Source organism: Hirundo rustica, chromosome Z (assembly GCF_015227805.2).
Source record: "Hirundo rustica isolate bHirRus1 chromosome Z, bHirRus1.pri.v3, whole genome shotgun sequence".
Taxonomy (NCBI): domain Eukaryota; kingdom Metazoa; phylum Chordata; class Aves; order Passeriformes; family Hirundinidae; genus Hirundo; species Hirundo rustica.
The window spans coordinates 31790652-31934830 of NC_053488.1; the positions used below are offsets into that span (position 1 = coordinate 31790652).

Below are 144179 nucleotides of genomic sequence, written 5' to 3' on the forward strand. Positions count from 1 at the left end.
ATATCCATATGGATATTTTTAGAGGTGCCTTTGTGATGGCCAGTATTAAACATTTTGGATTTAATACATATTTTGTTGAAGCTTGTGGTTTTCAATAAAGTTCAAAAGCATTAAAACCAGGGTCAGAATAGGGTAACTCTTCAAACTACTGCTATGTAGTTTTCTGATTGGAAATACATCAGTGCAGACATTTTAAACACACTAGAAGTTAAAATAACATTCTCCTGACTAAATAATTTCCATTAGGCCACTGATATGAGCTGAACACCAACAACAGACTCCAGTGGCTGTTTGTTTTGGAGGGCTTGTGTTCGTTTAAATCTCTGCAACCTGTGCTGTGTGAGATTTACCTTGATTCTCTAGTGCTATCTAGTGGCTTTTACTGGAAATTATTAATGTGTATAAATGTAGCTAAACAATAGTCAGCTTCTATTAACCAATCTAGGACCTTCTTCCAGGGCTAGTGTTCTTCAAGGTGTGCATGTAGGGCTGTGTAATAGAGCCAGAAAGCCTCTCCCACAAAGCTTCAGCACCTGAAGCTCCCAGGCTAAGTGCACAAGCTGAAACCAGCAGCTGGCTGCACAAACACCTTGATTATTGGTTTTGTAATACAAGAGAAACACAGAGCCATCTCCATGCCTATTTTTGCCTAAATAGATGACCACTTCCCCTCTTCTGCTACCTGTTAATTTAACTTAACCCTCTCCTCTTAATTCAATTCACTTTGGAATTGGAAGTTCATGCTATGGCAGTTGCAGCCATTTTTCAAAATAGAGAGAAGCACATAGGCTGCCAGGTATCAGTAGATGCCTTTTCTCCTTGCTGCTGACTGCCCAACATTTCTGTTTGGTTCACCTCTTCCTTGACTTTTAGACGGAAACCAACCCAATTCATGCTGCTACTTTGGTTTGATCAGAGATTTGTTAGCTTGGCCAACAGATTCAAGGTTTATACTCAAGTGTGAGTCAATAATACATATACATGAATTCAAACTATCAATAAATTAAAACTGAGAATAATCCTATGAACAATCCTATGAATATGAAGTCTTTCACATGGGCCTAAACAAAGATCTTCTATCAGCGAGGAACTCTGAAATGTATTCGTACTTCATGAGGTGATCCTAGCACCAGAAACACAGCATCAGTATCCCACACCCAAACATCCGTTAGCTTCAAATAGGACTTCATTGTCCTGAAAGCAGAACCTGGAGTGTATTCCATTGTTAAACTTACCAGACTAATAGAAAAGATGTACATTCACATTAGAAAAATATTCATTGGGAATCACAAAATCACAAAGAAGAAACAGATAAAGCCCCTGCTGCAGTTTTTCCTGACATTAAAATAGATCAAATATTTATTCTCTTTTTAAAAATCCTTTGAGAACATTTATAATTAGAAAGGATTAGAGTACCTATTTTAACTTCTTACATAAGGAAAAAAAATTTTATATATATATATATATATATATTTCCCTGGAAGGAAATATCTGCAGGCCAATAGTCACCACTTACACAGTACTATTCCCAGACCTACACATGCAAGCATGTGCATGAGCACACACACAGCTTTTGACATCCTCCTCTCACACATAATTTCCACCCCCAGTGCAATGCATACACTCCAATCAAATAAAATGGGAGTGGGAGAAGTGCAGACAAGGATGGTTTGGCTGCTGGCAAAATAGCTAGCTCTGAAGAGACTCTGACTTAAGAGTGGAAAGAAGAGAACACATTACAGCAAACAATAAACTATTAATGATCTATTTATACTAAAGGTTAATATTTCATAAATCTGGACTTAAAGCAATGGTCCAGTTGTATTCTTTCTTCCTGCTCTATCAACAATAGAAAAAAACTTTTTCCAGAGGGAGACTATATACACAGAATTCTGATGGTCAGCTTCCATTTGAAACAAACAAAAGCCCAATTTTTTCTAGGAAGATAAGGCGTAGATTGAAGAGAGCATGCTCAGTCACAATAGGAAAATCAGCTCACACCAGGAGGTTCTTACTTTGTCTCAAGCAATTCTCCGTCCTGCCCAGATTTACCCTTATTGCAAAGGTTTTGTTAATTTAACAAAAAGGCAATCGCTGCTGTCATTGAGTGTTGTGAAAGAAGCTGTAAAAGCTTTACCATGAAAGTGTGTCCACAAATATTTTTGTGAAATAATTAACACACATATTTAGTTCAAACAACCTCTAGGTCTACATTAACAATAAATTTGAGGGCAGCACTTCTCCTCATGTATATGTAAAAAGGGAGGTACCTGAGGTACCTGACAGAACTGGATATAGGCACAACAAATTCAGGTCCTCTACATGATCTTTTAATTTAAGCCAAGATGCTCAAGGATAGATCCTTTTCAGAAGCCCCACAGTCAACCAGCCACCTAAGCCCAGATTTTCAAGTCTGCAAGTGAAATTTGTGGTACACACCAGTACGCAGGACTGAAAAGTGCCAGTATGCATCAGTTCTATCAAGAAGTGTCTCTGTAGCCTGCTGTACCCACAGGCGAGTTTCTAATCACCACATCTGTCAGACAACAGCCAACTTGAGCTTTTATCTGCCTGAGACTTAAGACTCATAACTTCTCTTACAGACAGAATCCTACAGTTATTCTTCCAAAATGCTGCTGGGCCTTAGTTTTCAATTGAAGCATGACTTGCAATGAGAAATGGTGGAGCCTAGAATTTCTCTTACACTAACTTTCCAGGACATGACAATTTGTGTACCATCCAGATGCACCTAAAAAGAAGCTGCAGATGCAGCAGGTATTGTCTGGTGCTTAAGATCACCAAGAAACAACACTGATTTACTACACTAAATGTGTCCCTTGTGCTATTTAATTCCCCAACCAGCAAAACTGTAGTCTCCAGCCCAGACACTAGGTCTGTAGTTGCTTGGATTCCCCAAGAGAGTGCTAACATTAACATTTTCCTGCACTATCTATATGTGTATATATTCATCAAACTCAAGAAGAAATATGTATTTGAAACACTGATTTTTTTTTTTCAATTTATTTTATTTCAAGAGTACAAGAAGAACACTTTATTAGACCTTCAGAGGAACTCTACACTTTGGGGGAAAAAAAAAATCTGGGGAAAAAAAAAATCTGGGAAAAAGAGTTAGTGTGAATTAAAACAAACAAACAACAACAAACCAAACCAACCAACAACAACAACAAAAAAAACACCACAAAAAACCCAACCCCACCAACAAAACAACAACAAAAAAACCCCCACCCCCCCAAAAAAAACACCCCTCAAAAAAACCAAACCCCAAAAGTCAACAAGGAACCAACCAACCAACAACAAAAAAAACCTTTTACCCTTCTTCTGGTCTTGGTGACAGTAACAAAGGTTAATACTTTTTCCATATGACAATCTTTTATTATCATGTGTCCTCAGTGGTCCCTGTCACAAACAGGAATTCCAGTGAACATATACTGCCTTAACAATTAGGACTGTATTGAGATCTATCTAAAACTCATTTGCAATATGGCTCTTTCTACTTCCAACAGACATATTCACATTTAACAAGAAATAATGAATGTTTTTTTTCAGTTAAAACTGTATATGTTTTTGACAGTTTCTGATAAATATTCCCTCAAAAAGAGAGTACAACTTACAACCTACTTATTACTCAAGGTGGTCCTCTCACTGTTTTTTGTAAAATCCCCGTTAAGGTGAAACTTTAAAGTGTTCGACACAGTGGCTTTGGCATCCCTGTGATGACAAGGTACTTGAAAGTTATAGCCCAAAAAGACCTTTCTGTGCCTCAGCCTAAGTGCTTGTGTGAGGCGCCCAAACAAGAAACTTCTTTAACTGGTGTGCAGTAGTGGAAATCCGATAACGCATCATTTAAATATACCCCATGCCCTCAGTTCTCTGAGTCCTAGTATCATGCCCTCTTCTGTGGCTGTGGACAGGGAGAAGCATAAACAAAACACTATGAAAACACACCAAACTGACACTCTGTTCTTTAACAGCGTTGCACAGGAATCAAAAAGGTAACTGCTATCCCACAGAAATACTCAGGAACATTCACTCTCTTTTAGGTATGAAGTCTACACTGGTCAGTCAAAGCATACTTTTGATTAAACTGAATGCACTTAACAAAGTGCAATCTTAACTAATAAAATACCAAAGGCTGAAATACCAGAAAATAATAACAAATGTTAACAAATTGAAAGCCTCCCCTCTTTGAGAAAAAGCTTTCACTTGTCTGCCTATGGACAGAGTGGACATATAACTGCAAGCACTTAAAAAATCCAATATAGTAGTACTGGCAGTCATAAAAACAGGTAAGTTGTTTTTGTATGTGAGTCAAACACTCCTTTGATGTAATTAAAAAGTTACATATTTAAACTACTTATATGAAGATCAAAACCAATGGACCAAACGGAAAGTATTCTGAAGAGAAATAGTAAGTGAACACCTGCTTGTCTTACTTTCACAAAACAATTTGCTGCTACAACTAAACAAAAAAATCTCCAGTTGAAAATTAATAATTTCATTTGGAAAATTCTGTTATTTTCAGCTCAGGTATACACAGCTTTTAGAAGTAATATCTTACCAGAATTTAATCTCCTTTCTACTGAAATAAGAGAAGCAACATCTACATTTTTTTCTACCCATTTCAAACAATCATTTTCACTGGGAGTAGAAAGCTTAGGAAGATTTTATGACAGGAGAGTAAGATTATGGGAACCTTGATCAACTTGGGCATCATTTTGCATTAGGTATATTCTTCTCAAGTGTTTGAATTGGATCTTCTTACCTGTCATTGCTACCACTTCCATGAATACAGGTGGCCAAACTTCATAAATTAATTCATCATCCTGCAACACCAGCTATGGACTAAAACACATTATGTTAAAGATCTACATGTCTGTTGAGGAACATGCATGACGACCACTTACAAAAGAAAAATCCACACTGCAGGTGTTGAATATGCTAAGGACAATACTATTTACTATTACAAATATTTACATTTGTAAAGAAAGTGAAAACTTTATTGTTAGTGGCTTCAATTAGAGCTTAAAAGAAAAGTACCTTTTACACAGGAGTATTTTAGATGCTTCAAACTATTTGTTTTTGAAAAGCAAGAAAAAATGTGTGTAGAAATCTAATAAATGCCCCTTTCCAATGTCATTCCCATTTTGAGGTATGGCTTTCTTTGCAAAACACTATTTAAAGTACTAAGTACTTCCACATTACTTACAAGTCTCTGTCAGCAAAATAAGACACCTTCTTGACACTTGACAAAAAAGATGACACATTTTTCTTCATTTAAGTCTATAGAATATAAAGCGTGCACTTCCCCCCCCCCCCCCCCCCCCCCCCCCCCCCCCTTATAAAAAAGGACTGAATAGTGTGAAGGAAAGGGGATCACCAATAGCTATTAAATTCCAACCCTACTCCCAGTTGAGAATTAACAATACAACTGCTACCATAAAGCTAACCCAGAAATAAAATCTAAGAGAGCAATGAACAGAAAAGCGGCCATGCTAACGATACGTGCTCACTGTCAAGAAATGAAATGCGTGTTCCTATGAATCAGCTGTCCTTTGTCCACACCCATGCTTTCAGAAAGTGACAGTCCCTTTCATTAATTCCACTCTAATACTAAAGATCACTATAATACCTAACACCTTTTCATTAATACCACTCTGATTACCCCTCAGAAATGAATAGCTGAGAGTTAAGCAAAGTTAAAAGAAAAGGCTGGCAATCTGACCAGAAAATGGGACAGAACCTTTAAGATGCCAGACCCTTCTGAACCTGCAACACAGTAACATCGAAAAAATGTAACCAAAACCACAAAACTTGGTAGAACTGGGCCACAGTACCTAGCATCTTACAGGACTAACCCCTGTGACTGAAAAGTTGCATTGAATACAAAATGATAAAACCAAACATCCTAAGCCATACAAGTTCATTACTGTATGGCCCAGTGCATGGCAGCCACTAAACAGTGGTCATGTAACGATTTCCTGGCATGAGGCTTGGGGGAAAGCCTGATCTCAGAGTCCCAAGCTCATAGCCCACTATTTTTGTTCCTCATGGCACATTCCATGCCTGAAGGAATGTTTTTTTAACAGTGATTAATACTCTGTTAGAAAAGAGCAAGACAGTTTCACAGTTTCATGAATTTGCTAAGAGTTTACAAGTGAAGATAAAATCTTAAAAAAAAAAAAAAAAAAAAAAAAAAAAAAAAAAAAAAAAGCAGATGCTTTAAGGTTCACATCAAGAGTTATGCCTTTTTTAACTATTAAATTGTTTTGAATTAATCTTTTGCAACAGAATGAATAATGCAAGCATGCCATTATAAAGCAGCCAGTAACACACCCAGAACTTTACTTCATCATGACAGTTTGGAATTTATTTATTTAAATCCCCCATTGTGATACAAGAGCAGTAACAAAATAGCTGTATGCTACTTCTGTTACAAATATAGATACTATTTAAAGTGACTTCACATACTCGAACATCGGCATTCCTCACTCTATGCAAGGAATAAGTACAAAAACATTTCAATAACAGCAGCATCCAGTAATGGTACCATCTAGTTTATTGCATCTTAGCCTACCACAGTGTAACTTATACAATAGTTATAAAGACAAAAAGAGTGGGGTTTTTGTTAATTCACTTTCACATAGCTATCAATTTGTTAATACTATTTGACAGACACTCCTAATACTGCTTTTGTGACTCACTAAAATGAATGCTAATCTTTTGTATTATCCCCTAATAATGGCCTGACCATTGCCTGCATTCTCAGTTCATATTTCTCTTAAGTGATAGTTGAGATAAAGGCCTTCTTGATAAAATTCAATTTTTGTTAACTAACACAAAGCATCCTGCTGCTAAATAGCATACTAGTTTGACTGCTAACTTCCTGTCTCAAAATACTCTGCTAAATTTTTCTGCAGGAAAATATATCATGAGAAAAGCATGCTTTATCTGCCAGATTCCTAAGAGCATGGCAGGCAAAGGCAGGCAGGTTACAATTAGCTAAGCATTTCATTGAGCGCAGTTTTTAGATAAAGTTTTAGTGATGAGAAAGTGATGCATTTATTGACCATGCTGCTGATCTAAGAAAAGCTCCGCGGTTGCATTGTACTTACTAGACACTTTTATCTGTGCCTCTAAAATTAATATCCCCGAAATAATAGTTGTAGCTATCAAAGGTCCTCTTCTGCTTACTACTGATGCAAACCTTCACTGCTGTCTTACTACTCACCTCCACTGTGAGGCATTTTCAGGCCTTTACCCATCCTCAGCCCATTAGTCCTGGTTGTATGCCTCCTCACTTCAAGGAGGACTCTACCTTTGCTGCCAGTGATAATGGTAACAACATCATTTATATCAACTCCTTCCACACTGGCAATATCCAGACATCTGCTGGCAGCTAAGTAGAGCTGCTCTGAGTGGTTTGTTCATGGCTCTGATGCTTGTAGAAATGTCTGCACTGATCCTGTATATAGTTCTGCAGTTGTTGGAAGACAACAACCTGTCCTTACAGACACCTCATATTAGGAAAGTTGTTTTCACCCATACAGACTATATAATATTCCTATTTTAACAGTCTCGTTCTTCTAATACTGCAGTTTCTACTTTTTCTAATACTGCAGGCTTTCTCAATCACCAGGAATAGTTTCCACTAGTAATGGATTTTTCAGCCCTGAGCACAAGTCCCACAAAACCCATGAACTAAACAAACAAACAAAACCCACCATCACCACCACCACACCCTCCCCTCCCCCCACCTGCTGACAAAATAATGAAACCCTCAAACTTAAGTCAAGTGAAACAGTGATTTTGGGTGTTTTTTTTAGATACACCATGACATAGTAAATTTAAACACACTAAAAGACAAGCAAAATAATCCACTCAAGTTCAACAACCTAGTTCCTTCTAACTGAGCATTGTGAAATAATATGGTGTTTGAATTTGGGTTCAATTTGGGTTGAAAGGAACCTTAAAAGCCATCTAGTTCCAAAGAACCATCTAGTCTATTAACCATCTGCCTCCAGATTACATACTTTTGCCCTTATCTCCCATATATTTTTTAATAATGTTTTCTTTCTTTAATAACCTTATTCCTGTTTTTTGGCTATAGCTACCCAAGTAACTCCCTCGATGACTTGGTGAATTTCTCATTTTTCTAACATTATTCAAATATTCAAAATCTCTTACCAAAACATTTCAGTTTTCTTGTGTGGTTATTAATGAAAACTTTTTTTATTTTTTTTTCCCCCCATGGTGACTTACTAATAGGAAAATTCCCATAGTTAACATAACTTCATCCCAGTGGTTTGACAGGAAGAGAAGTATTTCAAATGTATACAAAAATATGGTTAAATATTACTTTTCTTCAGTGTTGTAACACAGTCTTGTGAAGCTGAAAGAGCAAGAAGAATACACAAACATTTCCATTCTCTTTGCTGTGTGGAAAGTAAACAATATTGTCTTATTGGCCCTAATCCATCAGGTAGCGATCTCATGACAAGACAGTCAAAGTGACTGTTCCTTTTGTCCTTTTCAGAATAGCAACTGCTTCCTCATGAGTCACCCCTTCTAAACTCTGCCCATTCACAGCAATGATCTGATCCCCTCTCTTGAGGCGTCCATCTTCTGCTGCTGCACCCTGGAATGATAAAAGAAGTAACTGCATACTCAATGCATTTCTTTTTCTTACAGACATACAGTCCTGAAAAGAAAACCCCTTGCAACACTTTTCAGAGATACAAATAGAGCCAGTTGTTGCAAAGACGGCTAATTCTGCAGTAAGCCCTGCCTGGTCCAAGTTCCACATGTAGAAACTGCATCTACAAGATTGTTTGATTCCCTTAACTCTGTTTTTCCAGATAATGTAAGATTTAAACCCTAGTATTATAGAAGTAACATTTTTAAGACCTGGAGAACTTTTCACCAGGTGGTGTAAAAGACAGCTTTATACTTTGATTTACCATAATAATTTAGCATTTGTGATTCCAGTTTTCTCTGACTCTCTGCTGTTTCCTAGAGACATCCAAACTATCAAATCCAGGTCAGCATTGGAACTTCTCTGAAGGTCCAATCTGAGTTCAATAAAACATCTCCCTCTACTACCTGAAGTAAACACAACCTAAATATAAGGCAAGGGAGGTTTTACTAAGTATTTACAAAATTCCAATCACGAGAGGTGGACAAGATAGAAGGCAGAATAGGTTGAATCTGCTAATAGGCTGAATCATGTATATTTGGAAATTCTCGATCTTTTGAAGATTACAGCCTTCAAATGCTGCAAGCACATTTTGATCAGCTGTTGCACTAAAAAGGAAAAGCTGTGAGAAACTGTAACATTCTTTTGACTGCAAACCCAGGCCATGATTTAGAACAATAACTGCAGTGAGCTAATAAATGGATTGATTGAATAAATTTCCACCTACCTTTGCAAACACTGTCTTCACATAAATGGGTAAGTCTCCGTGGGGACTGCCATAGCCACCCACAATACTAAAGCCAAGGCCATCTGGTCCTCTGTCCAGAGTAATGGTCTTGTACTGAGGAGGTCTAAGAAAGGGAAAAGAATATTTTGTCTGAACTTTGGATTTAGCATGTAGAATATTCAACAAAAAACTCCTTTAAAGCTAACCAATACATTTCTTTTTCCACTATAACTACAAATACTTTTATTATAAAGAACTGGCTATTTCAGTTCATGTAAATTGCCTAATGCCCATATTATATAAACATAGCTATTTCAGATACACCACTCAGGACATAGTTATCGCTTCTATGTGCCACCAGCAGTGCTTATTGCTGATGTAGAGAGACAATGCCAGTATCTCCAACTTCCATAACACCTACTTTAAAAATCCTGTAATGTCTAAAGTTAGTTCAAGTAGTTTATGCTATTAAGGTTTAATTGCTTCTCTCCTAATAGATGACTGTGTATTTTTATGTACATGTTTATTCTACAGATTATTTACAGGTGTATTTCCCCACATATACTTTGATAATAAGAAATTTTGGAATTCTACTTTTCAAATTAGGTATGTTTGACTAAAGAATCCTTTTTTTTTCTTCCCCCATTTTCCTGGGGGGGAAAAAAAAAAAAAAAAAAAAAAAAAAGGGGCCTCAGATTTATGACAGAGTTTTGGCACAAAACTTATTTACATAATGCACCTTGCAGAATACCAGAAGCAGTATACCTTGTATACAGAAACATCTGACACACCTGATAGCCCAACACGAGAGAGCACACTATGGAAACAGACACAACAGTGAAAAGAGTGTTTCTGGGTGTACCGATTAATCCCAACCATGCAATCTCAGCGAAACAATAGAAGTTGTAGAAGAAATCAGATCACAACTCTACAGAGAGTCAAAAAGATTTTCAGCACAGCAAACTGCACCATTAGTATCACAGAAGAGGACCTATGGCCCACAGGTCCCATGTATACAAAACATGTCAATCATGATTAAGCCAAAAATGTCACCCATTATTTGCTAGAATTTGTAAGGTGTATAGGTTGAATATCATATAAAGTAATAGGCTACAGAGGCTGTGCATTCTATATTTACTGACCCTAAATCATCCTGAAAAATGCCAGTTGAAGTTAGTCCAGAAAATGAAAGACTGGACGTAGGTGGATCCTGCTGCTGACCTGTTATGACACTCACTTCTCCTCCAGCTACAACCTAGGAACAGAAATCAGTGGATGTAAGAATGCTGACACTAAAATAGTACAATGTAGCAGCTGGAAAAATAGTATTCAGAAAATATTCAAAATGTCACTGAGGATTTTTTACCTGCAACTCAATAGTGCCTGAAGCATTTTTTAAGATATTAACAGCTTGGGAATGAGTCATGCACTCAGTGGATGTTCCACAGATGCTAACAATCCTGTCCCCAACCTACAGAAGAAAATGTAAAAATCTAACTTAGTTACATAAATTTGTCACTCTCAACAATAGCAGAACTACAAAATAACCCGGTATGAAGGCAGGTAATTCAGCATCAGAATAAGCAAATTACACCTGTTTAGTGTAATCAGTGTAAAAAGAAGTGATGCTTTACAGAACTGATCCAAAAATTCTAGAAATACATGTTAAAAAATAGACATATTTTCCATGTCACCAGAAGATAGACAGACTGAAGTAGAAAAAAAAAAAAAAAAAAAAAAAAAAAAAAAAAAAAAAAAAAAAAAAAAAAAAGAAAGAAAAAGAAACTGAAGTATTCTGTTTGACTGCATCTTGAAATAACATTTTCCAAGAAACCTGAGTCAAATTCAACCACCTTTGATGCAGAGTGGATACAGTATGCATTTAGGTATAGTTTCAGATAAAATCTCCCACCCTAATGCAGAGTCTAAAATGTACTCTTTCTATCCTAAGCACAGGAAACATGAAAGATAAAGCAGACTGCACACCTACATTTGCAGGAATGAGCCCTTCACTCAGCAGTGGCACTCGTTTATAGAATGTATCCTTCTGAAGCACTTTCTATGCTTTTAATTTTCACAAGCTGACTAGCTCTAACATCCAATACTGCTTTAGGACCTCCTTTCTTAAGTTAGCATATGCCAGCAGTTACATTTTCCCATGCTACCAATCTGAGATCCTTTTTCATCAATTCAAACTTCAAGAATTCTTTCAACAGCCAAAAGCACTTATGACTATATCACTGAACTGCTTGTTTACTGCCTGACTAGAGTAATTACTCATGCAATCTTTACAGCCTTCTTAACAATTAACTTACTCTTAATTTCTGAGTCTGAGCTGCAACTCCATTCGGGTGCATCATGGCAATAAATATAGGAACATCTCCAAGAGGACTTCCAACACCTCCAGCAATGCTCACTCCTAGTGAATCTGCAGGGCTCTATTACAATAATTAAAAAAAAAAAATTAGATTTTTCTGGAAAGAAAAACACAGAGAATTGTAGGCTTACCTCAAAATATTGCTAAACTCCTCATTTTATGAAAATTAGAACTCCTGTGTCAAACCAGATTTTAAGCTTATACAATTCGCATCACTTCAAGAAAGCAGAGATACCAGAATGGATGTTTCTTCTTCTCAGTGGTAGGTGAAAAGTTGGTGATTTAGTTGTGTGTTTTCTCTTAACCAAACAAAATAATTACAGAATCCAGCACCTGACTCTTAATGTCGGCACAGAGGTCTGAGCAATGGAAACCAATGAGATGGGATTGCTGTCGATATGAATATCCTGTTATGAATCTCCTGAAGACTAGAATTTGTTTTTATGCTCCACCTAATGTCCAAATGTTGAAGAGCAAAAACTGCTATTTACCACCACACCACACCCAAATACCTCACTGTAAAAACTGTTCTTGCAAACTGGTATTTGCAGATTCTAGTATAAAAAGAGAATGGCTGAATAAGTGAACTAGGTGCCAAGAAAAGACAAATAAGTATAAATATTTTTGAAAATAAGGTGCAGTTTGTGATTAAACTCACACACATAAACAAGGTAACTGAATTTCACACTTGAAAACCTGGCAGCTATCATGCAAGGACCTACTCATTAAAAACATGTTCGAAGAAAAATATCAAATACCAAAAATCAGCGTTTCAACTTTGATACAGTTCCCCTGACTTGACCAAAACAGAGTCTGCATTTAACTCAATCTGGTAACAATAAAACTAGGTCCCAGTACCTCTTCTCTCTCTTTTGCTTTCAACACAACTCACAAAATATGATAGCATAATGTTGTGCATTATTTGGGTTTATATTGTATTTCATTTTATATTAGGTTTTGTAATGGTTTCTTCTGTACCCACCCTCTTTCCCCGGAAAGTGTATCATCCTGAAATTTGTCCCTGCTCCTTTTCCCCTCCCATTCTCCCACAATGGAATGTAATCCAACTCTGTTCCACTCCCACCTTTTTCCTGATTGGGTAGTGGTTTGTCCCTGCCTCTAGCCCTTGCCCCCAGATAAAAGCAAGGAGAACACACGGATCGCTTGCTCTGGGCTCTTGGCACGGAGACAGGGACTGGGCTGCAAATCCTGCAGGGGCAGGACCACAGGAGAAAGACTGAATAAAGCCCTAATTCCCCCCAGACCAAGGGCAGAATCTTTCCTTCTGCCATTGATGGAGACCTGCTCTCTCTAAAGGAAAAGGTTCCAGCAGCCTCTGGGATCTTTGGGACCCTGAGGGAAAAATCCTTCCAGCTGTGGTTTCTCTCTCAAGCTAGCTGAGGCAGAAATGGAGCCAGGGCTCCGAGAGAGAGAGAGAGAGAGAGACACATCAGCATAAGTCACACTACTTTACATAAAAATATAAGGCAGTGGGGATCATACAGTCCTGAGCTAAAAAGAGTGACAAATTTATTTCCTGTTCCTTTCCTAAAACAATGAATAGGCTTAGACTTCTTTCATTCTGTAAAGATACCTATTGACATCTACAAACCTATTCTTGATATATGCCACTGCATGCTACAACTTACCTTTTTTATTTCAACTGTTCTTAGTCCCTGTATTTCAGAAGTTGCTGTCAAATGAATTAAAATAAATTAAAAATAAAAAGTTAAACTAGCATTCCTAGAAAGCTTTTTCAATAAAGTTACCCAAATTACTATGATGATTCTAACTTTCTGCTTGTTTGTTACATACATTTTAATCTGATTTTGATAGTGGCCATCATTACAATAATCGGATTTAAATACTTCTAGAACACATGAAAGAATCAACCATTTTCTTCATTTAAATAACTTTTGGAATAAGACTGCTAAGTATGTTCTAATACAGCAGAAGAAAAACTTTATTTTCTGACAATACTTTGATCAGAAATCACTGTTCTAAATTTAAGGATAAGACAACTATTCCACATGTATCTGGATTTCTATGAATGAGATTTCTATGAATGAGACATTTGATCTAAAATTATGTTTTTAGACTAAATACAAAATTACAGCTCAGCTTAGATTGTCAGTATCTAAACTGCTGATGTTTAGAACAAGCTGTTAGTCTCTTTTATAAAAAGCTACTACAATATATATAGGATGTACTGAGCAGTAACCTGTTCTACAGCATTTTACAGACTAAGGAATCTTTGAGGCCTACATCACATAGTTATAACATTTTAACAGAAAGATCTCAGCTACCAGTTCATAAGAGTAAAATACTGAAAGCACCAAAAAAACTCTCCAACTTACCGTTATTTTTCTTTAGGCCACTTTCAAAGATCTCAGGTGCACTAGACCCAGAAACTGGAAAACTGAATGATGAGAGACTGCCACTTCCTTCACTGACCTACACACAATGTTAGAGTGGGATTAGAGAGGAGCTTCACGGACACAGCTACTAAAACTATAACTCACTATATTCAGTTTATTTTCTGCAGTGTTTTATTTTCCCTGTGCCCAGTTAAAACCAAATCATAGAACTCCACAAGCTTTTTGTTCACTGTATATGGCTTTTTTGATGCAACATAAGACCAACAGAGATTGTATTTTTACAATCCCATGCAAAGCTTTGAAGTGCTTCTTCTGAGGACCCAACAAGGTCCTGGTATCTGCATTTTATAGAAATCTTCTAATGCAAGTTAGCTACAAGTACCACAATAAGGACAGAATACCAAAGACAGATCTCAGTACATACTCATGTGGGCTCTCAAATATTCACCTACTGCATCAGCTACAGCTAAGATTAGGCTCTCCACTCAACTTGACCTGTACAATTTCCAAAAAGATTTTCACTCTACAAGGGAAGTAAAGGAACAACATGGTTCCTAGTGAGAATAGTTCACTGACTGTGACACACTCTTCAAAACATTCAACACTGTGAACTTCATTTTAGAATAAAACCAGCTGGAGTCTGCATGTTTTCATGTTGTTTACCGGTACCAATTCTAAAGAGAGCCTAAAATGTCAGTCTTATCTAGTCTTAACCTGCTCACTTGAATTTTGTCTTAAAACTATTTATATTTAGTACTTGATAATCTTCATCCCCAGTTCACAACCAAGAAGTTCTTAAGGTAATTTGTGTGCTGTCAGAACTGTAGCTCCGACTGGAAGGAATCACAGTGTAAGCTGCTATGGCAGGGAAGATACTTTCAAATGCAGAAATTGATGTGAGGTCATAACAATCCTCCATCAGACCAACAATAAAATAAGTAAGAGAAGTCTGATGGAAAGAGTACAGGTTTCCTGCTTCTGGCAGGCAAGGTTACAGTAAGAACATGCAAGGAATGGAGAAATTCCCTAAGCTTACTGAAACAATACTCCACTGCATGCCAACTACTCTGAAAGTAACTGAGAGGTTTAAAGCTAGCTCTAGGTTCTTCTGGTATTGATGAGAATTAGAGTTCTCTATGCTTCCAAGCTGGTGTCTGGAGCAAAGTAATTTCTGGATTATATTTTTGGCTGGATCCTGTCTATAACTGATATAATTTGCTAAACTGAACATATAATGGCTACTAAAAAGCTGCAAAATTTTTCCATCTTCGATCAGGCATGTGACAAATAATTGTCGTCATAAACCCAACCTTTCTACTTGCTTTCATTACATAACATTATTTCTCTTAAACTAAGCAGTTTTATAGTTACATACCTGGCTACTCTGGGACGTTCTCCTCTCAGAGTGAAATGGCCCAGCTTTTATTCTTCCAACCTCTAGTCTTACTGTACCTAAGGAACACTAAAGAAATCATTACTTGTAACAAATATCTTCTGTCTACAAGACTAAAACCTACAATATTTAAGTGACTTTCTAGAAAAGTGGAAGAAGAAAACAAAACATGGACAGAAGGAAGAATGACGGACTGGAAATCCCAAAATGAGCACTTTGCAGAGAGAGTTCATGGCAGAACCAGTGACACACACAAAGTACACCATGATACTCAGCACTAAGCAGGATGATTTTTTAATAATGGATTTATCAGTATTACAATGAACATGAAAATCACACAAGAGGACTAATTCTATTACATCGCACTTAATAAGGAATAGCTTCTGAATTGCAATGTCAACATACAATTTTTACAATAAAAACTAAAACTGTGTAACACCTCAAAGTCTTAAGCATTATTTCTCTTGATACGACTGAGAACATGGTAATTAAACTGGAAAGTTAATCATCTCTCTCAAACTTTTGAAATTGTATGTTACTCTGGATAGTAATTACTATGGACCTGGACCATAAAAATGCTGGATCAATTTAACAATTGCCCAGTTTTGGGAAGAAAATTTCCTAAACGTCTGTAGTTGCATCTGTCTATGTCTGCATCTGACTCCCAGCAATAAGCTGAGTGATATGGACTGACTGCACACTGGAAAGTCCTTTAGCTAACCTTTAAGATTTTAACTACACTATTGAGTATTCACATATCTACATAAAATGCATGTGTCAGGAGAAAATTCACCCTGCAATTAAATATTTCAAAATCAGGACATTGTTTTGAAAAAAACAGGAAAGTTATTATCATAAAGCTAAGAAAATTAGACTTTCAACTTCATAAAAGTGTCAAGAGAAGATATCAATCTGTAATGTACAGAAAATTCAGTTTTGTTTCTATTTTGATTTTTTTTCTTTCAATGGGAAGTTGTCAGTGTAAACTTCTGCATTCAAAGAATTTAATAATACATGAGGTTGCCTTTATTTATCATGTTTTAACTTCATTATCCTAAGAGATATACATGCATATGTCAGAAAAATTCACAGTAAGAGGCCAGTACATCCAAACCAACCAGTCATATCCATTCAAACAAGGTTTCAATACCTCATACCCTGTTGCAATTCTCTTAAGGGTGACACTAAAAAATATTTATTATTAAATCACATTTTATTTTAAAAATAATGTTGACTTCTCAATGTTCTGGAAGAGACTTGATCTAAGCTCAGGCAAAACCGTTCTTCTTCACTTATATGAATTTAGTAGTATTAAACCATATGGACAATTGTTATTCAAAGTGGAAAACTGAGGAAATATGTACCTAAAATTACCACATTCTCACAATACACAAACACACAAATGAGATTTTAAAATTATGTGTGAAAGTAGGAGGTAATACTTTCCAATGGAACTTGTGAATAAATCAATTCCCATTTAGTTTTATCACATCTTTCCCTCTCTTCCTAAATTCTTCCATTTGATAGATCCATTAAGTCTAGTGAGGGGAAAAGCTGATAGTCTTTTCACATACTTTAGGGGATACTTCAAAAGAAACACTGCAAGAACAAGCAGAATTCTCAGACTGATGACACATTCTATCCATCTCATTCTACTTAAAATACACAGGAATTTTCCAAAGATTATAAAACAATTTTCTAGCAAAATACATTTTAGGCAGTTCAAGACAATTCACTCCCAGCTCCTGTTCTCATGAATGAAAACTGAACAGGAAAGAGTGACTGCCTACATGTGAGTGACTGTGTTTTATTTCACTTATACGATGTGAACAAAACAATTATTAACAATAATCTGTGTAAGGTATTTTAAAAGACCATTTCTCAGGGGCACGAAAATTAACTACAAGTACTACTGAGCAATGAAGTACTTAAAACTTGAATATACGAACGGTAAGTGGAAACTAAGCATCTTCAATTAGATACTCCAAAATTCTTGCCAAAATGAAAGAAACGTCCCACAGGAAAAGGCATTTTTATGCAGAGGACAGGTACAGCCCACAAAGACGAAATGCTGTGTTCTTAAATAAAATCAAAAAACTATCATGTAAGAAGGGAAAAATACTATAACCAAAGAAGAGTATGCTAACAAGTTCACTGTCACAAACCAGACCCTGTTCTGGTGTTCTCACTAACAGCCATATGCTGAAAATACAGAAGTCCTCCTATCTCCCTTTCTGACCACTGCTCTCCCCTAGGACCCCTGCTCCCCAATAAATCCAAAACCTTAAGGACCTGTTCAAGATCTGCAAAAATATACCTTTGAATGTGAGTGTTAAGAAGCATGACCATGTGACTACGTATCCAAAAGACAGCTATAATGAGTATCTGTTAAACTTTTTCCAGTGAAGTGGTTTTAATTGAAAATGCTGACTCAGTGGAATCCTTCCTATGAAGTATGTCTTAAAACTCTGAACTGAAAAACAGACAAGCTGGTTGACCAGCGGGACTTCCTGCCAGACTACTGGAAATACTGTCTATCTGACTTCATTCTGATTTGGAAAAAGGGAAAGGATATCAGAAACAAAAAAGTTATAAAAAAAAGGTTGGCTCCAAGAACTGCAGCTTCAGTAAACTCTGAGAAAGCAGTTTCTTACACCAAATGCTTGGTCACTGAAAAATGCATTGTAGTATTAAATGGATATAAGGTGGCACAAAACATATATAATAATAATTAAAAAATATATTTATGGCTCCTAGAGACCAGGTTTCTCAGAGCCTCATCCATCCTGGCCTTGTAAACTTCCAGGGATGCAGCATCCACACCTTATCTGGGCATCCTATTCCAGTGCCTCACCATCCTCACATGAAAGAATTTCTGCCTAACAACTAATCTAAACTTACTCTTTCGATTTAAAACCATTCTATCTTGTTCTATCACTATAGGCCCTTGTAAACAACCAATGAAAATAGTCACTTTTAGCACAACTACTCTGCTGAACTCTCCATCATTCAATTAATTCTGCATATCTTTCTGAAAATGTGAGACAGTTAACCAGCTATCAATTTGTCTGAAAAAATACAGTGTCAAGTTTTCGGTTGTTCTAGGTAATGGCATTCTATAAAGGTCTTCTACAAGCCCTAAGTTCATAAACATATGGGTTTCTGCATCACCACGACTCCCAGTTTTATCAGACAAAGTATCAAAATCTGAATCCTCTAGATTTCAGGAAGTTTAAGTTTGGATCCCCAACTCATCTCACTAACATCCCAGTAACAGTCTGCTTTCCATCTGAATAAAGTTAAAGCTTTCAAAAAATCTGGATCTCAGTTTTTCACTTTTATCCATCTTCTCTTTTCCCAGTACCTTTAGCAAAGCTGCAACAGCCTCCTGGTTAGCATTCCGGACATCTTCTCCATTCACTGTCAATATCTGGTCTCCTTGCATCAATCTCCCATCGGTGTCTGCTATTCCTCCTTTGACAATGTCTGACACAAACACACCTGTGTCATTTCTGCAAATATACACAGGAATTTTACACACATTACAGTATTGTTTGACAGTCATGTTTATGGCTTGCTATTGGGAACACAATAAACATTTTCAATTTTTTTATGTTGAGTAACACTGGCTTAATTCCGCTACGGAAGACTGGTTAGCCTAAGCACAAAAGTACAATCTATGTATGGCCTTCAAGCCCACAGGATCTGAGCACCAGACCACAAAAGAATCACGATAAGCAAGTTACAGACACTGAATCTCCAGGTACATTACATACCTTTTCCCAACAATACTCAGCCCAAGGCCTTTACCAGGCTTCTTCTGGAGCTCTATACTCAGCACATCATACATGTCTTCCTCCTTGTACTGGGCTTCATCTCTGTACACAGTCAGACGAACTTTTTGGGGTGTCTGTCGCAGAACATTGATGGCTTCATCATGTGTGGCATTCCTGAGGTCAATTCCGTTCACCTGCAATGAAAATGTACAATAATAAATTGTGCAGTACCTTCCAGCAGATAAATACAACAGGCTTAGCAGCAATGAAAACAAAAGCAACCAAAGAAATAACCATACCTCTAGTATCTGATCGCCAGCCCACAGTCGTCCATCTTTAGATGCTGCTCCTTCTTCATATACTTCATGGATAATGATTGCTCCCTGTCAACAAAAACAACAAAAAAATTATATGTTGAAAGAACAGGCACCATTTTGAACCAAAAGTAACTGAAAATTGTTACTAAAATTCATCAATGATGAGTCAGATGGAATGAAAGTCAGATGCATGCTGAACAAATTACCAAAACATTTAAGAAGCTCATTTATATTTTTAATTTTAGAAAGGGCTTTCTTCTTATTTTTGTTTCTTCTGTGTCTTCCTATAAATGCAATAGAAACAGATGAAAAAAAAATCTCTTCTATCAGACTTTAATATCATTACTGTTATTGAATTGAGGGACACATATTTTTCCAACCAACCAGCAAAGTGTCTGTTCCTCCAACAATGCTCAGACCAAGACCAGTCCGCCCTTTGGAGATATCAATGGTTGTTTCACATCCAGGAATGATGGGACAAGTAGCTGGATCAGAGGTTAACATGGCCGGAGTTGAAGACCTGCTTGTGTCTAGAACAATGAAACATGGCTGGTTACAGTAACAGAATTCAGTATTATGAAAGCAACTTTAAAAAAACGTTTTTCAGAGTTCACTGGCAGCTGTATAGCTATTGCTGTACAGCTGAGCCACAGAAAATGTTACTGCCAATTCTCACTCCTTCTCAAAGAAGTATTATCCTATATTTTATTTGCCACTCCTCCTGTAGTTTTTATTCCATCAAGTACCTGGACTATAGTCTGGACAGCCAAAGCAGATATTGTACACAAGCTATTCTATTTAGAATAGAATTTAATTTAAACATCTATATGATTTGTGCATTACTTGAGTTATTATTAACTTGGAAGTTTGTTGCTTAATCAATAACTATCATCCATCGGAAATATCTTGACTCTCCACTCTGAAGGAGAAGAGCTGAATCTGGCTACACATAAATGGCAAGACAATCAACCATCCTCTTTTTCCACAAAAAAATGACATGACCTTTCCTTTAAAGGAATGCCTTTCACTTAGTTCTAGACAAGTATGGCAGAGGCACCTGCTGCATGTCTGAGATGCAGGAGAAAATCCCTTCATCCTCCTTCCTCTACAACAGGAAGGCAAGAGGTAGGTCTTCAGTGTGGGGGCAAAATGCTTTATTTATATAAATATGTAATCTGAAAATATTAGAAAATGCAGAAGACAGCTCAGTGCATACAAAAAGGGAAACTTTACAAGCTGAGTCTTTGTTTTTATGTTACAACTCCAGTGATTACACAAACACAAGGAAAACATTACTTTTGACTGCTTCTGGTTCTGGTGAGCTGGAAGTGGGGACAGCTGCTTGTGGTTGCACATTCCTCTTCTCTGCTGGGACAGTGTTGGGAGGGGCTGCTGTAGTCAGGTTATCTGTCTCTGCTGGATTGATTGTAAGCCTCACCACAGATTTGGATGTCTTCAGGAGACTAATAAACTGAATGATAAAGAGAAAAGCCCATGAAAATTGTAACTGGATTGCTCAGTTGCAAACCAAAAATAAAGCAGAATAACAGTTCTGCAAACTGAAGCTACAAGTCCCAATCGTGCAAGTTTTTTTCATAAGTGTGATATATGTCCTAAAGTTAATTCGTGTTAAAAGATATAAAATGTAATACCATCCCTATAAGTATAAGCTTTGTTTTAATCCAATATGCTGCGAGTTAACTCAGAAGAAAGCAGCTCAGTAAAGGTACAGGAATTTCTCTTGCCTGAAAAGACGGGGCGGGGGGGGGGGGGGGAACACGAGACAAAACATGATTAGAATTACCAGGAGGGAAACATGCCTCAGCTGGGAATCATTAAAAAGGAATGTTACATATGTTCTAAAGTTAATTCATGTTAATAGAATATAAAATGTAATACCAACTGTATAAGTTCTATATAAACTAGCATGTTGGAAGTTAAGTTTTGTTTAAAATAGCATTTTGTGAGTTAACTCGGGGGAAGGGGACTTAATAAAATACAAGAATTTCTCTAGCCTGAAAAGGCATGGGAGGGACACGAGGAAAGCTTGATTGGAATTACCAGAAAGGAGGACAGAAGACTGTCACTGCCAGGAATCGTTAAAAAGAAACAAAAGGCAACAGAAAACGGGTATGATAGCCGGAGGACCCGATGATTGTATCAGATCCGTATCTAGATGGTCTCCGGCTGGAATTAACATCTCCACACCACACCTGGAACCGACCATTAACAGCATTGTCCTCCTCCGCTGATCCATTCAGACTCTTAGAACTGAAACCTGCATGTTTAATGAAGATGACCCGGAGGGAGGACCATCGACATCCCGAGTCTCTCTCTGCGATCCAGTGTATAAAAAGAGGCTGCTGCAAACCAAAAATGTGAACTTGGGGATAACAGACTGGCAGAGTGTGTTATCGTTGTTCACCCAGCGCCGACCCCGGGCTCGACGCTGTCCTTTTAATTGTGGCTGTCCGAGACTGTCATTTTGTCTCTCAATAAAATTCCAAATTTTGATTTATCGAATTTGGTCAATCTCATTTATAACAATAAGGAACATAAATTAAAAAAAATATTGATTTTTTTTTTCTAGGAAACCTTTTTCCACTTTGCCAAGCTATACCAGATGAGCATACTGCAGTCTTTCAAAGGCTTCTCTAGACAAAACACTATATTGTATAGCAATTATTAGAGAAATAGAAGTATTGCCTTTTAATGCTGGGTGGAGACAAATTCTTATCTCACAGAAGTCAATGCCAAAATATCTACTGAACTAAAGAAATGTGCAAGAGTCATTCTGGAAGAAAAACCTGAAAATACACCTAAACTATGGAAGGGAGAGAAGGACACCAGAGTGTAACAAAACACCTACTTCAAAGAGATACTGAAAACCCTTCAAAATCAATTGCTATCTTACACAAAAGATACCAAATCCTCTTGAGACTTTACATTTCAGCAGAGACATTTGCAGAAATTACTTACTCAATCTCTGTTCTTACAAAGCTTACCTATCTCTACCTCCTTACAGGCAACTTCACTATCTCTTACTTACTCTTTACTGCCTCAGAGATAGCAGTACATCAAAGAGTAAGATTGATGCTCTCCTAATTGCCCTTTAGCAAACAGAAAGTAATCTACCTATGCCTAAAGAATCACTTTTCTCAGTAGCAAGGCAGTTGCTAGAAAAAAGGCCCCCTTGATTTACTACAGAACCCAAATTGAGTTTGCAGCGCTAGAAGCTAAAACTAAATCTTGTTATTTAGGAATGGAGATATTTTTCTCCAAAGGTTTGAAATACTATGCTTGGAATATAATGAGGCTGGAATATAATGAGGCTGTTACTACAGACAGTTCCTGTGGATAAGCACAGCTTATGACTTGATTTACACTGAGATAACTCACTTGTGTAAATTTATGCATATTGGCTTTACTGGTTCTATCACTTTTAAAGTGGACTAGCTATGCAGAGCCATTATTGAGCAATAGTTCATGGCTTTTATCCCACTATTAAGTGTCTCTCAGTCATCAGGTCTGAACCACAAGGAAAATAAAATCACATTCGAAACAGAGTGAGGAGGATTCATGTAGTGCGTTAACGTAAAATAACAGTTGAGCTATAAATTTAGGCTTTAGATTATTTTGCAGTAGTTTCCTTATCCAGACAGTAACTGCAGATCTTTGTTTAGCCAGTTTTGAAAATTAAGTATAGTCGTGAGAACCTCAGTAGTTTAAGACACAATCACCTCCTACATTAAGCAGTGTGGTTTTTGTAACATTCCTGACACTTCAGAAGCACCTTTTCTACAGGATATCCCACAACAATTTCATCATCCACTGCCAGAATCACATCTCCAACTTTGATACGTCCATCCTGAAAAAACATAAAATAAAAAATATGAAGGATGGATGCTATTCCAAAAAACATTCTTCATTCCCTAATCAGATTTTAAACATTCTCACACCTTTGCAGCCGCACCATGATCTGTTAAGCTTTTAATAACTACTCCATTAGTTGTGTCTTCTTCACTAATGGCAATTCCAAAGCCTCCTTGATCCTGGGGCAAACAGAAAATTACAAACGGTTAAACACACTGTGACATCAAAATGTTAGAATACAATCACCAAAGATTAGTGAAGCCTGCTGACACATCAAGTCTGAGGTTTCACAATGCACTGATATTTTTGTTTTAAACTATTTCAGGAACAGATTCTGCCAACCTACAAACAGTATACTGACTACCAAGATAAATCTGAAACACTTCTAAATGCAAACCCACTTCTTTGAAACTTACAAGGTAAATTGTGATTCAGTTTTTACTTTGAACAACTAGGGTATTGATTTTATCTGAGGAACCATCAGTAGATGCTTATAAAAAGTTCAGCAAATAGAACAAGAGAATAATTCTTCCAGAGACACAAAGCAATTAGTAAATCAAAACTAGTCCTTCTGTGAGGAAAACTTTGGAGTCCCTTCCCAAACAGGAAAAGCAGATCTCTAGGAATCACTTTTTTCCACTTCTAGTAACTAAGAGACTCTTTGCCATAAGAGGGAGAGCATTACAAAATTTGATGGCTGCTGAATAAAAATGTGACTGATGTAAATTCAGTACATACCTTAGGAATTTCCACATACTGAATGTTTTTACATGAACTCAAGTAAGAAAATGCACTTGGGTTTGCAACACTGATATCAATCTAAGAGGAAATGAAAATGCAACTGTAAGCAACTATATCCAACATTTTGTGCCAAAACAAAGTATTGTGCACAGATTTAAAGTGAGTCTGCACATTTTCTAGTTTGAATTAAACTTCAAAAACTCTATTGATGGGAATATTAGACTTACTTCATAGTATAGAAGAATATAAAATGAAACAAAATTGATCAGAGCTGTACAAAATTTAGCAACTTTACTAAAATCTCACTTCTTTTTCAATGGGTTTCTTCCTCTTTTACTGTATTTCCTAAGCAGACAGGGACCTTCTCTATCCAGAACAATGTTAGTAAATAAGAAAAACTAATATTTACTTTACCTCTTGATGTTGAAGTGTCCCTGAAGTACACTGTGAAGCCTCTACTGACTTTGCAGGGCAAACAGCCATCTGATTAACTGCATCTTTATTTCTGCAATATATTCAGTTAAAGAATGTAGTAAGAAGGCAATAGTACCACCCCATATTTCTTAGGACAAATTTAAGTCTGGTTCTTAATTTCTGGTACTCACAATACAAATATCAAAACAGAAAACTCCGATATATTTAACAAGCAGTAAGATTGTGTTCAAAAGCACAACTATGTTATCAATATTAAAAATAACAAACACTGTGTGAAACTTGCACACATTAAAAATCAAACCTTTTCAGCCAATCCTTTTACCAGAACTTACCTGATAAAGATTACTTTAACTTTAGATGGTGCGCATTTGATTATTGAAGAAGCATTCTGATGAGTCCTTCCGTAAAGGATTTGGCCATTTATCTAGATAAGGAAAGGTGGCTATTATTTATCAAAATATTTTAATTCCTTGAAGTTCAACTGATTTTTAAGCCTTAAAAAATTCCGTATCACTGATTAAACAGCAACTGTATAAAAATAAGAAAGTTATGCTATGTCCTACTTTCACTCCCTTCTTCCAGTAAAAATATTCACTATAGTTTGACTTCAGACTAACACTGTCACAGTGCTAAAAATGTCATTCTCTGAGTTGTATTGAGTTGACTTGGCACATCATCTATTTTCACTCACCATTGATCATTTCATGACTGACAGGTGATTAAGCAGGGCCATGGGAAATTTAAACCATAACAAATAAATGACTGCTTATATTCTGCAATGAGATTGCTATTATTTATTGAATATCAGGCACTCCAAATCCCTGAGCCAGGCACTTGATACACAGAAGTCTGAACACTGGCACATTTAACAGAATTTTAAACTAGAATTGATGAGGAAGAGGGAAGGGGGATATACTTCTCTGTGTCAGAGGAACCAGGAATCACCAACACTTTAGGAAGCTGCAGAGGTGGCTGTAAATTAACCCAGATGAACTAAGGAGGCTTCTTCTCAAAAGGTGAAGAGATTGATAAATCCAATTTAAGTGCCTCTACACCAATATGGGCAGCATGGGTTACATGCAAGAGGAACTGGAAACCAGTTTCTTGACTGCACCATAATGGTGAAATGCAAAGCCTACAATCTAGCTGCTCTCATAGAAACTTGGAGGGAGGAATCACACAACTGCAACATTTCAATCAAGGGCTACAACCTTCTCAGAAGAGAGAGGCTGGGAAGGAGTGACAGATGTGGTGTGCTCTGTGTTAAGGAATTGATAGACTGTGAAGCACTGCTTTTGAGAAATGGCCACAAACAGCTCAAAAGCCTGTGAGTTCTTTAAAAAGAAGGATAGGATCAGTGAGGGACACCTTGTGGTTGGGGTTCACCACAGGCTGCCTGATCACGGCAAGCCTGTTGACAAGACTTCTTGCTTCAGATACAGAAATAATTGTGCTTGCAGGCTCTCATCCTGATGCTCTCATCCTTGCATGTCTGCTGGGAAAGTGGTATAGCTGATTGCAAGCAATCCAGAAGACTCCTGAAGTGCACTGAGGACAACTTCCTGGTCCCCATACTGGACAAACCAATCAGAAAAGCAGTGTTACTGGACCTGGTGCTCACCAGAGCTCATTAGAAATATTGAGACTGGAGGCAGCCTTGGCTGTAGTGATCATACCCTGGTTAAACAACTGATTTCAAGGAACACATCTTGAAAAAGTGCAGAGTCAGAACTTACCCTGATCTTTAGAATAATGGACTTCCAGCTGTTAAAAGAATTAGAGGATGAGATTCCCTCAGAAATTGTCCTTAGGGGACAGACGATCTCACCAGTGCTAGTAGCTTTTTGAGGATACTCCATCCCCACGTGTGAAAAATCAAGTTAGGCAAGCTAGCTGGAAAATGCTAGTTGTTTAGCATGGCTAAACAAGGATCTTCTCCTCAAACTGAGGAGTAAAAAAGAAATGCATAGCCAGTGGAACTAGGGTCAGACGATATGGGAAGAGTATGTGGATATGGTCTGGATGTGTGTAGAGATGGGTTTAAGAATACTAAGGCACAGAAGAAAGGGGCTTTGGTGACAGATGCAAAGAGTTATCAGAAGGGGTTCAAAAAGTATAAGGGGTCAGGAAAAAAACTGCCAGGGTGAGTGTGCCTCCTTGACAAACAAGAATGGATAGCTGGTGGCAATGGATATGGAGAAGGGTGAAGAACTCCAAAAGTTCTTCACTTCAGTCTTCAATGACAGTCTGGCTTCTCACATCTCTCAAGTTACTGAACCCCTAGGTGGGGGCTGGGAGATGTAGAGTCTCTCCCAGTGTAAACAAAAAGCAAGTTTGAGACCACTTGATGAACTAAATAGGCACAAGTCAATGGGGTTTGGTGATCTGGAATCCAGGTTCCTGAGGGAAGTGATGTAGTTGCCAAGGCATTCTTCATCCCACATAAGAAGTCATAGATGCTAGATAAAGTCCACAGTGACTGGAAAAAAGAAAATATCACTCTCATTTCTTGAAAGTGGAGAAAGGAAGACCTAGGAAAACACAGACTGTTGAGCCCCATCTCTGTACCTGGGAACATCATGTAGCAGATCCACATGGAAGCAACTTTAAGGCACATAGGAGGTGATCTGAGACAGCCAGCACAACCCATGACATCTACTTAAGCCTCTGTAAGGCCTTTGACAAAGTACCATACGATGTCCTTATCTTCCAAATAGAGAAAGACAGATTTGAAGGGCGGACTATTTGGTAGACAAGGAACTGGCTGGATGGAGGCAGCCATAGAGTTGTGCTCAATGGCTGTGTGTCCAGGTGGAGGCTGGTGACAAGTCAGGGCTCTGTCCTAGGACTGAGGCTCTTCAATATCTTTATCAATTAAACAGATTAAGAGATTGAGTGCACCCTCAGCAGACATGCAGATGACAAGTGGTGTAGCTCACACCACATAAAGATGGGATGCCATCTGGAGAGACCTGGACACACTTGCAGGTGGGCCCTTGGGAATCTCATGAGGTGCAACCAGTCCAATTACAAGGTTATGCACCTGGGCTGGGGCAATTCAGGACAAGAATATGGACTGGGAACAGAAGTCATTGAGAGCAACCCTATAGAGAAGGACTTCGGGATTCTTGTGAATGACAATCTGGACCTGAGCCAACACTCTAAGCTTACAGCCTAGAAGGCCAATGGTATCCTGGGCTCCATCCAAAGAGGTGTGACCAGAAGGTCAAGGGAGGGGATTCTCCCCCTATACTCTGCCCAGGTGAGACCCTACCTCAAGAACTGCATCCAGTTACAGAGTTCTCAGCACAAGAAAAATGTGGATCTGTCAGAGCAGCTCCACAGAAGGGCCATGAATATGATCATGTGAGGACTGAAGCACCTCTCCTGTGAAGATGGGCTAAGAGAGTTGTGGTTATTTAACCTGGAGAAGAGAAAGCTCAAGGGAGACTTCATTGTAACCTTCCAGAAATTAAAGGGGGTTTACAAAAAAGACGAAGAGTAACTTTTTACGTGGCGTGGTAGGGATACAACAAGAAGCAATGGTTCTAAACTGAAAGAAGCAAGTTTTAGATTAGATATCAGGAAAAAACTCTTCACCCAGAGGATAGAGAGGCACTGGAACAGGCTGCCCAGAGAAACTGTGGATGCTGGATCCCTGGAAGTGTTCAAACCCAGGCTGAATGGAACCTGAGCAACTTGATCTGGTGGTTGGCAATCCAGGCCATTGAGGAAGACTTGCAAGTGGACAATCCTTAAGGTCCCCTTCAACCCAAGACATCCTATGACTCAACACTTACTATCTGAAGATGTGACCTGGCAATCTTTTTTCGATGTGGCAGAGCAGACTAGTTACTGTAATACCTTGAAGTACCTACAATTCAGGTAGGAGAGGAGCTATCACTGTGAATTTGCACACTAAGGCCATATTTGCTTGCATTTTATTAGTTGCATTTTTTCTTGAAAATGGAAAACAATAGTGCTGAAGTTATCCCAAGAAAAGAGAAATTATTGAAAAAGGACAATTTGGACCTACACAAAAGGAAAGTAATAAAATGCACACAGGTAGCACTAACAGAAGCAGAGACACAGCAAACCAACAGATGCAAAACACTGTAGTGGGGGTTGAGCATAACACCAACCACCTCCTACGCTGGGTGTGTGCACAAGGCATGGTCACAGGGATACTGAGCCCTGTAATTTACACTGGAGTTCACAACCCAAACGCAGCACTCCCTGCAGTGTTTGCTACAGCCTTGTGAAAAACATATGGTCAGGCTGTCAAATGTGGGGTTGGCCCTCAAAAGCTCTTGGGAATATAGGGAATATAGGGAGCAAGCACAGAAGATGTTGAGGCAATTTCCTAGCATTAGTCTGCAAGTTTACAGTATGGACAGTAAGCAACAAATCACAAGATGATAGATTCAGACAGATGTGCTTCAACATGTTTTCAGAATATTCCACCTCTTCAACATCAGGATTTTAAAAACAGATGCTTCAAGTGAACTTCACAATACTGGAGTCTGTAACAAAGTTCCCTCCATGAGACTTGGCCCGCAGTGACACAAATCACTTAATTTCTTTCCTAGTCTGCAAGTACCAGCCTATATAATTTACTCTCTCAATGTCTCCCTCAAGCTTTGTTAAGTTTCACCATTCCCTCTCTGTACCATTCCCCCAGTACATCCTCTTCACATATATGGCTTTGAAGTTACACAAAGCATTTTTGTGAGGGTAATATTACCTACTGCTATCAGAAAGAATGGGAAAAGCTATAGTAGGAAATACATCTCCAAGTATCATCAACTGAGCTGAGGGAATATAGGAACGTAAGTTATGCTCACATACGTACTTGAACCATGTTTAGTGGTTCAGTCACTCCACTCCACCAGAAAATAGCAACCAAACACATCATGAGTTACAAGTCCATAATAAAAACAGAACTGTTCCTGTTTCCCCAATTTAATTTCCAAATTCTGTGTTAGACAATATAAAAATATTCTGCTATGATCACACTTCTAGTAAACAGAGAAATAATTAGATAGTCTAGATGGAGTGGATGGATGGAGTGGAGGTCTTCAATATTTTTCAGTCTGCAATTCACTGCCATTCCATTCTCGGTAATTCAGAAACTGCTATCGTCCCACATTCAACACACATCCATTCAGAATTGCAGAATCTTCTGAATTGGAAGGGACCCACAAGGATCGAGTCCAACTCTAAAGTGAAAGGTGCATAAACGGATCTAACTCACAACCTGGCATTATTACTGATGCCTTAAGTTTTAGCTTTTATGTTTTTCAGATTTTGTGCTGCCTAGGTGTGTAGCTCTGAGCCTCATATTAAGCGCTAGTCAGTTCTCTTCACAGGGCAGGTAGACAAAACAATCCTTTTCCAGCTTGAGACCAAGGACAACCATAAAAAGTTTCATGCCCAAAAAAGCATAAAAAATGGAGAGCTGAGGGGAGAGAACAAGGAAGATGGAACTTCATAAACTGAAGCTACAATTGGACAATTAACCCTAATATGCAAACTTATAGAAGTGTGAAACCTTGTGACCGGTCATCCATTTTGTGACCGGTCATCCATTTTGTGACCATTTTGGGTCCATCTGGGGTGTAGTCCTGGCCAGGCTCTTGTACTGCCCTTTAAGGCCCTTTAATAAATACCTACTCTATTGTCTTAGCTCTGTTCCAGGTCAGCCTTCTTAAGGCATCATTACAACCAGGAAAAAAACCCTGCTACACCTATCTAGCATACATCAGAAGGAAAATCTGATAGCATAGTGATATGAACTTGGATAAATCTGGGATTTTAAAGTCCAATGAAAAATATATATTTCAGCAAGAATCTGGTATTTTAAGTCAGTACATTTGGGCTTCAGTATAAATTGCAAGAACTCACCTCTAGCAACTCATCTGCAATCTGTAACCTGCCGTCTTTTCCAGCTGCTCCATTTGGATCAATTCCCACTATAAAGACACTCATCCTGGATCGGTCTTTGTTACCAGCAAGACTAAGTCCCAGACCTGTCTTTCCTTTTTCCAGCTCAATCATATGTAGCTCCCCTGGTAAATTTCCATAGCGCTGCATGATCTTTTCTAAATGTAAAAGAGTGGGTAGCAGAGGTTGGACTTACATTTGAAAGTTTCACAACTAGAGAGTCAAGATCAGTGCTAGATGGGCAGTATCTGACAAAAGAAGCCCAGAATGGATGTTTAAATTTTCAGCGTAAACCACACCTTATTTTAAATTAAGCCTTAGGTAATTTATAATAATATTTTTAGCTTCTTGTTTTCCTTATAACTTCAGAAAGCATTATATCTGTTCTTAAAAAAATAAATTCATATACAAAAGAAGTAATCTTCTCTCAAGTAGCATTTTCAGGTAACAGATACTATCACACTGATCACTGCCAACAGTTACCTGGAGTACACTGAAATTCTTCAAGTAGTCCTACATTAAATTTGGGGCTTGGACCAAAAAAAAAAAAAAAAAAAAAAAAAAAAAAAAAAAAAAAAAATATATATATATATATATATATGCAGTGCAATGAGGAAAAAGAAATAAGTTTTATATTTTACTACATGCATCTGACCAAGAACAACTAAAACAGCAACCATAACATCCAAACCATGATGTACATGAGAAAGAAGCAGTTCAAACTATATGCCCCCAAGTCTGTTTTTTACACAGTGCAATTTTAGCACTGAGTATTTCAAATATTATCACAGGAAAAACTTACTCCAGCTGTAACCAAACTCATCCTCCTTCTCCACATCCTCTGGGACTCTGATAGAGGATGACTGTGCAACATCACAGCTCATTCCTGAAAATGCTGAAGGAAGGGGCAGAGGCAAATTACAAAGCGAAGTCTTATCTGGTTCTGTATCAGACTGACCAAATGCCTGTGGAGAATAAGAAAAATGAAGTGGCTAAGAAGATGCAGGTTCTCTGTAGGACAAACTAGTATACAAAAATGTCAAAAAGGCAACGAGTGTAGCTTCAAAGTTTCAATACCAAGCAGCTGAAATTCTAAATTAGTTACAGCACACAGAAAGGTGAAGAGATCAAAGACAGAAACAAACACGAGGCAAGCTAGGGAAAAAACATCACTCCAAAATGTATCTGGAAGCAAACAATTCACAGTAAAAGCCCAATTCAGTAAAGTTTTATGTGCCATTATATGTTTTAAAAAAAGCTTTTTATGAAGACTCAAGTACTTTTGGTTTAATGCCAGATTTGTAAAAGACTTTCTTTTTTAAAAGTCATCACATATCATTTCCTCCCATCATATGCTTAGGAAGCAAAATATGAGGAAAGAGAAAGTAAAAAAATGGGAACTTTAAAAAATACCTATAGGGAAAAAAAAGCAACTGGCATATTCACTGAAAGGACAGTTAAAAACCAAAATAAAACAGGTGATAACTGAAGAAATCCATAGTGACCCAACCTTTTCAGTCTCATTTACTAGTGTCCTATAAGCTGCACAGAAAAGATCAAATAAAGGAGGATACAGGTTAAATCACAAAAGACTTTTCGTCTTGATGTGTTCTATTCATATTCACAAAAAGTTAAGAGGTATAAACACACAACTACTACACAGTTAAATAAAATATAAATTAAATATAATTATAATTAAATATAATTTTGTAATTAAAATAAATTAAAACATAATGGTTAAATGCCCAAATCCACAGCCTTGCAAGCTTCAATTCAAGACAGTTTCCTTGAGGAATATGGATCCTGATGAGGGATTTCAATGTGAAATTTGTATAATTTTGCCTTGCTTAGAGTAACCATGTAAGCAAGAAACTTCTCTCTGAATGTCATTATTCTTTAGTTATGCATCCCCAAGAGACCTTGATACTTGGCAGATCAGCTACTGAATTGAACAACAAGAGTTTTAAATTAAAACCAAGCATTTTTACAGCACTCATGTTTTCAGGTGTGTTGCCCTAGCTTCATAACCCTATTCTCATCATTTCAGTTCTCACTACCTCCATCAGCAAGTCTGAAAACAGTATCGCAGATGGTGTCTTTAGGTGCTGTCCTAGGGTGACTTTATGATGCTTGTACCCCCAACTGTCTGTTCTGTTTGTGCTGTATCTTGAGTTCTGTGCCTTTAAGACTGACTCTGGGAGCAAACGGGAAGCAAGAAGAAGTGCAGAGGTTTTTTTGAAAAAACATTGTTCACTCCTCTGCATTCCTGCTCCGGGACTCTGTGTGTTCAGCTGAGGCAGTGGGACAAAAATCTTTTTTTGCTTTTGGTTAGTTTGGCTAGCTGAGGCAGAGAAGTTTCCTGGATTTTTTTTGTTTGTTTGTTTGTTTGTTTTTGTTTTCTTTTTCTTGGGACTGTTTATACCTTCTCTGGACTGAAAAACCCAGAGGAGCACCAAGAGCTCAGCACCTGGGGCCCACCAGGCCTGGACTTCGGCACTTTGTCAGCACCAGGGGAGCTGATAGGAGACCAAGGCAGCTGAGCTACAACCCACACCAGGGACTTTCCGAATTTGCCATCTCGCTTTTGGAATGACAAAAGGTTTTATTGTTTTATTTTATTCATTCTTTATGCTTGTGGGCACTTTGTTGAATAAATAGTTTTTTTCCACTTTTCTCCAAGGAAATTCTTTCCCAGACCAGCTGCAAGGAGGGGCCATTTGGATTTGCTGCCCAGAGGGACCCCATTTAGAGGTTTTCTACCAAGTTTGCCTTAAACCAGGATATGTGCCAAAATCACTCAGGCTCATCAGAGGCAACCGTGAAATGAATAATATACACCTTGGAAGACTTTATCGGCTTTCAAATTGAAGGTGTTGAGAAACCTTGGAAGTTACCAGTTTATTAATTTTGAAATTTAAGAAAGGTCCCATGTCTAAACGAAAATTACTTATCTTCACTCTGTAAGTCCAAAGATATAAAGGTATTGCAAATGCCCTATTCCAGTTCTCTCATTCTGCTTCTGCTTAAAAAGGATTTTCCTTTTATTTATGAACTTGTTCTAGGAACTTAACTAAGAACTCACTAAATGTCAGAAGTGTGGGAAATGACCCAAGGCATTAGATTTTATAAAAAAATATATACAAGTGTTATATAACTTTTTGTATCATTAGTCACATTGCACCATGTTCCAAACCTAAAACAATGTTATCCTCCTAACATCCCTAAACTGAAGCAACAAAATTCTAGCAAAGACATTGTCACCTACGAGAATCAGAGAAGAGTAGAAACACTACCTAGTATCATTAAAAGTTATTTTTCACAATCAAAAAATTCATCTGTCCACAAAAAGAAAAGTTGGTAATACATCTCCACATCAAGGAGGGGCAAAAGGGAGAAAAGTTCTAGAAACACTCTTTTTTCAGAGTTCTTCCAAGGGTTCTACTAAAGCTAAATAATATCCTGGAAAAATGAGGAAATACACTGTTATGGTGGTTGACCCTGGCTGGAGGCCAGGTGCCCACCAAAGCTGCTCTATCATTCCCTTTTTCAGCTGGACAGGGGGGAAAAAAAGACAAAAGTTACCCCATAGCCTCCCCAACTACCATTATCTTGCAACACAAATCTAATAGAAGTGTGAGATAAGACCAGATCAGCAAACCTTAGCTTTTATGTTTTAAAACCAAAATTAACATATTACTTTAGAGGTACTGTTCGTAAGTGACAGTGTCCAAGAACAGCAAAATTTAAAGTAAACATGACCAAAAAAAGGAACAAAATATTGGTGTAAAGGACCTCTGGAAGATTTGTAAGGTGTGGATGTAGGGCTACATCCTGACAGATTTGCACTTACTAACTGCAACCACCATAGTATGACTGACAAAAAAGTGCATCTCTTTGTACCACTGCGAAAGTGTAACAACATAACGTCATCTGAACATTTCTGAGGTTTAAGAAAATGCTGAAATGAAAGTGAAAGCAAGGCTCCTTTGTAGGAGGGTAGAAACTGTGCTACAATGCCATCTGGGGGGAGGGAGACATGTCCTGCCTGCAGAACTCAGCCTGACACATTTGCACAGCCAGAAGCAGTAGCCAGTCCCCCCAGTTTATACACACATAAGACTTTTGCTCCCTGAATCGGGCAATGCACACAAAACCTAAAAGGCTTCAACACATGAAATACTTTCAGTGTGCCACACCACAGTATTTCATTTAAAATGCAAAGCATCCAACAGCTGCTGAACCCATTTAGATACCAGGGTCACTGAACATAGCCAGGCAAATACTGAAAATGGCAGCAAGTCTGGAACTCGAAAAAATGAAGGCACAGGCGGAAGAAGAAGCACTCCAGAAGTACTCCAGAAGATATCACAGGCCATGTACAAATGTACAGCACACATACAGTAGCACCAACTCACGGGAATTAAGACAAACCTTGAATGGTGTGGGAGCAAAAGGGTTAGTTGGGGAACAACGGAAGGTAACCCTAATTGGATTCGATACCTCCTACAGTAACAGAAAACAGCAATCCACATGTTATAGCACCTTTGGCAATACATGGTACTATTGACCAAGAACTCATTTTCAATTACAGATTCATTCTACTAACTGCAGCAAATTTATTACCTTGATTTATAAGTGAACAAAAGTATTTAAGAGGTTACTAAGGATTCTGATTCATCAAAGTTTCTCAATATACCTGACACTGAGTTCAGAAAAGGAGATGACAAAAGGCCATTCTTATATTAGTGCTAATAAAGGAATTATATATAAACTCACAATGCATATAAACATGCAATATAGAAAATGTCATCATTTGTATTACATGTCTACTCCCTTTCCTCAGAACTGTAACGAACACAGAGATTTCAAAACACACATGCAATTATACACCACACATCATATCATAAGTGTTTGTTGTACATCCAATATATCTGACAACATGGGAAAATAGAAAAATGGCACAATCACTTCCAACATATAAAACCAGATAGAAATTATTTTATTAAATTAAAAATGCATGCATATTAGGATTAAGGGTTTTTGTTAGACGTTAACACTGTTTCCATTGAGAACAACATGCAGAAAGTAAGCAGTAGCCACCAAAAAAAAAAAAAAAAAAAAAAAAAAAATATATATATATATATATATATATATATATATATATACACATATATATATACACACACACACATTTTTTTTTTTTTTTTTTTTTTAAAAAAGACATCACCATCTTATTCATGGTGCATTAAAAGAATTTTCAAGAAGCAAAGGGAAAATATTTTCATGAAGCATCATTAAAAAAAGCTGCCAGTTTGGTTTTTGGTTTTTTTTGCAAAAATAAAAGAGGGATATCAAAGATGGAAAGTCATAACCACTAACATTAAAAAGAAGTATAGCAGCAAAAAACCTTACACTGATGAGAGAGTTACACTTAGATGGCATTTTAACATCTACCTCAGGGACTGATCTTATAATTGAAAACTACTCCTTTTGTAGCTCTGAACAGATCACGTTTAGTGGTTATGATTAATGGAGTTTTTAACTTCTGTCAGTTTTTAACTTCTCCATAACTTTTCTACGTATATGCATCAAAATACTTAATACTTAAATGTGCCTTTTAAATTCACTACATAAAATTCTCAAGCTCATTAGCATAGCACATAATGCAAACTGGTATGAAAGAATTCAAATGCAGAGAAACTGCAATGGGAAAGAAGCACACGTATCGAGAGTGAAAAGACAGTGTGTCATCACCCAACCTTAGAAGTGTTGAACAGAGAATCAGCAAATGGGTTAGTGCTGCTGAAGACAGCTGGCCTACTGAAAACACTGTTCTGCAGGAAAGGCAGGGAAGGGTTCTAAAAGGAAAGCATAATAGAAAATAATAAAAAAGTTTTAAATGAACCCTTTTCACTCATGAACCAAAACATATTAATTTAGTGGTTTGGGCTAACCAAACAAGGCCCATATTCTGCACATGCAAGATATGTGAAATTGGGCAAAATTGTACTTGCCCTGTATTTCTGATGCTCTGTCAGCAGAGACGGAAAGCACCAATCCTCGCACCGGTTCTATACCACTAAGTACATCAAGTGAAGAATTATGCAGCATTTATGTGCTTTGATATTTTTAAATTTTTTTCCAAACATCTCAGCATAAGCGACACTCTTACACATCAATTAAATGAAAAAAAAGTGGATTTCTGAGTTAGGATGAACACAAATATCTGTAATAATGTAGTAAATTTAGTTTTATTTTGAAAACCAGAGATCCTCATAATTTGATTTAACTTCTGTGGTAGTATACTCACCATATATTTTGTAAAAGTGAGGGCTCATTAATATTAGGCAACTCTAAGCAGATTTCACATCTAATAATAACTTTTATTTCTGCTTTACAGAACACTTTGTATACATGCATATGATTAGTAACTGCCTGAATTCATAGTTTATTAAAACTAAATATTCTGGTCTTCCCCTGACACTATGTCCTTTCTCATTTACATTTAACAGAAAGAGTTTACACATTTAAACCAAATAAAAGGATATAATTTGACCATTTATATTCTTTATGTGGTTTTAGTACTGCATTCTATTTTGAGATCAGAATCTACATAATGAGGAGGGAACAGCTCTGATTTCAAATAGTATGTTAGAACTACACTGCGTATACTTAGAAGTAATTTCTACACTGGGTGTATCCATCTGGCAATTACCTGTAAGTCTTGGGGCTGTAAGTTTAACACTGCTGGAAAATAGTATGGATGGGAATGTGAGAACCTTTCAGGAGCACTTATACCAAGTATAACCTATTATCCATAGGTACGGTGCTGTTTAAAAAAATCTCTTAAAGCATTTGGGTTTTTAAAATTCTCCTGAAAATAGTAAACACATCCCTAAACATTTATTTTCAAATACCATGTTGCAAAAAAGTAATTCCATTTCATAAGGCCACAAATGTCTTAGCTCTACTGCATCTTCAGCAGTGACAAAGTAATGCCATGAACTTCTTTGCCAAGGTTTCTTCACTGTGAAGTCACTCAAAGTCAACAAGCCATTTCTCTAGAGTACAAGAAGATTTTCTGTGTATGAGATTCACATTTGATTTTGAATATTGTAAAGAAAGGTTTGTGAAAAATAAATAGCTACTGTAATAATCGTATCACACTTTAACAGTTACTTATCACCAGCACAGAATTTTGAAATTCATCTTGTTGAAATTTCAGGCAATTAAAATGTGCTTCATAAACACTTCATATATCAACAGTAAAATCCTAGTAAAACAGGAAACAAAAGTTCAGCTATAGTCATTCAAAACCTTGCCTTTTGTCATGATGGCATAGCTCCTAAAATATTACCCTTAATACTAATCTATGCAACAATATTGTGTTAATATGGACTACTGACTACTATGATGAAGCCTATGAATGGTTCAGTTTAGCATATGTTTTGCACAGTCTAGGACAAGTGTAAATGCTAAAATAAAGGGAGTTCTCTACTATTTTATTTTATTTATTCTATATTATTTTATTTTATTTTAACTATTTCTTAAAATTCAAATCAAAGCCTAAAGTAATAGGGTTCTTTTCTTTATTTATTTGTTTGGTTGGTTTTTGTTTGGTTTGGTTTTGGTTTGTTCTGTTTTGTTTTGGGCTTTGTTTGTTTGTTTCTTTGTTTCTTCCCTTTTTTCAACTTTTTTCCATTCAGAATTTTATGTGTCCAAGAATTAATGTTGCTAAGTTATCAGAAACTAGCTAGCATTTCATACAACATTATGCTGTAATACTACTATGGGATCATAATCACAGTGATATATTGTCTCCTACTCAGAAATACACAGAGGAATATTAGTATCAAACCGACTCAATGAGTAACTCCTTATTATCTAAACGACCACTGTCTTTTCACAAGCCTTTTCACTTTTCATTATTCCAGCTGGAGTACACACAGAACTTTTTTAACCACTAAACCTGCATGAAAAAAAAAAAGGGAAGAAATGGACTCATTAGCTACGCATCATTTAAAACTGGCAGCCTGGTTAAATGTGTAGTGCTTTATAATTACAGGGCATATGTGCAGGCAGCTAGCTCCTTGGGTGACTGGACATGAACGTTAAGCAGGAAATTCCTTTATAAGATCTTATTATTAATTACAAATGCAAGTTTCAAAAGATGAAAATAATAAACATAATGCTATTTATGATGATCACAACATAATGTATGGGTACAGGAAGAGCATTTGCAATGTTTCTGCTTACAGAGAAACAAGAGTTTGTTAGTACAATCAAGAAATAACCAACAAGCTTAATTTGAAAATAGAGAATAAAGAGCTATAATCAAAATAGCAAAGGAGCATTCTCTAAATAAAAGTAGTGATAAAATAATGGCATCATTTCCATCCCAAATGGGCCTAAATATTCACTATCAACAGTTCTGTTCACATCACAGCAAATGCAAAAGTGTTACTTGAGTTTGAGTGCCAATAATCAACATCCAATAAAACTTTTTCATGCAACTTTACCTTAGATGACTGACGATAAAATGGGTTAGTAGTTTTCTGCCCACAGAGAGCAGAAGCTGAAGAAGGGCTATAAAGAGACTGTGGCTGGGGAACAAGAGTTATGAGACATCTAGTAAATAAACATGCAGCTTACACAGACTCTACAATGAGGAAGTTTAGTTTCTAGTGATGCAAGCAACTTATATTAAAGCTCAGTAGCTTTTGTCTGCAACGTCCATGCAGCTTAGTGACGGAATACTTCTGTGTACTTCTAGGTCCTTTCATTAATGTCCACAGAATTTTTTAACAGGTGCTGTATTTCTGCATGCGCTTCTCAGACACGCTGTCAATCTCTAACAGATGGCTTTAGTTAGACTCCTACTCTGCCCCCCAAACAAATTATCTTTCTTGAGGCTTTTCAAAATAGTTTGAGGACGGCGTGCTGGAGGGTATTTCCAAATCCAACTCGATTTCATTCTAAATGGAAATAACACTTAAATCAAATCTTTGTTCCTAAAACAGCTGAGATGGCACTTTCAGGATTAAATATCCCATTCCCAAATACTACCATCTTGAACATTTGCTTTACCTATTACTATGTATTACATCTCTTTTCACATTCTTTATGCTTACCCTTGGTCTGCTTATAATGCTTTGTACCATAAAGACTACAGGATTGCCTGCCTTCCGTATGGCTTCCACAGCTTGTTCGTGGCTGGCATCTCTGAGGTCAATTCCATCCACCTGTAATTGGAAGGCCTCATCTTAACATTGCAAAAACTACAAGAGTCATGAGTCAGTTCTGAGTTTTGGTTAGGAAGCTTCGACTAAAACCTAAGTCCAAACCTCTGTTTCTAGTGGACCTTTCTACTGACATGGCCTGAGGTCCCTTAAACACAGGTTTGATATCTCCGAGAGCACTGACAGGACATTGAATAAATATTCTCTTATTCCTCTGTTTTAAGAACAGGTTTTTCAACATTTTTAGTTCAGACTCTGGAAGTTTTCCCACAAGCAATGTAACAGAAGAGATATGATAATCCAGAGAGAGTAGGAGTGTTTACCAAATAAATACTGCTTCCTGTAAATCCCACTTTAAGAAAAAACTATTACTCAGGACTTTATGAGATTTACAAACTGAAACTTGTTATGTGCTGGACAGTCTTTCATGATGGGATATTATGTCAGTACAGTGTACTTTTTTCTTTTTCCTTTTTTCATTTTATTTTTCTAAAGATCAACTTTGACTACTAGACACTTTCTTCAGAAGTTAAATTTCTTGGTCACAGCTGAAAACCTTTCTATCTTCTGAAAGAATGCATTTACACAGGATGGCTTAAGGACAAATTTGCGCCTGGTTGGGTTTTTTTCACGTCTTTATATGTATGGGTTTGTAAAACAATTTGTCCCATTATCCAGGTAAGAATGTTAAGGTGAGGTTAGCATTAGTAAAGTCACATCATCACAATGACCACAATAGAAGTTAGAAGCTAACAGAAAGGTTATTTGTTAGTGACAAAGGTTATTTGTTAGTGACAATTCTAGAACACAAACTTGTATGATGAGGATTACCCCTACAAATTTTGTTTAACTCTACCTCAAACTTAATCATCCAATGCAAATAACAAAACAAAAACAGTAACAAAAACAATCTGAGAGAAATTCTAAACCTATGAGGAACTGAAAAATAACAATAACACCCTCCAGCTTTCCCGTGTCTGGAAAACTGTATGCACTGCAGAGATGGAAGCTTACAGATGCCATGACCTGAGAAACTGAAACCTTCATTCAGAAACAGTCACAGTAACACAACATTTTGATTCGACTCACCCATTCTGCAAGCACCACTGTCAGAGACAATTGCACTCATAAAAATCCAGTTCTTCAGGGGAAATTGCTATTTTTAACTTTGTGGCCTTCAAGCAAAATTCCACCTCCCAACTTCTTATACATTGCAAACTTTTCCATCCTGTTATAGAAAGTGCTGCCTATGCTAAGGTATTATTTCAAGATCCTCAAGCTTGTGCAAAGAGCAAACTGCAGTTTCAGTACCACCATGTAAGTCAAGCCCAGTGTGAGCCAGAATCACCAACTCCATCACTGCTTGCTGTGCTTCTTACTGATGGACAGTCAGCTAGACATCCAACAGGGTTAAACTGAGGCAGTTCCCATTAGCCTGACAGTGGAGATAGGGCAGTGTCTGACACTGATAGTCATGCCAGAAAAGTTCTATTCCCTTCAGTATGTTTATTCTTCAATATCTTTAAGTAAGAAAGCAGAAGGGGCTGCATGAGCACAGGACTAGCTAAGTAGATGAGGAATGAACATAAATCCCACTCTGCAATACCACTGGCTACATTACACTCAGAAACGGGTGAAATGTTCTTGATGTCTCAAGTTTCAAACACAGATTTCTTCATGTCAGGAGAAATAAAAATTATTCCTCCCTTAATTCCTGCACAAGATGCATAAGAATTATGTGAATCAATAAAGATTTAAGATTGAAATAATCTCAACATTCATTTGCATGGTTTTCACTGACTGTTTCTATTGCTACCCAATATGCAAAGGTGAAAAATCTTTTCACCAAACTTAAGCTGTATCCTACATATTCTGGTTTTCATATAGGCAGGTCAAACTGCTGGCTTTGTAGACCCCTGCTCACATAGTCAGTCATCTGTTTCAGACGGATATTCAACTTAGCAGGCTGCTGTCTGCACACAAACATCAGCAGATGGTACTACAGTCTGTGTGGCTCAAGTAGTATCAGCTGTAGCAATTGCAAAGCTGTCAGCCCATCACACATCCATCTCAGTGTCTCCTGAGATGCTGGGGGAATTGCAGCAAAAGACATTCGGATGGTACCTCTACAATCCGATCTCCAGTTTTCAGTGTTCCATTTTTGCCAGCTGGGCTGTCTTCCAGGATGTGTTTGATAAAGATCCCTCTCATGACTTCTCCGTTACTCAGGCGGCTTCCCATCCCTCGTCCTCCAACAATGCTGATCCCCAATGACTTGCTAGGCTCTCTCCAGAGTTCGACCCTTTTGTGACAAAAAAAAAGGACCAAACTAAATTCAAATCTGTTGTGATTATGAGAAATCTGCACTCTGAAGACACCTGGATTTGCAAAATTATTTAAAAAAAACTAAAATAATGCCTCCCTGCAACATTTTGTTTTTCATTGGAAGTTATCTACTAGATTGGTAAGAAATTCTGTAATTGTTTCTAGTATTGGTCACTTTGATTTGGGTTCTAATAGAAACTTTGAATATTTCTCTTCATCTTTTTTGACTTTTTTGACTTTTGACAGTCAGCTTGGAATAAGTAAAAATAAATTACTGTAACAATCAAGACACTGTTAGACTGCAGGGATTTGGCCCAATGGCAGTAAAAGTCACCCATTAATCACTCCTGCAATGCACAACATACATAAGTGAGTGATTCTGTTGAGTTTTTAGTCTTCTTAAAATATGTTTCAAACTTTTTGAATTTCAGATGACATTTTATAATGTGCAACTAGATCCGCACTTACTTTCTGGGCTGGTTCCAGTTACTGAAAGCTGCATTTTGAAGTTCACTTTCTTCTCCCTCCCCCTCTTCACGTTCTGGAAGCTCTGGGAGTTCCCTGATTACAAACAGGAACATGCAATTTATTTCTAAAAAATCCACATAATCACTAGATTTTTCTGAAAATTCCCATATATTGAGTCAACCTGCCACTATCAGAATTTGTACACCAGATTCACATAAGGATATGTTCAGGGATCCCCTGTCCACTTTTTATCTGTCAGTGGCTTATCTGAAGTTTCTATCCACAACAGAGAATAAAAGATTGCAATTTGGAAATAAAACCAAATCAAAGCTAAAGGTAATTTATTGTTTTCAAAATGAAAGAAATTACAACAGAAGCACTCAACTAAACTTACTGCTTTTGGAGACAAATTGCAAAAAAAAATTATTAATCACTTTGAAATTTTAGACTGTACCTGCAATGAATTTTTGAAACTGAAGGAAAAGAATGGCACAACTTATTCTTTCCAGTTATGTCCTGGAAAGACCATCAATACCAAAGTCTTATGTTGGAAGCACTTTAGTAATTGTGGCAATCCATAAATACAATTGCATGATATTTAAGAGGAATTTAGAATGAGAAAAAATTCAATCTCTTTTTTGGACATATCAAACAGCCTTGTAAAAATGCTAAAAAAATTGCCAGTCAAAGCAAAAACTGTATTTTTAACAGATTTTTATTTTAGTGGCTGCTGGTCTGTAGAAAATAATCCATCTTTCATCTCTCCTAAAACAGAACTTCTCTTCCTAAAATGTGCAAGGTGTATGGAAAGAGTTACATTTTAGAGCAATTTGGGAGAAAGCTGTAAGCCTTTTGACTCACCTGACAATATGTGAAGGAAAAAGTTCAAGTGGCACAGTTCCCTCTGTCTGTTGTCCCAAACTGGCCCTGTATTCATCTAAATTTTCTGCTGGCACATACATAATACTGCAATAAAATGGGACATGATTAAACTAGTACAAGGAATGCCAGTCCTCCTTTTAGCAGGTGTGAGGTATGGATACGAAGATGCCAGTCAAGACTACTTTCTTAACTTTAAAGCCAAAGTGATGGTATGTTGAAAATAAGCACTCGTACGAATCCTTTGTGACTTTGCAACAAGTACACATTTATAGTCAAATTAGGTAGCTGAACAGCACATAATTTTTTGTAATTAAAGTATATGGTATTTGAACAGTGACAGGAATTTAACAAGAAACAATCCAACTTCATTCAAAACATGGATTCCTCATGCACAGACAAACATTGAAGGATCTGTGAGGTTTGAGGCACCATTACCACCCTCACTGACCACTGAAAATGTTTCTGAAAGTTGGCCTGTAGATTTCTACACTTTTAGTGAATACTTCATGGGTTTGGACATAAAAATGTGTTACAGCACACCACCTATGCCACAGGGACCAATCCCATGCTCAGCTCCTTCCTCCAGGCCTTCGAGCACTTCCAACCAGTTTAGGACAGTCAAATAGTTGTGTTTCATCAGCCAAATGATGTGCAGATGTTTGAATGCCAGAAAGAAAAATGGCCCAATAGACTGAGGAGAGTGAAACAAAGAGGGCAAAAAACTAAAGGTCTGAAGAATATTGCTTGAAAAGCTTCCATCTTGTATGTCAAAGGATACCACAGTATAAACCATGATATAAACAGGGCTACGTAGATAGCCCTCCTTTAACGATGCTCTGTCTTCTTAAAAATCTACTAAAGTATACAAAGAAGTAAGGCTGACGGAAAAAGGACAGAAAAAATCCGTCTTGTGACATTGTTAAAAGAAAAAAAAAACGTATTTCCCCATGGTAGAGACAGGGCTAAACAAAAAATAAAAGGTCTTGGCCACTTCACAAGGATATGCAAGCTGCTGAGAAGAGACTCTTTCAAGTCTGAGGCTTTCACATGGAGCTGTCTCCTGTCCATCGTTCATGACTGATGTCCTCTTTGTCACACTCTGATTGCCACTGATTCCCCCTCTCAGTAGTTGTCTGCTGAATGCATCAAGCATCAGAAGAAATGCAAAGAAACTTTTATACAATTAATGCTATCAGTCTAAAAAATTCTTGTAAGGACCACCTTACTCGTCCATCTGTATGTGTCCAAGCATGTTCCCTACCTCCTCTCACATCCACCACACCTAGAAAAGCGCAAAAAGCGTCAGTATGGAGGTGTCTGGGGTGCTGAACAGAAGGAACTTCCTAGTTCTTCTATGGAAATTTCTAAAACTGTATTATCTAAATTCATATCCATTCTAAAATCTTTATTATCACCAGCTTTACCTCTTCCTTAAAACTCCCTGTTCTGCATTGGCCCTTTTTCAAACACGTTCAGTGTTACTCCACTTAACACAACATATTTTCCTTTTGCAGGGCTGAGAATATAACACTTGGAAACACAGCACAACAGTCACTAACCCTTATCTGCCTTTCCTGAGGGCATTTTAGCACTGGCAAATGCTAAAGACATGCAGCAGCTATTCTGTGAAGACTCAGCAGCGAAACAGCAAAAAGCAAGAAAGAAAAGAATTTTGGACAATAAGGACTACTATTTCTCAGCCATCTCCAACACCAAGTGTGTTGAGCTACAGTGAAGTACTAGTATTATGCTCACAAAACTCTCATGGGTCAGCTTCACCCAACAGGCCCATAAGAATACCTTGCTTCTACAAAACCTGTAAGACTTGTAAGTTACATTTCAATGGAAGAAAATGTACCATTCATCACTTGTAAAAGAAAAAGTGGCAGAAAGATGCAGTAAAGAAAACAGAACTTCTGGCTAGAAGGTCTGGACAATCTCCTTTATGCTAAACTGAACCTGGAATCTAAAATTCAAAGTGTGGAAAGGAGAATGACACACTCCTACAAAGCAAACAAGTTATCCCAGGTTCAGCCTGAATGCATACAGCAAAGTGTGACCTCTGACAGTACAGTGTTCAGTATAAATCAGCTCTCGTCTAGTCCTTTTCTGCAAGGACTACAAGGCAAATAATTTTGCAGAGTGCCAAGGCTGAAGGTAGTAGTAGTCCTTATCTTATACATGAGCACTAGAGATGAGCTGATCTGAAGAGGGAGGCAAACCATATGCACTCCAACTTCTGGAATACCCTACTGTGTTTTGTTATATGATTAAATAACTGACATTGTACTGAATATTTAAAAAGGTATGACTCAAAGGATGCTCTCAAAAAGTTTTAAATGCTACTTAGAAATGCCTCCACAAAGCTGCCTTAGTTTCCCTTTTTGCGTCCAGCACCAGAAGTATAAAGAAAAGAGGTCTGCTTTACCATTTAAAAAAATGCATCTAAAATCGAGCAACTGAATTACCTAATTGATTTCCACAGATGGAATAAAATTTAGATAATCTTACTGGGAGCTGTTACATCTTAGCCCTTTGGAAAAATACATTATTTCTATTCCAGTACTCAACTACAGTTCTAACAGCCTAATTTAAAGCACTCAAAGGAACATTCAGTATGTTTTTAATTGTTCATTCTTATCTACATGTTCATTCTTATCTAGGTTTCTGTAATGCTTCAGTTGTGTCACAAATACCAACCAGAACACTTGCATTTTGCAAAGAAATAACATACAAAAGAAAATCTACATGGATCAAGTACATGGAAAGTTATATTTTGAGTGTTCACCTTTGTATCTTGCTCATGATTTCCAAAGTTCAGTTAATTGCAAAGGTTTTCCTAACTGCTCTTATTATCTGCATTATGTGACCATCCTCCTGCTATCTTTGTTCTGCATGTTATTATTAAAAGGAAAGAGTATTTTCCCAGCTTAGTGCCCACAAACAGACACCTTACAATTATCAAATCCATCACTTGCTGGATTGATGCTGGAGCTCACTTGTAGGTTAAACTGAGATCTGAAGACATTCAGCATCATCCTGAACAACCCAGCCTGGGGCTAGGATGATGAGGAGCACAGAACAAGAAATGTTTTTCACTCCTCTGACCAACTCTGTTGAACTTCATGCTGTAAAGCAGAAATAAAACCCCACCAAGGCACCTGACTAGTTTGTCTGCAAAACAGACTGGTAATTGTCTTAATACAGCTACAGGGAAGACAGTAAGAGAAAAAAAGGCTAGAAAACATGAGGACATGAAGACAGAAAAACCAAAATAAATAAAGACTGCTCCACTTCTGTATCTTATTTCTTCACCGCAAGGCAAATTAAAGTTCAAAATTTTCAAAGGAAAGTATATGCATGATTTAGCCATCTCTCTTTTGCTGCTGTATAGCTTGAAAGAAAAGTGTTATGGTTTTCCTTCTAGAGAGTTAACACCACTTCTCCTACCTCCAGAGATATACACTAGCAACTAAAGCAGTGAAAATGGAAACACCAATCGTTGCACATATGAAAATATCTTATAAACACAACACTGCATGCAGTACAGAGGAACATTTATCACATGCTTGACTGAACAGCCACACAAAACCTTGAAACACCAACAAATAAATTACAAAGTATGGAAAATGCTTAGGACAAAATACTGTAATCAACATTTAAGGTTCAATTTGAACCCTTGCATACATGGAGGAAATAAAATGTAAGTGCCACAGAAAATATGACACTGAGATTGATCCAGATATCAGTACATTGTACTCATGCCAGTTCTAGAAGTGAACCTTGTACACATACACACAACATGCACACGTGCTCTGGGCACATCTTGGGTGGCTGTCATAGATGAAATTTTAAAATATTAGCAATAATTTTTTTAGAATATAGGTATTTTCATACCAGACTTAGAAAATGTGCTCCAATTTTCAAGTTTAAAGCCATACAAAAATATATAATACAATTATACACACACAGTTGTATCTTTTTTAATTAAATATATATATATACACATCCACATGTGCAGCCACATATGCATGCACACACAAACGTACATGAGAAGAAAGAGAGTATGTACCTATATCTGGATATATCCCTGACATTACTATTGATGTCATAAAAGCATGGAATGATTTTACAGACAAGTTGCAACACAGAGCCATAATGAATTTCTGAATTGCCAATACTCACACATAACAGAGGGCCTGATCATCAGCAGGTGCTGGAGAAGATCTAGAATGTGAAGCATACGATGCAGCATCTTTTTACAATGGTGTTAATTAATATCAATGTCTCATGCTGAATGTGAGAGGCATACTTATGTATGTAGAAGTGTGAGCTGCTTTTTTTTTTTTCTTCTTTCCTTTTTTTTTCCCTGTCTTGTTCCACCTCCAATTCATCTACATCTAACCCAGAAAACCCAGAAAAATCTGCTCTTTATTTTTGTCTATAGCAGTGATTATTAAGAAGCATGGAAAATGGAATTATAATCTCTTTTATTTCTTGACCAGGAATTCATTCCCCCATTTAGTCAGGTGAATTCTAATTCAGCTTTATAATTAACTGACAGATGTTTAAAGCATCTGCTGTAAAGCACGAAACACTGGCTTTATTATGGAAATATATGAGCTCCTGACAAGGTAGAGTGAGAAGTGAAACAGAATGCATTCAGTAAGGCCACACATCTGGTTTGCTACATACAGAGGGGAAAAAAATTAAATACACAACTGTGAAACTCAGACTGCTGGTTCTTGAACTAGTAAAATTCAAATATCCCTTAACAGAATTAAAGAATGCCTTTCCATGGCCAGTAAGAACGGCATTGTGTTTTCTCTGCAAATACTATTTGCTACTGTTTGAAATACACCTTTGGAAGCAAAATACTTCTGCTTAATCACTTTTTGAGGGCAGCCTGCTACCCCACCCAAAAAAGCTCAGTCTAAAAGTTAAGGACTAATTTAGGACTAAGAGGAATGATATCTAGGTGATCATGTCTGAGTACTGGCATACCCTTGTTTTCCAAGGAAGACACCAAAGAGATTCAACTTAAATCTTCGAAATGATAGCCCTTAAATCAAAAATGCTGCAAGGTGATGCACCACATTAGCTCTGAATTGACAAATATAGGAGGGGAACAAGAGAACAGGAGTGTGTATCCTTCCCAGCAAACAAAGAACTATCTTAACATGAAGCTCCTTATTTCCAAATTTCTGGGTGTCACCCACATGTTTGTACCACAATCTTTTTTCTGGGATCCTGTACTGCTCCTATAAGTTAAAAATTAAAGAAAAGTTTGATTATGCTGAATAGTTTTACAGCAAAACTATATTGTCCAAAAAATACTGTCATTTTTCTTGCAAGACTCCTTAGAAGTTACCGAAGAATTTAGTCTTTCTGTTTCTAAAGTGGAGAAGCTGGCTTCACTTTAAAACTTGTCATAGGAATGCAACAACAAACAAAAATACAAAACAAAAGACAAAAATCTTGAGTAAGAATGTGAATAGCAACAGCCCTTTTTATGCAATATCTTTCAGAAATGGGATGCATTTTTTTCTAAAAAAATTGAATATCCATATCTAAGGCAAGATTTTAGTATTTCCAACATATCTGCAAAAGAATAAGACTGCAAAACAAAACTTGTAGTCACACAGCATAAAATACAGCAGCTATAAAAGGATAAGCACAAATAATGAACATACCTGTATTTGATCACAAATTACAGCACTAAAAAAAAGACTCCCCATAGAAGAATGATGCTGTAGCATTTGTGTCTCTAAGCAGATATACAAACACATGCATGTGCACGTACAACCAATCCCATTTTAGTTAGACTTTGCGAGTGGTATTTTGGAAGCCTACAGTAATAACCAGTGTCATATTTAATCAACTCTGACTCACTTATGTTCCTGACAGCATTAATGTAATTCATTATATGAGCATTTCCCTTTATTTAAATAGGCTTACATTAAATCATAGTCTTAAATGCATGACAGCTATGGGACAGGCAAGTAAACGCAGTACCCATAGTGAAGGTACTTTGCCCACCTGTTCCCAATATACTAGGTCTCTTCCAAGCTAGAACACTTCTCGGTGAATATAGAATGCCCTGCTATCCATTCTGAACTCAGTTCTAACCGCTGGGACTGGACTGATTCTTTCAAGACCATCCTCTCGAATAAGTAGAGGCTTCTATTACCAACAACTCCACTAATCAATTTCCATATCTGACCCAATCAATGTTACTACAGGCTCAACAGAGAAAACAGCCACTAGGTTTTGAAGCTGTAAACCCAGCATTGGTGTGTCTACAGTTTCACCTATATCTTCATGAATGTCATTTCCAGAGGTGCTTGTGAGCGAAGTTAATTCCACAACCACAGCAACCAGAAAGAATTGTACTTTAAGGCAGTTAAAATTTTGTAAATTGCGTGAACTTTAGAAGAAGAAACTTTTTCCTCAAGTGGCTTTCTCAAAACTTGTATTAATTATTGGAAATTTAAAACTACTACTACCAAGAGCAGTTATGCACAAGACCAACAGCTCATTCATATATACTAATAAAAAATTGGAAGTAACTACAAAAAAAGGAGTATTGCTACTCTTTGTCATAGACATACTGAAATGTTTTAAGCATTAATATAATATTTCATACTTTCTGTGTGAAAAACCAAAACCCATCAAAAAACCTAAATGAAATTACCGGAGCCATGGCCAGGACAGTCCACCTTCAAGAACCACGAACATATTGAGAAAATTGAAACTTTCTTTAGAAGAGTCATACTATAAATGCAAAATCCTGTCTAATCCTATTTTTTCAATAAAACTTGGCAGGGCAGTAATAATGATGATACTCATGACAGTGATTTTTAAGACCTTCTGAAGCCTCTCACACAAGTGATCTTATCTTTGACATCCATGGAAATGTAATCTGTAGGTGAATTATCCTGACACTGCAACTTAAAGGTAAATTGATGTGTAATAAGAAAATTTTCATTTAAAATACTTGCATAAATAAACAAATTTTGATTATTAGCTTTTTCCTACCATAATGCATCACCTAGTTTTACCTACTTTATGTCTGGTCCAATGAGTGAATGTCGTCTCAACATAGCCCGGGCTTGTGCATTGGTTAAGTTAGTGGTTGACTCTTCATTAATGGACAGGATGCAGTCTCCCACACCAATCCGTCCATCACGACTTATTGAGCCTCCATGGATGACACTGCGAACTATCATTCCCAAACCATCTTTATTGGAACTTACTGTCATCCCTATAGTAAAAGCACATAAAACAGTTAATGTCTTTGAGCCATAGCTCTGGGTAACAAGATAAAGAAATAAAAGTCAGTCAGCCAACCTGCCAATATCATCAAGCCTGTAAATGTTGTTTTTACAAGCAACATTTTTACAAGTCCCCTTTGAGACAGCAATTACAAATCACAATCACAGTACCATTACCTTGTTGTCAGTTCACATACTTGGCTCCATACAAGAAAAATCAAGAGAGTGAAATATTTAAGCAAAAAATAAGATTATGAAATAGTTTAAAAGCCATTAAAAATCACCACTCTTCTAATGGTTCACTGAATTCATACACATTTCACTTTCATTTATGACAACTCTCTTTGGAAAGAAGGTGAAATGATTAAACAGGTAATTAATAGGCACTAAATACACACTTATTTTCAACAGAAAGCATGAATTAGATCCCACTGAGATGGTGGCTTTTTCCCACTCTCCCAGGTGGGCCATAGCTTAGACCCAGAAGAACATCCTGACTTCTGTGAAAGTCTGCCTATTCTTGATGGATACAGCCTAATATTTTACTTAAAACAGCATCTTACCTGTGACACAGAAGGATACTGCTTCTCAATATTTATACCCTTTAACTCCACTTTCTTTCCAGTACTGGGAAATAAGACAGATATGCTCTTGGCCCTTCCTCTCCCATGAGGAACCTGTGGGGACTGACTTATGGTGGCCTTCATGTGTCATTGTGACTGTTCTTACACACATGAGTTGTTGCTGTTATCTTCAGGGCAGCTGGTACTCATGAAACAGACCATAGTAACAGTTTCAGGAAAAACTTAGTTCTTCACTGAGGTAGTGGGAAAAGCAGGGCTGGAACCCTTAAAGTCCTTCCTTGAAGGATTTCCACTATCTTAATACTGCTTAATAAAAGCTTTTTATTTTTCTGAAATGTGGTTTGAAATTCTGAACCTAACCTTGCTGGTTAAGATAGTAACAGACATTACTGAGGGTAGTGTAATAGCACTTTAGGAAAACATCACACATTCAACAGACCCTTTTTCCCTTTTTCTATTCTGACATCATCACTACAGACCCACAAGGCTGGTGCCACACTTTGAACACCTACAGTTCCAGGTTAAAAATGTAAATGACACTGTAAAGTTGCCAAACTTTTTGAAGGACAATGGCATTTCAGCTCTTCTAAATCTAGGTGCTTCTCATCTCTTAAAAAACCACAGTCAAAATGTTAGAGCTCCAGCAGTGTCTAGCATTAAAGAGCTGTTGTATACTATGGATGACACCACTGAAAAGGAAAAAAAGAAGTGCCATTTCTTAATTCTCAATTATGTAATTGATGCAGCTGCAGCTTTCAACACAATTCATACTTCTTCAGTTAGCTGCTTTTTTAAAAATTAAAGGTAAAAACTGTGTCCAGGCTGCTTCCCAGGCCAGAGCACATTCAGACTGGAAGAAAAATGCTACAGTAAAAAGCCAGAAGTAAGCAATATTCACATTCATATTTAGTACATATCAAGATCAGTCTTATTTTTATGTATAAAATGTCTGCCAATATGGACCCTGCCCCAAGTTCGTATTTTCATACCATATTACACTTGACATGAAATTTGCTCTGATGCGCCCTTAAAAGTGCACTTTGATGTTCACCTAAAATACTCAGACACATAAATGAAAACCTACTCCACTGAATGAAGAGTTTATTGCAAAAAACCCTTTGTTTTTACAAAATCCAGATGCTTTGAAATTATTTTGACCTGCACTTTATACAGCCTGGCAATGAGGCCAGTAAAGATAGAAGTTACCCAGCCCCTCATAACAATGAAAAATCGACCTTATTCCTGTATCAGCCTTTTCTACATCCTCTTATTTTTGAGGCATTGATCTTAAACCAGATCCATTTTGAAAAATGGCTGTTTCATGAAGGTGCTACATGAAAGTATCATCTGCTGGAGTGAGCATCCAGCCATCAGAAAGCAGTTTATTCCAGGTCGAGGTTCCCACTGAAATACAGCATCACAGCTTTAAAAAACTGACACTGAACCTCTGCACAGCACGGAAGTCCTGGCATGGGACTGTTTATAAACATCCAATTCTGTTATAAACATCTGATTCTGGACATCCCATTTTAAAGCATTTGAGGAATTACTGCTAATAGCCAGGACCCACAAAAAGCCATTACCTACCAGCCCCAGAGTGTCTTCAAGATTATGCAGTTGGCTGGAAGAAACAGCACCAGGAACCTAAATCAAACCAAATGAACACACAAGCCACTAACAAGGATGGACACATCACTGCTTTTCAACACAAAGCCTTCCCAGCATGGGCTCTGGGAAGGTTCTATTCTTCTTGTCCTCCTCATGCTGCCCAGGATCACACCTGAGAGCAGGATAGGACAAAGAAAACTTTATCATCTGTTGTGTGTGTTCACTCCAAAATGTGTTTCTAGTCAGCATGCTCAGGAAATTGCAGATTGAACATATCTAAAAAACCAGAAACATTGAGGCACTTTGGATTCAAGTACAAATTTGAGGCAAGGAAGCAAACAGCTTGTTTAGTCCCTTGCATCCTCAGGAAAAAAGACCATTTTGTGTTGACAAATTGGAAGTCTCATCTGCAGCTCTTTGACCTAGTGTTCTTCTAGAGCATTTCTTGCTATATCTTGCTTTTCCACTATATTGGTACATTGAAAATGTACCAATGCATTAAATTTGTTCTGTTAACATTTAGGAAAGACTAAATTCTTTATGGGAAACAAATTCTCATTGAGACTGTTTTGTGTTCACAGTGACAAATGGATGGCAAATGGATCCAGTGCCATCACAGTCAAACAGGGTGAGAGCAGCAAAAAAAGAATAACCTGTCCCCACTAAATGGAAAATATTTTGTTTTTACTAATAAAACAGGGAACATACAAGGGAAACCAACAGCCATATTCCTGAAGAGTTTACAAAAAAGGGTTCACTAACTTACCTAGGCTTGAATTTCCTTTTGCAATAATGATAGTCTTCTCATACATGTTTTTGACTGAACTTGGCAGTGTGGAATTTCCCTCCAAAGATACTGGGCATCTCTTTTCCATTAAAAACAATTGTTCCTGGCATAAGGGAAAATAACACCAGTTCAGATTACCAAGACAGAAGTAAGATTGGTCATACTGATCTCAACTACTTCTGCTGTACACAAAAATCATGTACATAATTAAGTCAAATTCCTTATATACACATTGGAAAAGTTAGTTCATCAAAGAAAAAACTAACATCCTGATTTCTGTTTTCATTCAGGCAATATACCAAATCTATCACAAAGCATGCTTTTAATTCAGGCACATCAAAATTAGTAGAATGAATTCACAGGCTTTAGATTCATTCACCACAGATATCTGACAATCTGCCAGTACTAAAGTAACAAATCTTGTAAGAAATTGCAGATCTTTTAAGCATTTCTTAAGAAATCATTGAATGGAATAAATAAGAAACACGTCACAGTGACTGTCATATAAAGGAAAAGTATGTTTGCACACTGTAGCATCACAGCTCAATTTGTGAGCTGAACTGCACAGGCTTGCAAGAACACCATGATGCAATATCTCCACACCACCCCCCCTCAGCTTCCTAGGCCTGATCGCAGCTGTGCACCTCCTATTTGCACTCATGCCTCTGTGAAGGTTAACAAGGACCAAGAAATGCCCTCTCTCCTGCCCAGGGGGTACACTGTGGCCCAGCAGTTATCTATGATGCAAGCACTGAGAAGATTTGTATATACCCATGTGCCGACAGCCCCAGAGAAAACACAATTTGATGACATAAATTATGTCCTGGTTTGGAAAGGTCTATATCCCAAAGTTTTGATGTGAGCTAACACATCCAAAAGACATCAATAATCCAACAAATACACACGACTACTGGCTGTTGACAATTTCTGCAGGGAATTCTTTGGCCTAATTACAGGCTTTCTGTATTTTTTTTAATTCTTATTTAAAAAAAAAAAAAAAGGCAAATAACTTTACTTTTTCATTGGGATCAAGCTGTGTAGTAGTAGCAAGGCTTGTATTTAGTACAACTTCTGCTGCTGTCTGAGATCCAGTCCATGTTGCTGCATTTTCTCTTTCATTTTGGTCGATATCCGAAACATCCAGAGTCAGAAGATCTGTTTTAGTAAAATCACCTGCGGTTTCCAGGTTACTGTCCACTACAGACTTTTCATCTCTCAGTCTTTGATTCAGATTCATGTTGTACAGATTCTTCTCAGATACACGGAAATCAGCTGCAGCATTCGGACATTCCTCTCCAACAGACTGTCCAACACAGGAGACAATGAACAATCACCATTCATTTGTAGTATAATTCAAAACCTTAAACAAAAACTGATCTCATAGAATTTAAACACATCACTGTAAGATCAGCAAGATCAACCTCGTCTGCAGTTCTGTAAAGGCATTCATTCTACTATAAAGTGAACTTGATTTCTTAGACCATTTCTTCTGCTTTATAATACCAGAAATCAGTAAAATAAGTTACAAACTCTAACTTGAAAGACTCCAGTAAATTTTAAAAATTCAAGCATCCAGTTTTTTTCCTCAGGTGAAAGAACTTTGCAAGACCAATGTCTTTACTTTCAGCACACCTAGCAAGCAAAGAGGAATTTCAAGCAGCTCAGACAATAAGGATGCAATGTTTTCATCTATTTAACTGAGCAGAAATGAAGTAAGATTTCTCTTCCTCAGAAAGAGTGACAAGTGAGAACTTGGTCAAACCTCAGCAAAACATGAATATGGGAGATTTGAAGTGTAACAACAATGAAATACAATAATGCAATTACAGAAGCTTACTAGTTAATAATTATTACAAATCTACCAATTATGGCTGCAGTACTAGGACAAAGTTCTCTACACAGTTGTTTAGATTTCCAAGATTCTGAGGCCCTGCCTTTGAAATGCTTCAAGGGATTTCAATAATCACAGCATTCTGGGAAAAAACCAAACATTAAATATTCTCGAGCAGACCTTTTAAAGTAAGTTATTTTAAAAATATTAGATTTTAAAAAGATATATCAAGGACTTAGAAGTTAGACATAGAGTCTCTGTATCAATATTAGGGATTTTTTTTTTTTTTTTTTTTGAAATGTAAGAAAAGAACCCAAAATCAACTACCTCTATCCATCTTCATTGTTATTTACTGGTCGTATTAATTGTTCTATAGCTTCTCCAAAAAGCTGCAGAGACATGCTTCCCAGGATTTGGGGATATTTTGCAACATTTTTATCAAGAGACTTAGAACTCATTTTTGTCAACTTTCATTAGTGCATACATGATTGTTCTGTCTCCAGACAAGAATCAAAAAAGGCTTATCAGTAAATAAGTGGTTTAAGTAACAGCTGAGAAGGTAATTGAGCAGAGCCTAAATACAACTAATCTGCATGATATAATCAATGACATAATTTCCTACCTTTTTGAGAATAGAACAAGATACTATAATCTATTTAAATTATTTTATAAGGTTTCAAATAACAGCTGGGACATTACTTTTAAGTCTGTTTTGTACCCATTTCCAGACCAGCATCAAAACATACTCAATATTTAATTCATATCCCATATATACATATTAAAAGGTGCATCACATACTCATTTTAATTTTTGCTTCACTTAAAGAAAAGCCAGTGCTGTGAGTTTTTAGGACAAACACAATTCCAGGAATTCATACCTATAGTAACATGTGGCCTCACTAGAGCATCTGAATTATTTTAAGTATGTTTTTCAATACCTTTTTTAAATGTGACACCAAAGTGACGCTCGGAACCTGCCAACTGATAATTGAAATATCTCTGCATTCCTCACAGCATCAAATAGTGCTATTTTAATCTTTACTGCATTTCACTTGCTTCAAAAGTCTTCATTAATGAACAGATTTTCCCACTATGTTTGTTTTTTTTCAATCATAAATTGGTTACTTGATGAGAACTTAATACTCACTTCATACTGGTGTACAGAGATGAACACTGAAAAGTCAGGGGTATGGTATTTTAAAACAATATATATGCCAAAGCTACATTTAAGTCAATGGTGAAAATAACTGAAGACTTTCTAAAGCCTCAATGTGATACATAATGTAAATCCAAATCCAGTCTTCATCTCACAAAATACTCCTAAGCATGCAAAATGCATAATCTGTTTAAGTAACAATTACAGAATTAAACAATGCAAGCTGTCCCACTGGCACAGCACAGATGTGTTCTTCTGTGTATTAGGAGAAACCATTAGAAGAAGAATCTAGCTTTCTAAACAGTGCCTCATAAGGGCTAAACATATTTCAGAAAGGTTAACAGGAGTTACTGCAGCTCAGATGTGGCAGAAAAAGCAGCAACTACTCTATTCAAGACTACAGACTGCAAACCCAGTGATTTTCAATGGAGTCTGCCAGGAGAATGGAATTGGAAATCTCTAGGTTAGTGAAATAAATCTAAAGATTTAAAAGAAAGAACATGAAAAAAACATGAGAAGAAATAAAACATAATCAGGTCATTATGGGTATGTCACCAAGAACCAAAAAAGCATTGATCTTAATACTCTTAAACAAATCTTCATTTATTACTTTACATAAAAATTATTAGCACAGTTTTGAGATATATGGATTTACTTTTAATTACAGCATCATTATGAAAATTTAATTCAAAACCACATAAACATATTAATTATGAAGCATAAAAGCAAAATTCAAGATGAAAATTTACTCTTGCTTTTCATACTACAATGTAGAGTAACAGAGTAATTTTGTGTTACCACTCTTTACTATGCTTTGAATGACAATTTTATTTTTCTAGCAGACTGCTCACCACTCCTTTAATACTACAAGCTCTCACCGTCCTCCGGCTAAATCATGTTTTATCTTGCAAAAAATCCAAGCTTTGTGCCTTCTATCTACCTCCCTCTTCAACAAAGACATCTGCAAGACATCAGCACTTCTCTAAACAAAAATTTACCCTGGTAACAAAGACAGCATTTTGAACCAGGATGACACAAAACATTTATATCTGATAATATAGCCTGCTCACACTTAAAATCAAAGTTTTCCATCAATAAAACCATCCTCAGTTTTACCTTTGGAGATGATAATGGAAGAGAGAAGCTGCTGTTCACCTCACCGCTACAGACACTGTCATGGAGAGCTCTCACTGAATCCTGGAAGACGTCTCTCTCTAGAGAATACTTTGATTCAAAGGTGGACTCATCCGCTAGATCTGCCTCGCCAGAGTCCACCTAACAACAAAAGCAATTCAATCAGCCAGGCTGTTGCCATCACATCACATAAGCCCCAAACACATGGACACCAGCCACTACATACTGATACTTTTCTTCTTTTTCTTTTTCATACCATGTTTTAGATTGAAATTACATTTGCACAGTGAATAGGAAAATTGTCTGCTTCCAGTAAATCTGTGTTATTATTTCTTCAAAGGTTGCAAAGAATATATGAAGTAAACACAAAACTCTGAATCAAAGTAAGTTGTGGGACAGATACACATTCATGCTTATTAATTTTCTTTTAGAAAAATTATCGTGGAAAAAAAAATGAGCTTCACTTAGTGCCATATGTGAGGAATGTTCCCTTGACTCAACTTCTTAGGCTCAGTTATTTTTGTACACTTTTAAAAACAATCTGGAAACTGCAGTGCTTCATGGTGCACTTATATTTAAAAATTGTTATGTGATTTTTTTTTTCTAAATACATTTTAAATTATTTTGCTTTTGACAACAAGCCTCCTATGGGCATTCCTATATTTCTGTTTTTCTTACACAAGAAATAATTTTTTTAAGAGTTTTAGACATTTACATGGGTAGTATTTTTCTTTTTTTTTAAATGAAATATATTTTTTTCAAGACTCATGTTCTTTTAAATACTAGAACTAAATTAAGCCCTAAAAACCCTAATTTATGGTGCTTCATACACTACATTTTGATTATTTCATTTCCCTGGCAGAGCTCAAGAATATAGTGTAGGCTAACAAAAATGACCACTAAGTTAAGAGCCATGCCTGGATCATAAACTTGTCTGAAGCAGATGAGTGCACCCATCTACAGAGATGGATCTAACTTGTTTTTCAGCCCCTGTGGTTAGTCATATTATGAATCCATTATAGCAGTAGCAACACTCTGCATTAATTCAACAATCCAACATATTGATTCATTTTCAGGGTAAAAAGGAATTTTTTTTTTTTTTTTTTTACTTTCTCAAGCCTGTAGACTTAACTGCTAATCCAAACTTCTTTTTTGCTGTAACTTACTCTCAGCTCATCTTCTTGAAAATGCATATTCACTTTACCAAAGCTATGCCCTAAAAAGTGTGTATAGACATATCTATAAAATCAGAGTACAGACCTGTCTATGAAAAACAGTATCTCATATGTGCACTCTCAACATATACCTTCAGCTGGGGGACTGCACATTTAGTTTCCTATTTTGCACATTTAATTAGACAACTGACAAACTTGATTGACAATTTTATTATGTCATGTATTTTCATTGCTTTTTTTCACAAGGTTATTTTGATAGGAACCACAGATGGAAGTCAAAATTTTTAGATAGTTTTAATCTGATCATTCCAACACATCTTTAATGAAAGGTTATTTAGAATATAAAACTCATGTTTCTTCTCAATGAATGCAGCAAAACAAATACTGTTATCTAACTGCTAAATGTAACAAACTGAAGAATTAAAAACACTCAGTCTTGTTTAAAGGCTAGTTATTAAGCCAGCTTGTCACTTGCAAATGTGAAAAAAACAGCAAACCCACTGGAAGCAGCAATGCAGAGATTTTCACCTTGACAGGATCCATTTCAGGTTTTTGTTTAATTTTGAGTTTTTCTCTAGTGAACTAAGTTCTGGTGCTTAGAAGCTGCTTCCCTGTTCAAGTCCCCAAAAAAGGAAGGCCTAATAATTTCAGCATCAGATCCAGACCAGAACAAATGACCATGAGAATGCACACTTGGAATACCTACATACACATGTGTATTCTGGGTCGGTTTATTTTTTTATTTTCTGGGAGGAGGTGTTGGGGGATTTTTTACTTTTTTGTAGTGCCCTGTTTTATAGGTCTTTCTAATCTGAGTTCTTACTGGTAGCTTCTGGACTACGTAAGGCACTGAGTGCTCAGGTAAGCCGCATTGTTTGTACAAGTGAATACCTTTTGACCTTGTAAATCTCATAATCACTGATTGATGTTGAAGGCTGAAGAATATTATTAGGAGGAAGTATTTACAGCTTTTGAAGACAGACAGTGTTCCTTGTAAGGCTGGATTACATGCAAAAAGGGAATATCAAAAACTTTCCACAGTAGAAAAGTGATGTATTATGACACATCAAAAAATAAGCACATGAACATTTCTCTAAAAAGATGAGATGTCCAAAGGGCTGCTCAGTGCATGCAAGGACAAGTGGATAGTCATGCACTTTCGAAAACATCAGCAAATTACTTTATCTTTTCCTCAGCAATTAACATCATAGGCCAGATTCACAGCTCATGCAAAAAACCAAAGTCTCTACATGCCAGTTTTTACAAAGTCAGAATCCATCCCACCGACGGTGGATAGGTAATGTGGAGACAGCAAACACTAAAAAATAAGCATGGACAGTGACAAGGCATCTCCTTTCACTAATAAATGCAAAGATTGAAGAAATCTGTGGTAAATTGGCCACTAACCAGAGCCAGCTCAGCACGGAAGAGGGCTGCATCAGCTGGCCCCTCCTCCTCAAGTGCTTGGGCTGTGTAGAAAAAGCAATCTTCCTTAGCAGAGACATAACCCTCCTCAGGTGAAAGCTGCAGAAAGAATGAAGCTCTGAGTCGGATGTGTGGCCTGGACACAGGAGGTGCAGAGTGCATTCTGCAAGGTGGGGTAGGGGGCTGTTTAGAAAGGCAAATAGATTCCAATTGCAGCAAAGAGATCATTTCAAACACAGTCACAGTATTCAGTGGGTAAAGAGACAATTTTTTTTTTTTTTTTTTTTCAAATTTACCTGAATGGATTCAGCTTCACACCTCGTTCTGAAATCCCAAATAATGAAAAAGACCTGTTCAGGTATACCACAAAGCCCACAATTTAGTTAGGCTCATTTTCAACTCCTGGTTTTAGTAAAGATATACTAAAACTGCCATCACAGCTGCCAACAAAGAAAGAGCCTAACAGCAGAGGTCTAGAGCTAGCCACAGAGCAGTCTTGCTTGCAGGCATGAAGACTTCATCTACTCTCTCTTTTACGATTGTATTTGTCAGCCTCTAGAGAACAAAACATAATTCTGACTATAAACCAATAGCTTTTTCCAACATAATTTGATGGTAGGTGCATTTGTCCAGTACTGCAAAAAAAGCAGGTATTATTTGCAACGTTTAATTACTTGGCAAGCATAATACATGAAATATTGAGGAGCAAATGCCATATGTTTGCAACTTTTGGGAATAGAAACAAAATCTTTATGTATTTCCTCTTTTAGAATGACATCTTCTAGAGTATGATATTTTTGATTGCAATTAATATGGAGTCTCCAGTGGGGAAAAAAAAAAAAATATAGAGCAAGTTACGACATACTCTCTTACTATGAAAAGCAAAGTTTCTGGGAGCTTAAACAACAGCCATTCCTTCTCACCCTCTCCACAAATATCTACTAAAAATGAAAATTTGATATCTACATCCACAAGGATTACAAGATTATAAATTCATGAAAAGCAAAAATTAACCCCTAAAACTGTGCTTGGGCTTACTAATATAGAGAAAGGTATCTTCCTCATATGTATAAATTAATGCCATTCTACTGATTTGAATTTAACCTATCAGGGATGCTCGTTCACTAGCACTCTTACTGATACACTATCTCAGTGAACATAGGTCTCCTTTAATCTCCTTTTTTGAATTGTTCCAGACTACCTTGTAAAACTGAGCCTGAAATAATCAGATGTGTACAAACTGAAAACTACACACTATTACATAAACAAAGTTGCTGCTTAACTACAAAGATTGCATATATACTTGTGAGGCACTGGAATGTTAATGGTCAATGTGTCAAATACTGGCAGAAGCAGCAGGTGCTTTGCTGATCATGCACAAAGTAACCATCCAGCTGCAGAGAGGTTGCAGACCCACCACCCGAGGCTACAAACTGGGTTTTGAACCAGATAAGGGAAGAGGCTGATAAAAAGCAAATCCTGTGAGGTGGGATAGTGCTTTTTACCACGTCCATGGTCTTACACAAGTAGCTCAGGTGTGAAACCCTCCCTCTGGAGACCTACCCAGACACTCACACAAAGCCTGAAGGTATTCATGCCTTCTCATGGACTATAATTGCCTCAGGTATGCTAAATTGAGAAGAAGCAACATATTAGGTGTCAAAAGACAGAAATGCCTCATGATCTACAGTGTTACATGAGATAGTGTAAAACTCTCCACCACAGGGGAGGTACTTCGGCATTCTCATTAGCCTGAATGTATATTTACTCATTGAACTTTTCATTTCCCCATTCTTGGTGGATCAAGACTGTGACCAGCACTTTGAAGGGGCATTGAAACTGTAGCAATCAAGTCTTGTCACTGGATCCATACCTTCCTACCCTTACCCTTTCTTTTTCTTTCTTTTCTTGTATGCATTTTCTAAAGTGTTATTTTTATGCTTTTATATTGTTGCATTCCTAACAAAAATTACTACATTTTAAAATTTGCCAAGTTTTATTCTAGCTTAATGTTCTAAAGTTTGCAAGTAAAAATTTGTTATTGAACCTCTTGAAAGCTTTGTTGTTTCTCCCACACACCACTCAAAACAAATCAAACAACCTCCCCGAGTAGAGTAACAGGCATAACAATACTATACCTTGCAAAGCAAAGGAATTAGTAAATTCCATGCAAATCAAATAAAAACAATTTTATGTCTCCATCTCACACATTCAGAAAGCCACGTAAATTGTACAGTGTACAATATTATGGCTGGCAACTTTCACTCCTGAAAGACTCTGCTGTTGCAAGATGCTTTGCTGTTTTCTCAGCTACAAAACAGGTGTGCTAGGTCCTGCAATGACTACACCAGTCATATACTACCCAGGCCACTCCTACATGCAAGGCAATATTTGAGCCACCCAGCTGTACCCCAAAATACATAAAATGTATGGAGAAGTCAGGATCAGCATGTACCAGCTTCAATGATATGAAAAGTACACACTGAATTCCCAAATCCTTACAGGCAATGGTTTGGCAACTCCTATTTTAACTGTTCCTGCTGGGGCTCCTTTCAGTGCTTGTACCGCTTCCTCCAGGCTGCCATTTTCCAAGTTGATATCATTGACAAACATAAGCCGATCTCCAGGAAGAAGTCTGCCATCTTGTTCAGCCACACCCCCAGGAACTAATGAGCGAATCACAATTACAGTGCTGGCTGGATCAACAGGATCCTAATTAAATAAATGAAAGAAAAAGATATTTTTTTTTTACTCTTTTATATCTTGAGACAAGAATTTTCATTCATGAGCTTTTATTTACCAGAGTTATGTTATTAAAAATGTCGCTCTCCTCTAGATGAACCTTCAGTAGGAGCAAACCATCCTGTCTGTACTATCTGTACATTTAGACCTCCACTTATTTTTAATTCTTAAACATGAAAATTACTACTCTTTAGATCCTTACATGATGCTCCATCATGTATCTCCAATTTAAATACTAGTAAATTGCACAGTGTTGTCCATACCCACCAGAAATTCATATACTTCCTACTGCAACAACAGTGCTGCAAACTCCATCTTCCCTTACACTCAGAGGTTTGAGGACACAGATGGGAAATGTAGACAGGGGCAAATGTAACACATATATTGTAGTGGAACAAATTACTTATTTTCAATAACTGTCTTATACTTCATGATCTTGCTCAACTGAGAAAGCAGTTTCCAAGAGGCAACATGTAGTGCATGCCTAATTAAATACTTACATGAGAGAGGAACATACTAATACAGGATTCTAATACACAAGACAAAACAAAGTGATGTTTGCTTTTAAGAAAGAAAAATGCTTTTAAGTGACCATCCTCCAATATACTAGTTTGTATTTAAAAAGCTAGCATCAAATACTAGTAACAGGAGCATATAATTCTGCTATAACAGTTATCACACATGCAAAATATTTATGTGATTCTTACAGAATTACACTCATAAGGAACATCATGTTAATACTTCCAACACGCAGTTCACTTGAGTGCACGAACTGAGAAACACCCCCCAGAAATGTAATCGTGTAACAGTTTTACTGGAAGCAAAAGGAGAGAAAAACAAACATCTACAAACCAGCATGCAGCTGGAACAAGCTTCCATGTCAAGATGTATATCTGAAAGCACAGACACCATCAAAGCAACATGGAAAAACACAGGAACAGGGAGACTGCTGAAAGCTGGTATGGGAGAGAAATGTTGATGGAGGGAGGGAGAGAGGGGTGGGCGGAGTGAAGGAAGGAAGGAAGAACATCAATAAGACCCTTAACACTTGATGACAGTGCAGTAAAAAGGATGCCATGGAGCAATAAAACACTTTTCAACTTGTAATATAACTAGCAGTGCTTTGAATAGATCTCGAGCCTGAGCATTGACATCGTCCTCATTATTTTAACAACAAATGCTTACACTGTCACTTCAGATGGCATTGCATGATATATTTTTGGGAAAAAGAAATAAAAGAAACAAGTCACTCTAGTCTATGTGATAGTCTTCCTTAGGACTAGAAATTATGTAGACCTTTCTACAGGCCTGCCATTGCATAAAACATTAGCAATGTATCAGTACAAACTTAATTCTCCTTAAGTTTAGTCACCATTAATTGAAAATTAATTGAAAATTTGATGGAAACAGCAAAATACAAATATAAATCTCCCTGTAAATTTACTGTTCACAGTCTTACAAGAAAGCAAAACTCAGTGTCCAAATGATTTTTTTTTACTGCATATCAGAGAACATATCACAATACACAAATATTATAACATCAAAAAGCATAAGTTTCAGAAAGCTGACTAAAGCTGTAAGACTAACTCATATTTGAAAAAATATATTAACCAACTTAAGGCACTTCCACAAGCCTTTAGTACTATTATCTACAAACAAAATTCAGTCACTAACCACATATGCACCCACCATTTGTATTAATGCTCAGAAGAGGCTGAAGTGAAAATATTTTCTATTGTGTGCTGACATGGACTTAAAATACTCAGGCTCATCTGTGATGTCTCACTGCAGAGCATCATAAGCAACGCTTTAAAGAGTAGTCACTGCTTCATAAAAGACACTGGACTATGCCTTTATCCTTCACATTATTACAATACACTGCTCTTCACTTTACCAGTGTGCAAATGCAAAATCTAAGCCATAGCTTATTTTTGAGGAGTGCCCTGGGGCCATAATTTCCACCTCTAAGTTATGTCCAGATGTAAATGCATATACTCCTATGGATAAGATCCAGCAGAAATCTGGAAAGAGACCTGGTCCCCACAGCACAACTAAACAGCTCAGCAAAAGCTTACATTGACTTCAGGGAGAAATTATCTCACATTCAACTAAAAATTATCCACTGGAAAACTGGGAACAAGAAGAATACTTTTTCTGGCATCCTGACCAAGTGAAGGCAAGAGACAGGCACTAAGCTGTTCACTGAGACACACCAAGAAACCTACTTTAGATATCCAGGAATGCTAAAGTCAAACAGAAAATGAATGGGGATGTTTAAGCATGTCCCCGACAGACAGCAGCTAAGCAAGGGATTTCAGAATTACAGTTCTGGATTTTAGTAAATCCTGGCTTAAGCGTTTAAGTCCTTTATTGGATCTTGCCCTAAACACCTCACTGCAGGTGCAAAATACATGGCTAAATGCCTAAATATGCTGGCTACATCATTCATTGTCCCTGGGTCACTAGAAGACAGCTTTCTGAAAACCCTAGTATATAATGGATTATCTGTTTTTCTGAACCAGTATTACCATCATCATTAGAATCTGTAGTCTTAATACAATGAGAGGAATATGTAATATAATTACTGGAATGCCTACCAACAGTGATTGGTTCTACTCTATTGCTTAATTTCAATTAATGAAATAATTGAAATATATAGAACACACTGCAAGATCCAAACAATACAAAGCATTTTGTCCTCCATCCAAAGAACTGCAGAAGTTACCTGATAGTCCAATATGCTAAATCCAAGCCCCATACTCCCTTTCTCCAGCTCAATGTGCTGTACTTCTGTTTCCCACATTGCCAGAGATGAGCTTTGCACCTCTTCCATACTCTGACCATCATCAGCTATTTCCAAAGTTGTTCCCTCTGTGTCTGAAGAGCCAATGAATCCAATTTCTATGTGACCCTGAGAAAAAGAGTAAACATTCAATAAACCAATAAAATGTAAACACTTGAGAATCTGTAGAGACAAAACACTCCTTCCAAAAAACAAGAGAAAACCTAAGTGATATATCTCTAACCATAGTAAAAGTGCAAGCACTCAGGAGATTTAATTAACTCTGATAAACCTAGCACAAAATTCAAATACCCTTTATAGTTAAGATGCGAGTACATTAAACTACTCACTAGAAAAATATTTACAAATTGGAACTTCTGTCAAATAAAAATCTTCAAAAACTTTATTAGTATATGAATTCAAATATACAGGAAATATATGTTATTAAATGGTATGTCTAAGATATGCCTTCATTAAATGTAATCATACTGACAGTAGCCAGAATATTTAATAAAAGTAAAACCAAATACATATGTACATACACAGACTGTTCTTCAGTCTGTTCTTCACTTGGTTTCATATAGAAGTTTAGAAACTATAAGCTGAATTTGGTGCCTTGCTCAGAACTCAAAGTAAATAGTTTCTCTTTTCATACAAATCCTATTGCTTTGTATCCTACACCCTAGGTCATTCCTGTATGTTTAGTTCACCAGGCTGCCCAGAGTTGTTCACTTATGAGTGACAGAAGTGTCAGTCAGGGAATGCAAACACAGTTATGTGCAATGCAAACCCAGAAAGCAAAGTTCAAAACTAGATTAAATACTTTTAGATTCTAAACAACCCCATAGTTCAACTTGCTATACTCATATCTCACCTACAAAACAAGAAGTGCGGTACTTAGAGAGTTAACCCCATATCCTAGAATTCTTTTTTTCCTATGACCAGCCAGGATTCATATCTTCTGGTGGCCTAAAAAATAGCCAATAAACATTATTTGCTGTTTCCTATTTGTCTGGCTCCAATTAGAAAAAAATATTAAAATATATTTCTAACCATGTAGAAGAACTTAATCTGTTTTTGGTTTGTTGTTGTTTTTGTTTATTTTTTGTTTGTTTGTTTTTTCAAGGAAATTATCACTTTCAGAGATTGTTTAAAGAAAAAATACCTTTTCTGTGAGCTGAACTTCAGAAAGGCTTAGACTCTCAAGTATTTCTGGTTGAGTGACAGGTGGAGCTACTGGACGACAGCACACCATTGTCACCTTAATAGGCAGCTCTTTCAAGATACTGACCACATCCTTGTGGTTTTCTCCAAGTAGAGAGATCTCATTCACCTCAATAAATAAAGAATACACAGTGGTTAGAACTACAGACTATTTATAAGCACAATAATAAAAAAAGAGTTAAAAAAAAAAACCAAAAACAAAAACAAAAACCCAACACCTCACTAATGACCTCATTTAAAAAAAGTAAAATAAAAACAAAAAAAATCCCTATGCTAACAGACACTTTCAACTCTTAACCTCTACTCAGTTTGGTGCTCAGCACCAAGGTACGTATTAAACTGAATGCATAGTCTTTTAAATTGTATAATACCACCCTACAAATACCACATTAACTGTAGCTTCACGTTTCTTGCACTCATGTAAACCAAATTCACATCTTAATTCTAAGAAAATAATTTAGAAAAGCAATTATGTGTTTAGTCCCTTCACTGAGTAGGGATAATCCTATTCAATCTTAATGCTTTCACTATATATTCTTTTTTGGTGACTGTCTTGGTTTCAGCTGGGATAGAGTTCATTTATTCTCAGTAGCTGCCCAGTGCAGTGTTTTGGATTCTCTATGAGAATAACTTTGATAACACACTGATGTTTTCATTGCTGCTAAGTTAAATCAAGTACTTTTAGGTGTCTCATGGTCTATCAGCGAGGAGATATAAAAAAGAAAAAAAAAATCTGTAAGGGAACACAGCTGGGATAAGTGACTCAAATTGTCAAAAGGTATATCCCACACCCTAGAGCATTAGGCCTCCAATACATAAACTGGGGAGTTAACTGGAAGGTGCGCTGACCAGAGCTTGGGGACAGGGTCTGGAATTGGTCAGCAGGCAGTGAACACTTGCATTGTGCATCACTTGACAGGCTTTTTTTATTTTTTGCTATGATTATTCTTACTATACTTTGTTTCAGTCATTAAACTGCCATTATCTCAACTTATAAGGTTTTACTTTTGATTCTCTTCCTCATCCCACCAGGCTGATGGTGAGTAGGGTGGGTAAACTAGTGGCTGCATGGTGCTTACTTGCCAGCTGAGCTTAGACCATGACAGAGACCTTGGACTATACCAAAAAATCAGATGCCAGCTGAGAAATGTATGTAAGCATAGGTACTCACATAAATATATGTAAGTACCTATGAAGTGACTACTTAAGCATTAACTGGTGTGCTGTTAGATATACATCACTCCTACAGTCATAACCTACGAGAAGAAACTGCTCAAAAACCTTACTGAATGCAGACTAAGATAAAGTAGTAATTTATCTTACTTCCAGCAGTTCATCTCCACTGAACAGCTTGCCACTTCGTCCAACTGGCCCTTCAGGTAAGATAGATCTGATGAAATGATGACCCACTGTAGCTTCAAGGCTTATCCCTAACCCACTGCTTTCACTAAATTTGTTAACCACAGCCACCTAAAATAAAATGAAGAAATGGTTACATTCGTCATTTTTGCAGCCAGATCTGTTAGTCTCCATTTCAATTTACATGCAATGAGGTCAAAATTTCAGAAGTGAGAAACCAGAAGTACTATCATGTGTAATGGGGACAGATAAAAACTGATTCTCACACGCCACTTTGGTATACACCAGTGGGAACTGCTTATGACAACAATGTATCTAATATCACATACTTCTGCAGACGCTACATCTATGACATGCAATTTTGCAGGATCTCCTAAACTGAGATACTACATATTTTCCCGTATCTACAGTATATGTTCTATGCATTATTTACATAATTATGTGAAGTCATTTATTCAGTACGTAGAATGAGAATGAAGTTTCAAGTTCTAGCAAATGAAGGGAGCTTTGTAGGTTTTTTTTTTTTTTTTTTTTTTTTTTTTTTTCCCCTCTAATACACATTTATCTTTATCCTCCTGGAACAAGAAAATCTGTGAAATGACAGCCATGGACAGAGTAATCTTACAAATCTGTTATGGTTTTGATAAAATATAGGAAAATACATATCTACATTCAAAGTCTAAAAATAATCTCAACATACCAAGGAGCCTATGTGTAATTTTCATAAATGAAGCAAAAAATACAATACAAATAAAATTCTACCTATATGTTGTCAACATAGTAGATGCACAGATAAAATAGATACACATTTAAGTATAGTAAACAAAATTTACCTACCACTATTTCATAATTCGAACCCATAATCCTCTGCCATTTTATCTTTGCAGCTGCTTCTTCTGTAGTAGTTAGCTGGAAATCTAAAATTTATATTTAAGTTTACTGTGACAAAGAATTAAAAAACCTAGTCAACTCCTAGAACTGATAAAGTATATGGAACATGCAAAATGACACAATCATTCCCATTCTCCTAAATATGACTAAAAACCTGGCATGTTTAGTCTCAGCAAGCTTGAGTTTACCAGAGCAAAAACTCACAAAGCAGTATTAAGATTCCAACCATGTATTTTGAACTAACTTTCCAACTAATTTCCAACTAACTGTATTTTGAAAGACATGAAGTTAAGTAAAATAGTTCGTTGTATGTGGCTGGGAAGAAAGGATACATACTAGCCTCAGAGTTGAGTCAGTTTTTTGCAAATTTTCAAGATAATGTGCAGAAAGGAAATGAAAAGGTTGCATTCAAGCCCTGTGCTAAATCAGACTACATGTGGGCTCATCAGACTGATTCAGGGGGATGGCTAAAATATGTAAAAATGTAAACTTCATACTGATCATTTTGGACAGACCCTGTACAGAGAATGTCCAAAATACACAGTCTGGAGGGGGGGGTTTATTATTTTTAAAACCACGAGCACAACTGTGAAAGATTTTTCTGAAACTGTAAGCCCTAGAGGTCAGTAACAATGCAAGTCCAAGCTCTTTGCTTTCCACAACCCCCGCCAGCCTCACATATATGCACGCATACAATGACATAAATTTTTAATAGATAAAAACCAGCAATGAACGTGGAAAGGAAGGAACGGGGAGAAGTACAGTGATCCAGTGACAAGCTAGGTAGCAAACAGTGGGAAATGTTCATTTGATTGAAGATTTATTTGCAGGTTTGAAAAACAGATAAATGCTTTTTTCCTGCTCATTTTCCCCTGATTCACATTGGCTAGACTTTGTGGCAGAAGCCAATAAAAAGCAGTATTTAGATACAACAGCCAGCACACAGTAGGTTTAACAGGATTTTACATATTTAAGGTCCGTTGTCCAGGCTATGTCTACAGTATCAAAATAAACTTCAAATCTGAATTCCCATCACAGGCAAAGACAAGAAACTTCATTACAAAGTTCTCAAGTCCCCCTAATTTTAGTAAGAACAGAAAATCACTAAGAGCCTCAGACAGTGCTTTAAGTCTAGTCATTGGTCAGAGACATTACTAAGTATAAAGTCAGATGATGCATGGCATTCAAATAGGACAATATTTTCCCCAAAGCCAAGACACAGCAGTATCTGAAGGATAGACATTAAAAAGAAATTCCTTCAGGTATCCAAGAAAATCAGAAAGCATGAATTCTGAAAAAATACATATTGCATAACATTTTCAGCTTCCTCTTTTACTCTGGAAACACAAAAATATTACACATCAACTTGACACATCAATTTATGTCTGAATCTGAAAAGCATATCATCGCACAGGACTTCTAAAATGTTGAACAGTATTCTAGGAGATAAAGCAGGAAAAAAATACCCAGTATAAAACAGGAATTTTGACAAAGATTATGAGAAAATTTGGAGAATATCAGTGTACCAGAATCAACTGAATTTCAGACATTATCAGAGAATACTGAATGAAACTAACACAAGCTCAAGAATTTGTGAAAAGGAAATTCATCAGAAGATGTATAACTGTAGCTGGGCAGCTACAGACAACTGGAAAGATAACTGGGAAAGGGAATGAAATTATTTTTTTCCTAGACTGGACTAAAAAGAGTATATATATGTAAAACTAGACTAGGAGAGGACTGAGCAATTAGCCAAAGCAGACTGCTTCATGTGACATCTTCAGCATATAATTATTTTCAGACACATACAGTAGTCCTGTTCCTATAACACATATGATTAAGAGCACATTAATAAATTTATGACTACTTTGACTTTCTAGTTCTACTTCAGCTAAAGAGCTTGCAGAAGATGGAAAGACACACAAAACCCCTGATCTTTGTTTAAGCACACCAAACTGCATTGTCACAGAATAAAATATTAAACTTTGAGAACCTGTTTCCTGTTGTTTCCTGTCATCTCCAGTATTTACTACACTGGCACTGCATGGCAGTGATGAGGATCCCTGTTCTGTTTCATTGTTGTCTGAAAAAAAGAAGAAATATTTTCAGCAATTTAGCTATATGTCGTAATATTCATCAAGTGTGTATTGGATTACATAACCTAAAAATGTGTATTCTATTTCATCGGTTGAAAGCTGGGTTTTGGGAGATGTTTTATCTTTCTCTCACCCCTCCAGAGGGGAGGGGGGCAGATGCCTTCTGATAATGGCCCAGCCATTAAAACCAGATAGGGCAATGTTTCTTATCTCTTTCACCACCCCTCCATCCTCCAGGGCGACATCTTCTGATAATGGGCCATTAGGGCCCACCAATGACATGACACATTCTGTCACCCCATTGGGAGATGCTCCACGCAGTGGGGGAGGAGCCAGCTGTTCCTAGCTAGATAAAAACTGGGACTGAAGGAAACTAGGTATCCAGTTTTATTGCTGGATTCCCAGAGGAAGACCAGACCCATCTTGTCACCACTGAACTTTGTACAGGACCATCTCTACTTCACAGAACCACATCTGTTACTCCAGGAGGACTTATTTAGACTGCTTCCAACACCCTGACCACCAGGGTGCCAGGTCATATCCCTGACTCTGTCAGGGGTTTTTTTCAGATTTTTGTTTGCTTTCTTGCTTGTTTATTTGTACTACTACATTTGTATTTTCCTTTTTTAATGTTCCTAGTAAAGAACTGTTACTCCTATTCCCATATCTTTGCATGAAAGCCCCTAATTAGAAAATTATAATAATTTGGAGGGAAGAGGGTTTACATTCTCCATTCCAAGGGAGGCTCTAGCTTTCCTTGGCAGACAATTGTCTTTCAAAACCAAGACAAACTGGGGCACCAACTCTATGGGGCACCAACCATCTCCTTCACTGGACTTCAGAGTACCCGTATTCCATTTGGTAAATGGAATCTGGCATGGGTGGCCCAGAAGAAACACCAGATTTCAAAGACATTGTCTTCTCTTAATGCTTTGCCTTCTCCAATGGAGAAGAGAATGCCTTTTTCCAATGGAAAAACAAACAAACAAAGATACAAACAAACAAAAACAACAAAACCCCCAGCATAACTCAGAACCTACATTTCTATGACTGAATGAAAATAAATATAAAATTCTTTAGCATTCTTGTATTAATTTCTTTTTATTTCATTTGTGCAATTCTCATGTAATTTCCTTTGTTCAATTTTCTTTGCGCAAAGCTGATGCTGAAAAAAAAATGCTTCAGCCTTGGAGACCTGCATACCTGGCACACTTTTCCTATGTAGAAAACCTCTCCTACCACCCAGTTCTGTTACGTATGTTGCTGCCTGTCAGATGTCTTGAACACCTGTTGGCTGGAGAAACAGCATTCTGAACACTTGATCTATACTTCTTGTTAAAGGTGGGAGTGAGAGGATAACATACAGGTAACATGCTACTGGCTCTTTGAAAATCTTGTGCGAGATGGGGATTAGGCCTCTGATTGATTATTTGTGACATACTTTCACTGACATCAAACTATAACGCAAGCAGCTGTTCTTCCCTTCCAGCCTCTGTGAAGCTATCTTGTATTCAAACACACTGACTTTCAAGATGTGGCACATATACTTAGTTAAGTGCAGAGTATGTAAGATAAACCTGCACTAATCTCATGTCATCAGCAGCAAAATTACTACTAGTCTTTGGCTTCTGAATGTTTTACATATGCATTGTCAGTACCCCATCAGCCCCTAAATACAAGCTATTCCTCTCAAACCTGTAGCTTGTAACATGCAAGAGTAAAAAGGGATGAAATTGATAATGTTCATTAAGAAGGGTCTTTCTTTGATTGCTTTTGAATGCAGCTCTCACTCTTGAGCATGAATAAAACACTTGCTGCCTTCTTACCATTCAAAGATTTGCAGGATCAAAGTCTCGAAGCAATTCAGCGAAAAGTGCAATGCAGGAAAGAATTTTCAATGCTCACTTTGAAAATGTAGCAAATAATACCACAGTGTCTAAAATATTAAATCAACCATAGTGGGCAAAATTTCACCCTCATGTACAGCAGCTCTGTCATCTGTAATAGCTACCCAGAATGAATCTGGCCCATTTTATTTCTAGTTTGCAATTGAGTAGAAAAATGTTTCAAGCCAACTTTACAGCAAAGACAGTTTTAATTACCTTTGGCTGTGGTATTATCCATTGTTTGGAATAGTAAGTCCTTTTCAACAAGAGCACTGAAGTCCTCCTGGGGTGGAATACGATTCTCCTGCTTAAGACCTCTTCTGATCAAAGTGAGCTGAACCGTTTGTCCTGTGTGCCGCAAAACATCAACTGCTTGCTGGTTAGTAAAACCCTGAAGATTTGTTCCATCCACCTGCAGGATTAAGCAGCTTTTCAGTTCACCCAGGGAGAAAAAGTTCAGGGCAAAACAATGCACTGAGCCCTCAGCATCTGTTAGCCTAAGCAAAGAGCAAGTGGAGGGGCAAGAAAAAACCTGCACAATTTTATGTCATTGGGTACGCTACGCACTCCCACTGGAGTACCCCAGAACTAGGTGACAACCAATACCACAGCAAAGAGAGGAGGAGCGCACACCATGGTGCTGCCAGGCAGATCTGCTCTGCAAGGTGGGAGAGGATTCAGCATGTGCTGTGAAGAGCATATTGTGCAGCCTGCCTGCTCAACAATTTCAGCCATCCCTACCTCTGAGGAGAAAATACTGGGTGAATAAACCAACACAGCCATGACGAGGAGTATTGGAGAGAGAAGAGTAAGGAGAGACACATCGATCCACTGTGGTAGAAACACCTACAGAGCACAGTCATTCGGAAGTCAAGTAAACTTAGATAGAGAGAAGTCTACTAATTGAACACATTGAAGTCCAGTTTCCAAACAGAATACTGCCACAACCAACCAGATGTTATCACTGGTTCATCGTTTTAATTGTTCAAAAAATAAAATTTTGGTCTTCTCTGTTTGAAACTATTTGATTATCTAATTAACTCAGTTTTTTTCTGAAATTCAAAACTTCGGCATTTCTCAATTCTATCCCATTGTCCCTAGTGCCCACCACATTTTATTCTTCTTCTCCCTGCAAACCCCATAATATCCTATTATTTCTACATCTATCCCACAGTGCCTTAAATTTCTCAAAAACGTCTTACAATACGATGCTCTTTAACTACTGTATTTGTTTCTGCCTATCTGCACAACACAAATATTTCATTATTTTAAGTCTTCCTAAATGAGGAATGAATCCCCTGGACCCTTAGTCATTTGTATCCTTCTCTGAAATTCTTCTAAATCTAAAGTAACTAAACATCAGGTGGGAGTATTTAATCTTTCCTCCACACTTAAACAAAACATACTTTAAAAATGTTTCTTATTCTTTTGTGTCTGAGATTACTCAAATATTTTTCTCCTGCAGCAGAAAAAAAAGACTTTGGAATAATCCATTTTAGCCATTTGTACTCAGAATGTAAGTCATTGTAAAAAATAATATATTCTTCCACAAACAAACATGCAGGCACTTCTGGAGAGAGACCAGAACCTGTTCTTAGTGCTATCATCACACAAATGCAAGGACAGATCTATGAGAGACACAAAAATGCACTCCATTCAGAACCTGATTTCCACCACAAAACCATCAGTTTATAGATGAAAATATGTTCATCTTTCTCTGAACACCAAAAACTTTATTGACACACTTTTAAAAATAATTTTGAATACAGTTGCCCAATTTGAATCGAACTGAAATTTCACACTTACTAAGCTCCTACTGGTATGGATATATACTGACATATTCTCACATACAATACAGACTTTTTTTTTTTAAGAAATACTATTTACATTACAAGTTACTAGAGTCAGAAAGCATGCGATGAGGTACTCTGTCAGAGAAGGTCTCAGAACTGCAACACTGATCCTAAGCATTTTAAACCAGTACTATATGAGCATTTCATTGCAACATAGAGAAGCAGAATCTTGTATACAAGCGACCTCACTTCTTCCTGTGTTTACTTACAACTATAATTTGATCTCCCACATGGATTCTGCCATCATGTTCAACAGCACTGCCTTTTGTAATGCTTTTCACAAAGATACCAGAAGGTTCTGGGATGAAAAAAACAGGGATAATTAAGTTAACTAATTTATTAAGAAACATTTAAATAATGCAACTAAAGGCACCAGTCAAAGCAGGGGAAAAATTATTATCTAAAAAAAAAAAAAAAAAAAAAAAAAAAAAAAAAAAAAAAAAAAAAGCAATCTCTAAGTAAAATAGTAAAAGAATCATAAAGAAAACAATGATTTAAGAAAAACATATATATTATTATCATCTTAAAGAATGAGCCAGATTAATGTCTGCTTGCATTGGATCTGATTTCATTCAAAACCTTACAATGTCAAATTCACAATTCTTGATGCAAAGCAAGAAATATTCTAACTTACTTTAATCTAAATGTTGAAAACAACATAGATGACAAACATATCTCTGACTTTTGCCAGATTTGGACAGAAAATTCAGCTTGACTACACTAATCCAGTAATACCTGAACTTTCTGTCCAAATCTGGCAAAAGTCATATTTACATATTTAATAAGTTTAAGAAAATGCATGTTTGGGTTACCAAATTGAGAAACTTATAAGCAAATAGGACTACAATTTACATTTGAACCAGTTTTTTACTGCAGTTATTACTATTTGATAAAAAGGTCACAAGGTTTTAAAAACCTCAACAAAACAACAAAATTAAACAACCCCCCTCACCAAAACAGAAAAATTTTAGTTACTAACTAGTTACCACTTTTGAAATAGAAAATGAAAGTAATATATAGAAAACACCTACAGAAGTTTACAGCTTACTGAAAGAAAGCATTTCAAGAAAACACACTTGTCTTTGAAACAAATTCAGGAGCTCAATAAAGTGAAAATATATGGAGTTCCTACATGCACATTTTGCACAGCTAACATGAAATCAGGAAAAATAACAGCATAAACTGGCATGAAATCACTCTGACAGTCTCAGGCCTGTAACACTGGTATCACAAATCTTAACAGCATCTGCTTTCTCTCAACAAATGTTCTCACTGTTGCATGAATATGCTTGATGTGAAGATACTCCACTTTTAAATGCATTTTCAAAGCTTCACAGACTTTGCAAAATATGACAAAAGTTATAAGGAGGTTTAATGACTCAATTCAGCTTAGGAAAAATAAGATTACATATATATTCAAGTCATGTCCTTGACAAGTCTCTCTTTTCCTGGGTTTTGGGGGGTTTTTTGTTTGTTTTGTTTTGGCTGCTTTTTTTTTTTTTTTTTTTTTTTTTTTTTTGGTTTGGTTTGGTTTGGTTTTGCTTTTGGTGGTGGTGGTGTTTTTGTTGTTGTTGTTGGGGTTTTTTTTTGGGGGGGGCAGGGATTGTGGGCAGGGAGATGGCTGGAATTAATTGGAGTTTTTTAAGAAGTTGTTTGCCCAGGTTTTGTGCATAATTAATGAAAAAAATAATACATGGCTGTTCCTCCTAACTTCCAGGCATTCTTATACCCTGTAACATGAGAAGCTATTTGTCATTCACAAAAAATTCAGCCATGCTATTTGTTGTCCAGTAGTTTTATTGCTTCTTCTCTGACAGCAAAGTTGTTCTGTAACTGTTATGTCACAAAATCGAGTTACCTATCTAGTTCCAGACACAAGAATATTCTCTAACATGGTTACATGCAGCACAGTAATTTCAAATTGAAGACCAGTGATATTCAAACACTAAATCAGTTAAAATATGCTTTCAGATCTATACATGTTCTGCATCTTAATTTGTCTTTCGAAGATTTAACTGGAAGCTGCTAATGAGTGGGCTTCCACAAACTTTGACTATCTGGTTCTGTGGAAGTCCAGCCTTTTCTAATAAAAAAAAGTTATAGCTATAAACTGCCAAAAATATGGAATGTACATATCCATACAGTTTTTGAACTAGAAACATGTGGATACAGCTCTTTGAGAAGATTTATGACACATTCAACAGACATCCATTCCTAGCAATACTGAATTTGCCAAATTTCCTCTAATGAGGCCTAACAGAGTTGTGGAATTTTTTTGTGAAAAAAATAGTGGAAATTACAAAGTAAAAATAAGCAACCATCCATGAACTTTTCTGCATTATTTATTTAAATAAACTTATTCCTTTTCTGCCACAGCCCACAGGTGAAGAAACATTTATTACATCCAGAAGTCAGTAAAGAATTCACAATGGGATAGCAGCATTATACACATTGTTTAAAAATTAATAACAATCTCTTAAAATTAATAACAATCTCTTAAAACTACTCAGAATGCTACTGTGTTGCCTTGTAAGAAGGCTACTTATAACAAAAACGGCTCAGCCTATTTTACCATTGCTTTTCAAAAACACGTAAGCACAAGTTTAGCCAAAAGTCAAGATAAAAACTGATTTAAAAATACTGAGGTGGGATTTTATAATAATATTGATTGCTTTTATTCTGAACATCCTTTTTACAAAAGGAAAACAATTATTTTTCCTTTACAAATTTCAAATAGATTTTAGATGGTTAAGAGAAGGTTAAGAGGTTTAGATTCTTTAAGAGAAAAAATTAAGTTTTTGATGCACATATACCATAGTATGCAACAGACTGCATAATGAAAGTGCAGGAATCAACAATTACCTGACGTTTTGTCTCCAATGTAACCAGCAATAGTTATTCCTAAACCCTGGTTGTTTTTAGTGAGTTCAACATTAAATTTCTCCCCATCTTCACAGCTATCAACAGAAGCATCGTACTAAAAAGAAAAGGAGGGTTAGAAAAGAAGCTTTTTTTTTCTTTAAAGATTCACCACATTCTTTAGTGTCAGTAACATGTAAAATTAGACACAAACACAGAAAAAAGTAAGTATGAAATTTGCTTCTGTTCCTATTTGCTCTGCATCAGAGAGGCAAGAAATAGATAACATTCCTCATGGTAAAGCAATGAAGGGCAGGTCATGATCTCCTCACCCCACTGTTCTGCGATATTACATTTAACCTATCAAATCATTATTTAATGACAAAAATGACTGGTGAAATTTGTACAAATTGAACAATTAATTTCTTGTACAGTAAGTTACATATATATGTATATGAAGCTTGCTGCCTTTCTGGGACCTCCTCAGAAAGTTTTAGACTGCTGTGTTATTAAAAAGAAAAAAAAACCCTGCCCAAATTGTATTTTGCATTCTATTTGTCTAAATTTTTGTTACTTTTTAAAACTTGCAAGTTTTAAATATGCTAAAAGCTATCACTAATCAGGCAAGTACTTTTCTTGCTTTTGAAGGACTTCAAAATTTTGTTTCAGCACATAGCAATTATACTTCCAGCTAGCTAAATAATTACAATCTTCATTAATACCTGCTATAACTCCGAATTTCAATAACTATGGATTTTGGAGTTATTTAATCACTTGCTGTTAATGAAAGTGGAATACATATTAAAATCCTATTTTAATTATAGGGGATTTGTATTAAAAACTTTTATTCTATCCCTTCTGCATGCCAAATAGTGGTGTGGGTTTTTTTGTTGTTTTTTTTTTTTTCCTGAGTGCCCACAAGGCAACCAGGCAGATACTTAACTAAACCCAGTTTGACTAGGTAAGTATGTGCCAAAAAAGATGTCAGGAAAGCTATAATGTTACTTGCCAGAAGATAATCTGAACAAGCTCTTTATCCAAGCAACATAAGCACAAGAAAAATAAATTTCTAATGCATTAATCATCCATCTGATTGAAAATACAGGATTATTTTGGCCACAGGTAATGCCACTAAAAAATGATCCAATTCCTATAGCCTTAAGAACTTTTACAGGACAGACATCTGCAGGTAACATGACAAGAAGTGCCCATTTTGCAAAGCCATTCTGGTCTCAACAATAGCTTTAAAGAGAATCATGAAGACTCCACCCACACTGTAACTGATGGAAGGAAAAAAAAAAAAAAGAGCAAAACAAACCAAAACAAAACTAACTAAAAAAATCAAGCTGTTTGAATTATCATCTTCACTCCAGGCCCAAAACAATGAGTTTTGCATGACTGTTAACAGGATGCTCCATCCAAGAGTGTGACTTTGTGGAGGCAGGAGCAGTTTAAAAACAGCCTGCCTCCTGCCAGGAGAGAAGTACCAGGAAAGAGGTATTGGAAAGTATGGAAATTGGGAAGGTGGTAAAAACCTCAAATTGTGCCCCTTTGCTGCTTTGAGCTATTTTGACAGTACTAGAAATTGTATATGAACTGCAGATACATCTTATATCGTTGCATCACATAACCTCAGAAAGGCAAATACTGCAGAAATATACATAGATTAAATCATCAAATTCAGCTTTTATTTTGAGTGAAGCATTTCATTTCAAGTAATATTAAGGCTAAATATCAATCCCTTTATCTAAAATGCAGAAAGGTTTTACATCTCTGAGTGATGTAAAGACACAAAGTACCAGCTCGTCTCTTGTCTTCCATGCTCAGAAGTCTTCATGTTAAGATTAATTTTCTTTGCCTTATAGCCACTAAACAGGGGATGAATATGTGTTAGGTTTTCACAGATATCACTACAATGGACAGAGACAAAATGCTGGTATCACCATCATAAATTGTTACATAACAATCTGTCTTAGATTGCAATGAACTATGTAACCAAAAGTTTGTATATTATTACCATCTGTTAGAACTAGGTGGGGCAGTGTTCTTTATCTTCCACAACCTATCCTCTCTCCAGGGGGATATCTGCTGTTAAATGGGCCATTGAGTGTCACTGCATGACTGAAAAAATTACATCATCCCCCTGTGAGATGCTCCACCCAGGGGGAGAAGCCCAGCATTCCTACCTGGATATAATCTGAGATTTGAACCCCACAGGCAGCCTTTTTCTAGTGCATTCCCAGAGGAAGACCAGACCCATCTACACCACCACTGGACCTTCAGAGGAAAATTACACCCTTCTACAGGATCACTATTTCAACACAAACACATCTGTCACTCCAGGAGGACTTGATAGGTCTGCTGCCAGCACCCTGACTAACAGAGTGTCAGGTTGTATCTGACTCTGTCAGTATTTTTGTGCTACTGCATTTTAATTTTCCTATTAAATTGTAGTTCTGACTTGGCTTCTCCCACTTGTTTGCTTTCAAACCAGCACATAATCATGCATAAATTGCAAGGACTTTTTCTCTTCTGATGTGACTTGTCTCAAATCTACATTGCAAGTGAAAAAAATGTGAAGAAAAACAACAGGAAAATGTAAAACAAAACCTTCTATCTAGGAGTAGGCTCAAAACCAAACTTTTTCTTCTCCCATTAATTTACTTCACATATTCACATTTAAATGTATCTGGTCATAGCCATATGTGGCAAAACAGTGCTGCTTCTGACTCCCATGAAACCAGATTTGTTACACTCAAATTACCTATTTTGTAGAGGGTTTGAGCTGAAAAGCATTTTTTTAAATGGCTGACAGTTTTAGGGGAGTAACAATACAAAGTGCAATCATCAGCAGGGGAGTAAGGGTAGCAGCTGGCTTATTTTTCTTTTAGAAAACTTCTAGCAAATGAGCAATGACAGGTGATGTAGGAAATGATTAGCATCTCCATGCCAGTTGGTACAGAGAGAAAAGTTCTGATGATCAGATGAAATTATATGGAAAGAAAAAGGGAAGGCAGACAAACGCTAGAGTCAACTAGTTCTGTCCTGAAGAGAAGACTGCATTGCCTCATCTGTCCCAATGTAATAACATACCATTTCAAGGAGCCCAGAACAAGCTGTTAATCAGATTATATTTATGGAAGTCATAAACCTTAATCCTAAAGTCTTCAAGAATACAGTTCCTTGCACTATGGACTCATTAAATTCTCCCAGACTCTCAGATGAGAATAGTGCTAATGGGAAAGAAAATCCTAGCTTTTGAGAACATAAACACAAAAGACATTCAAATAACAGTTAAAAAGAAAGGAAGTTTGCAACGGGTTGTAAACATGTTCACTGTTGCTTACCTGTTTCTCAGGTGTAGGGGTGGGTACTGGTGTACCTGGAGGAACTGCTGGTAGAAGTGGCTCCTCAACAGGACCTCTTGCAATTACCAGTTTCACTCTATTTCCACACTGCCTTAGAACTTGTGCCACCTGCTCACTGCTCATTCCAGCTAGGTCTGTATCACCAATTTTCAAGATGTGGTCTCCACTACACAATCTTCCATGCTAAAGGAAAAATAATGATGAAGCAATGCCATTTCTCCCATGTACCACACAATTAGGAAAAAAGCACATAGCTTTAGTCACTTCTAAGACATTTGAATCAGGTGACTTTTTCTGGATGCCAAGTCAATAATCTGATAACACGGAGAAGAAAAGAAGGTTGCCTAATGGCACACGAATTTCACTAGGAATTTCCCCAGAAATATCCAGGAGATCCTTTTTCAAAACGTCACCCAAGCACAGAGAAAAAAAATGTAGCTACGGTTACTCCTACGGGTACTTAACAACTGCATGTAGACTGCAGAACTTTGGGTTTTATTTTCAAGCATACTTCCCAAAAAACAGCATACGCATATTCAGCTTTGCACTGATACTAAAAACTAGTAGTAGTAGTTGTAGTAACAGGATTAACCATGACTTCAAATTAAAATTAATTTCTCTCTTCCTGTGATCCAGTTATCTAAATTGCTTTACACTGGTTTAGTCTCTTACTGATTTACCTTTAATTAAGAAAAAACCTTCACATGAATTTAGGCCATATGATGAGTGTTACAGAGACAGGTTTGTAAAAGGATCTACCTGTTTAGGGGAAAGAGGACATCAGTAAATCCTGTCCATGCCCTGTTATCAGGCCACTACCACTATTGCTGGAAGACTGACTAGCCTCTGTACCTATTTAATCTTTGACCATCATTAATGCAGCCCTAGATAGCTGTCCAATGAACTTGAAATGAGCTGTGATAACCAAATTCAATTCACATGAGCCCTTCAAGACAAGCCTGTGTCTTGAAGAAGACATGTAAAGCCACATACCTGCTCCAAGCTTCAGTAAGCTCACCAGAGAAAAGCAGATGCTCTCAACAGTTAGGGCACAGCAAATCAATCTTTGGAGCCCCCACCACCCCTGATTACAACCAGTACACTCATGAAAGAATTGAGACTTTAAATGCACAAAACATATATGAAAATGTGATTTAGAGCCTAATCCAACTTGAACATTCAAATGCAGAGACTCCTGCACTAAACACATCTTTACAGAGGAAAAAATTCAGCAACTACCATATCTTTTTTTACATTTGTTTGGATAAAAACTACCACTAGTTGGTCTGATCATAAAACTTCACACCTTACTGAACAGTAACAGAGAGGTAGGTTGAATTTACCTGATCAGCCACCCCTCCTGGAAGGATGGTTTTGACAATCACTCCAGTTGACTTTCCTCCCACTATCCCAAATCCCAGACCTGAGCCATCATTCACCAACTCTATGGTCTCCACATGCTGCCAGTGAATCTAAAAGGAATACACATAAGCTTGCAAATTATTAAAAACATAGAATCATAAATTTGTTCAGGTGTAAAAAGACCTTTAAGATTATCAAGTCAAACCATTAATTATGTATAAGAATTTGCAAGTTATTTTCACTTATTTCTTGAGTATGTTTTAAATAATGGTAAGTTGGAGGAAAATGGACATGTAATACCTTTTTAACAATTGTAATTAGGTGTGATATTACATAATATTTAATCGGTAAATTACTAATTGTCTAACAGGTGGAGAATTGTTATACCAGAGTGTCACCCTGGGTTTTTTGAGTTTTTTTAAAGCCTTCTACTTGTTCATCAGATGGAGTCAGTTTCTTTAGTTTCTGCACAATATTAGGAGCAGTTTTCGCTTTTCTCACACATGGGAACATAAAAAACCCTTTTATTTATCATTCCTTGTCTTTTGTTTACATATTTTTGGCCTGAAAATCATTGTAACTGACAGCTGGTCTGGCCACTGGGCTGAAAGGTGACAACCCCAGAAGCCAATCTGCAACCAGACCCACAAATGTATAAAATATAAGAAATAAACAGGCTAGAAGAGCTCGGCCTTGGGCTTGGCCTTGGGCTCACTCTCTGAGGAGCAACTCTGCCCTGCAAATCTTATCTCCGTGTGATTGCTTTGAGTGCTGCAATCACACCAGAGAACTTCCACTGGCACAAATCAGAGTTGGGTAATGGGTCAGACCTTCTAAGAACTGGTCAAATGAACTTAGGCAGCAGCCTAGGGCTGCCCATCTTCATGCCCCTTTGCAGTCAGTAAAAACTGCTGCTAGAAGACCACACAGGACTGGAAATTAAAATCTTCAGGTAAGTGCATGGACACTTCAGCCAAAACACAGAAAGCAAAATCCCAAATCAGTATTTTTAAGGCTGAAAACAGAACCAAATATTGTGAGGCAGGTAGTAGCAGAATTACCCCATGTAATAAAGACTTCAGGGTTGTCTGATGGCAACAGCAATAGAACGAAGTCAATCTGATGGCAGATTTTGTGTTCTAACAGGAGCAAAACTACTCTGAAAGAAATACAACCCCTAAAGATCCTCAAATTGCATGGGGCATTACTTGAAGGGACAGCTGGAAGCTCACGATATTCTTTCTCCTGAAGAAGAACTCAGACAGTAAACACATCTGAAATTGAAAACCACTGCTGGTGCTACACCAGGTATAATTTTGAAACCAGCTTTTTTTTTTTTTTTTTTTTTTTTTTTTTTTTTTTTTTTTTTTTTTTTAATAATAAAGTTATCAAAAACTCAAAGCCCTGTGGTACCTGTTTGGAAATCCAGTCTTAAAGCAAAATCAGTATGATAAATTAAAGCCTGAAGGAAAAAGAATGGCTCCTAGTATGTTGCATTTGAAAGCAAGAAGGACACAAGAATTGGGAAAGGCATGCTAAAAAACCAGAAACGGCTATCAAAGTTTGTAAGGAATATCTTTTCAAGCAAGGAAAGGTGATCAGCAAACACAGAGGCAGTCACATAGAGAAAGTAGTTTATCACAGCAATACTGGAGGAGAGCAGGCTTCTCCTGTGGTTGGCAGGAAAAGTTAGGTCAGTCAGCTACACTCCTGCACACAGATAAAAGGAATAATTCTGACATTCCTTCATAAAAGGTTTTATGCTAATGATTAAAAATCACTAAAACAGTTCCTTTTTCCAGACTGATTGCTCTCTATATGTTTGGTAATTGACTCCCTTAAAGGAGGACCACAGATGACTGAATAGCAAAACCTACAGAAACTATATATAGGCTGTTTCATCCCAGGACAAGACATTACATGAGTAAGGTAAGAGGAAGAGAAAGAACAGTTAATCCCACCATGTTGTCTGTGTTGTCTACACTTAGATGTGCAAAAGCTCTCATAAGAGAGGAATTGTAACACAGCTACTTTGGGGGGAGTTCTTAAATTAATTTTGTAAGTTTACTGGAGCTCGCGCGCTGAAAGAAAACAGAGAAACAAACACAAAAGCACCCAGCCAGCTGGTGGTGCAGATCAGATTACAGTATCTCAAAAAATTGTTTCCTCAAGTAGAAGGCAATGAAAAAATATCTTATTTACTTGTAATGCATTAATTTGGTTTATATTGTGTTTTATCGGATTTGTATTCTGTTTCGTGGATTTTCCTTACTCATCTGTAACCTAGCTCTTCCACTCCCACTTCTCCCTGACTGGATGATGTCTTGCCCCTGCCTCTGGGCCCTGCCCCCTGGGGAAAAAGCCCTCCTGGACGGGCAGGGCGGAGCTCTTTCTGGCCCAGAAAGCGATCTGGAAAGATCTCCAGCCAAAGCAGGGCAGGACTGGAGAATAAAGCAATATTTTCCCCCCGGACAAAGAGCAGGTTCTTTCTTTTTCCATCGGCAGTCATCTAGTCTCATGGTGAGGTACCACAACTGGCACCTTACGTGCAGCTTGAAGCCACAAAATGTTCCCAAAAAGCTGGAAGAATCAGTCAGGGAGCACGTGGCCAAGGAATCCCACGCAGAGACAGACCCGTCAGGCTTGGCGTTCACTGTGGAGCCTCCAAAACACAGGATTCTACAGGCCAGGGCTGCAGTTTTCTCCTTTGGACTTAAAAAAAACATCGGAGTGCTGCAAAGAAGCCCCCCCGAATAGCAAGCTGCTTCCAGAGAAAGTGACCACATGTTTGTGGAAAACTAACCCTGGGAACCGAGACTGGAAGCTCTTTTTTGCACCAAAAAGGGTCAGTCTCAGCCAAAATGAGTGATTGGGAAAGAAGAGAAAGGAATGCTGGATTTTCAGTGAGTACCACCTTTGGTTTTTTAAGGGAAAATCTTTTTAAGGGGCATTAAAACCTCACAGAAAAGAGTTTCTCCTTTCACGGAAGGTTTTTGCTTCAGAGTAAACCTTCAAAGTGCTTGCTTTTGGCAGCCTAGGGGAGGGTGGAAAAGGAAACTGTTTCCCCCTTTTTTTTTTTTTTTTTTTTTTTTTCCTCTCTCCAGTGAGTTTTTTCCTTTTGGTTTCTCAGTCACAGATAAAAGGAGACACAGAAACTTAAAAGCTGAGCCAAAAATGGGTGCTAGGCTGTCTATGTCTCAAAGAGCCTAATATCAAATTTTAAGTATCTCAGAGGATGGGAAAACCCATTTTTCCAAGAAGTAATTAAAAAATTTCGTTCGGTGGTTATTTGCTCAATTCCCAGATGTATCATCTGAGCAAATAAGCTCCCCAGAATTTTGTTTTAAAAGAATTGTCTCAATCAAGATCCCCTAATGATAAATAAAAAGCAAATTTTGCTCTTTGGAGCGTGCAGATTCTATTTGCAATGCAAAAACAAAATGAAAAGAAAAGAAAACCAGTTCCTTGTGGACTTTCCCCAGTTTCCTCAGTTTCTGCCTGTCCTGACCCCAAAATCCCTTCCCCAAAATAAAATATTCCTTGAGAAACCCCTAAACTTTCCCCAAAACTCTCTTCTTCCCCAGCTGGTAAATGCTGGGTTAGGTTTACTTTTGCAGGCAGTTCGAGTGCACAAAAACCCCATCTTAGTGAATCCCAAGCTAGTCTTAGTTCGGAAGGGGGGGTCACAAGATGGAGGGGATTCCTTTGTTCCCCAAAATGGCCGAGGCCATGTGCTCTCGAGTCACAAGGAGCTTCTCTCTCTGTCTGTCCCTCCTTCCCACAATCCCTTTTGCAGTGCCTTCCTCTCCCCAGACCCATCCCTCCCTTCGGTGCCACCCCTGGCACCGCCCTCTCCTCTGACTCTGCCCCCTACCCTCAAACCTCCACCCTCCAACTCCACCCCATGTGACTCAACCCTCCAGCCCCTCCCTGCCCCTGGTTCCCACGGTCTCCCTGCCCACAGTCCCGGTTCCCATGCCCCGGGGGAAGGGGGGGGAGGGGGGGGAGCTGGGTACCCAGAAGCAGGAAATTATCCCGGCTTTTCTGCCACCCCTGTCACATACCGACGGTCAAAAAGAGGGGTGCTGTCCACAGTAATTGGGACCCCTTCCCCCAACAAGCGATTCAGGATTTGTGCAAAGCTCAGGCCAAATTTGGAGGTGAAAGTGAATACTTTCACAGCCTTTTAAAAGCAAATCTAGCAGGGAATCCTATTGTTCCCTTTGACCTCTGGCAGCTTTTTTCTGCCCTCCTTTCGTCCACACAGTTTAGGCTTTTGGACTCCACATGGAAAAAAGATTAAAAGATTTACTCCTGGAGCTTTGGCAAAATCCTGAAAAGGCTGTTGATAATAATAATTTGCCAATTCGATTAGAACATCTATGTGGTGACAGTGAATGGGTTGCAGCACTCAAGCAAGCTCAAGAAATTCCTTTAGCTATTTTAAAATGCATTAAAGAGACTGCTTTAAAAGCATTCTTTTCAATCCAGCCCGATGGGTCCTTCCAACCTTAGAGTAAAATAAAGCAGCTTCCATCAGAACCTTTAGTAACATTTGTGGAGCGGTTAACCCGAGCTATCGAGTTACAGGTTAAGAAAGAAGGAGCCCAGGAACAGGTCCTGGAGCAGATGGCTCTGGCCGATGCAGACGAACAGTGCAAGGCAGCTATCCTTGGCCTGTCCACAGAACCGGCTTCAACTTTACATGACATGCTCCAGGTGTGTGCCAGGAAGATTCCCTTCACAAAAGCTCATCAAAACCACAGTTCCAGAGTCAAGCCACCACAAAAAGCTGCTGCTGCAGACACCGTGCCTCCTGTGCCACGGCCATCGCCCAAGAGAGGAACAACGTGTCTCCTGTGCGATCAGGCTGGACACTGGGCATCTCAATGCCCTTTAAAGAAGCAACTTCTGGACTTTTGGGACAATGGGGGTGGGAGGTCTCAAGAGTTCAAAGGGAATTTTTCAAAAAACTAAAATGTCGGTGCTTACTTGCCCAGCGTGCTGACATAAATAGAGCAAATCCAAGGAGGGGGGAGAAAAAACTAAAAAATATAAATGTTAAATTAAATAATCCTGTTATAACCAGTTCTACCTTTCAGCAGAAGTCACCAGATATGACCCTTTCAGATCATGACATGAGCAGACCCTGTCTAACCACAGAATGTCTCCAAAAGCCTTTTAGGTTGCAACTGACAAAATCCTTACACCTAAGTGACACAGACTGGCATTTAGGTTCATTGGATCTACAGGTGCCAGGCTCCTGGCAACATGTTGGCAGTAAGTGTGTCATCCTTGGGGACACCAAGTACACACCGAGAGAGATCGAGATCCTTCCAGGTTTCGTCTCATCAAACCCTAAACAACTAGTTCTCTGGCTGCGCTGTGTCCTCCCACCTTTGTTTCTGCCTAAGGAGCAGATAATAGCTCAGGCAATTCCAGCACCTGACCTGTTCCCTGAAAAAAACAGCACAAGGAACAAACACCTTGAGGTTTGCCCCACACGAGTTATTGGGAGGGATAAACTCATAATAGGGTGTGAGGTCCATCACGGTGAGGAAGTAGTAAACCTCAGAGGAGTTTTGGACACAGGCACGGATATAATGATTGTACCAGAAAGGATGTGGCCCTCACATTGGGAACTGCAAAATGTGGCCGGGCACGTAGAAGGTATAGGGGGAATGAAATGGGCAAAACAATCAAAAGGTGTTGTGCAAATTAAGGGGCCAAACGGACAATTAGCTACACTGCATCCATTTGTTTTAGATTATTCAGAGCCCTTGAGGGGGTGAGACCTGATGGCCCAGTGGAGGGTCACGACTGGCATTCCAGATGCCCCCCTGGTTTTTCAGGCTATGGCCACCGAAGAGCGCCTACCCAGAAACTCAACTGGAAAACTGATTCACCCATCTGGGTAGAGCGGTGGCCGCTCAGTAAAGAAAAACTGAAGGCGCTTCAGGAGCTAGTGGATGAACAGCTAGCTAACGGCCACATTGTGGAAACCACATCTCCATGGAATTCCCCAGTCTTTGTTATAAAAAAGGCAAACAAAGGCAAGTGGCGGCTCCTCCATGATCTCTGTCAAATTAATAATGTCATTGAGGACATGGGTTCTCTCCAACCAGGGATGCCGTCCCCAGCAATGCTCCCCCAAAACTGGAATTTGGCAATTACTGATATCAAAGTTTGTTTTTTCCAGATCCCTCTACACCCTGATGATGCCCCACATTTTGCCTTCTTGGTTCCTACCCTCAACCAAGAAGCCCCGAGGAAAAGATACCACTGGAAGTTTCTTCCCCAAGGGATGAAAAACTCGCCATCTGTTTGTCAGTGGTACCTCTCTTCCCTGCTGTCCCCAGTGCGCGCAGCTGTAGGAGAAGCCAACATCCTGCACTACATGGATGATGTGCTCATGTGTGCCCCGAATGATGACTTATTGTCCCACATGCTTGACCTGACAATCGATTCTTTGGTTGCTGCAGTAGTCAAGCTTCAGGAGGAAAAGATTCAAAGGATGCCGCCTTGGAAGTACCTAGGTCTGGAGATTGGTAAGCGGACCATTGTGCCACAAAAATTGGTTGTCAAAAATAACACCAAGACCTTAGCAGATGTCCAGCAGTTGTGTGGGTCCTTAAATTGGGTAAGACCTTGGCTAGGTCTGACCACTGAAGACCTAGACCCCCTCTTTAACCTTCTAAAAGGGGAAGAGGAGATAAGTTCTCCTAGGACCCTCACCCAAGAGGCAAGAGCAGCCCTAGAAAAGGTACAGGACTGTATGGCCACCAGACAGGCCAACAGGTGCAAATCAGACTTGCCATTCAAATTCATCATTTTAGGCAAATTGCCACACTTGCACGGGATGATTTTTCAGTGGGAAAGAGTGGAAAAATCGAAAAAGGACAAGGACTGTAAGGATCCCCTCTTAATCATAGAGTGGGTTTTCCTCAGTCACCACTGGTCCAGAAGAATGACCAGGCCATAGGAAGTGGTAACAGAATTGATCCGGAAAGCTAGGACCCGGATCAGGGAGTTGGCAGGATGTGATTTTGAGTGTATTCACATCCCAATTGAGATAAACTCAGGCCAAATCACAAAAGCAATGTTGGAGCACCTGATTCATGAAAATGAAGCTTTGTAGTTTGCTCTGGATAGCTGCACAAGTCAAATTTCAATTCATCGGCCTGCTCACAAATTATTTAGAGAACAAATTCAGTTCAAATTATCATTGAAAAGTGTTCGGAGCAGGAGGCCTTTAAAGGCTTTAACCGTTTTTACAGATGCATCTGGAACATCTCATATATCAGTAATAACATGGTAAAATCCTCAAACTCAGCAGTGGGAAAAAGATATTGTCGAGGTGGAAGGATTACCTCAGGTAGCTGAGTTGGCTGCAGTTGTTAGAGCTTTTGAAAAGTTTCCTGAACCATTCAATTTGGTCACAGATTCGGCCTGTGTAGCAGGTGTAGTATCCAGAGCTGAACAAGCTGTACTGAAGTGAGGTCTCCAATTCTGCACTTTTCAACTTGCTCTCAAAACTAGTAAATCTGATCTCCCACCGAGAGCAACAATTTTATGTGATGCATATCAGATCACACACCGATTTACCAGGATTCATAGCCGAGGGCAACAGAAGGGCTGATGCTCTGGCTGTGCCTGTGGAGATGGCCCCACTCCCAAACATCTTTGGACAAGCCAAAATCAGCCATCAGCTTTTTCACCAGAATGCACCAGGCCTTGTCTGCCAGTTCCACCTAACTCGGGAACAGGTTCGGGCAATTGTGTCAATGTGTCCCTCGTGCCAGCAACACGCACTCCCAGCCCTGAGTGCAGGAGCAAACCCCAGGGGATTGAAGAGCTGTGAGGTATGGCAGACAGACGTGACACACATCATGTCCTTTGGTAGGCAAAGGTATGTCCATGTATCTGTAGACACCTTTTCTGGAGGTGTCTATGCCTCTGCCCACGCAGGGGAGAAGTCTAGTGATGCCATGAAGCACCTAATACAGGCTTTCTTCTCCCCAAATCAATAAAAACTGATAATAATACACATCCAAGGAGTTCAGAAGCTTCCTGCAGCAATGGGGAGTAGTGCACAAAACCGGCATCCCCTACTCCCCAACAGGTCAGACCATCGTGGAAAGGACCCACCAAACTCTCAAAAGGGTCCTCAGCCAACATCAGTCTCTAAAACTAGAAACACCCCAAATCCAGTTGTCCAAAGCCTTGTTCACTCTGAACTTTTTAAATTGTATGTTTGTAAGATAAATTGTACGTTTGAAAAATCTTAACCCACCAGTTGTGCACCGTTTCAGAGAAAACTGCCAACTGCAGCTGAAAGCAAAGCCACCGGTAATGGTAAAGGATCCAGCAGCCTGGGAAACAGAGGGTCCTCATGATCTGATCACCTGGGGTCGTGGGCACGCCTACGAGTCCACTCCCTCCGGTCTCAAGTGGGTGCCAGCCAAGTGGGTGAAACATTTCATCCCTAAAACTGCAAAACCACCTGCAGAGGCCCCACAAGTGGCCAGTGCTGCCTGGAGGAGGAGAAAGCGCCAAACCTTCTCCTTATAATTATCATTATTCCTTAACAGTGTTTTTCTAAACAGTTTGCACTGAAAGTCATTTTTCTTCTGCAACTTTAAAGGTACTCAAAGTCTGAACTTTGAGCATCTCCTCGAACCAAGCCTTCCTTCTTAATTTAATAAGGGGAAATGTTGTAATGCATTAATTTGGTTTATATTGTGTTTTATCGGATTTGTATTCTGTTTTGTGGTTTTTCCTTACTCATCTGTAACCTAGCTCCTCCACTCCCACTTCTCCCTGATTGGATGATGTCTTGCCCCTGCCTCTGGGCCCTGCCCCCTGGGGAAAAAGCCCCCGGATGCGCGGGGCCGAGCTCTCTCTGGCCCAGAAAGCGATCGGGGAAGATCTCCAGCCAAAGGAGGAGGAGGATTGGAGAATAAAGCAATATTTTCCCCCTGGACAAAGAGCAGGTTCTTTCTTTTGCCATCGGCGGTCGTCTAGTCTCGTGGTGAGGTACCACATTTACTGCAACCTCAAAATAAAGCTTCATCAAGTAAGGTAAACATGCTGTATTTGCACTACAGATTATTTGGCAAGGAATACATCCAAGATGAAGATTATTTCTTCAGCAAGCCTGAATATTTTCTACTCTTTGTAGGGGAAAGGTACAATAAAGATAAATAGAAGAAAAGCCTCAAGAACTGTGAAGGAATATACATGCAAGTTACAAAACTTATTCAAAAGACTATATGCAGTAAATACACACAGGTCCAGAACTGAATACACAGATGTTTGGGCTATACTCACCGGGTTGGAATGGGCTGAAACTGTGCTAGCAGCAGATGGAGACCGGGAAACTACAGGACTGATGAGCTGAGGAAAAGTGCCTCTAGCCACCACTAGCTGGACATTATCTTTTGCTGTCTGCAAAATGCTGATAGCCTGTTGATGTGTAATTGTCTGATCAAGGGCTTGTCCATTAATAGCAAGGATCTGATCTGCTTCCTTCAGCTTTCCATCCCTGTCACATAGGTGCAAACAGGAAGGGGGATGACAAAACAAACAAATAAGAAAAATCTAGGAAACATTACCACAGAAATGGCAATATTTTGACAACTTTCCAAGATTTTTAATAACCTGGTCTCTATTCCCCCCACTTTTTTAATCCTCCTTGCAGTTTTGCTAAAAGGAGATGATGTGGCACCCTGGTGATCACTCCCATTGAAGCAAATCCCACTGCTACTTTCCCCTGGCTACTAGCCCCTAACCAGCTTTCTTCTCCCCGAACCCCATGTGAGTCCAAGCATATTAATCTCAGTCGCTCCCAGCCACAGCCGACGAACTTATGTTCATCCTTGACTTTGAGCCTTCTGCTTTACAGAACAAGTGCCCCACTTTGTTCAATGCACCCATTCTGAATATTCATCAAACCATGGAGTAGAACATACTTTCATCAAGTTATTGCAGAAACAAATTTTGTTTTGCTGAAAAGCAAGGCAGGGGAAAAAGGAAAAGAATAAATGAAAAAAAGGACAAAGAAAGGAACCAAACAAAAATGGTAAAATAGATCCTTTTTATATAAGGGGGGAAAAGCCCTGAACAAATTTTTAAAAAATCTCTTCACTTTCTGACAAAGGAAACATCACTGTAAAGTATCATACTGAGTCCTTCCTCAGATGTACTCCAGAGCAAGCATATGAAGTCTACACAGTTGAATTACCTTCTTTTTCCTCCACCATTTCTTCACATCACAAAGTGGCAATGCTTTGATAACAAAGGGCAGCAAGGAAAACAACAATCTCTATTACACCAGCCTTTGTGAGCACCTACACTGCAGAAACCCAGGTAGAGCACTCAGAAAAAAGACTATTTAATGTCAACCCATAGTATTTCACTGATGACTTTGAACTGTTTTCTGGAGTGCTCTCAAAGACTTATCACTGCCAGAGCCTTTCTCATTTATAAGCCCTGTAACAGTTGTTGAATGCTCTTTTTCTTGACAGTGAATTGGGCAGGGCCTGATTCAGTTAAGATAGGTCTCACCTCCAAGCAGTAAGTGAAGTAAAAGCAAATACCTGTCAAATGGGAAAGAAACAAACAAACAGAAAAAAACCAAACCTCACTGAAACCAAAATAAAAACAGAGAAAGTGGAAATTAGGCAGATTAAAAAATATTGTAGATATATAAAGCATGCCACATTTTTGAACTGATTAACTACAATTAACTCTGTATACCATGTTCTCATCTCTCTTACCCATGTTCTTATCAGACTTAGAGCGTTCAGATCATAAATAATCAAAAAATATCTCCCTAAAGCACAATGAGAAACAATACCAACATGACTCAGCCTCTCCACAAAACAGAGTTCACAGCAAAGCAGCTTGGGCCAGGATTTTGAGCAGTAACACACTTTACCAGTCTGCAGTGAACCAGTACTGCTGCCACTTACCATAGAGTTTGTTTGTTCCCTTGCGCACTTCTCTCAACATTAGTTGTGAAATCCGACTTTAAGTCTAAAGCATATTTTCAGCAAGCTATCATTATTGCTGAGCTTCTGTAATGTCACCTGAGTATCTCTGTGAATATTCCTCACTTTAGCTCAAGACTTCCTTGACTTTAAAACTCAGTTTCACACCTGCTCAATGAGACCCTCCGCACAAAAACAGTGGCAGGTACAGCTGACTTTTTTGCATTAAATTGTTCTTCAGTGCATTTAACATTGGCAAAATACATATTTCCACTTTAAATGACATGATACAGAAAAGTAGCTTCCTCTTTTTCCCTATTTAAAAACCCCAGGGAAAAGACATTTGTCTTTCTATAACTTAAGAACAGTTCATACAATGCCTGTTCCAACTTTACATAAATTGTGGCAAGTAATTTTGCATCTGCAATGACACTCAGAATATGAAGTGAGAAAACATGCCCTTGTACAAAATAACAGCAGTAACACAACTGAACTGCAGTGTCACATTAACACTTTGCATAGTAAAATATCCAGTAGTAATATTACCTATGTGCCACACTTCCCTCCTGGATTTCTTGCACAAATATTCCTAGTTCTCCCCTGTTTTCACTCTTGAGTCCCACAACACTGAAGCCCAGACCACCACTTAGAGGTTTAATAAGGTCAATTGTCTCAACAAGACGACCCTGTTCAGCAGAAGTTTAAAAAAAAAAAAAAAAGGTACAAATATTAAAAGTTTAAAAATTAGCAAAAGCAGTAATCATAAATGTAGGAAACGACCTGGAAATTAATTTCTAATGACAACTAGAGCTGGGCAAGACTATACAAGGTAATAACTGAAACATAGTTGCTCATTTCCAGTTTCTTGCTATCATACAGAAAATATTTGAGAAATAAATATTATTACAGCCCAGAAGAGGAAATCAGGGAACAAAAGATAAATATACTGAGTTTTGGTTTAGATAACTGCAGAAGAGTATGTATCTACTTTAGAGGGTACAGGACAGCTTTCAAGCAAAAACAGAAAAAGAGGCTGAATTTCAGAAAGATGGAAAAAAGTTGGACTATGCAAAATGGCTCTCCCGAACATCATTAGACTTTTCCTATTCTGCTCTATTACAGATTAAATAGATAAATCCTAGAATATATGCCTGGGCATTCCCAGCTCCAGTCACTGAAGGGACTCGCGCACCATTTTTGCCTACTACAGGAAGGTAGTAAGACTACAGAACAATGCACACTGAGGTCAAAATTTTCCATTTTATTTCCAAGAAAGTCATAGAACTAGATTTTTTTAATTAAGCATACAAGAGCATGCTTTGACAAAGTATCTCCTTCAGCCATACAGTTCTATAATGAGCATGCAAAAATAATGGCATGCTCATCTGTAATACACACACTGGTCAGCTAAGAACAGCAGCTCATAAGTGACTATGTCAAGGCTAGTTTTTCAACTGCTTTCTCATTTTCTAATTGTTTCTCGAACTAAAAGGTTACTTTTATTTTATACAGGAAGTGATACTGTGGTTTGTGTAGTAACTCAATTGCTTTTAAATAAACATACATGTATCTTAAACTTCATATAATCAATAATCCATATTTTGTGGTTATTATATGACAGGGTTACCTGGGACATGTTTCTGATCAGCTGTTCAAAGTCATCACTAGGGAATTTCCCATTATTCTGAGGAGTAATGGATCTCATTGATACTTCTAACACATCAGCTGGGCTACCATTTTGCTGAGCCAACAAATAAGACTCATTAAGTGGCAAGGACCCCACATTCACACCATGATGGAGAAGCTGAGGTAATTCACCACTGGAATGTATGGAAGGTGAAATATTTACCTGTAAAAGATTGAAAGTAACACGGATTTATAGACACAGCAGAAATCATATTGTTAGGTAAGAACATTATCATAAGCCAAATGATCATCAGAAGTACTTGAAATTCCAATTTGTAATTTTAAACAGACATTTTAAGGAGAAAAGTTTCCGTCAATATTTATACTCAGTGTAAAGTTGTGAACTACAAGCATAAAACACACACTAAAAAAAAAAATATTAGAACAACCTAAAATTATTTTCCATACTCTGTCTAAAATTCACTTGCTCCCAGCACCATAGCATTTTGAAGTATTCCATCACCACATTAGAGATAACAACGAAAAAATTTTTTCTACATTATCAGTACTCATGGAAACAAAAACCAAACAAAAAGCAAAGAAACAATAACCCAAACCAAACAAAAAAGTTATCTGTTATTTTACAATTAAAAAAAAAGACTATGTACATATTGATGAAAAAAAATAAGTAAATCTCACAGCCTACATAGAGAACAAATTTCACTGGTCAGGGTTTCCACATCACGATATACTACAGCGACCAATGTGACTATCTGCATGAGCTAGGATTAAATACAAGATTACTGAACAAGTCTAAACCCACCAGGCTAATATGAAAGTCATAATCACACATTTACATAGACAGACTTAATAATCCACTTTTCTTAGAACAGAAAAGAAAGTAAGAAAATTCTCTGTTTTGCACAGCCATAGTAAATCACCAGTTTTCAAGCTGATCTGTGCCAAACAGTCTAATGAATGGCTGCTGGTGACAGAAAACTCAGGTGATGCAGAAACCCTCATTTGACTTTTGTCCCACTTACCTGTTGACTATCAATTGGTGCTTTACTCCAGACAAATTTGCTTCCTACTTGCCTGGCACATTAACTATTATATTGCAATTTCAAACATTTTTCATAGTTTTTACAGTGCACACTTTCTAGCATTCTGAATCACAATACAGAAGTCTGTTCCCCTTCCTTAAAGTCATATCTTAAACTTTAAGTATCAATAAAAATTTCAAAACAATTGACATTATCTAAAATGTCTAGAGCACCAGACTCAATTGTTCAAGCATGTTATGTCTATTAGGTTTATCATATCAGTCCTCCAACAGTCCAGTTAATAAAAAGTATTGTTTTCCATCATACAATTTCATCTCATCTTAGTGTTTTAGGAAAATGCAATAAAACAAATGTAATTTGTCAAACAAATTCTGTGGCTTGGAAGGCCCTCAAATTAAAGAAAAAATACCACAAGGTAGCACTAGAAAGAAAAGTTCTGAAGAGCATTTCTAAACCTGCTCTGACACAAAAAACTGTAAAGAAGAAAATTTGGATGTTTGGAACTCAGTGATTTTTATTGATAATGTTCTTTATGCATACTTGTGAGGAATCATTTAGGTTATGTTTCAAACAAATTGTAATCCCTAAAATATACACATATGCAGTTTTTTTAACCACATAAATTTGTGTTGGCAAGCTTGTAAGCCACAGGTAAACAAGCTTTGTTTCACAGTTCATTACATGGAACAACACCCAGAGACATAATCAAATTCTACTCTTCTGGTAATATAAGACTACCCCTTATATTATATGAATGGATTTGAAACTAGTAAAGTCTATGACATACTTCTGTTTCTTACCTGCATAAGGCCATATAATAGGATAATTCATGTCCACCTTAAAAATATTATCCATTTCAAGGTATAAAATTGTATAACTGAACTTGGTCAATTATGTGCTTTATTTCTTATTCTCCTTCACCTTCAAATAAATCTTCTTAAAGAGCCTGTTGTTATCCATCTTCCCACAAAAAATGGTCATTGGTGAAATCATTAATCCTAGGAGTATCTAACAGTACTGCAATTAACCATTAGTAACTGATTCTACTAAAAATATTTTTATAGCAATATGAAGCAGCCTGAGAGTATATGAGATGCACACCTGAACTACCTTTCATGTGCACCAAAGGCCATAGTTTACAGTTCTGATATTCACAAATGTTAGCAAGTCATAGATTCAAGTTCATTTTCTAAATTGCAGTGCTCATTGCAGAAAATAGCACTGAACTACCCTTTCTGCCGAAGGTTGCCATCCTCGGAGCACTCTTGGTAAAAGCAGTCCCTACAGAACTAATCACCTGCTTTGGCATAGCCAGCAAAGTTAGCCTAAACAAAAAACAGAATCGTCTGAGTAAAACCTACCAATTTTATCCAATGTAAATCAGTGAGAGCTCACTAAGCTACTTTGGAGCAGCTTTTGGAGTGTTAACTTCAAACTAAGTGAGCCAGGCTCAGCAGCTGAGCATGATAACCATGTCAGTCAGTATGATTACTACTAGAGAAAGAATACATTAAAGGTCTGCAATTTCATTTAGCACCATTCTAACTGCATTATTCTGTCCTGGGGCCTTTTTACTGTGGTAGGAGCTTCTGGATGTTTCATGTTTCAGGGTGACAGAAGGGAAGAGTCCTTGGTATTACTGATAGTCTTATAAAACCCAACTCTGTGTGAATTTCCCACTTTAAGTAGAGTGCATAGTCATTTTCTAAGACAAAAAAAAAAAAAATATAAATTAAGGAAAATTCTGTAATACTGCTAAAAAAAAAATTTGCAGCCATGTACAGAAAGCTAGAACACCTTCTACTTTACAGTGAATGAGCCATGCAGGCAAAAAAGGAAACAGAATTTTATGTCTCAGAAACTGACTGTAGGTGAGAATCTACTGCTTTAAATTTATTCCATGTTACCCCACAGTGTTTCAGACTGCTAATGCAGAGACAATCCCAGTTTGTGAAACCTCTCTCTGCATAAAAAGCCTATGTCTTTCATGTATCTAGAGTACTTTACACACAAATATGTAGGGAGCAGATTGCACTAGAAAAATCATGCACAAAAATCTACATCAAACCACAATAATTAAAATTATGGCAGTTTTAGAATAGCAGGAATGGTATAAACGGTGTTTGCATTATGATACTGTTTTTCTCTACTATACAATAGAAGACTCTCTGTATGCATAATCACCAAAGAATAAATGGAACCACACATCAAAATTAAAAGGGTTTAGAGTATGATACATTGCCCTTATGGATAGTATCACATGCCTAATCTGAATCCAAAATACTTCTTGTACCACTCAGTCTTGTACTATGATTTAAGTACGTTCTCCTAGTACTACTGAACAGTGGATTGATTGCTTTAGGCAGCTCATTGCACTGTTTGCAATGTTCTAAGATCAGAGTAGCCATAATGGGCACTTTAACTTTCACCTGAGCATCTGCCCAATCTCACCATGCTTTTCTCCACTCAAGTTTGAAGGACTTCTTCCAAAAAGATAAGGCAATATCCTTAGGGAATTATGGTTTTCTCCCTGCTAGAGAATTTGCACATTCTCATGCTGAAATAGAGGTAGGTATAGCCCAATTAATTTTTTTTTATTTTTTCCATGGTATGTTTTCACTTACCAGGTCCTGTTCAAACTGGAAATACAGTGACCACTTTCTCTGTTTGAAATTTCATCCTTTCTTCATAGTTTTGTGAGCTGGGGCATCATTGGAGACATATAAGAATTGACTAACTTCTCCTATACCTTCTGCCTTTCAAAGCAAAAGGATGGAAGTTGTTCATATTTTTTTAATATCCATAACTTAGTAACAACTCTACTGTTCTGGAAACACGGGATTATATTTGTTTGCATGATGATTAAAATACCACTGAAAAGAAGTCTTGTATACTTTTCCTTAGGAGGAAAAAGAAAAAATAACCCTCCAATTCACACTAGCTTAACTAGAATTTTAAAAGCTTCTCCTCAAAATTTCTTAACAACAGCACAACTACAACACAGTATTATTGAACACAGTCACATCAAGAGCAGCTGACACCAACATCTCATTTTCATCACATCTTTTTAAACAAACACAGCTCATGTTTAATGAACGATGTACTTAGTGCATGAAGCCAACCTCACGTCATCTGACCTCTGAAACTCCAAGACAAAATAAACTCAAAAAAATGTCAAACTGAGTAAATGTTAACAGAGTAAAGTTTTGTGTATGTGTGTCCGTAAAAACCTCACATTTCACATCGCTTCTGAAACAAGGTTACACCTTAAAAACTGTAAAAGCATTCAGAGTTACATTTGCAGTAGTACTTAAGGTAGAAATTCAGAATTTTGAGACAAATTATAAGCAGAAATGTGATGATCACTATCTTCCATGTGACCCCCAAAATCCAAGTTTATAGCATAGAGAATAACTGCTATTGTCCTAGGTTACAATGTAAGATGTGCCCAAAATATGTATTCTATCACCATCTACATGAGCTGTTGAAGATAGGTTGGGCAGTGTTTCCCCTGCCCCCTCCCTCCAGACTATCTTCTGTTAATGGCCCACCAATGCCCTGCTGCATGACTCATAGATAACTCCCTCCAGGAGCTATCTCTGTTTAATGGGCAATCAAGGACCCATTGCAAGACTGATAAAATGATATCAGCCCACTGTGAGATGCTCCGCCCAGGGGGAGGAGCCAAGCATTCCCACCTGGATATAATCTGGGATTTGGGACAGCACAGGTAGCCTTACCCACTGGATTCCCACAGGACAAGCGCTACCAGATCTTTCTACAGGATCACTGCTTCAACAAGTCTAGACTTCATCTGGACTGCTACCACCACGGTTTCAGGTTGTATTCTGACTCTGTCAGTGATAATTTGTACTATTGCATGTGTTTCGTTTTATTTTATTTTATTTTACCTTTTTTTTTTTTTTTTCTCTCCTATTAAATTGTTTTTTCTGACTTGGAGTCTCTCACTGGTTCTGCCTTCAAGCCAGCACATATATTTTGGTGCCCAATGTGGGGCAGGAGGTACTGAGAAAAGTGAGAATTACAATTCTGTAGTGAGAAAAAAAACAGCTCTCTGCTATGATGCTCAACATGCTTTCATGTATCTTAGACCTAGCTCTCTAAATTTTCCCGCACATGGGGCAGTATCTGCTGGTCTTAATGCTCATGTGTAGACCAGGGTATGGTACCAAAATTGCTTTATTGGTCTATTATGTTTATTGTATGATAACCCCTGAGGCAATGAACATCATTCGGAATATATACTCTATTTTGTTTTCTTGTCCTGGTCTAGAGTGCTACATCTGGGCTCTCAACGATCGCACCCAGCCCCTGTGGGGAGGGGTAGAAAATGATTTTTGCAGTCTTTTAGGCCTAGCACAGCAGTTTTCGAAAGTATTGGGTTCTCTCTAGGTGCCAAGGACAACATAATATTTTTGTTAGTTCTGCATTGTCTTCTCTGCATGGCCTGCACCATGCTTAGAAATCAAACACTACATGGGGTAGTGCAGCGTCTCCTTGAGGAAGAGGGAAAAAGAAATAAATGCAAAACAACAGCATCCGTGTCTACACAAACTGTCGTAGAGGAAACAGGAACCGCATCTACACAGACGGTCACAGAGAAGAAAGGAACCAAAAACAAAGCAACAGTGTCAGTGTCTACACCAGCTGTCACAGAGGAGAAAGAAACCAAAGCTGCCATCAGCATCTCCACACAAATCGTCACTGAAGCAGAACAACCTAAACCAGTGGCAGTTGCCCCCATTCAGAAGAAATCAAAGAGCAAATCAATCCGCATAGTGACTGATGAGGATGTGGCAGGACCTTCGCAGCCAGCAGAAGAGACAGAGCCAGAGATCATCACCCGCTCTCTATCCCTGGGTGAACTGCGTGACCTGCGGAGGGAATTCACCCGCCAGACAAACGAGTCCATCCTGACCTGGCTGCTCCGCATCTGGGACGCTGCAGCCAATGACACCATTCTGGATGGAAGTGAGGCCAAGTAACTGGGATCGCTGTCCCGGGATGTGGTCGTTGACCAGGGGATCGGGAGAACCCAACAAACTCTCAGCCTCTGGTGGTGACTGCTAACAAGTGTGAGGGACAGATACCTTTGTAAAGAAGACCTCCAGATGCACCAAGGAAAATGGAGCACAATGGAACAAGGTATCCGATGCCTGAGGGAATTGGCTGTGCTGGAGATAATTTTCTCAGAAGATGAGAGATTTCCTAAAAGCCCAGATGATGTCCAGTGCACATCGCAGATGTGGTTGAGATTTGCATGGCTTGGACCAGAGATGTACCCCGTTACCTGGCAACGCTACAATGGAGGGAAGGTGAGGACAAGGTGGGCATCTTGGTCAATAAACTAAGAATTTATGAGGACACTGTCATCGGCCCATTCCATATCCATGTCTCATCTGTGGAAAAAAGGCTGGCTGAGCAAGTCCGGAGCTTGATTGAAGAGGGCCATCAGAAACTGAAAAAGGAACTGAAGGAAGAAATTTGCCACATCTCGCCAGAAACAACAAGAGTCTCTGCCATTAGGAGCAGGTGTCCGCCAGCCAGGGAGAGAGGATACACTCCACAGGGTAACCTCTGGTCTTTTCTTCGGGAGCATGGAGAAGACATGAGGAAGCAGGATGGAAAACCCACCTCCTCCTTAGCAGCCCGGGTACATGAACTGAAGAGAGAGACACCTACCACAAAGAGCTCATCTAGAGTCAACGCTGCTCCAGTCTCTCAGGCACAGAACTCCAGACAGTATAGGATGATATGAGTGATCCTCTTGAAGGGACCTCAGGAACATATTTACAGGAAGAGAGCAACATGTACCATGGCCAGGAACGAGGGGGCCCTGCCTCTAGCCAGGTAGAGGAAAGGGACAATCGGATCTATTGGACTGTGTGGATCCAATGGCCTGGCACATCTGACCCACAAAAATATACAGCTTTGGTTGACACTGGTGCCCAATGTATCCTGATGCCTTCAAGGTATGTGGGAACAGAATCCATTTCTATTTCTGGGGTGACAGGAGGGTCCCAGCAGCTGAGAGTATTGGAGGCCGAAGTGATTTTAACCAGGAATGGGTGGCAAAAACACCCCATCGTGACTGGCCCAGAGGCCCCATGCATCCTCAGCATAGAGTATCTCAGAAATGGATATTTCAAAGACCCAAAAGGATATCGTTGGGATTTTGGGATAGCTGCTGTAGAGACAGAAGACATCAGACAACTGAATACCTTACCTGGTCTCTCAGACAACCCCTCTGCAATGGGACTGCTGAGAGTTGAAGAACAACAGGTACCAATCACCACAGCAACGGTACACCGTCGGCAATACCACACCGACAGAGACTCTGTGATTCCTATCCATGAGATGATTTGTAAACTGGAGAGCCAAGGGTTGGTCAGCAAGGCTCATTCACCTTTCAACAGCCCAATATGGCCAGTGCATAAGTCCAGTGGAGAATGGAGACTGATGGTGGATTACTGTGCTCTGAATGAAGTCACCCCACCACTAAGTGCTGCTGTGCCAGACATGCTGGAGCTTCAGTACGAGCTGGAGCAAAGGCAGCAAAGTGGTACGTGACCATTGATATTGCCAATGCCTTCTTCTCCATTCCTTTGGCAGCAGAGTGCAGGGCCCAGTTTGCCTTCACCTGGAAGGGCGTACAGTACACCTGGAACCGACAGCCCCAGGGTTGGAAACACAGCCCCACCATCTGTCATGGACTGATCCAGACTGCACTGGAAAAGGGTGAGCCTCCAGAACATCTACAGTACATCAATGACTTCATCATATGGGGGAACACAGGAGGGGAAGTCTTTGAGAAAGGAGAGAAGATTATCCAGATTCTGCTGAAAGCTGGTTTTGCCATTAAGCAAAATAAGCTTAAGGACCAGCTCAAGAAATCCAGTTTCTGGGAGTCAAGTGGCAAGATGGATGTCACCAGATCCCCACAGAAGTAATCAACAAGATCACCGCAACGTCTCCACCTACCAACAAAAAGGAAACACAAGCTTTCCTAGGCACCATAGGCTTTTGGAGAATGCACATTCCCAAGTCTAGTCAGATTGTGAGCCCTCTCTGCCTGGTCACCCGCAAGAAGAATGATTTCCAGTGGGACCCTGAACAGCAACAAGCCTTTGCCCAGATCAAGCAGGAGATCGCTCATGCGGCAGCCCTTGGCCCAGTGAGGACGGGACCAGAGATGATGAAAGTGCTCTACTCTGCAGCTGGGAACAATGGCCTGTCCTGGAGCCTTTGGCAGAAGGTGCCTGGGGAGACTCAGGGCCGACTACTGGGATTCTGGAGCTGAAGCTACAGAGGATCCAAAGCCAACTACACTCCCACAGAGAAGGAAATCTTAGCCTCCTATGAAGGAGTTCAAGCTGCCTCAGAAGTAATTGGCACTGAAACGCAGCTGCTTTTGGCACCCCAACTACCGGTGCTGGGGTGGATGTTCAAGGGAAAGGTTCCTTCCACGCATCACGCCACCAACACCACATGGAGCAAATGGATTGCCCTCATCACACAGCATGCCCATATTGGAAAGCCCAAACCACCCTCGGATTCTGGAAATTATAACTAACGGGCCTGAAGGTGAGACTTTTGGATTATCTTCTGAAGAAGAGGAGGAACAAGTGACACGTGCCGAGGAAGCCCCACCATATAACGAGCTACCGGAGGCTGAAAGACAACATGTCCTCTTCACTGATGGTTCCTGCCGAATTGTAGGCACTAACCGGAAATGGAAAGCTGCAGTCTGGAGCCCCACACGACGAGTTGCACAAGTTACCGAGGGACAAGGTGGATCAAGTCAGGTTGCATAACTTAAAAGCCATCCAGCTGGCTTTGGATATTGCCAAATGAGAGAAGTGGCCAAGACTCTATCTCTACACCGCCTCGTGGATGGTAGCAAATGCTCTGTGGGGATGGCTGAATTGCTGGAAAAAGGCCAACTGGCAACGCAGAGGGAAACCCATCTGGGCTGCTGAGATTTGGCAGGACATCGCTGCCTGAGTAGAGAAGCTAACCGTGAAGGTTCGACATGTGGATGCACATGTGTCCAAGGGTCGGGCTAATGAAGAGCATCACAACAATGAGCAGGTGGACAAAGATGCCAAAGTGAAAGTATCACAGGTGGATCTAGACTGGCAGCACAAGGTAGAAGTATTCCTAGCCCGTTGGGCCTATGATGCATCTGGTCATCAGGGGAGAGATGCAACATACCGATGGGGCTGTGACCGAGGGATGGACCTTACTATGGACAACATCTCACAGTTCATCCACAACTGTGAGACCTGCACTGCAATCAAACAGGCCAAGTGGGTAAAGCCTCTGTGGTACGGTGGACGATGGTTGAAGTACAGGTAGGGGGAAGCCCAGAAGATTGACTACATCACCCTTCCCCAAAAAAGGCCAGCTGCAACAGCAATCACACTGGAAGTGAGGAAATGCAAGCCAGAGAACATTCAAGTACAACAGCAGGGAAAGGCCCATATCTCCCAGAAACTGGCACCAGCACCACTCTGCTGACTGCACTTTTATGACTCCATCATCACATTAGATGAAGATCCCAAATTAGCATTTCTTGTGATCACTTCATTTAAAAAAGGAAGCAGTATTGTTTCCAAAAAGGGATCATCTCTAGTTGTGCATAATACAGCATTAACACTGTAAAGTGTTCACAGGCAATAAGAAAAGACAGTTTCTCACTTCTTCCCTAAATCCTCTTGCACTGACGCCCAGCTACCACCCACCACTATACTGTGAAGGAACAACTATGGTCAAACTCACAACTAAAAATGAAAAAAAAAACAAAACAACCACACCAGCAGAAAGAAACAAATGACGAAAAACCCCACAAACAAACCAAATAAACAAAGGCAAAGTAACTAATAAAAACAAACAAACAAACAAACAAAAACCCAAACAACATAAAAACCCCAACCAAACAAAACAAACCACAAAACAAACCCCAAACCTGAGAAATGCAACCATGCCATTTGAGCCAACCACCAGACATTTTCTTCTGGCAGAGCTCTGAGTGGGAAGAAGGCAGGAGGAGGTGGGGAGGAGGTGAACAACTGAGAGACAAAAAGGAATGGAAGAGAAGCAGGATACAAATGCTAGCATGGTCTTACCATTCTCTTTAAATTATCTTATAAAGAAAATAAAATATTATTAAAACATTTAAAACACCATAAACTTGATTTTTCTTCTCTGTCTCTGCCTTATCTTTAAACAAGTCTGCTCTTCAACCTGAGAAAACAAGCACGAACTGAAGAACAAGGACAGAAAGAGGCAGGAAAAAAATGGTTCCTTCAGAGCTCCCCAGCTCAAGAGATCTGTGAAATCAGATCAGTAAAAAAACATCCCTTTGTTGTGCCTAGACTTTTCCACTTCAGTTAACTTCACAATGACAGTTTAAACAAACAAACAAACAAACAAACAAACAAAACACAAACAAACAAACAAAAAAAACCCCACAAAGTACTTTAAAGCCTACACATAAGAACCAAGGCACCAAACTTGCTGACTTGACTTTAGCACCATACCTCAAGATAAAGCAATATACCACTCAATCCACACACTGCACAAATAGAGGGCAGGACTTCCATTATCATCTCTATGCCTTCCAGACACAGTGCCTCAAGCCAGGAATACATCCTTAACTTGAAATTTATTGATGACCCTACAGGCGCACAATGAATTCTCACTGGTTGACCTACTTCTGCTGAGATACTTGCAAGGAATCTGTTTGACTTGTAAAGTAAACTGGCATTCTGATTTCTCTGTTCCCATCTCCTCTTTAAAACTACACTGTCCTAAAAGATGACATCCCTGAGAATTTTGCAGCAGTCTTGTTATCTTTAAAAACTCATTAAAAACATAGGAGCAGTTAAGCAGACTGTCACACTTCACCTCTAAAAGAATCAAATCTCCATTCAACTGTCAATGCAGCTCGTCATTAAAAATAAAAATAAAAATAATAGCAATCTTAGTCTCCAGTGGGTAGAAGCTGCAACATCTTGTCATGGCACAACTCAGCATTTGTCATCCTATCTCAAACACGACTCTGACTGCAACTGTTGGGAAACAACTGGTCTTCCTATTCTGGCACAGCTTGACCAAAAAACCTGGTCACTACTTACATGCCTTGCAGATTTCATCAACCTGCAGCTTAAGAGCTTCAAGAGCACAGTACCCTAACAGTTGTAAAAAGGGTGTCCTTGAGCAGTGTCCTCAAACACGAACCTTTGAAAATAAAAGTTTATTTAACATAACTGCCTCTTTCATGCTTTTATTCTTTTTCCTATTTCAGTACATTTGTAAATATTTAAATAGCACAAAATAAAAACAAATAATCTCATGTTATATTGCAGGGAAGAAATTCTACAGAAAAATACAGGATAAAGAACTGACACAAATCTCTGAGTGCTGGAAACATATATATAGACATGTGTAAGTATTCATATAAGCACTCATAAAAAAAGGGAATTCACATCCAAATAGCTCTCCTGAGAGCTATTTGGACAGGGCACATACTATGTAACATGCACAGATCACTAGTAACTTTACAGTCAGGACAGAAAGTGAAGTTATTATTTGCTTTTTTAAAAAAGACATGCCTTAAATTACCCATCCTAGTATCTCCTGCTTCATTTTTCTCATTTAGGCAACTGTATTTAAAAATACAGCCATCCTTTAACTTCACAGCTAATGTTCAGAAGTGAAAATTTAAATTTCCATTTTACCAAACTTTTATTAATGTTTCAGGCATACTTTGATTTTTCACTACATATTCCCAGGGTCTTCACCACATAATTCACATCATTTCTGGATGTCATTGTTAAATTCTGATTTTCAAATAGCAATGCAGACAAGCCCTCAGGAGGGTATTTTTTCCTGAGATTTTTTTTTAAATTACTCCAATGTCATCAAGTCTCTAAATACTAAACACACAAAATCTGAAAAACATCATGATGAATACAACACATATACCATTCTAATTTATTTCTTGTCTGTGCAAAATAGCACCAAGATGATCCACAGGAAGCAATTAAGAGCCACAGTGCATTCTTCTGCCACACAGCTGAAGTACTGTGAGGACTGTGAGGAATCCTCCTCATCACAGTCTGGTCAGAGACCAGATGGGGCTTCACACTGATGATAAGGTCCATATGCAGAGTCTGCTCCCTTCCACTTCAGCAATTCTGCATACCAGACAGAGCTGCCCATCTTGCAGGAGTTAACAGGAAAAACGATTTGCAAAGCCAGATACATAGTTTAGTCCTAATTCAGTTATTGAACTATTTCTATATTCTTCAAATTCTTATTTTGCTGACAAGAAAATTATAGCAACAAATAAAGTCAATATAGCCAAGTTGCTGACCCTTTTCTCAAGCTGATTGAAAACATTCAGAAAATTAATACTTAATACCCTGAGCAAGCAAAAAAGAGGCAGGAGCTCTGGCTTTTCTTTGATCTTTTATTCCTATACAAAGCACAAAATAGATCTTCATATCCTCCCGAAGTCAACTCTTCCACAGCATTTTAGCAGGGTAAGACACAAAAGAGCAATAAAAGGCTCCAAGGGAAAAAAGTCCTAGACTTAATGGAAAACAAGCTCCTTTTGAAGGGCAGAGAAAGAAAGCTTTATGTTAACCCCCCTCCCACACCACCATTTCCCCACCCTGCACATCTTAAGTAATGAGGATATACACAAAAATCACATACAAAAAATACAGCCTCAACAAAGCCCCAGAAAGTCAGTGGGGTATGTCTTTGAAGCTTTGGATCATATGTTTAGTTTAAGCTATTTCACTGTTCAACAAGCAGAAACACACACATCTTTGCACTACCTTAGCAAGTTCCCCCTTGCACTTGCAAGACTGTTTTTCCTACCTGGTCTCTTAGTTGTTGAACAGAAGTCTGAAGGCTCAGAATTTGATTAAAGAGAGGACTCTGCAGCACTGATTTTAATAAGCTCAGTTTCTCCTCATTTGCAATGTCACCTCGATCCCGAAGTTTTGCCTGTAAGCGCTCCATGGCCTGGAGGGCCCGATGTGTATCTGTAGCAATAACCATTCCTAGTCAGTAGCAGTCCAGAAACAGCCACACAAGGTAACAGGTTTAAAAGTAGCCCACTTTACTGTTCAAACTACAGAGAATTTGAATGGCTCCATTTTGAACAAAAATCCCAACCTGTCTAATGAAGCAGGAAGTCAGAGGCAAATCATAAATCAGAAGCCAAAAAAACTGTATTTTTCTCCATCAAGAAGTGTGTTACAAAAATCAAAGAGCCTTCATGGAAATTCAGTTACAGGAACCGTGGCTACAGTCCACTGTAAATAAATAGTGGCATAAATAGTCATAATAGAAAACATTTGTCTTTTCCATGCAAAATTTAATGCAAGAGAAGATTAAAACAATGAAATCAAGACAAGGCTAAAATTTAAATGCACTAAACATACGACTGTACAACTTTTGTTTTCAAATACAAAAACCCAAACACAACATGCATTTCTAAGCACAGATTTTTTTTTTTCCGAAAACCTCTCTCAGCAGTATACAGCCATATCCCAAATACATCACTGTTGTAGTGCATTATTTGGGTTTATATTCTATTTCATTTTTATATTGGGTTTTGTAATGGTTTCTTCTGTACCACCCTATTCCTCTGGAAAATGTATCACGTGGTTTGTCCCTGCTCCTTCTCCCTGCCCATCCTCCCACACTGGAATGTAATCCAACTCTGTTCCACTCCCACCTTATCCCTGATTGGGTAGTGGCTTGTCCCTGCCTCTAGCCCCTTCCCCCTAGGTAAAAGCCCTGGGACCACGTGGAAATTGCTCTAAGCTCTTGGGACCGGGACAGGGATGTGAACTGGACTGGGCTCCTGAACCTGTGGGGCAGAAAGACTGAATAAAGCCGTGATTCCCCCCGGACCAAGGGCAGACTGTTTCCTTTTGCCATCAACAGACACCTACTCTCTCAAAAGGAAAAGGTTTGAAGCCTCTCTGGGATCTTTAAGGCCATGGAGGGAAAATTCCTTCTGCCATGGTTTCTCTCTCAAGCTAGCTGAGGCTAAAACAGAGCCAGGGCTCTGGGAGAGAGAGAGAGAGACATCACATTTTTGATTTGGCCACAAAAAATACTGTGATACAAATGAAAAAAAAAAAAAATATATATATATAAAAAATTACCAATTGTTTCCAACATGTTTTCTGCTTCTCAGCTTCTATTTCAACACTGCAAAGAGACAGAAATATTTCCCTGAAAAGTAACAGAAAAGAAAAAAGGTCACATTTATAGAAATACTAAGCTTGGAAGGGAAAGAAAAAAGCTTTACTTTTGAAAGCAATAAACAATAAGCAGCAAAATATCAACCCACAAAAAACTATCTCCACAGATAATTCAAATAACCTCAAAGGTGCCTGTATTCTGACTCACTTTGGTGCTCAAAACCCTCCTAAAAATTGCTTTAGCAATATACTTTGTAATATATTTGTATTTCCATATCAAAGCAGCTGTCTGCATACTGTTGCACAATGTCCTGCACTGCTTTAATCAGATACTATGAATCATAGCTGCCACTGATTTTTACACTGTTTCATTGCTTTCCTTTTCCGTGATCCACAAAAGACATTCCCTGGGGGATCAGTTTTCAAGCTCAGTGTTGACAATTTCAAGTGCATGAGCCACAGCAAATTTTTTACAGTCACCTTTGAAAGAAAAGTCATACAAACCAAAAGGCTACAGGCTTGCAGGAGTCTCACACTAGAGCCTCTACTATTAATAACTATTGGAATTGAGACTCAGATGTGGATGATAGCTGAGTTTTCATCAGTGTGGGTTTCCACAAGGAAAGTCTATACTGAGAGGAAGAAATTCTGAAATTGCTTTGATTATACTCTTTTGTTGCTTTTTGGGGTTGTTTGGGGCTTTTAAAAAATGTATACCTGCAATTGCTCAGAAATTTGCAGTGACAGAACATGTCTGATGGAGATTGATAGCTGAGAAGTGAGGAGCTCAAATATCATTGCAGGTATATGAACTGTTGATCTTATCTTTAATAATGGTGCTTTTGTTTTCTTTACAGTAGGAAAATACTTCAGTACAGCACCCACACTTCAATCTGGAGAATTTAAAAACACACAGAGCTGTGATCTCTAAGCACTCAAGTAAAGTGACTTTTTCTTGAGACTTTGGATAAAAAGAGGAAAAGGAATAATGTTGACAGATCACTGGATAAGGTGGCCTAACAGGATCATTAGTTATAGACACTGAGCATTTTGTCAAGCCTATACTATTTGCAGATTGTAAAGAAAAAGTAAACCAAATGGGTTTAAAATGGTCTCAAGTTCCATCAATATGACTTCCCCAGTTTCAGTATGCCTGAAGCTTCCTATCGGTTTTATTCAGAGAATCACGGAATGGTTTATGTTGGAAGAGACCTTAAAGATTATCTAGTTCTTACCCTACTGCCATGGGCAGAGAACTTTCCAATTGACCTGGTAACTCACAGCCCAACCCAGCCCACTGAAAGGATGGGAAGTCCACAACCTCTCTGAAGATTGCATTTGAATTTGACAATACATTTATGCAGAAGAACTGATTATCCATTTTAGGACAATGTACAATATTCAAACCTCTTAAACCTGACTTTGTCAAAGTAATGTTATTCCATGATCCAAATTAGCCTTTAAATAAAAATAAGCCCTTATTAATTTTCTTTTCTTACTTGGCAAGGAAAATCCCAGCATGTGATTACCAAATCTGAAAACCGACCCAAATATCTTGTATTTTCACATTGTCACCCCACAAAACAGGACAAAAATGAAGTCTATTTTACACTGGAAGGGCTGGATGAGATTATTTAAACATTATGATGGAAGCTAACTTCCCCAAACCTTAATCACCCATAGCTTTTCTTTCTAGATTAAAAATTACTATCACTTCTATTCAGAGCCCTTATTTAAAATCAGAGGTATTTATGTCATGCTTGTAGAGGTTTTCCTCAGTGGCAAAGCCAATCAAAGCAGTTCTTTCCTTGTTTCACTGTTCCAGACCTTTCTCAATACCTACTCTTGGGGCTGCGTAGTGGACGAACCAGACAACTGTGCAAAAAATTAGAATATTTTTCAGTCATTTAATTTATCACAGCACTATATGCACAAGCACATAACATCATATGTTCAACAGATGAAACTGCTCAGGAAAAATACAGGGCTACTCTTCTACTTTAGTTCTGCAAGAACCCCAAGAGATCCAGCTATAAAATGTATCTTTTGGAGTAGCTGGATATTGCTTTATTTTATGACTCAATTTGACTAAAATCTCATTCTTCTTGTGCTGTGAAAGGCAAATTTTACAAGTGACAGCACCCAGAGTCATCAGACATCACTGTGTTCACACAATCTGGAAGGTATGAACTCTAATAACTTAGAGCAGAAGATTCTAAGAGCAGATACAAGTCCTAAACATATCTATATGTTGAGATTATGCCATGTAATTTGCAATGAAAAGAAGTCCTTACTTCTGCTAAGACACTCATTACCTATTACTCTATTTACCTCATGCTTTAGAGAGAGGAGTGAACACTGCTCTAGCATCAGCAAATCCATTTTGAACTCACAGCTTATTCTCCTCATGTGGGTTTATATTAGCAGATCCCCAGATGGCCAGCTTAATGCTTTTGTCAACTGCAGCAATAAGCATGAGCAAGACCAAAACTGTCATCAGAATGTTTTCCCTCAGACACCTCCTCTGAGGCAGACACAATGCATTGAGGCACACCAGTGTTTGCCTCTACATGTTCATGCCAAGATGACCCCTGTTCAGTCTGCCTGTACTCTTAAATGGCAAAAAGCCAAGTGACTGCTCCTGCTGTGCCACATCCATGCTAATAAGTGGGATCTGTCAGCACCAACGTAGTGGCATATTAACATAGTGGAAGTACTGGACAAGCAACCACACATCTGTCCAAAATGCACTGCAGAGACATATCCTAAACACCACCACCCACTACAGGACATATGGGCCTTTAAATCAGCATGCTTCTAGGTATTTTAGCAATAATGTGCTAGTGGAAAGTAGAGTGGCATGCACAATTACTTGTTGAAAGGCCTAATTCTGCTATAGTGAATATTTTTGCAATGTCATAACAGATTTCTAGACTCACAGTGGGAAGTTCTGATATTCTCATTTTGCAATCTCCTGGGCAGTCTGTATCACAGGAACCTGAAGCCAAAACCAGCCCTTCTGTACACGATACAACAATCTTCACAGCTCAAAGAGCTTATTAGCTTAGCTCAAAATATATTTAACTATTTTTGTATTTCAGTGCTGAAGTTCATTAATCTCTTCACAGTAATAAGAACACTGACTGTCTGAGTTAAGACTTTATTGTCAAATCAAAGAAATACGGTTAAGCAAATAGCAAGTTAAATATATTTTCAAGTTCTAAAGACACAGGTAGCTGAAAGCTGTGATTTAAACAAAAAACAAACAGCAAAACAAACAAACAAACAAAAACAAAAACAAAACAAAACAAAAAACCAAACAAACAAACAAAAAAACAACAAAAAAACAAACTTCATCATCCTCTCTTTTTCCTTTTGCTTTAGAACATTAGACTAGAAAACACAAGGAATTTTTGACAGGTATATGGTGACAAACATGCCATATTCTCCCTAAAAGCAAAGTTAAAGATGATCCCTTTCAAGCTTCTGAAATTTGATTCTTCTGACACTAATGAAAATAAATGTGTTATATACACATTTTGCCACTCTTCATTCTACCTTTCTTTGATAACATTGGTTGCCGGAAAACAGCTTGCAGCTCTCGTTTCTTTCTGTCTACTTCTGAAACACTAAAATACACCGGTGGCAAATTTATTTTTTAAATCTGAAATTTATTTGATCACCTCCTTTCTACTAAGGTTGCAGAAGGCATTTAGCTAAACAGACAAAAGATTCATGAAAACAGAAACATGACCCCTTTCCATTGATCATTCTTTCACAACCAATCACTTAGTTTATGCAAGGAAACCTACTCTGTTTCATTGGCGGATACTCCATCTACTATTTTACAACCCCATTTTAGATAATACCTTGGAAACTAATGCTCATAGCATGGATTAGGAAACATGCAATGCCAAAGATAGAAAACATAGTAATAGGCTTTGCCCCATAGCTCCTGCTTTACTTGAAGTGCTCTGAGGATACAGAGGAAATGCCTGTCTTAAGAGTGATCTCTGGCTTGGAGTTGCAAGAGATTAAAATTAAATCTATTTCAATTAAGCAGCAAGGTTAAGGTAACCACAACATGCATTTTATAGCTGCTAAAATAAGTATTTCAAAACTTCTAATCTAATACTTTGGTCTGGATTTATCTGGGATAGAGATAATTATTTTTAAGTACTTGATTTTTATCCCATGTCATCTTCCTCCCCAGTTTTCTGGCTATCACTCAAATAGGCATATTGTGTTAGCACCATGTGGTGCAGGAACAGAAACCAAACATGAAGGAAGTGAGAGATACTCATTACTGCTAAACCTTCTGCTTTGCCTACAGATTCTAGGAACTCTTCCATTTTTCCCAGTTACCTCCTGAAAGCTGGCTACCAACCCCAGGAGAAAAACTAAGGTGGATCCCCAGATTTCAAGTAGTCTTGTGAAAATTAAGGCAGTGGAAACCGTACACAGTAAATTGAAAGATCTCATGCTTTTCAATGTAATTTTTTTCCTAGCTACTTTTCCACTGTCAAAATGTTGCATACAGCACTTTCTTAAGCGCACAAAGGGTGTGAAAATAAATGTAAGAGGGCAATGACCATCAGGGAAAAGAGAACAAACAAAAAGAAAAAGCAAAATATTCCATAAGAAACAAAGCAGATTTCCAATGACTACCTGGAATGTAACAAGCAAGCAAGAGATGCCTGACATCTACATTTAAACTCTATGCTAATGAAAATTATTCTGAAGCTTTCAAAGCAGAAATAAAAAGGCAGTATTGCACAGCCCATATTAAGACTCTAAGCACTTTGAAAAGACTACTAACCTCTTGAAATTAAAGCACCAATGCTGAATGCACCAAAAATACATAGAGAAGTAGTAGCTCTGTATGTTGAAGAAAAGTTCTGTGATACAGCTGAACAGCACCATGTACTTTGAATCAATTATGAAAACAGAATTTTGAGCATGCAGCTACTTTTAGCCTTCTATACATGTCACACTAATGTATTAAGGAAACCTAAAATGATTTTCCATGAACTGGCAATCTGTTCACTGTGTATAAATAATGTTCTGTAACACTGCAAGAAGCCCTACGTCAGCATAAGATAAAATATCTAAATTAGCTGACGTGCTAATAATTGCAACTGGGAAATGGGCCTAAACTATCCATAATGATTTTACCAACTGATAAATGTGTGTGATATAGTATATTCAAAATTATTTTTTAAAGAGCATGTCAAAACCAGCAACATCATAGGGTAAATGCTTGTTTGGTTTTTTGGGGTTTGTTTTGTTTTGTTTTGTTTTGTTAATGAAACAAACAGACCATCATCTTTTACCCAAAAAAAAAAAAGGTATTTTTTTTCAGTAAATAACTTAAATTGAGATCAATTGGAATCTTTCCATATTAGCTTCACTAACTGAAAACCAACATTTTAGCGTATGCAGAATATAGGAGTCAATATATATACTGAATTAATGAAACATGGGCATGGTTAATATTGCCTATCTACGTTTTCAAGCATAGGCAATTGATTACCATATTTATTCAATTCAGTTAAACCTGATGAAGCACAGGTTTTACAGGAGTTGCACCACAGTGTATACTGGATTCTTCAGAGGTGACAACAGCATATATAGATGAATAAATACACAGCCTCTCCAACAGTCAGTATGCATCAACAAACAGTCATCATTTTCCCTACAAACTGAAAACACAAATTTCTCTTTGTGTATTGTGACAATAACAAGCGGCTTATACAGAAAATCGTAACACTGTGTAACAAGACCACTATGCAAGGGGTCTCAGATGCAAAGACAGGGTCTGAAAAGCCTACAAAAGAGATATGTTATTATTGCCTAGGCAAAAATAGCACATTTTTGTATCGACTTGTTGGGAACATGAGCAGTGAAACAACACTGTCCTTATCAAGAATAATGTAGTAACCTGCCAGCATGGCATTGTATTGGCCAAAACTGTGTCACCAGCATGCTCAAATATAAAGCCAATTAGAAAATGTACTGGATGCACTTCACAAAATTTTAAACGTTTTTTTATGTGAAACAGGGAGTAGATATTTAAAAGGTCTTTAAAATTGTTCTCAATATACCGAATAAAGTGGTACTTGTTAAAACAAAACCATCAACAACTACCTGCATGACAGAGAAGATATAAGGCATTTCCCTCTGAAGAATTCACAGACTAGGGCCCCACCAGTGCCAGGTAGAATAAAAAGATCCATTAGTATGTAAGTAGTGCAGTTCTCTTTCCCTTGCGCTGATAGTGATCTAACTTTCCTAGTGCACTTTAGTGTGAAGAGGGGAGAATGTATCCAGTTCCTAGTGAAAAGCTTCTTCAAAGCACTAAGGAAACCATTAGAAACACCAGAGCTAATCAGTAAATGTTACATGCATGTTACTGTTAACAAGATAAAAGAGGTAAAAACTAAAAATTGAAAACAATTTTTAGAAATGGATGTTCTCTGCCTAAAAAATGCTGCTTGTGATGGTGGTATCTTCCACTTGCATTCTTTCCTTTTAGTGTTACAATTACTTTCAATTTCCACAGAAGCATCAAGTAACACTCCCAAAAGCAATTTTACCACTTGCCTCTTTTCCAGTTTAGATTCTTCCCTACCAAGGAGCTGCTCTTACCTTGGGAAAGGCAGTAGCGATATGAAAATCACAGGGCATTACACAATAGACTTCGGCAATGGCAGAATTCAGACCCTTCCACTTGATTTCAGTAACTCACTCGTCTCCTACGGCGACGGACTCCTGACACCCTTCTGGCACCAAAGGCAGTAAGGACGTTTCCTATCAAACAGTTTGTAGGGAAAAGGGAAAGAAAAAAAAAAAAAAAAAAAAAAAAAATATATATATATATATATATATATATATATAGCTGGACGACACAGTGTTTATAAAAGCAAAAGACAGGGAAAAGGGGGAAGAAAAAAAAAAAAAAAAAAAAAAAAAAAAAAACATTTTACAGCCAAATGGCTGTTGAATGCTGTACACGGAGTTCAAAAGGTCGGTTTCTTGAGGTTTTCTTTTTCTTTCTTTCCTTTTAATGCTCTTTCCAGTTACATAGGGAAGTGCTGGCAGCAAGGGGGGACACGAGAAACGAACCATCCCTGTCCTTTGCGCACCCAGACTCATTAAAGAGCACAACTGCGGGCGGCCCCTCGCCCTCCGCTTCCACCCAGCCAAGCCCGTTACGTTTAAACGCGCACCGGGGAGCTGCTGGAGCGCTACGGCGGGGTCGGACCTGCGGGGAGCGCCGACACCAGCACGGCAACAGGTACCGGCCCTGAGGAGCCGCGGCCGCCGCCCTGCCTGGAGCCCGAGGACACCACCAGTGTCGCCGGGGCCTCCGGTCCGACTCTGACTCCGAGCGAGACAACGCCGCTGCCCGCAAGTGCCGGCCGAGGGCCGCGGCCGCCAGTAAGGTCTCTGTGGCAGCGGCGGCAGAGAAGACCTCCTCCCGCCACGAAACGCCCGCTGGGGGGCAAAAAAGGAAGGCGTGAAAGGGCAGCAGGGCTCCCCGCAGATGTTAGCGGAGGTTCGGCTTTTGTTTACGTGCTGACGACGCCCCGCCAGGCCGCCCGAACCTGCGGACCGCCCGCCCGCCGCAGGCCGGAGTCCCGGCCCAGCCCGACTCCTACAGCCGCTGCCGCCGCCCGCGGTCGGCCGCGGGGGAGGAAGGGAGGATGTACTGGGACGCAGCAACAGGCTCAGCCCCCCGGCCCGCGGTTCCACGGCCTATCTCCTCCTCCAGCCCTCCTCCCCACCCCACCCCCCCCACCCCCACCCCCGGCAAAACCCTTCGGATAAAATGAATAATAATAAATAAAACTTCGAGAGACAAACGCGTTTTAAAAGGTCACTCGAAGTCCAGCGATGCGACCGTCCCTCCCCGCCCTTCCCAGCCCGCATCCCCGCAAGACGACTCCGGCGGGATCCGACTCCCGCTGCCCGGCCCAGCACCCTGCTTACCCCAATGGCTCGGCGGGCCCCGCCGCCCGGCCCCGCTCTCCGCCCTTCCCGGTCCCGAGTAGCGGCGCCGAGAGAGCCGCGCCGCGGGGGCAGCGAGCTCGAGCACGCCCCAGCGGCCTGAAAACTAATCCTGCACCCCCCGCCCGCGGGTCTCACCGGGGCGGGCTGGGCGGCCGCCCGCAGCGACGGTGGGCGGGGGTATCCAGGGGATAGCGGGGCACGTTCGGGGGCGCCCGGCCCCGTCCCTGCCGGCCTGTCTCGTCGCGGCCCTTCCCGCGAAGTTTGTCTCCCCGCGGCTGCCGGACCGCACGCCTTGCCGGGATGACACCGAGGAGCCGGGCTGCTCCGGCTTACCTCCCCGGTTCGCCTGTGGAGTGAAGGCGGTGGCAGGGCGGCCCCTGACTCTTTCCAGAGATGCGGGACCGTGTGCGGCCGGGCCTGGCCCCGCTTGCTGCCAGCCCAGCCACCGGCCGTACCCCTTCTGATGCAGTAAGATGAGCCTGGCCTGGAACGGAGGAAAATGGGAAATGTTCAGAACTGTGGGGAGGGAAAAAAAAAAAAGAAAAAAAGAAAAAGAAAAAGAAAAAGAAAAAGAAAAAGAAAAAGAAAAAGAAAAAGAAAAAGAAAAAAAGAAGCGAAGATCAAGAAATAACACATGCTGGAGTTAGACAAAGTGATTCATAAGGTCGTAGAGTTAAGGAAGGGATGACTTTTCCTATGATACAGCAGCTGGTTAGTGTGTTAACTAAAAGTAAGGAAATTGCTGTGTGTTTCACATTATGTATGTCTAAGAACACAGCACATAATGCAGAGATGTTTGCAGTGACAACAAAATACCCAAGAACATAAGTTCATCTAAAAGTGGAATTATTTTGCTATTTGTTAACTTTGCTTCTCCTAGCAAATATTATCAGGGTCATAGATTCTCCTTTTCCTTTACATAGGATAATTTTTTGGTGTAGATGCTCCCAGGCAGTTCAAGTTGGTAAACCCTCTGCCAAGGGAGATGGACCCCCCCCCCCCGGCTGCTGGCTCTGGCTCTGGAGAGCTACATGAGCTTTTTTTTTGCTTGCCTTCTGGCTCGGTTTAGTTCTTTTTCCAAAAAGATGTAACCTTAAGTGTCATCATAAGTTCTAGTAGTTTGTGGGGGAGAGGAGGTGGGGCGGTGTTGTTTTGTTGGTGGGTTTCTTTGGGTGTTTGGAACTTTTTTGTTAATCTCACACAAAAATTTTAAAGAAACCTAATATTATGAAGCTAGAATGGAATACTGCCCTATCTATTTTAACGAATATCAATAAAAGCAATCCCAGTACCAATACTTTCTTTAGCAGAACACTTCACATGTAAACTTTAGGAAACACAGGTCTTTGTATATTGCGCTCTTTTTTTTTTTTTTTTTTTTTTTTTTTTTTTTTTAATTAGACTCTGGGAAAAAAAGTTGAATCACTAAACAATATCTCCCTTCCTTGCTGTTACTATGGCTGGTGGATTGAAAGAAACCTCCAAATTATTAGCTGCCTTTTCCATTGCTGAATACTAAAATGTACATGTAATTACACCTTTTAAACCATAGTTCTTCCACTTTTTAACTAAGAAAATTAATTTTCAAGATATTCATGGGTTCCATTGTTCAGTCTGGTATGTGCTTGTAAGCATATTGCTTTTTTGATCAAACATAGAGGTTCTGCTGTAGCTAGAATGCTACAGCTATTGAATGCTCTAGCTATTGAATGTTCTATAACTGTCCCACCAACTTTGTGTGTTACATTATTACTTTATTAAATTCAAAATCAAATTTAAAAAATAAATTAGTTTGTTTCCATGTATTGTTGTTTAATGAATTTGATTAGATTAGTACAAAATGAGATTGTTATTGTTATTTTTTTCCTGTCACTCAGGCTTTAACTGGTATATGGCTGAAACAAAATGCAGTGATTCTATTAAGTTTATTAGGGAAAAAAACTGATCAAAATTATGTGCAACAGTACTCCTGATGTACAACAGCATCACTTGCTTAATAATTCTTTCCAGTGTGATTTGTCTTTGTATGGGATATACATTTCAGAAAGATTTTCTAACATACAGACTGCTATTCTAAAGTAGAAATATGTTTTAAATTCTATTCAGATTTTGGCAAATCTTTGAAGTATGTATTAAGTGGATGATAGTTACTGAAGTTCAGAACATTATGCTACTGTAGGCATTGCCTATATTAAAAATATTTGCATACATATAATTATGCCAACATAGCTGTACACAGAAACTGAGCCCTCTCAGTAAACATAGAACTGTACATAAAAGAAACATAAAACTGTAATGGAATTTGTATCACAACAATCCAGTGAGCTCTTGTGCACAGTAGCTGATGACATTGATGAAGAGCCATGCAGACACAGTTCCAGGAAATAGCAAAACAAATTGCTAGGGTTCAGAGTACACAACTGGTCTTGTGGATATGTTTGGTACTAGCTTTAAAAAGGTGGGTTTTGGGTTTTTTTTTTTTTTGTTTGCTTGTTTGTTTTTTTGGGGTTTTTTTGGTTTTTTTTTTGGGGGGTGGATTTTGGGGATTCTTTGGTGGGTTTAGGCGTTTTTTGTTTTGTTTGGTTTGGTTTGGTTTGGTTTGGTTTGGTTTGGTTTGGTTTGGTTTGTGGTGGTTGGTTGGTTGGTTGGTTGGTTGGTTGGTTGGTTGGTTGGTTGGTTGGGGTTTTTTTGTTTGTTTGTATTTGCTTATCTCTTCTTTTTTTGTTATAAAACAGGATCTCTCCAGCCCCTTCCCACCTTCCCAGAAAAAGAGGATAACAAGGTATCAATGATTTCCTTAGTGTGGTTTACATCATGTACAGTGATATACAATGTTTTAAGTTATGTCATGGCTTTATTAGTGTAAGGAGTGTGGCCATTGGTGTTGTATAATTTTGAGGAATCCTTAAAATGTGTTGAGAGAGAATTCTACTTTGTATTTTGAGGCTAAATGTATTAACAAACCACAAATAGTTGATGTGTCAACGCATATTTATTCAAGTGATTGTAAATAAGAATTGCAAACAGTTTTTTTATGTCATAAGCATTCTTCAAAGGACTACTATGACTACAAAATCCATAAAAAATATCCTGTCAGAAAGGACTCTTAAGGAGAAGATGAGGAAATCTAAAGATACACTCATTTTATATTCTCTAGTATTAACATCCTGATATAATTCATTTCTCAGGTCAATTTATAATATACTTGTGGTCAAAATATCAATATTGGATGAGATGTCTTCCTTGCTGATTTACTTAAACAAATAAAATATTAATTATCTACTGCTTAGATTTATTAGAAAACATGAAGGAGAAGTAAACTGAGAAAAGTTTTTACAGAATAACAGGGGGACCAGAAACAAGGTTATGTGTCCATTAAATCATTCATCAGGCTGCTGTTGGGGATACAGCCTTTTAAAATAATAATGGAAACAGGACCTAGCCAATGAAATGAGAATTTGATTCTGCTCTGAGTCATGAATACTGCCTTCACTGCAAGAAGATGTTGCCTATGAAACACATTTGATGACATTTATGATACAGATCTATTTATTCCCCCCCCCCCCCAAAAAAAAAAAAAAAATCATAACATTAATGGTTTAGTTTCATCACTTAGTTTCACCATATTTAGTATGGGCATTTATATTGCATGCTCCACTGCAGAATGGGTAGAATATATATTTTAGGGACCTAGAAGAATCCTGTGAGGAAGGACTCAGGAATATTTATATATTTTGTATTTATGCTTGAAGTATTCCTTACCTGAACATAGAATAAAGCATGAAAAGGGACCAATTAATACTTTTCATAAGTACTACCTTGATAAAAAATTGGATACAATTCTGCTTTATAGCCTTACTCTTCAATATTACAACATAATTTTCTTAATGTATATTCATATGTATACATGCACACATAGACAAAATAATGTACTTTTCATTATGGCATTTGCTCAAATGTCAAGTTTAAAAACCCACTAGTTACCATCTTCCTTTTTGGAGAATGCTAGTAATTTATTATAGATCAAATTTTATTCCTGATTGTGTAAAGCAAGAGTAATACATTGCATTAAGTGGAATTAAGCCATAGAAAACCAATCTGAGATCAAAGGTAGCTATGATTCTAATTGCTATAGCTGCTAATCTAAATATGTTAAGTAGCTGGTTGTGCATTTTGTCCTTATCCAAATAAGGATGGATCACCATCTTTTTTTTCATGGAGCTCTTTAGAGTAGAATAAATTATACTAGCAGAAGCATGCTGTATTAAACATAACACTTCTTCATTTCAACATAAAAGTTACACTTCAAAAGTCAGATGGTCTAGCTACACAATTACTTCTGTTACTGGACATAACACCATTTAGGTTGTTACGCAGAGTTAAAATTGGGAACTTCCTCTTAACTTTCATGTTTGAAATTTATACAATTTTTGGATTATTATGCTGGAAAGTAGCGAATATTAGTTTCACTTATTGAAGCATGTATGTTGGCAAGAATGGTGTATAGATTTACATTTTAAAGGTTCTTCAGGAAATTGTCTTCCCTGGGGACATAATTCATATCTGTTATTATTGGTATTGGAGGTTATACGTACATGTAGAAGGGAAAGTATGCCCCATAAGGTAAAACAGAATAAAAAAAGATCATAAAAGATATGTTAATTATTTATAACTACAAAATAAAATACTTGCAATTATGACAAATTAAAAGAGTATTTATTTACACACAAGCAGGATAGTTTAAAGCCAAAGGCCTTGCCCATATCACAGAAGTGAAGCCAAATAAGTGACAAAGCATGTTATCATAAATTCTTCAGACACATAATAGCTACAAGGAGTGACTGGTTTTGTCAGATTACGGCTTTTTTTTTTTTTTTTTTTTCCTTTTCCTTTTCCTTTTCCTTTTCCTTTTCCTTTTCCTTTTCCTTTTCCTTTTCCTTTTCCTTTTCCGTAGAAATTGCTTCCTCCTGCTGCTGAGGACTCCAGGACAGTGTAGATAAATGTAGATGAGAGATCTCTGAAGTTAGGTTTTAGAAGATGAGGTTTATTGTAAGGGATGTGGAGGCCTTGCTCTGAGCTGCCAGGCTGCAGCTCGTGGCAAGGCCTAGGAAGGTGGGGGAAGGGAGAGGTAGGGAGAGGAAATTCCAAGAGAGGAAAGTCCTCAGGGAAGGGTGCAAGCAAAGAGAGAGCAAAAAGCAAAGAGCAAAGAGGCCGAGCCACCTTCGCAGCCCCCCTTATAAGGGGTCTTGAGGTGGGCTGGAACAGACTTGTGCCAATGTGGTTACAGATACCTGATACTCCAGGGGAGGGGTACAGGTGTGGGATGAACCATTGGGGGGTGAGACAGAACATTCCATTTGACCTCTGGGTCTGGCTGCAGGTAACTTTCAGATGGTCACATAACTGTTTTCCCGGAGATCCAGTATCTAATACATCTCAAACATCAAAACTTACTTTCAATTCTATTTCACTTACAGGTTTCTCATTCTCAGAATAGAGGCAATCATATTTATAGGGTTTTTTGGCTTCTTCCTCCCCAACACTTTTCCTTTTCCTTTTTCTTTTTCTTTTTCTTTTTCTTTTTCTTTTTCTTTTTCTTTTTCTTTTTCTTTTTCTTTTTCTTTTTCTTTTTCTTTTTCTTTTTCTTTTTCTTTTCTTTTTCTTTTTCTTTTTCTTTTTCTTTCCAAAATGTTGTATTTTGCCAGAGATTGACACATATTTGACAGACCCTACTCTCAGACAACCCAATTTTAAAAGCTTTTTTCAGAAGTCCCTCAAGGGACATTGTTCAGAGCAACATGAGGTCTGGTATACTTGTCAATGCAACTGTTGTTCTGATATTTGAAAAGACAAGGCAATATCTCATTAGCGATTATTGTGTTAGAATAATTGGGAGATCATGCATGGCATTTCCTTTAGATCTAAAAAATTCGGATTGTAAGGAACCTGATCTCAGTAGTTCAGGAGTTTATGTACAGAAGAATTTGTGAAACTAAAGTAAAGCACAGCAGTATGTGCAGAATGATTTGTTGTATGGCTGTGCAACTGATCACTGTCCAAACAGTATTTACCTTTGTATGCACTATCTAGCCAATCAGGGTATCTGATATCTTGAGTTGTGTAGTGTGTGATGCAGATTGCATTTAAGAGCACACATTATCTTTAAGTTTCTGCTTCTCATCCAAATATGGAATTGGAGAAATTATTTGGTTTTAGTGATTTTCAGATTTAAAATCTTAGAAAAAAGTACATCTCTGAATTTGCAGTCTTATGCCTTTTGTTCCTGGAAACATTCATGGTATTATCCATTTTGAATATTAGGCCATCGAAGTGGTATCAACTGGTCCAGTCATGGACCAGTATTAGAGCAGTAGGCTGAGAGGGAAATAAAGTTTTACAGATAACTTGGCCAAGTCATTGTGTGTGTAGAGAGACCATGCAAACAACCCAGCTCCATTGCTTTTCCGAGGGACCTAATTCCACAGGGGTCTGCATGTTCTTAGTTTTAATATTCATGCAGAAAAGAGGCAGAAATGTACATCTGTGTTCTTTCATCTTGTTTATGGTATAGGTGAACTTTGGGTCAGGACTAAAGTTATTAGTATTTACCACTATTACTAACTGCTGTTCATGCAATTTGCATTGAAAATGTGTTGCATTGAAAATGTGTTGCATTGAAAATGTGATTATTACAGTCTAGGAATTACCAGCATTAAACAAACACCAGTGTTTTGATGTTTTGGACTCTAAGTACAGAGAGTCCAAAATCCAAACATGCAAAGAATGTATCAGTCTGCCTGCTAACTTGAAAACTAAATATTGCTTATTCACATCAGCCCAGTCGTTTGTGGATGGCAGGTGACATGTCCAAAGAAGACCACTCTGCTCTTTTGAAGAAGCTGCCCAGGAAAAAGGCATTATTAACTGTTATACCTGTCCTTCAATACCAAAGACTTTTTGTCTAGCATGATCAGCACCTGTGAAAACAAGAAGAGTGCGGGGAAACCTTTTATTATTGAGATTATCTTCTATTCAGCTAGCTGGATGTAAGGAGGAATTTTCTGATGCATTGTACTATTGAGGTTTCCAATAACTCTGAAGGTCCAGCCTGTTCAGAGATATGGCTTAAATTATGTAGCAAGATGGCATAGTCAAGTGTGCCTTGAAAATCAGGAGGTTTTAATAAAATAAAGAAACTGGTACAAAACAAAAATCAAAGCCAAACACAGTGCAGGGACAGGTCCCACACACCTGTTAAAACACCCTGAGGATGCCCTGAACTTCTTTCATTTTCACTCTTATCTACTCAATGACTGAGGAGGCTTCCACTAGCAAATTGCCAATAAGGAAAGGTACAGACTTTGAAGGACAGTGACAAGGTCCAACAGGTGCTTCTCTTTCAGCATTGAGCCAATTATAAAGAAAAAGACACTGAAATTTCTAGTTCAGTTTCCTTATATGTTTCAGGTAAATTGAAACCCTTTTCCTTAAATGCTCCCTTGGACGTGGGAGGTGCATGAAAACATTGTGCTACAGACTATTGGCCCAGATATGAGTGAGCACGTCTGTAACTGGCCAGGTTTTTGGAGTCCCAGTCAGGTTCACTGATGTAAATTCCTTACAGTTTGCTTTGATACATTGAAGGTTTTTCTTTCCTCTGTGCATACTCAAGTGCTGTAAAGGAATTCACCATTCATACAAGCCACACACAAAGTACTAAGAAAACCATTAAAAAATACAGAGGGAAAAGAGCTTTCAGCAGACGAGAACATGTAAAAAGGTTGTGAACATTTCTGGAATAGGCTAATTTCTACAAGTATCTGACAAATGGAAGTCTCATTTTAGTTTGTTCTTGAATAGGAATTTAACACAAAGTGAAATTCATTTTAGCAAACAAAGCAAATTTAGATTTAGTCCAACTGCAACATTAAAAAAGCTGTGTTAGAGCAGGAAACTAATTCAGTAAATGTCTTTTTTCTGTTAAAATCCACTTTGGTTTAGGTCAGCTGCTTCTCTTATAGATAAAACTCGGTGATATTATCATAAGGAGGTCTCAAAAACTTTGATATGAAATGAGCAAATTTGTTCTCATCTGGTCATTAAGTGCCAGAAACTGGCAATATAAGTAAAAATAAGAATCAATACTCCATCCAAACCACCCAGTAGTAGTAAGCTGAATCCCTCATTTTCAGGAGTAAAGTGGTTACCTATCAGTACTCACAAACTTGTACGCAAAAAATAGTTTGTTTTCTAGCTGGATGGTGTCGTTGCTCTCATTGGATAAATATCACTTTTTATTGTCTTTTCCAGCCTTTTAAGGATTCATACAATGTGCAGAGCACAGGACGAGGCCTCAAGGCTAAAATAAACTTCCTTCAGTTTTATGACTTGAGACAACGTTTAGTGTTCCAGTCAGAATCTAAAAATGTGCAAAAACTGGCCCAGACAAGCTGCAATTTGTTGGGTTTTTTTTCATTATATGGTTGTCCTTTAATTTTTGTTGCCGGGGAGGACAAGCCAAAAGTAAATGGATTATACAACTGCAAAGTGATGAATTTTAAATCTCCTGTTAGTAATATTTGAATTCTGAATCTAATTTGTATGCAGGGGGAATGCATTATAATAATGCCATTTCCAAAAATAAACAGCTGAGCAAAAATCACTCTTTCCTGCTCATGCTCTTCTCTTTCCTGTCCCTATTATTTGAGTATTTGAGCTTTAAAGAACAGAACTAAAAATGCCCAGACAACTACAAAAACATGCGAAGGTAAAGAAAACAGAAATATTGAACCTATTCTCATAACCCAGTATTGCCTTAGCATAGTCCTTCTTGCACATGAAGAAGGCACAATGCACGATAAACACTGGTTTGTGAATGCTACTGGTACTGTGAATGCTACTTCAACACCTCCCTATCCCTCTTTTGAAGGTAAGATTTTGAATAGGAAACGCTTGACAAAAGAAACAGAAGTGAAGCCAGCATCAGAAGAAAAATGCTCATAGTTTTTAGGACTTCTCTCTGCATAAACTAGCTTACACAAACTTAGACCCGCTAGTTTGTATATAACAGCCTGCCCTGCAACACAGAATGCATCATCACACTCATGAAGTCTTTCATTCATCAGCCTTTCTCCTTCCCTCCTCCAGGTCATTCTATGTGTTCTCCTTTTCTAGGATCTTAATGCATGACCACTCACATGGACTTCTGGGGCTTTCAGGCATCCTTGCCTGCAAGGTCACCCTTGCTGCAGATGTCTTCTGCAGGTGCTTTTTCTTATAATTCCACTGCAATTAAATAAATGGTGGACCTAGGTATTGAAACTGTCCTCAGAAAAGTTAGAAAGAAAGAGTTCTTACAGAATTAATTGAAGCTGGAGAGATTCAAAAGTCTTTCCTCAGATCTGTGTGAGTAGCTAGAGAAGGCTACCAGTATTGTTACACCCAATACCCAGCCCCATATAAGTCTGGTGCCTGAGTCTTCACACCTTAAGAGTCACCAGCATTATATTTGGGATATTGATTTTACCTGGATTTGTCCATTTTTGTTTTCTAGTATATTTTTGGTCTACTGTCACATAAATTCTTCTAGAATTCATAAACCAGGTGTTTTTCTATCTGATTTTAGAGACTGTATCCAGACTTCTCTGCTAGAAGGTACCTTCCTGTACAGGTATCACAAGGACCAAAGGGACTCCTACGTCTTCATTTTTGAAAAATAATTTGGCACACAGGCAAATGAATTGAGATCCCTCTTGGAAGGCATTTAAACTTACATGCCTTGAAAAAATAAGCTGCCCTATCCTATTGGTATGCTGAGTTGGGAATAGTCCATGCATTTGACACCAAGACTGTTTGATATCATACTCCTCATACATGGCATTATTGACATTAAACCCAAATGTCTTTTACCTAACTCCTTCCAGGAATGTCACAGTAGAGTCCTTGATCAAGAGAGCTTTCAGTCATAGCAAGGGGAGGAAATAAAATTGAGTCTCCTGAACTCCAGCTGGAAAGTCTGTCCATGAGGCTATTTTGTGTATATGTGGTTGTCGTCTCCACATGAAAAGGAATAAGCCTTTGTTTCAGGGAATAAATAACCAGAGAATTTTGTAATCTATTAATCTGAAGTAATAGGAGATGCCTCAGTCTAGCAAGTGAGAAAGATTTTAATATCCTTGTCTGTATTCCTCCTTGCTAAGGTAGCTTTAGAACCAGCACCATTTTCTGAGAAAACAAATGGCCTCTGCCCAAACCTCAGTACTTCCATGAAGACCTTAAAAGCCATAGCAAGGTCCTAGACATCTAGCATACTTGCAAACTTGCAAGAAACTGGATCAATTGTATTTTAAATGGACCCAACTTTACATTCATCACCTTGTATTTTGTCTCAGTAAAATCCAAATGCTCTCTTTGTATTATGCTTTCAATTTTGAGAACATGAGATTAGCTCGGTTGGGTAGAGTATGGTGCTAACAACACCAGGATTCTGGGTTTGATCCCTTTATGGGCCATTCACTTATGAGTTGGACTTGATGATCCTGCTGGGTCCCATCCAACTCAGAATACTCTGTTATTAGTTAGAAAACAGCATCTTTAACATGTTTGATTTTTTGTGTGAGTTTTAAAGAAAATCCTTGAAATTATTTAACAGGAAAAGTAATGGCTTGAATAGTGTAATAAGACTTATTTTGCCTCTCCAATTTTATTCAAAAACTGTATTTTTATACCCAGTTATAAACAGCTTTGAGAAAAAAATACCGGTTTTGTCTTCTGACTCTCAGCTGCCTCAGGTTTTCATTAAGCCATAAGCATCCGCAGTCTGATTCTATCTTGTGTACTGAAGTACAGCAGTGATAGGCATGCCTTGCTTGTAAGTTTACTTTTCTTACATGAGTGGCAAAGCATAAGTGATTTTTCAACCTTGATGAGAGATTTGAGAAACTCAATTTCCTGTGGGAACAAAAGTGCCTAGTTATCCAGAGGTACTGAAGATACTTGGTAATACTGGGGCATGGGGAAAAAATGCAAACTCTTAGGAATTTGAACACCTCTTAAAACTCAGTAAGCATTTTCCCAATGAGTGAAATAATGAATATGATAGACTTTTAGCATACAGACTTGGGAAAAAAAAATAGAATTATGATTGAAATTAATTTGGCAGATGTCTTGAAGAAAGGTTTCTTAATTTCTAGTCAAATTTTTTAAAAAATCAGATGGACATCCAAGAGAAGCTAAGAGTCAAGGAATACATTTAACAAGTGTCAGATGACGGGTGGCATATCATGTTATTAAGTAGCTTGCTGAATGTACTAAAAGTCATAGAGCAGAAAAGAATTTAGGTCCCTACTAGTTTCTCTGCAGTCTCCATAGTGGTTCAAGCTGCCACTGGGTGAAGTCCTGAATTCTTGTTGCTATCTGGTATTTCAGATATGTTGGCATGTCATGATGCATTGCTCTACACAGAGAGCCGAGCTTCAGGTGTTCAGAGATGGCTAAGATACCAGAAACATTAGTTACACATTAGTGCAGCATCAAGCACACCAGAGTTCAGGAGTCATTTGGACAATACTCTCAGGAATATGCTATGGCTCTTGGGAATATCCTCTGTAGGGCTAAAAGTTGGACTTGATCCTTTTGGATCCCTCCCAAACTCAAGATATTCTATGGTTCTATAATTTTATGACTCACCTAATTACCTCTGGGCAATGGAGCATTTTAGCCGAGGCAGACATTGTGCTAGCATAACCATCCTGCTCCTGACACCCATGTGGTTGCATAATGTAAACACACATAACTATGAAATATGCACCGCAAGGAATGAAAAATTCTCATCACTGCTTTACAATACTATAAATTACAGACAATGTTTGTAGTGAAAAAATATTGAAACTGCAGATGTATAAATTAGTTGACGGTGCAGTATTTTTTCACATGAGGTGCTGCAATAGTTGCTTCAGTCTTTGCATACAGGGAGCCAGCACTGAGTGAGGAACACTATAAAGCAGAAAGGAGGATAAAAAGGGAAAGTGGAAAACAGAAGTTCATGGTCTCTTCCACTGCAAGTACCAGGAGACGTGAAATGAAACTGAAAGTCATTACTTTCCTAGACAGCTTGTTCTAGTGTCTTATCATCCTCATAAATAATTTATTACTCCTCATGACCAAACAAAACATAACCTCTCTCAGTTTTGAACTGTTGAACCTTGTCTTTTCACTACAGGCCCTGTTAAAAAGTCTCCTTCTATTGAGATGTTAATTTTGAGGAACTAAGGATTTTTAGGAAAGTTAAGATAATAAGTTGTTGAATTAGCTGAAGTAGATATGTAATCTTTGTTTGCAGTTAACAGAAGCCGGATCTTAGAAAAGCTACCCCGGATTTAGTAACTCATTGCTTGTCAGCTTTATGTTTATGTAGCTGTGCCTGTAACGAAAAACAAGATGTGGTAAATAAGTTATAAGATAACTGCAGACTTCCTGCTTAAAGAACCCATTCAATGCAGGAAACTGTAAGTTTTACCAAGGATTCTTCATCACGAATGCATTCAAAAGGTAGAAAGGTCAGGACGAGGAAGACTCATCTTACTTCCTCATTTTGGGTGACCCCTCCCCAGAATAGACCCCAGACTCATTTTAAGAAACAAAGTACGCATGCTTAATGGCCTTTTTGCCAATCAGCATATGAAGCGAGGAATGGGAGGTGACAGGGGTACGAATAAGCATTTGTATTTTGGGTATTCAACACTTTCGTAAATAAAAGGCTTTGTAATTACCTGTGAATTTCACAGTGTGAATTAGGGAAATATCCCGCATGCTGTCTGGCCATAATAAACATACACTTTCTAACTTTAAACTGTTAGAGAGGTTTTGTCCGTCTGTCCTGGTTTTGAAAAAGACAGGTGTCTGCTAAGGAGAGGCAGGCCTCTCTAGGAAATGAGGAATTTGAATCCTTCCCTCCGTGTTATTATAATTTGGAAGATTAAAAATAAAACTTTTCAGTCAGAGCTATGGGGAAAAGGAATAACAGTCCTTTACTAGTAAATATAACAGGACAGACAAAAAAACAACAGCAATTATAACAATAGTAGAACAGAACCAAGAACCCCGAGGACAAACGGTGGCGGCTCCGGCGCTGATGGCTGGAAGCCGGGCGCGGTGGATTGTCCTCGGCAGGCAGGGGGTGTCCTCGGCAGGCAGAGGTGGCAGTGCCGGAGAAGAAGCAGCGGCGGGACCCGGTCTCACCCAAAATCCAGCAGGACAACGAAGAAACTCCGAATTCCTGGATACTCCAACAGATGATAGAATTCCCAGGACCAGACTCCTTCGTTAACTGTGGACTCCAACAACTGTGTCCCGCTCGGTGCCCCCCCCCCCGGAAGAAGAAAAAAGAAAAGCCGCGAGATCCCCCCACCCTCCGCTCTCTCCGGGAGCTTTTTTCCCTCCCCCAAAACTAAGTTATCAGTTCTTTTGTCCACGTTAAGCACTCAGCACTTAGTCTCCTAGCAACTTGGGAGGGGGAAAAAAATTCCACAGAGACTTAAACCCCAACATTATCCACCCCGAATTTTTTTTTCCCACACCAACATATTATATTGAATTTAAATCTTTAAATAATATACATATATATACATGTGAATATAAATACAGACACAGTCACAGTGTTCACCGAAAAACAAGGTCCCCTTGAGGTATGCAGCGGGTCTCTCCATCCCTTTGCATCACCCACCATGTGCAGCCAGGTCCCTGAGCAAAAACAACCCCAGGAGCGGGATTGTCTTTGCTGGAGGCAGAATTAATCCAAACAGTTTTCCCCAGCATTCCTCTCATGTGTACTACAGGAACTTTATCTCCATCTCTTGTTCCCAGGGGCTCAGATTGGGCGGGGCCTGCTCGGTTGGTGGAACCTCGAGTGTTCACTAACCAGGTGGCCTTTGCTAAGTTATTCTCCCAGTTCTTAAAAGTCCCTGCACCCAGTGCCTTCAAAGTGGTTTTAAGCAGGCCATTGCATCGTTCAACCTTCCCGGCTGCTGGCGCATGATAAGGAATATGGTACACCCACTCAATGCCATGTTCCCTAGCCCAGGTGTTTATAAGGCTGTCCTTGAAATGAGTCCCGTTGTCAGACTCAATCCTCTCAGGGGTACCATGTCTCCACAGGATTTGCTTTTCAAGGCCCAGGATGGTGTTCCGGGCAGTAGCATGGGGCACAGGGTAGGTCTCCAGCCATCCAGTGGTGGCTTCCACCATGGTCAGCACATAGCGCTTGCCTTGGCGGGTTTGGGGAAGGGTGACGTAGTCAATCTGCCAAGCTTCCCCATACTTATACTTGGACCATCGCCCGCCATACCACAGGGGCTTCACCCGCTTGGCCTGCTTGATGGCAGCACACGTCTCACAGTCATGGATAACTTGAGAAATACTGTCCATAGTTAGATCCACCCCTCGGTCTTGTGCCCACTTATAGGTGGCATCTCTGCCCTGATGGCCTGAGGCATCATGGGCCCATCGAGCTAGGAACAACTCTCCCTTGTGTTGCCAATCTAAGTCTATCTTTGACACCTCTATCTTTGCAGCGTGATCTACCTGCTCGTTGTTTTGGTGTTCCTCATTAGCCCGACTTTTGGGGACATGGGCATCTACATGACGGACTTTGACAGGTAGCTTCTCTACCCGAGTGGCAATGTCCTTCCACTCATCTGCAGCCCAGATTGGCTTTCCCCTACGTTGCCAATTGGCCTTTTTCCACCTGTCCAGCCAGCCCCACAGAGCATTGGCCACCATCCACGAATCAGTGTAGAGGTAGAGCTTTGGCCACTTCTCTCTTTCAGCAATGTCCAGGGCCAGTTGAACAGCTTTGAGTTCAGCAAGTTGGCTTGACCCACCTTCTCCTTCAGTGGCTTGTGCAACCTGTCGTGTGGGGCTCCATATGGCTGCTTTCCATTTCCGGTTCATCCCTACGATGCGGCAGGAACCGTCAGTGAAAAGAGCATAGCGTGTTTCTTCTGCTGGCAGTTGGTTGTATGGTGGAGCTTCTTCAGCACGTGTCACTTGTTCCTGCTCCTCTTCATCCATGAGACCAAAGTTTTCACCTTCCGGCCAGTTTGTAATTATCTCCAAAATCCCAGGGCGATTTGGGTTTCCAATGCGGGCGCGCTGAGTGATGAGGGCAATCCATTTGCTCCACGTGGCGTCGGTGGCATGATGGGTGGAGGGAACTTTTCCTTTAAACATCCACCCCAGCACTGGTAGTCGGGGTGCCAGCAGGAGTTGTGCTTCTGTGCCAATCACCTCTGAGGCAGCTTGAACTCCTTCATAGGCTGCCAAGATTTCCTTCTCTGTGGGAGTGTAGTTGGCTTCTGACCCTCTGTAGCTTCGGCTCCAGAATCCCAGTGGTCGGCCCCGAGTCTCCCCAGGCACCTTCTGCCAAAGGCTCCAGGACAGGCCATTGTTCCCGGCTGCAGAGTAGAGCACATTCTTCACATCTGGTCCCGTCCTCACTGGGCCAAGGGCTACTGCATGGGCGATCTCTTGCTTGATCTGGGCAAAGGCTTGTTGCTGTTCAGGGCCCCAGTGGAAATCGTTCTTCTTGCGGGTGACCAGGTAGAGAGGGCTCACAATCTGGCTGTACTCAGGAATGTGCATTCTCCAGAAACCTATGGCGCCTAGGAAAGCTTGTGTCTCCTTTTTGCTGGTTGGTGGGGACATTGCAGTGATCTTATTGATGACCTCAGCGGGAATCTGTCGCCGTCCATCTTGCCACTTTACTCCCAGGAACTGGATCTCTCGGGCAGGTCCCTTGACCTTGCTCTGCTTGATGGCAAAACCAGCTTTCAGGAGAATGTGGATGATCTTCTCTCCTTTCTCAAACACTTCCATTGCCGTGTTCCCCCACACAATGATGTCATCGATATACTGTAGGTGCTCCGGAGCCTCACCCTTTTCCAGTGCAGCCTGGATCAGTCCATGGCAGATGGTGGGGCTGTGTTTCCACCCCTGGGGCAGTCGGTTCCAGGTGTACTGCACGCCCCTCCAGGTGAAAGCAAACTGAGGCCTGCATTCTGCAGCCAGAGGAATGGAGAAAAAGGCATTAGCAATGTCAATTGTGGCGTACCATTTTGCTGCCTTGGACTCCAGCTCGTACTGGAGTTCCAGCATGTCCGGCACAGCAGCGCTCAATGGTGGAGTCACTTCGTTCAAGGCACGGTAGTCCACAGTCAATCTCCATTCTCCGTCAGGCTTGCGCACAGGCCAGATGGGGCTGTTGAAGGGTGAGTGGGTTTTGCTGACCACCCCTTGGCTCTCCAGCTCCCGAATCATCTTGTGGATGGGGATCACGGCATCTCGATTTGTCCGATACTGTCGGCGGTGCACCGTCGAGGTGGCAACTGGAACTCGTTGCTCTTCTACCTTTAGAAGTCCTACTGCAGATGGGTTCTCCGACAGTCCAGGCAAGCTATTCAATTTCTTAATGCCCTCTGCCTCCACAGCTGCTATTCCAAAAGCCCACCTGAATCCCTTAGAGTCTTTGTAATAACCATTCCGGAGGAAGTCTATGCCCAAAATACACGGGGCCCCTGAGCCAGTCACAATTGGATGTTTCTGCCACTCCTTCCCGGTCAGGCTCACCTCGGCTTCCAACAGAGTCAGTTCCTGTGATCCCCCCGTCACCCCAGCAATGGAAATAGGTTCTGTCCCCACATATTCCGATGGTATCAGGGTACACTGAGAACCAGTATCAACTAAAGCTTCATATTTCTGTGGCTCTGATGTGCCAGGCCATCGGATCCACACCGTCCAATAGACCCGGTTTTCCCGTGCCTCTCCCTGGCTAGAGGCAGGGCCCCTCTAGCACCGGTCATTATTCCCCTCCTGAGCATACATGGTAGAGGTTCCTTCACGGGGATCTGACATATCATCCTCACTTCTATAATACCTGGCAGCCTGGTCGTGCGATGTCGAGGCTACCTTCATCTTAGTGGAACCCCCTCGGTTAGTGTTTCTCTCCTTGAGCTCACGCACCCGTGCTGCCAGGGCAGAAGTGGGTTTTCCATCCCACCTTCCCATGTCTTCCCCATGGTCACGCAGAAAGTACCACAGGTCAGCTCGTGGGGTGTACCCTCTCTCTCTAGCTGGGGGCTGTTGAGCTCTGACTCTGGGGCCTGTAACTCGCACCGGTGCTACATGGGAACTGTTCCTCCTCATCATCTCCTCCATCTTCTCTGTCACCTCCTCCATCTTCTCCCTTATCTCCTCTCTGAGTTCCTTAGCCACGGCAGAGACCTGAGCCTGCATTGGGCTACAGATGATACTCTCATAATTTCTAAGCTTGTTGGCTACAGAACCCACTGTCTCTCGGTTGGTATCAGGATGAATTGTTGCAATGTATGTGGCGTATTGAGATGGTCCTAGAGTTGCCAGATTCCACAGCATTTGCCCTGTGCACTTGACTTTGTCGGGGTCATTATCATGCTGTCCACCCCTCCCAAAGAGTACCTCCAATACCGCCACTTCTCTCAACTGTTGGATCCCTTCCTCAAGGGTCTTCCAGCGCATTCTATGATGGTGCTCTTGCATTCTGTCTCTGTGGACAAACCTCTCCCGTACACTCATTAAAAGCCGCTCCCAAAGGGAAAGGGGCCCTGGCTCCCTTACGAATACCTGATTCACACCTGAGTCCTGGGTCAAGGGTCCCAAATTCCTTGCCTCACTACTATCTAGCTGCACACCTGTACCTATAAGGTCCCAGACCCGAAGTAACCAGGCTGTATAAGCCTCACGTCCCCGCCGTGCAAGATCTTTTTGCAGATTACGGAGACTTTCATATGTCAGGGACTCAGTGATGATCTCAACCTCTGACTCCTCCCCGGGTTGTGAGGGCCCTCCTTTCTTATCCTTGTTGCCTGGGTGCTCTGATTTCACCTTATACTTCTTTGTTTCCACAGGGGCCACTGCTGCTGGCTGTGGCTGCCCCTGTGGTTCAGCTGGAACCTGGACGGTTGTAACGTCTGTGGGTTCTGCTGCTGCACCATCAGACTCTCCTTTGTCGGGGCAGGGGGAGGGTTTCCCAGCAGCTGGGGCTAATGAGGCTACTACAGGGGAAAGGTACTCCCTCAGCATCTCACCTATCTCCTTCACCCAATCTGGGTGGTTTATTCCTGAGGCAGGCTGTGGGACAGTGTCAGGTTGTGGGGCAGGGTCAGGTTGTGGGGCAGGGTCAGGCTGTGGGGCAGGGTCAGGCTGTGGGGCAGGGTCAGGCTGTGGGACGGGCTCAGGCTGTGGGACGGGCTCAGGCTGTGGGGCAGCATCCTTATTCTCTAGGGTAGGTATCAGGGTGGTTATCCAGGTCAGTCTCCCCTTATCTCTAAATGCTAAACAGAACAGGCATACCAGCAACACCAGCCACTGTATGATGTCATTAACATTCAGAGATTTGAACCCTTCAAAGACTGGTGGGGTAGGCCCAAAGAGCTGGGTGAAGGGTTGTGAAAAAATTTCCCCTGGTGTCATTTCTTCACAGTAGGTACCGTTGTTAAAGTAACTCCAGAAACACACAGTTAGTGTATGATAGCCCTGAATCCATGTGCCTGCCTTCCAGAGGAAATTAAAAATCCACGATTTCCTCACTTCATTAACCCATATAGCAAGATTGATGACAGCCACAGTAACCTTAGTTACAGGGCCCATGTTTAGAAAAGGGCCTGCAAATGGGAGAAATACGGCCACCACCACATGCCACCCAAACCAGGTTAAGCCAGACCACATGATATCCAGTACACAGCAATGTAGGCACTTAAGAACTGTTATTCCTTTTTCTCTCAATGCCCCACGATCTGGGCGCCAAATTCTGTCCTGGTTTTGAAAAAGACAGGTGTCTGCTAAGGAGAGGCAGGCCTCTCTAGGAAATGAGGAATTTGAATCCTTCCCTCCGTGTTATTATAATTTGGAAGATTAAAAATAAAACTTTTCAGTCAGAGCTATGGGGAAAAGGAATAACAGTCCTTTACTAGTAAATATAACAGGACAGACAAAAAAACAACAGCAATTATAACAATAGTAGAACAGAACCAAGAACCCCGAGGACAAACGGTGGCGGCTCCGGCGCTGATGGCTGGAAGCCGGGCGCGGTGGATTGTCCTCGGCAGGCAGGGGGTGTCCTGGCAGGCAGAGGTGGCAGTGCCGGAGAAGAAGCAGCGGCGGGACCCGGTCTCACCCAAAATCCAGCAGGACAACGAAGAAACTCCGAATTCCTGGATACTCCAACAGATGATAGAATTCCCAGGACCAGACTCCTTCGTTAACTGTGGACTCCAACAACTGTGTCCCGCTCGGTGCCCCCCCCCCCCGGAAGAAGAAAAAAGAAAAGCCGCGAGATCCCCCCACCCTCCGCTCTCTCCGGGAGCTTTTTTCCCTCCCCCAAAACTAAGTTATCAGTTCTTTTGTCCACGTTAAGCACTCAGCACTTAGTCTCCTAGCAACTTGGGAGGGGGAAAAAAATTCCACAGAGACTTAAACCCCAACACCGTCACAGTTGGGTATCAATACTACCCATATTTCTTTAATAAATCACTATCTTTCCCAGCGACTCTACTTTTAGTACTGGAAGGCTGCACTAAGAGCATTCTCTTCTCCAGGATGAACAGTCATAATTCACTGAGGCTTTCTGCAGAGGAAGGATATTCCAGCCCTCTGATCAATTTTGTGGCCTTCCTCTGGACACATACTAACAGATCTAAAATCTGACACCCTAGATTACAGAAAAAGTTAGGCTGTCTTTCCAAAGGTTACCTTCACAGCATCAGTGATTTGACAAGGGTTTATGCTGGAACCCTTGCTTTGATTACTGAATGTCCTTCAAAGGTGATTATCAACTACTGTCATGGTAAGTTTGACCACAAGTGGCAAAATTTTCCAATACATAAGGCATGTGATGGAAAAATCATTAATTTAAATACCCAAATGTTATATCTAATGATACTAAATATTTATAAAAGCATCTGTAACAGCTTACCACTATTCTCACTTTGTCTCCTTGTAAAAAGAGCAAGTTCTGTCTCCATATGATTACAGCTGGAAAATAAAAGGTAAGATCCCTAAGTCTGTTTAGGAATACTAAAATCTCATTTTCAAATTTTTAGGCTTTCTACTTAGAGCAATATTTCCACAATACCTTAAATAAATTCACTATTTACAGCCTTGAATATCAGTTTTGTTTTTCAATTACCACAGCCTCAGGGATTATGAAATTATATGTAAAGATTACTTTGTATTGAAAATTGTAAAAATAATTATCACAAATTAATACTGCAAAAATAATTATGTTTTAACTAGTATTTGTGAAATACTCAGTTGGATGGCTCCAACTAAAAACTTGCTTTCATATTGTTACTGTCTATAGGAAGAACAAATCAGTCTTTTACATACATTTTCAAATACTCTTTTAAACACTTTAAAAATAATAGCCATTTAATATAAATTAGCTTATATTCCTAATGCTTTGTTCTACTGCTACAATGAGAGCATGTGATGTCAAGATGTTTAGATTCATCCAGCTTGCTTGTAATTTTTTGTAGTTTTAAAAAGCTGCCCATGATACAGGGAAAGCAGTTAACATGGCTACTGGTCAGCAGTTTCTCTGGGCAAATTCAGTGAGTTTTGTATTCTTGTAATGACTGAAACATAATTGGATTTATCAAATCTGGTTATGATGTTTAAATTAAAATAATATTAGATCTTCACACATTCAAGATATCCTCACATTTAAATCTACTGATAATCAACTTCCCAACTTAGCAAGGTTGATGAAGGGTGTAGAACACCAGCCCTGTAAGGAGTGGCTGAGGGAAGAGGGTTGTTTAGTCTGGAGAGGAGGAGGCCCAGAGGAGACTTTATCATTCTCTACGGCTGAAACGTGCTTGTAGTCGGGTGGTGTATGTTGGTCTCTTCTCACAGGCAACCACTGAGTAAATAAGAGGACACAGTCTTAAGCTGCACCAGTAAAAGTTTAGACAGGACGTTATGAAAAAATTCTTCACAGAAAGAGTGACTGAGCATTGGAATGGGCTGCCCAGGGAGATGGTGGAATTGCTGTCCTTGGAGGTGTTTAAAAAAGACAGGATGCAGCACTTAGTGACACATTTTAATTGATGAGGACATGTTTGGTCATGGGTTGGACTTGATGATCTCAAAAGTCTTTTCCAATCTAGTTAATTCTGTTATTCTGTGATTCTGTAATATCTGTCTGGATTTTCACCTCCCAAAATAAGCATTTAATCGCTTATCAAGACTATTGTACTTTCATCACCAATTTCTTATACTTTTGATAAAGTCAAAAACATAAAATAAAAACTATAAGCATGTTTAAGTAGTGTGTGAAACTGTAGTTCCTTTGTAACTGCAGGTAAACCATAACTCAGCACTTTCAAGGGTTGCACTATCCAACTTAGCATAGTCCATAGTATTCTGCTATGTTAGTGTTTTGTGCATGTAAATTTAATTATAAACACAGACAAATCAAGCAAGAGCTGCTATACAAACCCCACAACTTCACTATTAAGTGAGCTATTCCACTAGTTGTTCCAAAGACAAAGCATATAGATTTCCTATTAAATCTCAGAGGAACTTATTTCTTAGTCTTTTTTCTCTCCATCCTGAACTGGCAGTGTCCAATCTGTCTTCCTCATCCAGTCAAGATAAAAAAATTGGATATGCAATCAGAAGGCTCAACCAAAATCAGAGAGAACATTGGACATTTTTAGAAACACAACTGGAAATATAGTGATGGAACTTTATTTAAAAGGTGATAGGCTAACATATATTTTTCTTTCTGAGATTTTGAGGGGAAAAAAAAGTAAATATAGTAAAAGTTATCTATTTTAAAGTTGCAGACTGATGTTTAAAAGATAGACTGACATACTGCCTTTTATGTCTTAAATAGCTTGGGACACATTCCCTTGGAAATTTTATTACATTTTAAAGTTCTGTTTTGTTTGTCTTTTTGTGCTTTAAGGACATAATTTGTGAACATTCATATATACTGTTCCCTGCCTATCAGCTTTTTAGCATGTTCATTTTTAATGGAATTCCATTCCATTTCATGGTGTGCTTGGGCAGCTTTTTCATCCAACAAGTGTCAAATCAACTTCAGATGCGACGGTAGGAGAGAGTTGTTTTTCTGTGCTCATGCAGACACTGTGGTGCATGAGCACAGAAAATTATGTTTCTAGTGTCAGAGTCATAAAACAGCAGTTCTGATGCCATACTAGGGCTATTTAAACCTGACTCCGGAAACAGAAGCCTGCTGTTTGATTTGTGTTGTATGCTCTTATGTCATTGCAATGACATTTGTTTAGTACCAAATTATCCTGTGTCATCCCCATTCCCTTCCAGTGCATCACTAGGGAGTGCTAGAAAAAACAGTCAAATTGGTTGGTACACCAACCTACTAAAGTACCAGTCCAAGTAGTCAAATTGTGCGGTATATTTAATTACAAATATATACATCTTAAATAGATACATATAAATGTTATAATTCATTACAAAGAAAAGATAGATTCTTAAAATGTATTTCATTATTAACAAGTTGTGAGAACAATAGGATGTTTTGTTGTAAAGCAATAGTTATTTTAAGAGAAAAAAAGGCAAAGGAATATAAGTACTTGCACAACCTGATGCTTTCTTGCACCACAAGTAGTATGTAATTTTTTTATGTGGCTTGTAATTTTTTACCTTAAATAGCACACATAATAGTTAAAAATACTATTTTACCAGTAGATGTCAGTGCTACCATTGAACTCAACTATAAGAGAGTATATTCTTCATTTCACTACAGCAGACAAATGAAAGTATACTAATGAAAGTTATATCATGAAACAGTTAGTGTGGTGGTTTGGAAAAATACTGAGTCTGTTTTTCTTACACTGTTTCATTTATTGCTTCACAAGCTTTAAGGGAGCTTCTGTTCAAAAAAAAAATATGTTAGCGGTATTTTCTAGGCATCTTCTTTACTTTCTGAACAGCAACTCTAATTTTCCTTTTTTCTCCCCTATTCAAAACCTATTGAATGTACATTAATACGTAGCATTAACAAAAATAGATATTAGGACTTGGCTTTTTCCAGCCAGAACCTCGGATTATACATCCAAAGACACAGCTACATTTTATCAAAGAGAAGTGTAGCTTTCTCTGATCTTTCCAAGTAGAATCCAGCATTGAGTGAACTGCATGGTGGCCTATATAGGCAGTTAAGTTGGTGGGGACATATATCATGAACTGGTAGGTTTAGAATCTCATTTAAAAGTAAAATAGCTCATCATGGTGGTCTTCCTTATTTTAAGTTTTCATATGCCAAGACTGTGATTCTTTATTTTTTCCTGCAGTGGCTGATGCTAGTCATGACACTTCCAACAAAAAAATTTGATTCTCCATGATCCATTAGATGATAGTGATGTCGTTAACTGTTGATAGAGAAACACAAAACTCACTCCAAAAAACAAAGTCCAGGGCAGAATGAAATCCATTGAGAAGTTTACCTGAAACAAAAGAAGCAGAGAGAAGAAAAACTGCTAAATGACAGTTAATCTCTTAAAGTTAACTAGTACAAACTACTATCAAGTTAAATAAAGTAATTATGCACAAATTGTTCTACTTCCTTGGGCTTTTAGAAACTCATCTGAGACCTCCCATGATGTAATACTAAACAGAGTAAGTTGAAATGTAGAAGTTTAATCAAGAAGTTTAATCATGTTCCTGTCTCCTCCCTCTGACTCCTGTTTTCTGTGTCTTCTCTGTATACAAATATCAGTTTATTGTAATGAGGTGGAATATTTTGTGAATCATTTGAGAAATGCACAATGTTCTAAAAAGATTCCAGGATAATCTGGGACAGGTCTGTTCTTGACTAACGTCTGTCTTGGCTTTGTGAATCATAGAAGTTTAACACCTCTTCATCAAACTCAACAGACTGTATTATTCACAATCTCCACAGTTCTTCTGAAAGCCAGTAATCAGTCCCACATTGCTGGTCATTACCAGACAGTTGACATCAAGATGTATAAACTGCGTAATATGCAGAACAGGGAATGGTTACAGAGCTTGGGATAAATATGGCTCAGTATTCATCATCTCAGAATAAGTTCTCTGATCAGATATGTGAACAAGAAAGAAGAGAGATGAAATCAGGAACCCAGGAGACTCTAGGAAATATGCACCCTGGAAAATGAAGTTAGGATCAAAGATAAAGAATATTCTTTATGAAGGGACTAGCCTCTTTAAATCAACAAAAAGCAAATGGAATGTAACACATGACACTGCAAAGCCTTTCACCCATTTCTCCAGTACTTCTATCAATCACATAGCAATGCTATGTGAGATGGGCTTATCCCTGTGAGAGAAAAAACTTTCAACTTGTTGGTCTCTGGAGAGCTAAACAACTAAAATTAGTCAGTGATATTTTGACAAAATTCAAGAAAAAATTTGGTCCCCTCAGTACTAAAGCTGAAAGGAAAGATGCAGGTTTAGCACCATATGCAGAAGGTAAATTTCACACAATATAACATGACAAGTAGAGACCTTCAGCGAGGGAAGGTTATATTTAATTAAACCCTCTCACTTTTTACTTATACTTAAAAATATCTTTAAAAATTGATAGGAGGCTGCCTGTCTTCAGTTGTCAGGCTTCATAAGCATTTGGACTTTGCTAATATTTCCTGGATTAATGCTCATTTTGCATTGCCTGCACCATAAGAGTGAGATCTTCATGCAGTTACATGTGCAATACCTTTCATAACCTTTGGTAGTCTTAATACCCCTTTGGTGGCTTGGCCCCATCACTAGGTATGAAAATTCATCCCAGCAGGGAAATCATAAAATCCATGATGAAATCATACCCATCTGGGATCTCACTGTCATGTCTGCCTTACACACTGCTGAAATGGCTACTTTTCTTGATGCACCCCATCTGACCCAAAGACAGCTGTCCTGAGCATAGTCCTTATTGGGGCACCTTTCCAGACACAGGTGAGCTGAGCTCAAACCACAGCCTTTGAAGTATCTGCTTAGCTGCTGAATGGTATTAAGACATGTGAAAAATGATAGTTCACCAGATGGTGCCATCACTTTAACAACATATGCAACATATGCAACTTGGTTAAAGCCTTCTTCATCTCACTTACTTCTTTCCAGAAACTCAGCAAGTACCAATTGCAACCCATCAGAGTAATTCTTCACTGCCATAAGATAGCAAGATTCTCCAGTTTCTATAGCTTTGCAATGAATACTTAACAAAACCTGATGAGATATGCACCATTGTTGGCTTAATCAAAGGCTAAGCTAAGGTGAAGTGGATGGCTCTGTGTTTCTTTACAGTCCATATTAATTGGTGGTGTTGCAAAAAGTAAAGGAACTGAGTAGTAGCATAAGAAAGGTAGCAGCTTCTTTTTTCTTTTTTTTCTTTTTTCTTTTTTCTTTTTTCTTTTTTCTTTTTTCTTTTTTCTTTTTTCTTTTTTCTTTTTTCTTTTTTCTTTTTTCTTTTTTCTTTTTTCTTTTTTCTTTTCCCTTTCTCTCTCTTTCTTCTTTTGAAGACTCCTAGATAATTTCATTTACTTTAGGAAGATCTTTAAGTGAGATTTATCAGAGAAATCCACAAATGGAACATGAAAAGCAGCTTGTCCTAATAAAACTCTTCATAGGAAGATACATAAATGTGCCCTCTGGTGTCAACAGTGGTTTTTCAATTCTTTGCCTCAGTGGTAGAGTGTTAGAGGCAATACCTGCTTGGTACTAGGAGGAAGGTGCTGGAGTTCAACTCCTTAAAGCATCTAGGCACTAAATCCCTAGCCCAAAAGCTTTCTTTGCTTAGGTCTTCAACACTTAAGACCAACTAAGGGGGTCAGAGTGCCCTGAACTGGAGGACCATGGGTGCAAAAATGATGAACACACAGTAGGCCTTGTGCAGGATCTACTCTTCCGGCTAGATCCCTCTAAGTCCATGGGGCTTCATGGGATTCATCTGAGAATACTGAAAGTTCTGGTTAGTGTCATTGCAAGGTCTCTCTCAAAGATTTTTGAACTGTCTTGGACTCTGGGGAGATCCAGTTGACTGAAGTCTGGATAATGTTTTTCCAGTTTTCAAGAAGGACAAGAAGAATGATTCTGGAAACTACAGGCGTGTAAGTCTCACTTCAGCACCTGGTAAAATTATGGAGAACATTACTCTTCTGGGAATTATTGAAAAACACCTGAAGGACAGGTGGGTAT

The 144179-nt window shown here is 38.7% G+C and overlaps 1 protein-coding gene across 15 annotated transcripts; it reads right to left on the bottom strand.

Annotated features, from left to right (window-relative positions):
• Positions 1 to 6360: 6360 nt before the first annotated feature.
• On the bottom strand, positions 6361 to 118008 carry MPDZ (multiple PDZ domain crumbs cell polarity complex component). 15 transcript variants are annotated; one of them, XM_040089525.2, is made up of 51 exons: positions 117146 to 117268; positions 116565 to 116726; positions 109878 to 109947; positions 108577 to 108743; positions 95601 to 95822; positions 94520 to 94659; positions 92313 to 92526; positions 82964 to 83092; positions 81600 to 81803; positions 78256 to 78370; positions 75603 to 75691; positions 73757 to 73952; positions 71552 to 71641; positions 69505 to 69584; positions 68632 to 68778; positions 67250 to 67417; positions 66028 to 66213; positions 63063 to 63272; positions 60543 to 60659; positions 57943 to 58101; positions 54856 to 55143; positions 53820 to 53943; positions 50653 to 50851; positions 47773 to 47814; positions 43567 to 43671; positions 42706 to 42798; positions 42037 to 42214; positions 39805 to 39915; positions 39193 to 39276; positions 36433 to 36531; positions 35105 to 35176; positions 31476 to 31638; positions 30635 to 30831; positions 25063 to 25154; positions 24710 to 24800; positions 24293 to 24373; positions 23641 to 23733; positions 23475 to 23549; positions 20978 to 21152; positions 20066 to 20211; positions 19664 to 19747; positions 19365 to 19558; positions 18953 to 19100; positions 15571 to 15657; positions 14175 to 14271; positions 13467 to 13510; positions 11756 to 11878; positions 10807 to 10911; positions 10583 to 10695; positions 9441 to 9564; positions 6361 to 8656 (listed from the first exon to the last, which is right to left on the bottom strand). In XM_040089525.2, the coding sequence occupies exons 3-51, from the start codon at positions 109891 to 109893 to the stop codon at positions 8510 to 8512; spliced, it is 6423 nt and encodes a 2140-aa protein (XP_039945459.1). In that variant the 5' UTR covers positions 109894 to 109947; positions 116565 to 116726; positions 117146 to 117268; the 3' UTR covers positions 6361 to 8509. The 15 variants fall into 15 exon arrangements, with proteins under 15 accessions (XP_039945459.1, XP_039945458.1, XP_039945460.1 ...); XM_040089524.2 differs by lacking the exon at positions 117146 to 117268 and adding an exon at positions 117909 to 118008 and having other exon boundaries at positions 6367 to 8656; XM_040089526.2 differs by lacking the exon at positions 117146 to 117268 and adding an exon at positions 117783 to 117835 and having other exon boundaries at positions 6367 to 8656.
• Between the last annotated feature and the right edge of the window lie 26171 nt (positions 118009 to 144179).

Coding starts and splice junctions, on each gene's coding strand:
- MPDZ (XM_040089525.2), bottom strand. Junction 39,916..42,036: donor CTGGAGATCGGATTGTAGAG/GTACCATCCGAA, acceptor TTCCAATTACAG/GTGGATGGAATTGACCTCAG. Junction 10,696..10,806: donor CAGGCACTATTGAGTTGCAG/GTAAAAAATCCT, acceptor TTCTGTTCCTAG/GTTGTAGCTGGAGGAGAAGT.